We start from the raw sequence: 144,179 nt of genomic DNA, 5'->3' as shown, positions 1-144,179 counted from the left end.
GAGAGCAGTCTGCCAAATAACGCTTTCAAAGCCCTTTGACAGCAAATTGTTATATAGATTTCAAAAGGGAAGTGAGGCATAGCATTTCCAGAAAATGACATCTGTTCTTCTCAAACATCCGGCCTATGTTATATATAACTTATATAACAAAGACATACATTTCAAAACATGCTGTTTATTCCTCTGTAATCTCCTGTCTTCTTCATCCAGTTCTCATTTCACTGATAATTTCTCTTCACTTTAACGATCAGCACTGTTTTTACCAAGGTCAAGTGAAATGCCTTGAACACACTTAGGGTCCCCGTACTGAAAAGAGAAGTGAAAGTAGGTGTATTTTCCAGCTTTAGTTGTTCATACACCCACGTCCCAATGGGAGACTCTCCCTAAGTGACAGTAGGGAAGAAAACCATGACATAAAGAGAGGGAGAGAACAGAAATTGTAAAGCAGCAGAGTTGGATGCAGTGATGAGGTTTTGCATTTATTTTTCATCCTAACTGAAGCATACTTTTCCCACCAACCCCAGAAAGATTTCTGCATAAATTTGGGGTGAGCTGACACATGGAAGCAGAAGATACTCCGGATGAGAAGTGGAGACCTTTATGACACAATACTGGGGCTGGATGGGGGTGGGGCTTTGAGTTTTCTGTTAATTTGCTTATCATTTTTAAACAGGAAACCACACTTTTCCATACGTTTTTAAACTCAAATTTCTGATAGTTTCAGTCGACTCAAAGTCATTCACAAACAAGATCCTTAGGCAAATTTCTTCTGCCATGTTCAGCTCAACCACATTGTATATTCTCCTTTTTCTTAGAGCAACAATCCTTTGGGATTTTCCAAGTGCTGATCCCCATCCTAACCCTGTCACACTCCAATGCAGGCAGCTTGAATTTATGCTCTGGTGAAGCAAGAGGGACAACATTATCTGCAAATAGAAATGCAAAGAAATTCTGACGCAGTTTTCTCTCTAGAGGATATAAACAGTCCATGTTATATAAATATATTTGTTTTTTCTTTTTAAATTAGAAATGAACTCTCTTAACCCTGTCCTAACCCCCTCTCCTTTCCCCTCCCCCAACCACCCCACCCCCACAAACAATGCTTACATCCTACTAACAGAGGTTAGCAAAAGTATTCATACCTCTTGAACGTCACCTAATTAGTAAATACAGTCCACCTGTGTGTAATCTAATCTCAGTCTAAATACAGCTGTTCTGTGAAGGCCTTAGACGTTTGTTAGAGAACATCAGAGAACAAACAGCACCATGAAAACCAGGAAACACACACCAGACAGGTCAGGGATAAAGTTGTAGAGAGGCTTAAAGCAGGGTTAAAAAATATTTCAAGCTTTGAACATCGCACCGACCACTGTTCAAACCATCATTCGAAAAACGGACAGAGCATGGCACAACAACAAACTTACCGAGAAATGGCCGTCCACCTTAACTTACAAGCCTGGCAAGGAGAGCATTGATCAGAGAAGCAACAAAGGCCCCGTCCACACGGAAATGAATTCAGGAGTATATGCAAACATTTTTGTCGGATTGGTGTTTCATCTCCTCAGAAACAGCGTTTCGGGTGACTGTAAATTATACTTTTTGAAAACGGGTCCCAGAGTGCATAAATCTTTAAAAGACTACCGTTTTGTCTCTGTGTGGACGGCTATCCACATCTTTCTTAAAACTATTACGTCACACATAGCGCAGCTCTCGTAAGGCGCCTGCACATCCAACCAAAACAAACATGGCGGATTACAGATTTGTGTTCACGCAGCAGAAGCTTCTGGGCTTGTTATGGCTTTTACAGCAAAATCTGATGCTGCTTCACCATCACCGTGAAACACATACACCATATGTTCTTAAATCCAATGCAGAGAACAACCAGAAGGGCAACTAGAAGAAAGTTTGTGTCAGTTTTTGGTGATCTTCTCTCAATTGGTGCATTTTCGTGGCAGCTTTACAGCGCCACATACAGGCTTGGCATATATACTACAGCGTTTTCAGTTGTTTTCAGTGGTTCCGTGCTTACATGAATATTTCCTGAAACGATTCCGTCTTTACGGAAAACTTTTTCAAAACAGAACGGCAATAAATTGTTTTTGTCTCCGTGTGGACAGAGCCAAAGAGGCCCATGGTAAATCTGGAGGAGCTGCAGAGATCCACAGCTCAGGTGGGAGAACCCGTCCACAGGACAGCTATTATTAATCATGCACTCCACAAATCTGGCCTTTAAGGAAGAGTGGCAAGAAGAAATAACATCCACGGAAATAACATCCATTTTGCAAAGCTCCTGTCTGAACCGTTTCGGCCCGGTTAGAAAGTGACAGGACCAATCAGCGTTGAGGAAACCGGAAAACCTAACACTGCACATCACCCTGAACACACCATCCCCATCATGAAACATGGGGGGGGGGCAGCATCATGCTGTGGGGATGCTTTTCTTCAGCTGGGACAGGGAAACTAGTCAGAGTTGATGGCACGATGGATAGAGCCAAAAAACTCCTCTTGGAGGAACACCTGTTAGAAACGCCAAAAGACCTTAAGCCAGTTACACACTGCCAAGTGGTAACTACCCTGAATACCGCCTCTCTGCTGGAGTCCCCTGAAATGCCGAGCGTTTTTTAAAGCGGCTGCTGCCTAGAAAAAACGTTTCAATGGTTGGTTCCACAATTTTACAATGAAGTTGAATTGAATATAAACATATATATATATATAAACACATTTTTACACTGTACAACTAAAATCACAATGCATTTAATGTATTGTTGAATGTGTATTTATATTTAAAATAAGCTTTACAATGGTTGAACCATGATGTAGAGCTCAGGACATTCCGACACCAACATTATAAGTTCCTCCATTGTTTGCTTTGACCCGCAAAGCCTGCTATTTCCGGGTTCTCTCCCTCCTTCGATGTGATTGGCTGCTGCCAGGCGGCTGCCGCTAGAAAGTTCAACATGCTGAACTCCGAGCAGCTGGGCAAAATCTTTGTACGTTCACATGGGCGGCAACCGCTTCTGGGTCCTACCGCCACGGTTAAAACCGCTACCCCTCTGCCACCCTTCCCTCATTAAAATGACTGGAGGCAGTGACTTGCCGCGCAGCGGTGTGTAAAAGACTTAAGACTGGGGCGGTGGTTCACCTTCCAGCAGGATAACGACCCTAAACATACAGCCAGAGCTATGACGGAATGGTTTACATTGAAGTATATTCCTGTGTTAGAATGGCCCAGACAAAGTCCAGACCTAAACCCGATTGAGAATCTGTGGTGAGACTTAAAAATTGCTTTTCACAGACACTCTCCATCAAATCTGAGTGAGCTTGAGCTATTTTCAGTCTCTAGATGTGCAAAGTTGGTAGAGCCATACCCCAAAAGACTTGCAGCTGTAATTGCAGCGAAAGGTGGCTCTACAAAGTATTGACTCCAGGGGGCTGAATACTTTTGCACACCACACTTTTCAGATTTTCATTTGCAAACTTTTGGAAGCCATGTATAATTTTCCTTCAACTTCACAATTATGTACCACTTTATGATTGTGTATCACGCAAAATCCCAATAAAATATATTTCTGTTTTTGGTTGTAACATGAAATGTGGAAAAGTTCAATACTTTTGTAAGCCACTGCTTCCTGTGATGGTGATGTTGTCTTACTTACTGTCCCTATTGTGGAGACAGATTTAATGTGCAACGTACAAAACAAGTCACCTTAAATTGAGTGACTGTGAGAGTTTTTGCTACGAAAACGAGTTATCGTCTCCTCTAGTCATACCGATGTGAACTGGTCAGCTTCTAAAACATTGCAGAGTGGCCCATTCAGATTCAGATTCAGCCAATTTTATCCTTGTGGGGTAATTGCATTTGCAAGCTTTGGTCTGAACTGGGCTCAAGAGTTTCCAATATGGAGACCTCATGTGTTTGGCTTCAGAAACCACTAGATGATGTCACTGGGACCACATCCATGTTTTATATAACTTTGGTTATTGCTCATGAAAGCAGAGACCAGACTAAAAAAGGTTAGCTTATATTTCCATCTTTTTATGTCAGCCTCATGGTATTTGAAAGCTGCATTTATTGAGCAGAGTGCTGTGTAAGCTCTAGTTGTCAGCTCCTCACTGCTCGAATGCCTAAAGCTTCCACCAGTCAGCTATTTTGCCTTCTGCACATCTATTACATGCAGTACGGTAGGAGAGCTTCCTGCCATAGAGCTTGGGCTGACCTCCTAACAAAGAACAGGTTCAATCTGCCTCCCCTCCCCCTAGCCGGGAAGCTGATGAGGGTCACATGACCTTTCTAGACAGCACTGAGGAGCAATGGTAATATGTACGGGTGGGGGAAGGGCGCAGCGAGTCACACGACTCTTGTTGTGTCGTTATTAGGCCGGGGAAGCGCGTGGAAAGCTCAGTCTGTAGCAGGGGAATATCCAGTTGGATATCTATTCCTCATTGTGCTCTGGTGTCCATTGACATATTGGATTTAGCTCCCTAAGCCCTGCTGCTTTATTTACACTGTAAAGAGAATAGGAGCATGGGGGCCGGCTGTCAGAAGCAGTCTGGAGGAAAAGGCTTTACTATTTGTGTGTGCGAGCAGGAGCATGTGGTGCAAGAGGGAAAAGCAAGCCCTGTGTACTCACTGTACAACACCACCCCCACTATCTCCCTCCCCTCCCCCACTGCAATCATCCACACTGGCTGGAGATTCAGCAGGCTTTCTGTGGTACATTGTTATGTCATAGCCTACAGACCTATTTTTCAGACAACGCATAATAGAAGAGCTCAACATCTTTATTTCAAGTCTTCAGGTGCACATATTTGGTTTTAGAGAAACAAAGAAAAGACCATGTGATGCCTGACAACACAAAGCTACAACCACACAGTATGCTGTCTCCTGCAAACATAGTCCTAAAATATCAGCCTTTTTTTTTTATGATGATTTCCTTTGTTTTTAAACCATGTCACTTCAGGGAGCCACATTCCTGCCCCCGCCATAATCGAATTCCTTTTACAGAACAGAGGGGGAGGGGTGAAGGCGGGAAAGCAGACAGATGTCAGAGATTCAAGGGTCGAGGACAGAGGTCAAGGCTTGGTGACCTGGGCATCCAGCAGACTCGCCTTCCCTTTCCTCTGCCTCTAGCACAAAGGCAGTCATTGACTTTACAATGCCTTTTCCTTACAGTGACATTTAAATCTCTGAGTTATACAGATCGGATATTTCTCCTCAGAACGGAGACTGCTCAGAGGCAAAACGTTTTTACTCCATCTGTTTTTTTTTCTCTTTAACTAGTGCAATTTTGAAAATGCTGAAAATGATTTAGAGAACAAACTTATCTATGGAGCATTTTAATGGGAACATTTTACCCATTAGGAAATGCACTTTTTCACTTCTATGAGTAGAGGCCCAATCGTAACATTGCAGTATATACAAATACATCCCAATTACAGGGTGCCTTGAAGGCCTTTGTTGTGTTACATCTGCTTGTTTGCCATCCAGTTTCTAGGGCTACTGTGGCCAGAAAACACATAATTTTTTCTTTAGCCAGCAAATGCCAAATGTAGTGATTCACTGAGAAATTTGAATTACCTATTAGACCCTCTAGCCAACAGGTTACCTTTAAATGTAAGTTACTAGTTTCAGGTCAATGGAATTGATACCAATATGGGCATTTAACACAAGTTAGGCCTTGAAACGTCAAAATATTTTCAAAATAGCAAGTTAATTTTTGTCACATAAGTTATGTTAGCTTGTTGTTGATGTTCTAAGGCAACAGTGGCTGCACCTAGGTTCTTTCTCAGACCAGACCATCTCTTTCAGTCCGCCTTGAGCTGTAGACACAGGCTAAGAAGGCTCAGCCCTTTGCTAGCTAGGTTCTTCAGAGAATGCTAACCCTAAACTGGGACATAGAGCTACACTGTGGCTGGAGATGGTCATAGAAACTACTAGCATATCTTAATTTAGTCAGAACTCTTTAATATCCAGTCCAACTTCAAACCAAAAACAAAGCTGACCCACAAACTCCCCTAACTCAACTTTTGATGGCAGCATTACCAGGAAAGACACACGATGAAGATATTTACTGCTTTTAGTGCCGAGTGATGCTTGATCCAAGTTGAGCCAACACCAGACTAGCTCTTAAACACCTTTGGTGAAACCATAAATGTCATTAGCTATGCTGTTAAGCTAACATTGTAGATGAATTTTAAGCCTGAACCTTTTTTTTTTAAGTCTGGCCAGAGACCAACTCTGTCTGGACGGAAATACATGCTAAAACATTACAAATAAAGTCAGATTAAACTTGAGGTAAGGGCTAAGGTAAGGGTTAGGTTACCAAAAGTTAAAAAGTTAAAACCTGACCTGCAAAACCTATTTAAAAAATTTAAATAAAATAGTCTGCTAACATAAAGAAAGCTAAAAAAAAAAAGAATTATAGAGTCTACCGTACCAGACAGAGCTAATAAAGTTACGTTAGCAGCTTAGTTCATAAGTGTTAGTTATGAAGCTAACCATGTTATGTAAGCTTCAGTGTAGTTTGCTAAATCTCACATTGCTGAAGCTAGAGCTAACCTATCTTCATTGACTTACGAAGTAACATTAACTATGTAGCTAGCAAAGCCACTAACTTGGATATATTAGCTTTCCTAGATATGTTAGGTAACCTAGATATGTTACCTTTAGCATCGTTTGCTCAAGCTCATGCCTCTAAAGCTAGAGCTAACATAGCTTCATTGGCTTAAAAGTGACATTAACTATGTAGCTAGCAAAGCTGCTTACCTGGATATATTAGCATTCCTAGATATGTTAGGTAACCTAGATATGTTAGCTTTAGCATAGTTTGCTCAAACTCACATTGTTAAAGCTGGAGCATAACATAGCTTCATTGGCTTAAGAAGTAACATTAACTGTGTAGCTAGCAGCTAAAGAGAGCAACCGTTTTCAGTATTTCTAAAACTGTAAATACGTTTAAACGCTAATACTGTCACTTCCGTCCTGACAGTGGAGGTGTGTCTCACAGTAGTGGTCTGCAAAAGGGCGCCTGAGAGCTATGTCAGTGTGCTAGTTATCATTTTAGCCCTGTCTACATTTGTACAAGAAGCCTGAAAGTTTTCTGCTTGTTTTCTGTCTCAGCCTCATGTTCGGACACATCAGTTTTCACCAACACCAAGCTGAATTTTTCCTTCTAGACATTTAGTGTTTCTAATCCCCATTTTCTCTTTTGCCTGACAGGAAAAACATGAAGGGGAAACCCCTGCTGCGATGAACAAGTATAAACAAGCAAATCAGGACAATTTTTGAGGGTCAGTTACCCTGAAATTCCTTTAAGTCATATCTAAAACATTTCCAGAATGCATGTGTAAAATAGATGGTTTTTTTCTGAAACCTCCCCACTGCAGAAATGGATTAAACTTTCTGTAGGTTAGGGAACGGGTTAAGGTAGGGGATAGGATACCAAAAGTCAAAAGTGAAAAACCTAATTACAAAAAAATGTAATAATGCTTAGAAAACAGACTACTAAGAGGAAAAAAGCATGCCCTCCAGGAACACATTTTAGAGGTAGCATATGTAACTTACATTACTCTTTTAGCTGTTTAAGCTACACAGATAATGTAACTACATAGCTAATCAAACTAATGTTAAAGCCCCCAAAGCTTATAGTTAACCAACAAAGCAACAAAGCTAACATTAGCTATGTAAGCTAGTGACTTTATTTAGATAGCTAATGTAGCTAAAGCTCACAAAACTCATGCATATATACTAACAAAGCTGCAGAACTAACATAAGCTACGTAAGCTACGTAGCTACTTTTTTTCTATGAAGCTTACATAGCTAACTTAGTTCAAACCGAAGAAGCTCATGGATATCTATGCTAAAGACATTACAAAACTAACTTAAGCTACATAAGCTGTGTAGCTACTTTACCTATGTTGCTACATAGCTAAGGCTCACGAAGCTCATGGATATCTATACTACTGAAGCTAAGGAGCTAACATTATCTGTGTAAGCTATGTAGCTACTTTATCTATGTAGCTAACATAGCTAAAGCGCACAAAACTCACGGATATATATATATATATGCAAAGCTATGGAGATAACTGTAGCCGCATAAGCTATGTAGCTGCTTTATCTTCATAGCTCACAGAGCTTATGTTACATACGTTGCTACCTGAGCTTTACTGACTTTTGCTAAGGCTGACATTGCTAAAGCTAACTTAGCCACAATGGCTTACATTGTAATGTTAACTTTGTAGCTAGCATAGTTATGTTAGCTTTAGCCAAAGCTAACAAAGCTAACGCGAGAGACTGTTCGTGAATCTACTTCTTAAACAGTTCTGTACATATTCTACCCCAGGGATAGGCCTCTGACCTTTTTCTCTGTTTTATTTATAAAATATTGCTAAGTCTGTCATTTTGCAATGGGGTTATTTCATTTCATGAATGTAACTGCCAGATTTTGTTTATGAATAAATTTTAACCCCAAACACAAGAATATCTAAAACTGGAAATACACTGCATCAGCAAATCTGTCGTGTAAAGCCTAACCTCTCTCCTTAGTTCATTTATCACTTTCTATGGAGGCAGCAGAGCTGCTTGTAAACAGATCTACAGATACCATGCTGGGGAGCCTTACTGGAAATACAGGGTGTGGTTTGCTTTCAGCTTATAACCCGAGGGCGTTTTTAAACATTCCTACTGTATGATTTGTAGTCCGGAGGATCTCACAGGAGCAGTGATCTCCTACTAACATTGTATTGTTAGCTCATAGGGTGGGGGATGGGCATGTCTGCTGTGCACTGGATCACTGCTTTTCAGCCTCCTGCTTTGTCATAGCAACATAATGCTGTGTAATAGGTCTGCACCCTGCCAGGCACCTCATACAAAACTGACAAGCCCCATTTCATAATCAACCTCCTGACCTGCAGGTACCAGGAGTTGACATTTAAATATGACTGTCATTGTTCGTGTTGTTCCTTCTGGAAATCTGCGTTGATGAAAAAGATTCACACGTGCCTGAGAGTGATGAGCCTGTGTAGGAGAGAGAAAGAACAAACTGTGATATCACACATCCTGATAGAAGTCATTCACATGGAGATGTCAAGCACTCTGGGATCTGATATGTAAAGTAAAGTATGTGCTAATATTTCCCTACCAAATTAGGTTATAAAATAGGATAAAGCCTGTTGTGTGTATTTACCGGTGTGTACCAAATCCTTTGAATGTGTTAGTGTTTGTGGCCGTATGTGTGTGACAGAGAGAAAAACAGAGATTACATTGAGCTTCAAAATGTGTTCTACTTTCCATCATATCTGATAATTGTTTGCCTCAGACGAGAGAACAAAATCCTTCTGATAAATTCCCTATTGTTGGGTATTAATGCTGGATCATCTCCTGGAAAATATTGTGAGAAAAAGAGAGAGGGAGGGAAGAGCCAGAGAGAGAGAGGTGTGGAGGCACATGTCTGGGCTTGAAACTTGTATGTGGACACATTGCCATCTAGTGGGCAAAAGTGGTGCTGAAAGAGATGGCATTTTTGTGACATATTCTCTGCTTCTTTCTGCAGAAATGAGTACATTTTTTTCCCCTTAACCTTATTCTGCTTCTTTGCTTTGCTCTGAAAATAAACACTTGAGCAGCCTGCTTGGTCACAGCCTCTGAGGGCAACTCAGCTGTCAGTCAAGCATTACTGGCCAAACGGAGAGCAAAATGCAGCTCTGAGAGCGCGGTTTATACGTTGTATTGCACAACGCTGCATTGTTTGGAGAAGTGGTGAAAGATGGGAAATTTTGCATGCAAAGGAGGTTTTTTCCAGCCTCATATACAAGACAAATATTTTCACAGCAGCAGTGAACAGAATGAACATGACCAGAAAAGAGGCTGTGCAGAGAATTTAAAGAAAATTATATGCAATGTAGTGTAAGCTTGTCTGCAAGAGATGTAAACAGCATATGTTAAATGGATTCACCCTGTGCCTTAGGTATCAATACTCAGAGAAAAAATGCTAATAGAATAGAATAATTAAGATGCTTGCAATGCAAATCAGCTCACCCCTGAACTTTTAATAAACTGCCTTCATTCAAAGCATGCATGGAGAAACTGTCCTGTCCTAAACAGTATGTGTGTGCATGTGTGTGAGTGCTGCTTTTGTCTCTTAACTTGGCCTGTGATGAAAGGTGTCTAATCAGCCGCTGTATGCATATTAACTTGGACAGGATTGCCGTGTTTGTTGCCTTTGCCTGCTGGATGACACTGTAGCAGATAAAGATGATGTCACCGTTGTAGCATGCTCTAACCACACAGACCTCATGTTTCCTCTAGAAAGCTGACTGCTGATTTGCCTGGAGCTGTTTGAGATGTATTAGCAACAGTGAGGAAATGTGATTTACATTCAATCACAGCCTGTGTAGATGAAGAGGTGATAATGCCAGGAAAGGTGGGATTAGAGACTCTCAGTGTTTGCTGTAATCAAACGGAGATCTTTGAACTTTCTGTCAAGTCTGTTAGCGGGTATGAACCTGTTTAGTTGGGGGTTTTCTAATTCAGAAAGCAGCGCTACAATATCTTACAAATGGCTGCAAGTGGGCCAAAAGCTTCTATCTTCAAAATCACCACTTTTCAGAGAATCAAAAACACATTTTTCCTATTTTTTTTAACACTGAATGATTTCAGTGATAAACCGTGAAAAATGGGGATATGAGGTTGTGGCCCGACACCACCAAAATGCAGAAGATTCTCAACAGGTGGGTCAGGACCCAAAAGTGGGCATTGGAGCTGTTTTTGTGGGTCATGAATGCCTGCCTTGAATACCATGGAGGTAAAAGTCTACGATGTATGGAAGCCCTAAGTGGACATAAAAACATGGTCATTAAACAAGTAAATATTTGTTTGATCTTGACCTGTTAGGCTGGTTTTCCCATAAAGAGGTGTTATTTTTGTGTTGTCTCTAGTAAATGAGCAAAATTTACACGTAAAACCAGGAAATGAAGCACAGTTAAGCCATAAAAAAGTACATTTATGTCATTTTCTCAAGATCTCAAAAAGTCCATAGAAGCCCTAAGCAGGCAAATATCCATTTATTTTATTTTTACAAGAAAATTAAAGGTACAGTGTGTAATATTTACCCTAGTAGCCTTTAGTGGAACAAACTCAGGAAAAATGGAACATAATTTTGGTGAACAGACTTTAAAAGACTCCTGTTAGCTTATCCGTTCTAATTTTGGCAGCTATTTTTAATTTTAGTCTTAGTTTTAGTCTTTGAATGAAATGTATTTTAGTAATTTCTACCCTTTTTAGTTTTAGTCTTGTTTTAGTCAATGAAAACTCAAAGCATTTTAGACTAGTTTAAGTCCATAGAAAGTCCTCACATTTTAGTCTTTACTTTTAGTCCAAGCATTTATCCTCTTGCTTAAATCTGGTACCAAGTTATGGTAGAATGTTCTATACACTCTGCTAAGCCTGGGGTCCCTGCTTTCTACAGCTGAGAGGCAGAAGAAACACAGCTGCATCATTTTTGACAGATTTACCCACAGTGGAGAAATATCACGGATTCTGAATGTCTGACGAAAACTACATTACATTTTAGTCTTGTTTTAGTGATCTTGATAAAAACTAAACTTAGTTTTTGTCAGTTTTAGTCATCTCAGATCTATTTTTGTTAGTCTTAGTCTAGTTTTTTAGTCCTAGTTTTAGTTGACTTAATTAACACTGTAGCTTATAAAGCTCTGAACGGTTTAAGCCCAAAACGCATCAGAGACCTTCTAGTCCAGTATGAACCATCCAGACCACTCAGATGGTCTGGTGCAGGTCTGCTCTGTGTTCCCGGGTCAGAACCACTCATGTAGAATCAGCACTCAGTTTCTATGCTCCTTACATCTGGAACAAACTCCCAGAAAACATCAGGTCTGCTGAAAGTCTGAGGTCTTTAAAACCAAAGTTGAAGACACACCTGTTCACTGCTGCCTTTGACTAAAACACTTAATCACTTTTAAAATGTTCTATTTTAACTAGAATTCTGCAGTTTTATTTGCTGTTTTTAATCACATTTAATTTTTTATTTTAAAATATTTTTATTGTGTTTCTTTTTCCCTTTGGAAGTTCTGCTCCATGGACCACCTTGGATTTGACAGTTCTCCAAAAGAGACCAAATGAGAGATACTCAATCTAGAATCTGACTGTTGAACTGTCACTTATTCCCAGTTTAACACACGTCATCTTTAAGGTGTTTATTTACCTTAAATTCGTTTTTTTTTTTAAGTGAAGAGGTGTCTTTTTTTATAGATTTCTTTAAAAAAAATCAAAATATGTAAGTTTTATTTTGAAATGGAGTGAAAGTTTTTCACAATAACAAATAAATCAGTTTTTCCTCGTTATCCTAACCTATTTACCTTGACATGTTGAGATAAAAAGGCACCTTTTTTTGGAAAATGTGTTAATTTTTTAAGACTTCCAGTTAAAATCTGAACTATACATGTTATAATGGGAAATGAAGTCAGATTATTCCATAGCAACAAGGAAATTCAGGTTGTTTCGTGTGTTTTCCTGAAAAAGTGTGTTAGTTTCTTTAGATTTTCAGTACTTAACCAAAATTTGCTGGCAACTGAAGGAAAATAGAGAAAGATCTTGATCAAGATCTTGACTGTTGTAGTAAATGTACATGCGATAACAGAAAAATGGGATAAAATTTCTCCTTAATGAGCAAACTTAGGTTGATTTCTGAAGCTCTCCCCTTTTTTTCTTTGAGGATAACAAATCTGTTTTCTAAAAAATCATTTTTAATGATTAAGTAATTCCAGCAGCTCTCTCTCAGGAAGATCTTCATCATCAGTTCTAACCAACTTCTCTTGGAACAATTCCTTCCTCTTCCCTGTGGATGGAAATACAGCAGACTCCTAAGAGCTGGACGAAGCATGTCCCATATGCAGTTAATGCACTTAACTTCCACAACCCTTGAATATACTTTCCCTGTGGCGTTGATGATCTTAGACTGATTTTAGAATGACATTTTGGGAAGGGCTGTAATTTTTGAAAAGGTTTTACACTGTACGTCTATTTTTGAATGATCTCTTTTGGTTTATTATGATACTAGGATTTTTTAAATCAGTGTTAAATGGTTTCATGCTGCTACTACTGTGTAAACTGTGATAATTGATTGTCCTTGTACCGCTGTCTGCAAACCAAAATAGGATAATAAAGCTCTGAAGGGAGCCATATAACCATAAGTTGCATGTAATAATGGGAAACTGTGTTAAACTTAGATGTAATAAGTAAATTTAGGTTGTTTTCTAAATGTCTTAACCAACATATAATGGGACAATAACACTTGTTTCCTGTGATGGGAGTTAATTTCTAAAGATTTCTAGTTAATAACCAAATTTTGCATGTGATTTTGCTTATTTTCTATTTGTTTGTTCTTGATATTTTAGAAAAACAAAGCTGATTTCCCTTGAAAAAGTGCTAATTGGCATAAATGAAGTCATATTTTGCCATGATGATGGTTTTGTTGTGAGTCTGTGTTCGTTTCTAGAGATTTCTACCAAGTAACAAGGAAATGGAATCAAAGTTTTTTAAACTAGTAAGAGGCTGCCCACTCAAGATCCACCTTGATTTTTTGGGATAATAAAGCTGATTTTCCTGAAAATGTTGGGGGGTTTTTAGATTTCCGTAAAATAACCAAAGTATTTGTAATCACAAGAAATGAGGTAAAGTTTGAGGTAAAGTTGCTTTCTTGATGTCTCATCATATTTACCTCAATAGTTTGCAATAAGAAAGCTGCTTTTCCCTTGAAATTGTTTTAATTTCTCCAGTTTTATTGTAGATAATCAAAATATACATTCAGTTACAGGAAATGTAGTCAAGTTTGGCAGAGAAATCAACTAAAGTTGGGCTTTTCTCTTGAGATATTGACCTATTTCATGATATCTTGGTTTACCAATGCTGTTTTTACATGGGTAATGCTCTTTTTAAACAGATTTGTTGTGTCTTGTCTCTTTATTCAATCAAGTTTTGCTCCATGTTTTTATGAGTTGTTGAAAATGTTCTGATATTTGAGCTGCTGTTTGTCACTGAGGAGGTAATGACTCTGGAGGAAAGACCAGCTGAGGACCACTGACTGAGATGCTGACTTATTCTGGTTGTTTCAGAAACACATGACAAAAAAGCAGCAATTTAATTCAGAAACACTCAAAAATGCATTTTTAAATCTACATTCCTCACACTTACTGTCTAACTTATGTTAGAATGTCGCCTCCATCTGATCTTAACTCCTCTTTTGTTTGCTTCCATTCACAACAAAGCCACTTGTCTCCTCTGATCCACCTTGCCTCCCATCAAAGGTGTGATCTTTGAGTCCACCTGCACCTTTAAGGATCAAAGATACCTGAGTGTTTGATTGTCGTGCACCTTCTTTTTCCTCCAGAGCATGCGGGCTGAAAAGCGATACTGGTGTGTTGGTGTTGGAGATGCCTTTTTGTCAGGTCGTGTGATAGAAACCCACATTTTTGCAGCTCCAGGAATTCCGGTCAGTCTCTTGCAACACCATTACGTACTGCCATTTATCAAAACGCCAAGTAGAGAGAGAGCAGAGAGGCTGCAGAAGATCTCAAAGTAAACCCAATGGAAGAAAGGAAACAGGCATGCAGCGGCTGTTTTACTCTTGTTTTGTTGATGACATTTTGTTAATTTTTAGCTTAAATCTGCACCACAGAAGAGTGAATGGATGCAGTTAGAGCTCCTGGGAGAAACTTTCAGTTTGTGTGGATTTTGTCATCATGCTCTTGTAGGCCTCACAATTAATCCAAGTCCATTAAATAACAAGCTTTAAGCTTCAGTGAAATGTGTACAAATTACTTTCTTACTGAGTGCATGTGTTTAGGTATTGGTGCATGCACCAGCATGTTTATGTCATATATAATTTTTTCTTTCTGTATCTTTCTTTATTTAGCTTTGCGCTTCACTCCTTTGCTTGAAATTTAGATAACTTATGCACCAACTTCCTCTCATGCATATGGGCCTTTACATGGTTATAGAGCATTTAACATACATATGGCTTTAAAAAAATGACATGACATCATATTTTGAAGGCTCAGATGAATTCATGCTTTATATACAGCCCTGAGTGCTTCATTTTAGAAAAGCTTGGCCCCCATGTGAATAAGAAAGGAAAAATAAAACAGCACTGATTTTAAGTTTTTCATTGATAAAACCCCATTAGAATACATCTACACTGCTTTACTTGCAAAAGGAATTTGTATGCACAATTTTAAAAATGTTTCATCATTATTTCAGCAAATGAAAATATGAAAACTTCAGAGTAGACAAAGTCTTGTTACCCCAGCTGAGCTCTCTGGCGCCCCCCCTTGGGGGTCCCACACCCCAGGTTGAGAAACAATGATATAGAGCAAAGGTGTGTAACAGCAGCACAGGGGCCACATGCATCCCCCAAGTCAGTCTCAAATGAAAAATCTGCCATGAAAACATAAAAATAGAGACATTTCTCTCATAATCTTTAGTTAATGATATTAGTTCATTGGCTGTGATTATTTCTGCACAACTTTTTAATATGCAACACTTATTGTACTTGTAAGAAAGTAAATATGCAGGTAAAACATGTAATTATCATGTGCACTGCATTAAAAAACCTAAATTTGATAAGGCTGCATGTATGTTTTTAAATTTCAAATTTCTATTTGTACTTGTGGTCACAAACATAAATGTTGGCAGGCCTGGCCACAGAATTGGCTGAGTGATTATTGATGATATTGGATACGTGTGTTTGATCAGTAGCACTGGTGCTAGCATCCTGGCTAACAGTTTCCTCATCTTGGAGCTGAAAAGTGTGTGAAGTTATTGTTGGGTCTGATGTTCAAATGACTAATTTGGGCCACCTTTTAACCCCTTTGCATCACTGTTAGCAGCCATTTTCCCATAATTTTTCCACTTTGAACCCATTTTCAGTCACTTTTTTTTAACCGCTTTTCACCATTTTCCACCCATTTCCCCCCTTTCTGTCTTTCTGGGCCCATTTTTGCAGCTTTCATCCTATTTTATTTGTCTCTTTTTACCTATTTTTTGCAACTTTTACACAATTTTTGCCAGTTTATAACCACTTTTCACCATTTTTCCACCAATTTTGCCACCCTGTACCCACTTTTACCATTTTTTTCATCAATTTTTGTCACTTTTAACCCACTTTGCAAATTTTGCATTTTTTTTTCAATTATGTCATCATTTTCCCTTAAACTTATTTCACTTCCTTCCACTTTACTCTCTGGAACCCTCGCATCTGTGCAGATCATTGCTTAGCTATGAAGTCTGACATTACTTTCCAATGGTTAAGTCATTGTATCCATCCACAACGGTAACATTAGCAAAAATAAATGTAATTCTGTTTTCAGAAAAAGGCATTTAAGACTAAAAAAGGCTATGTTAACTACAGCATAAATAAATAAAATTATTTGTTTGTTTCCTTGAAATGAGTGGTTATTATTCAAGTAAAAAATAAAATATGATTATCACAGATTAATTTAACAATGGACCAGATTTTCCTGACCTTAATGGCCCCCCCGTACAGAAACCTCTCCCCTTTATTCCCCCTTATGTGCACCCTTGAATGTTGGTGTGATAAGTAATCATAAAAGTAACCAAAGTTGCCCGTCCCTGATAAAAAGGATGAAGGGAAATGCATTTTAAAAATTAAAAGCAATAGCTAAAATAACGAGGCTTAATGGGGAAGAAGATGGAAAAAGTAGTTAGAAATATAATAAAAACATTTTTCCAAAAGAAAATGCAGAAAAAACACTACAATGTTTAAAATCAATCCAAAAAATCAAGTTCCATAAAAGTGGGGTGCACCTGTTACAACAGTATAATGGGGCAGGCAACAGGGGCAGCGACCTGTGGAGTGTCATTTATCTATGCCCACATCTCCTGCTGTGATCCTTGTGGAGACTGTAGATGTCCTTGTGGGGGCTCTTAACTCGCAAAGTGAGGAGGCTGAAACATTGGGAATGCACGTCTCCTCGGCCGAAACAAAGATCCAGGTATTTGGGACGCCTTGGCCATCGAATCTCTGTCTGTGAATGTTGAGAGAGTGGAAGTTATTGAGCATTTCACCTGCCTTGGCAGCATAAACCATCGATCTGCTGACTGCAAGCCTTGGACTCGCACATGGGGCGAGTCAGTGTAGACGGTGTGGTAATCCTGGTATCTGAGCACAAGTACGAAAATCAGAGTCTGAGGCCTGGACATCGACCGATGGCCAGGGGCGCTGACTGGACTCCTTTGTGACTACTTCTCTTCGGTGCCTCTTTGGGTATTGCTGGCCACATCATGTGTCTAATGCTGATGTGCTCAGGAGTGAATGGCTGTGCTTTTATGGGCCTGAACCAGCTCACTGCTTACTGGGTGCCCAGGACCCAGTAGGCTGGCTCAGACACAAAAGTGGCAAAATCTTTACCCAGGAAATGGGATGACACTTCAAGTTCCTGATATGTTATCAATAGTCTTAGACAGCATTAACATAAGAATCATAATGCATTGAAACAATATTAAACTTTGATATTGTCGGCTTAAATTTCAAATCTTATGTTTAAAGAAACTGCAGATATTTGCATACTTCTTGGCTGAATTCCTGGAGTGTATCCCTTCAGTCCAGCAAGAATTAGGATACCCTCTAGATGTGAACATGCAAAACATAGGGATAGGGCTAAGTAGTCATTGCAAAAGTGAAAGAAACCGTCTCTTGGTGCAGAAACCAACTAGCTGTAGACCCAGAAAGAGCACCACCATAGGTTCTGATGGAAATAAAGGCTGGGTAACAGATGACTTAATATTGGCAGGTTTATAGCGATGATATTCAAATCATATATGTAGCTTTATACTGTTGATATGCAACATGTAGGGAATAAGAACTGAAAATACTTGGCCCTGACTTCATTGGTCCTCTCAGGTCTGTTTACAAAGGTAAACACATGTTGTTAGCAGTGACAGTAAATATAGGTGTGAAATAATGTGATGACGTGTGTTTGAGATGAAATCCAGTCGTAGAAGCATTCCTCTCTCCAGATATAGCTTTACGGTCTGAGTTCACTACTGGCACAGGCTTATCCCAGTCAATGAAAGCATGGCGTCGGAGGGATCCGTGTCCCACAGGCTGCAGGAGACATCAGGACCGCACACAGACAGCGTGTTTCCTTCACTGCACACTATAAAACCCACCCACCACACATGGCTGTAATAAGGCAACAAATTAAGCCATTATGCCCTTTTTTTAAGGTACACAGACATCCGTGCTTAAATATTTTAAGAGTAGCTGGGGATCTCTCGTTCTGAGTTACATTGTGTGTCTGAGACCACCAGGGGAAATGGACGCACACCCATCTTATCATTAGAGAGCTGTGGGCTGATTTGTGTGATACATGGACACACTTTTGTGAAAGCCAGAGCTCTCATTAAGACTGCTCTGCTCTTTCTTACTGAGCACAATGGCATGGGAATTGTGTCTGATTGGATGTTTTTTGGGTTTGATTTAATGACTTCAATCATAAAGACAGTGTCTGCGGTTCAGGATATCCTAATATGGGCGTATTTGAGGCTAACTATTTGGCACAGCGTTAATCTGGCTGAAGGCAAGATGGCGACTCACGCCAAATCTAATGAAGGTGTGTAAGTGTGCGTTCCCTTCCACTCTGCACACAGTTTAAGAGCAACACCTATAAAACTTCATTATGCTGCTGCTGTAATGGGGTTCAGGGAAGTACTCCATGAACTGACAAAAGCAGGAGTGTCTTGTAAACCCCCTCGGGGACCTTTCTAATTACATACTCACTTTTTAAACTCCCATAAATAGCGAGGATTTCAAGCTTTTCCTACATGTCATATTTTCTCCACACCTCAGGCTACCAAACAATGCCAGAAGTTGGGAGTCCATCCTGTGGAATTCACTCAGGATGGTTTTAATAGTTTTCCGAGTGGAATTGTTTTTCCAAGCTACTGTTAAACCAGGGGGTGAGGGCTAAATGGAGAGGGCTTCCCTGGGATGTTGGCAGGCTGTACCCAGGCCATATGTGATGGTTTGATTCAGAGAAGCTGGCTTCTCCACATCTCTGATGGATTGTGTCAGCAGTAGATGGCTGTAGGACCAGCCCTCCCTCTATTGAAATAAGGCAGGTGTGTACTGAGCGCTCCATTGTTTCTAATGTTTGAGAGTGTTGTTCCGGTGTTTTATGGAGGCAAAAGCTGGTACACTGCCAAAAACATGTCATGAATTAGTATAGGAAGGAAGGAAGAAATTAATATTAATACCAAAAAAACAGTTTTTTTTCTGCTTGGCTCTTTGAGCAGAGGTATTCTTTGTTGTTGCTCTTAATAACCCCCAGATTAACCTCATTATTAAAGGAGCTTTCCGCTGATTTTGAGCTTCTGTTTACTTGTGTGTGACGAGAACTACTCAACCTGTAAAAATCATAAACTGTATATTAAGATGAAGAGAGAAATGGACACCTGGGAGTGGGTAAAAATGTTCAGAGCTCCCCCAACTGACCAGCTGAAGAGGCCATAAACCTCGTCTCCTCCATGTTAACAGATGTTAGTACTGTAAAGTTTATTTTTACCTCCGCCAAGGAGGTTATGTGATCAGGTGGGTTTGTTCGTTTGTTAGCAACATAACTCAAAATGTTTAGGATGGATTTTGATGAAATTTTCAGGAAATGTCAGAAATGGCATAAGGAAGAACTGATTAGATTTTGGGACTGATCCAGATCACTTTTTAAAGGATTCTGTACTACTGGGAGATAGGGCTAATGGCGGAGGTCTGCGCTGTTACCACTTTACACCAGGAGATGGCGGACATGAGCAACTTCAATCCCAGCAGCATTTTTGGGTGTGTTTCTATTCAAAGTTTTGGAGTTTATAGAGTTTGAAAGATACTTCCCCGTCGAGGAGACGAGTCAGAGCGTAACAGAGAGAAAGACAGCGGGTTGTAGCAAGAATACTCACAATGCTGGGAGGAATAGAGGAATATTCCCCCTCTGCCATGACTTCCAGTCATCCAGTGAGACCATGGGTGAGACTGTCAGTGCGTCTGTTGGGACCAGCAGGCAATGCTTCCTCCATGACAGTCCACCCGTAGTGAAGCCAATGCTTTGCCTCGTGGTGTTTCCATGCCACAGGGGAGGGAGTAATGGGAGAATGCTGTGGTGGGGGGCACATGGGGACGGATCCAGGAATTTTTTAAAGGATTCTTCACCATTGGGGGATAGAGCTAATGGAGGAGGTTTGCGGAGGAGTGCTTTTCTAGTCTTTATAACGGTACTGTCGAAATTGTGGGCTATAGTCATACTGATTTATGCCCAACTATTCACTTTTCATAATATCTTTGTTATGAAATTTTGCTTTAAGTCTGGCTGCAGACTACAGCTTTCAGATGCCCCCTTGCACACCACTACTGTGAGATGTCACCTCTGCCAGGACAGAAGTATATAATAAAAATAATACATCAAACACATTTAGACAAAGAAAAATCAAAATAAAATTGGATTTAACTTCAGGTTAGAGTAAAGTAAGGGTTGGAGTAAAAGTTAGGAAACCAAAGATTAAAAGTCAAAAAACCTGACCTGAAATACCTGATTACAAAATCTTTTATAAAGCTAACTAAACAGCTTGCTTCCAGAAAAAAAGCTTGTCTTCCATGAAAATACTTGCATCTAAAGTAGCTAAGGCTACAGCTAACAAAGCTGTGTTAGCTACATAAACTACATAAGCTGCATAACCTAAGCAAGTAAACATTTTATATACATTTTATAGTTTTGCTAATCACATAAACTCATATTTTGTGCATTTAAAATGGCCACGCAGCTAAGGCAGCTACAGTGGACAAATAACTGTATTAGCTTGTGCCATGTTAGCTTAAGTCAACTTAGCTACGTTACTGCCTAGCTTACATAGCTACATAAGCATTAGCTACATTTTCTAAAGCTCATTTTGCTCAAGCTAACATAGCTAAATTGGCTTATGTAGTGATTCTAAACAAAAACTTGCACCTAAAGCTACAGCTAACAAAGCTGCGTCAGCTACATAAACTACATAGGCTACATAACTTAGCAAGTAAAAGCTCAAGACTGTACCTTTTATCATTTCACAAATCTAATAAACTCATTTTTGCATGTAAAATAGCCACATAGCTTATGTAGCCAAAGTTACAGTGACTAAAGCCATGTTACATTATCTTATGCTGTTTGCCATAATCAGTTTAGTTACGTTACTGGATAGCTTACATAGCTACACAAGCATGAGCTACATTTACTAAAGCTCATGTTGCTAAAGCTAACATAGCTACATTGGCTTATGTAGTGATGCTAACTCAAAGCTACGGTAGCGACTTTAGATTTACATTAGCTAAAAAAGCAGATCTAAAATTTTGATCGACAATTCAGTTGGCAAAAGTTTGCAGTACTCTCAAGTAGATTATTAGAGTAGAAGAAGAAGAATGAGAGGAAATATAAGAAAAACTAAGGACTTGTGTCCACAGCCACCATTTTTGAACTGGCAGGAAAAAGGCTTGTCCTCCATGAAAATACCTACAGCTAATATAGCTAAGGCTAAAGCTAATAAAGCTGTGTTCGCTACATAACCTACGTAGCCCACGTAAGTAATTGTCAAGGACTGTATACCTTTTATAGATTGGCAAATCTCATATTTTATGCATGTAAAATAGCTATGTAGCTAATGTAGCCAAAGTAACAGTGAACAAAGCTATGTTAACCATGTTAGCTAATGCTATGTTTGCTTAATTCAAGTAAGTTATGTTGCTACATAGCTTACACAGCTACACAAGCATTAGCTACATTTGCTAAAGCTAACATAGCTATATTGGCTTATCTAGTAGCGCTGGCTGAAAGCTAGGGTAGCTACGTTAGCTTTACATCAGCTAGAAAATAGAAGATCTAACACCCTGAGTGACAACTCTGTTGCCATGTTGTCAAGTAGATTATTAGAGTACGTGCACAAATGCTCTCAGCCACAGCTCTTTTTTGCTGAACTAGCAGCACTCTCAGCTGAACACATCTAAACTTTAGGATTGAACTCATCAAAGTCACCTCTTCCTTACTGGCCAGTCAAAATCGAGCGGATAGGGGACAGAGTTAAGCGGGATACACACATAAAGATAATCAGGCTGTTTTTGTCGCGATTTTCCCCCTTCCCAACCAAGGACGGCAAACGCCCGATTTTCTTGTGTCTTATAAGATTATCCTGAGGTCTGAGGTGTGTTAAGAGTGAATTTGTACCAATAATCGGCTCCAAAAACAGTCGGGGCCGACAATCCGAAATATTAGACCTGTTCAATATTTACGACCAAAACTCTTCATGTCTGTGGAGAAAGCCGACGACTCCAGAGTCATGACTCTATGAATTGTGACGTGGAACGGAATGTAGCCAATCAAGAAGCGAGCTGACTGACAACAACTCCCATCTAGCCTGCCCAGTAGACTATAAAATGTGTGTTCGCGCTGTCTCCAGGATTTTCTCCACAGTCTTTTCTTTTCTTTTTTCTTAATGATTTTTTCCGTTAAAAATTGTCCCAAGAACACCATCATTCCCTCTTCTTGTATGTCCTCTTCCATATTGTGTGTTATGTTTTCCGGTTGTTGCTATGTTTCTTCTTCTTCGTTTTTGTTAGATCACGTGTGATCACGTGAGATTTCTGTCTTGGAAGACGAGATTCTAGATGGGTGGTGGGACATAATCATGATGTGTGTGGTGTGCTGTGTTGAGATTATCGGAGCACACCACACACAGTACGATCAAAACTGTTCAATGCCTGATTTTTTATCTTCATGTGTGGGGTCTCTAACAGATAAAAAAATCTCTTAAGATTAGAAAATCTTTATGTGTGTACCCCGCTTAAGAAACAGGGATGATATTGGGAAATGACATGGTAAATGGACTTGAGCTTGTATAGCACTTAGCTAATCCCATTCATACACATTTACACGCCACTGCTCAAGCAGTGGGAGCAATTTGGGGTCAAGCGTCTTGTTAGTCCAAGGACACATTAACATGTGACTGGAGATCGAACCCACAACCACAGCTGCCCCCATGCAGGAAAGATGGGGGAAAGGAGCATTAACCTAGGCTGCCAACTTAAATGGGGCGCAACTTAAATGCTAGGCTATCTGCACCACTCATTACATTTTTTCAGTTATTCAGGGGACATTTCCTTGAACACAGTCAAAAATTATTGAGCTATTTAAAAACAAAGTTATGGAGAGCTACTACCAAAGCAGAAGTCAGATTTTGTTACCTGGCAACAATAAACAACACTTAAAAGTGCTCTTAAACTAAGGTCATGGGCGCTTCATGGGCAACAAACAGCAACTCTGATTCCACTTGCCAGTTCCCTCCTCTGCATCTCCTGGCTTTCATCAGCACCTGTTGTAGGGCTGTTTTGGCTTCAGTTTTGTACAACTGAAGGAGATTGAGATGTGCTGTCCATATTAATATACACTCATTAATGAAAACAATGGTGATATCACACAGTGGTCATCATTGTCATAATGATATTCTGAGTTTGTGTCTGCTGTGCCTTTTGTCTCTCACTGAACTTTCTGTGTGTATGAGTAGAAAGCTTTTTCTTGAAAAAAAAAAAGGTTAAGACTCATAACATAGGAGAAGGGGAATTCAAAAAGAGTAGCAAAGAAGACCTCTAGTCAAAAAGTTGTGATTTAGTAAGGCTATTTGTGGCATTTAGCAAGTAAATTGTGTTTTCTGAGAAACAAATCTCATCTTGCCTTTTATTGTCAAGCTAATTTACCACTACCTACCCCATGGTTGCAGTTTCAGGCATTAAAATTGACTGTAAAAAAATGATCAATTGTGTCACAGATGGTCTTGTTTGCTGCTGTAGACCATATAGAATCATCAGTATCAATTTCAGTCTGCTTCAAAGACACTTAAAAACTTCTCACAGGAGCTTTAATGTTTTTGATTGAAGGCTACATAGATGGTAAAAGTGAGTAATTCAACATAAGCCTACATTAACAAAACACTTTAAAGGTTTATAATGGCTACCAGAAGTCTGAAAGTCAGACTATACGGTCATTAATTAACCACAAGAGGCTACACACAAAACACACAAGCAAATTGTTTACTGTTCACGTGCTGGGTGAGTTTCTTAAAATAGGGTAAACACTCATTCTGTGTCTCATTCTCTAATTAGTTCTCATTAAATCATACGTCATGAGAACAGACTTTCTGTCTGAGACAACCTGCTCCTGTTTTGATCACAGAGCAGCACTATGCAGCAGCAGCCTACCTGCTCCAACGCTCCTCGTGTCTGTCAGTCAGCGCGCGAGCGTCCAATCGCAGCGCACGTGAGCCCCCTGACTCCTCCCCAGTGTATAATTGAAGTTTCTTTAGTTTCTCCGGCGGAGCCTGCACGCAGTATTGTCCGATCCGTGGAGGGATTAAATACACAACCGCGGGACCATGTTTTCCAGGAGCCTGAACGTGTACGTGACGCTATGTTTGTGGATTACCGCGTTAACGAGCCCGGGGAGTGTGTCCGCGAGGAAGCAGGACGACTCTTTCTTCACTGCCAGTATTTACCGAGCGAGATGCGCCTCGAGATGCCTCAGTCTGCACATCACTCGCATCTCTGCTTTTTTCAAGCACTCCCAGGTAGGAAGAGCATGTGGTCCTGCGCTCAGAAACTTCCGGAAATGAGTAGAAAATCAGAAATAAACACAACGTTTGGGTAATTTATCATGAATAAACATGTGCCAGGCGATTCTTGCCTCATAAGTCAAACCTGTTTCTCCGTAGTGGGGAGGCAGAGACAGGTCACTAATGGTGCTGAGATACTTTCTCACTTGTGTGTTCTGTCTGGGTTGATCACTGACAAAGATGTAAGACGTATCTGAAAACCAGTGTAAAAGCACCAGTTGCAGATATGCATCTTTCTGAAGCTTTCAGCTGCTTGCAAAGTTCTCCCATACAGCCTGGCTGCAATATGTAAGAAACTGAGAAATGTAGACGCCAGTTTCCATTCATTAGTTGCCATACTTAAGGAAAATGAGTGATATTTTTTTAACCCACTTCTTCTCTGCTTAAGCAGGATTTGCGCACCAGACTCCCTAAAACATGTTGCATGCTGCAGACTTAGAGCTAAGCTGACTATAAATTAGCTGTATTCCTCTTTTGATTTAGTATGTGGTGTCAGAAGTTGTTTTTCACCCTCCACTGGACACACTGTTCCCCCCTCCCAGGACTCCAGAATAAAGAAGGCTCTGGTCACTGATCCTTCTCCCCTCTGCTCCTATTCACCAGCTATCTATCCGGTGACCGCCTTTAGACTCACTTCATTTGCATTTGCAAGGGCTCCTCTTTCCCAAAGGTGCATTAATGAATCCCTAATTGTTTAGAAGCATTGTGGGGCAAGTTAAATTTGTAATTGGGTATAATTAATCAGCAGAGGGCATTTGTCACCAATTAACTTTACTTTGAAAAGACTTATTGATTTGGTGTAAGCGCACCTACTGCAGTTAATTCAAGCCATTTCATTAAGAGAGAATACACTCCTGAGGTAAGTAATGTCTGCACAATGAGTAGATAGAGAACAGCAGTGCTGTGCATCCAAAGGACACTGATTGAAAACAGTGTTTCTTAATTCACAACTTGGCAAGCAGAGTAAGTAAGGGCTTTGTTTGAGAGATTCCAGCAGTATATTGCTGCCCTGGGTTGCAAACTTTGGGAATGAAATTAGTCACAAGCTGCCTGAGAAGTCAAATAAGTGATGGAAGTCTCACCTCTAATATACTGCTAATAGTGTGTATAATTGAGTGCAGAGCCTGAGAGTCTGGAGCGGCCATCCCCTCAATGAGGGGAGGTGTTTGTCTAAAGCATTTCTGTGGTTTGTGATAAGCAAAGGTTGCTCTAGCGAGCGTGCACGTCTAAGAATAGAAAGCAATTGTTGATAGTCTGCAAGCGCTCTCTAATGCACGGTCCTTTCATGTGAAAATGGGGGGTCTGGTCAGCTGCAAAAACATATGGTCCCCCCCCTGCTTCCCCCCCCCCTCCTCTCTGCCCTCTACCCCCTGGCCCTGCCAATAAATGCCAGCATCACACCTCATAGGCATGCAGAGGATCCACGCCGGGCTACCGATTCCTTTGCACCGCAGAGGTCACCTTCCTGCTAAATGCCGGCGCCCAATTGTGCTAAATGTGATAAGCTCTAATGTGCTGTTGCCACAACAGTGGAGCATGCTCAGTCAGCAGAGCCTACAGGTGGATGTGCTTCCTCTGCCAGATCTTATTACAGCTCCGAGCTCCACTCCAGTGATCGAGACGACAGACCTCTTAATTCAACTCGGACATCCTTCAGGGGTCATTTAATACTCGATGGGAAGACTGAAAAACTTTCCGTGCCTGTTGGCTGTGACTTTTATCCTCTGTTTTCTAATATTTTACTGCATCGACTCAATATCTCGTAATCTATACGGACCATAACTTTGTTGGAGACAATTTGTCTTTAACACATTTTTGCAGCTGGAACTCAAAATCCTGAGAACATTGGAATGACAAATTTAGCGCTTGCAGATGTTTTTCTTTTGATGTGGCAAGGAAAAATCAGAGGCTTTGTTTTAATTGATGCCATTATGAAGAAGTGTGAAATGGAAACAAGCATGGAGTCCCAGTGCTAGTAGAACTGTGGGTAGTCCATTAGCTGTCACATTTATTATGACTGTGGATTTATTGTTGTAATACTATTTCCAAATACAGATTTATTGACATTTTACTCCACATTTGGGGGACTTGTCACCCGGCTATGATGGACAGAGGGCAACACCCAACCGTAAATATTAGCCTCGGACACTCTAAAATATTAAGAGCGAGCTGGGAGCCCTGTGCAATCATGTAGTCTGAAAGCATCAGCCTTGTAGTGGATTATTTATGTGGGGGACGTGTGAAGCCAAAAACAAGGTGTGTCCATGAGGTCTTGTTATTACAGTCAAAGCAATAAAAATCCAACATTTTTTAAATCCACTCATTCATTTCTAATGTGCTGTGCAGCGACGTCAAAGCATCTTAACTGAGAGATTTGTGCTGCGAGTGGAGGGAAGAAAAAACATTGGAAAGTAGTTTTTCCGTGTCCCCTTGTTTTCGCCTTTGATATTAAATAACCTGCGGTGGAATCAAACCGCAGCCAGCGCTCGTCTCATGTGAGGAGTTTTTCATTAGTGAAGACAGCGGATGAATAAGGGGTCTATGTAGCTTGGCCTCACCTCCCTGTAAATGCTTTTAAAGCATGACAGTGTTGTGTGTAAATCGCTGCCTTCCAGTGCTGCTACACCCTTCACTTGACAAATAGCCTTCATTCCAAAGCGGGGACAACTTTACACCCAGCGTTGTTTGAAATCTTTGAAACACCCTTTTATGTTAACATTGGATGTGCGCTGGGCGCATTAGCTCACTTTCAGAGCCCCTGTCAAATAATTCATAAAAAGTGAATAATGGATGAGCAGGATGACCACACAGTCGCACCCACTCCAGTCAAAATCTTAAGGCTCTTTATTTCAGCGCTGCCCTGAAGGATCAGTTATTTTAGTGTTGCCTGAGGACCTCTCGGCTCTTAAAGGACACTCAGAGACACCCGTCTGTCCTTTGAAGTCCTGTATCCTTAGCCTCGAAGGTGTCCCACAAGGTCTCCCACACTGGCTGGATTTTCCAACAAGATTTAAAAAAGCGTCCACCAGTGTAATCTGAGATCTGTTTAATCCAAATCAGAGCCTCGGAGGAAACAAAAGATTTCCACTTTCAAAAGGTGGAATGCTATCCTCGCAGATAAAAGGGTTTTTTGTGCGTGTTCCTCTCAGTTGTCTAGACAATACAACACGCCCCTGGCCACCTGCTCTGCCTTCTCAGCTGACAACAGCCATAATGTATCTGTGTGATAACCTCCCCTCTGTTTACACGACTCCACCGGTGTCACCGACAAAGCTGCGAGTTCAACGCATCCACTGTTGTCTGGTCTCCTCGACCCCGGCGGTCACACAGGAGGATATCTGGAAAGCGTTCATTCAGCCGAGTCCTTGACAGTCCTCAGCGCTGCATAATGTTCAGCCTGCAGAGGAATGTCACGGTGAGTCAGAGGGATGAAGTCCTGACCTATAATTATTCCCCCGTTGGTCCCTGACATGGTGGGGTCAGGCCTGGACAGCTGGGGCAACATCCTGCTGAGCGTCTCTGCTGCACGGATGCTGTCACACATCAAAATTAGCCCCTCTGCGGATCTGGAGCTGTCATGGATGATGGATGGGCAATAAGAGGTGTCAAAAAAGCCCGATTGATGATTTAAAACATGGTCTAGAGTTGTGACAATCAGTATAAATTATCCCCATGTGAGTGTAAATGTCAAGGTTTTATTTACAATGTGTCAACAAGAAGGGGTTTGGCTTTTTATAAGGCGCTAACCAAACAAAAAGGGATTTTAATTATGTTGTACAGTACAGGAAATGAGGGTAAAATCAAATTCTAATCAAAAATTGGCCAAACACATAGGAGGTTTTCTATTACGCCACGAAAGGTCACATCTACATTAAACCTCTCAGCCAAGTCAGCGCTCATTCCTACTTTCCTTCAGTACCAAATGAAACAGCTATTAGTCTCCTTGTGTATTTTTCATCCTTATCTGCCGTTTTTTTGTTGAGGTGATTCTCCTAAGACATGACCAAACAATCACAGATTCCTTTGAAGCCGTTGGACCATTATCCATGACACTAAAAGCAAAGCACTTACTGGTACTGGATGTCAAATTAAACCCTTTAATGATAAGTTCTCTCCCAAGGTCTCATGGGAAATTTCTTCTGGATTACATTGTGGGAAAGGGCTTTGAACTTGACATTGAACTTAAGCAGACTTTTTGCCTTCAAAACCCCTAAAGTTTGGCTTTATTCTGTGTTTCATTGTTTTCATTAAAGAAGCGCAGGGACATCCAAAAGTGAAGCTCAGATATAGGTTAACGACTAGAATGAATTCATTAATGGATCTTGTTAAAGTTTTACCTTATCATTTATCCAGATGTGTAGAGAACATGAGTAAAAAATAGGCGGTAGAACATGCAGCTTTAATAGTCTAACTGGATAAAATAAAGGTATGGTTTTTACAGTTTAGCTTTTGTGGCTCGCTTTGCTGCTCCCCATGACTTAACGTCTATTTCCCTATTTGGCTAAATGCTTATTTAAATGTTGTTTAACCGACTAGTCTGAAGAATAAGAAATCTCCAGAAAACAGTCATATTCCTCACAGGGTCATTGTGTTAGCTGGTGTAATGTTAACCTGGTATACTCTCTACAGCGTAGCTAACATTAGCAGCTAGTGCTACCAGCCTTCATTTCTCTTTGCAGACTAATATCCTGCTTTGGTATATGGCCTCTTTTCACTTCGTTGAGTAGTTACACGTGAGTTTAACCCTCGACAGCCTACATACCACTTTATTTCCATTTACTACTTTATAAAATGGTCGTACCGCAGTGTTCCTACAAGCTAGCCGCTAAGCCACTGCTGAGATTCTCATATTTACATTCGGTGAAGGATCAGACAGAAAGGCAGCGGCTATTAACTGAAGCTACAGCAACCTCTAGTGGTGGGAGGTTCATTACAGTTTAAAAGAGCATTGCAGACCAGGATTTCAAGCCCATGTTCATAAAAAAATGATTGTTAATTAGTTTAACCGACCAGTTAATCCTGCACTGGCTAATTTGAGAAACAAAGTTAACTGTTTTACCGATTACCACGCACATCCCTACTTAACATACTTCATATTGTTTCATTCAGCTCATATGATCTGCTTAGGCTCTATCTAGGCCTCCAGGGGGCTCTCAATCAAAACAATTAGAAAAGATAACAAGTAGAGACAGACTGCTTAGTTGCACCCAGCTTGGCAACTTGTTCATTTAAACTGCGCTACGTTATTTAAGATAATTATAGGATAAGATAATATTTGTTTCATGGATCAATTTCAAATAATAAAGAAGAAAAGCGGTTGAAAGTGGCCTTCTTTGTTCATGTTACAGTGTTACAATGTCATTTAGCAACGCACATCTGAAATCTGTACAGACAATGCTGCAAGTGATCCCGGAATGCTTTGCAAGTTGCCCCCAATGATAGCCGGATAGGACACTTTTAACAGCTTTTCTCCCCCATAATGTAAATTTCATCAGTAAAACAAAGACTTGGGGTTTCTGTTAAGTAAATAGTACTGATATCCACTGGACTGAATTTCAACACAGATATTGATACTTCACTTTGATACCCTGCCACCCCATTGTGACCCCTGCTCCAAATCAAAGGCAAGAAATACAGCGTTTGTGTGATTTATGTGCACTCACTTTATTTCAGCCAAGCATGAATGTCTGTAAATTGTTTTGCTGTCTGGAGTAATGTCTCTGCTCTGCTTGCATTTCCCCACCAAGGAAGTAATTACATTGACTGACACATTTACTCTGTCTCTGATGCAACACCAGTATATGAATGTTGCTTGAGCCTCTTCCACAAAGAAGTTACACTAGTTGCCTTTTCATATTCCATGTTCCTCTGGCATCTCTAAAAGTTATTTCTGCAAATTATTTATGAAACCCAGACAGCTTTTATTCTCCCGTTGACTTTTTCTCTCAAAAGTTTTGATTCAGGCACTGTTTAGGCACCATTAGGCCTCAATTTAGCACAGTTATCAGAAAAAACAATACCTAACCCTGCTAATGGAGGACAGTGCTTCAATGGAAACAGTCCTTAATGCAAAACAAGACTTAACTGACTGAAAATTAATATGAATCGCATGCCTTTCACCACTAAACTGAACTGAAGCCAGAATACTAATGTGACATGAGCTGATAATGAAAGTTCATTAAATGTTTTGTAAGTTTTTGTAACATTTTCCTTCTTTTACTTCTTTGCTCTGCTAATTTGGTTGAGAACACGGCATGAGCTGAATTTACCATCAGGACTGTCAATCATGATGTTAAATTCGCTCTTTTCTTCATCAAATGGCAAATTAAAATGAAAATACACAGGATTGAACCCTGGACAGAAGTCGTTCAAAAGGACTCTGGCTGAAGACTGTATATCTCTGATGACTACTCTTACATGGTAATCTCAGGCACCTTATATCTCAAACAGGAAGTGTATTTTCAGTTTTAGATTTTACTTTTAAATTTAACTTTATTCAGAAACAAAGTCTAGTCGTTGCATTCACAAAATAACCACATTGCAACCATTACAGACTAAGCAACATTTTATAAATAAAACAGAGGAAAAAGTCAGAGGTCTAATCCAGTATTAATTATGTATCAACCGTTTTAGAAGAAGTTACACAAACGGTGCCTCACTTTAAATGTGTTGGCTTTAGCTACAGCTAACTTAGCAATGCTTGCTACATTCATAACATTACAAAATAATCAATCTAGTTAAATTAGCTTTAGCAGCATGAGCTTTAACACACAGAGCCAACGTAGCTATATAGATAACATATCTACATAGCTGTCATAGCTGCTTTGTGAGCTTGTTGTTATGTTGTTACATTAACCATGAAGCTCTGTTATCTATGGCTAAGTTAGCTTTAGCATGGTGAGCTTCAGCAAATATGGCGTAAGCTAACTTAGCTACATAGATAACATAAATACGTAGCTTACATTGTTACTTGCTGAGCTTGGCTTAAACTACGTTAGCTATGTAGCTATGTAATCTATAGCTATGTTAGCGTCAGCAATGTAAACTTTTGCAATGCTAACTTAACTACATAGAGAACGTAGATATAAAGCTTACATAGCTGCTTTTTGAGATTAACTTTAGCCACATTAATAATGTAGCTAAGTTATTTATAGCTAAGTTACCTTTAGCAAATTAAGCTTTGGCAAAAGTAGCTTAAGCTAACTTAGCTACATAGATAAAGTGGATATGAAACTTACTTAGCTGCTTTTTGAGCTTAGCTTTAGCTACACTAGCTTTGTAGCTCAGTTGTCTACATAGCTTAAGCAGCTAATGGAGCTACATAAGCTAGGCTTACTGTGTTAGAATGTTTTTCACTGAGCTTTTTTTCCTGCAAGCAGACTGTTTACTCAGATTTATGAATAATTTTGTGATTTTTTGCAGGTCAGGCTTTTAACTTTAAACTTTAACCGTTTTATTGACCCTTACCATAACCCTGGATGAAAGATTAATATGATTTTATTTTAAAAGTTTTAGCGTGTTTAACTGTTCAGAGATATATGGTGATAACGGTCTGTGAAAGTGAGAAAGTTGTTCCATCTGTGAATATTGACAAGGCGAGGTTTAAGACATACACTGCAGCCAGTTGAGGCAGCAGTTATTCCTTACGTCTTTACATACAATCTATGAGCAAATGGGAGTTGGAGGAGACCAAAAAATGAGCTAAACAAGAGTGAATGTTTTTCTTTTCTCCATTGAGACGCTCAAAAGTTAATTCCATTTTCATCCTAATCTACAAAAAGTGGGATAGTCAACTAGAGCGTTTCCAAATAAGCCTAAATGATATAATAGGGCTAATTCCATAGCTTGTTTCCCACATCTTCAGAGGTCTGTTTTCAACACTGACCCAAATGTCTCTTTTGGTATGCACATCACTTAAAGAGATTTCACTTCTTTCATGTTTATCAACTGGTCATTTATTCTGGAGCACTAGCCTTGCACTTAGCCATCCAAGCACAATTATGTTTGCAGAGGACGACAGTATAATTCCTCACCCTATTAGAATTCAGGAAATGACCACTTGCACAAGCCATTTACTCCCACTGGCCCTTCGCTCGACAACTCTCCATATTTACACATAGAGGCTTTAGAAATACACAGTTCTATTGGGACCAAATGTTTGCCTTGTTGGATCACAGAAGGTGGCACTTCCCCAGCAATTAGAGGAAATTGGCAGTATCTGCAGTCTGCACAGGAGTGCTGACATCAGTTCCCGCCTCACTGACCTTGGGGACGTCTGTTGAAAGATCAAAGAAGTCGTCAGAAAAAGCTGATGTCGCCATGCTTGGCTGAAACTGACCAGAGGTTTGCCCCGGCTCTGGTGCCGGTGACCCCACGTTCCTGCTTGGGTTACACGCACTCAGCATGCAAAGGTGGCTCGGATTCTGTCTTTGAAATGCACCGCCTTTCCGCTGCTTAAAATGGAAAGTGTTAAAAGTGAATATTCAGTTGTCAAACTTGCTGATGTTTATGCATTTCTCAACAATATTCTGATCACTGATGTTTTCCTGTCTCCTTTTCCAGAATAATGGATCCTTGGTGTGGTGCCAGAATCACAAGCAGTGCTCCAAGGTAATGTGGTTTTACATCTTTCATGAATGAGACGCACGCCACATATACATGCCTCATTATCAGTGGATAATCTAACATAAAGTGCACAAGTCACGACAGGACTAGTTTCATCATGCCCGCAGGAATCTCCATGAATGCAGTTGACATAGACCGGCAGGAGAATCAAACACTTTTCTTTTCATCTTCTACATAACAGATCGCTTCAGCTCTCATTGATACACATTTGTAAATGGGGTACAATTAAATGCAATTAAGTAAGATTTGAAGAGCTTGAACTTCTGTCAATTTACCATTGTTTTTCTTACTCTTGTCATTTGGAATTTCTCTCAGATGCATTGCGGTACATCTCCCGCAGGGCTTGTTTGTGTTTCTCGTGCTCTGTCCCAATGAAGGTTGATACAAAGCTGGTGTTGACAGCCGCCCTGAAAAGATGGCGCTGACACAGTCTATCAGACTCTCCTGGAGCTGTTGACAAGACCCTCGGAGATGTGCCGTACGGACTGTAGACATAGAGGAGCTCAAATAAGACGGATGATGTGCAAGCAGAGCCAGTTCTGGGGAGAAATGTGAACAATGCTCTCTGAAACTGTCAAAGGCTCGCAACTCCTCAAATAGAGACTGTGAAATCAGGATTCTATGCTTTTAGCTCTTAAGTATTCAAAATAGGACACAAACAATTCATTTTCAAATCAGAAAGTGAGTTATTGTCCAGGTTAGACAAATAGATGTTGTCAGTATATGAGTTTGTTGAAGAATCAGCAAACTTGGCCATTCAAGTGATTTATTAAGAATTACCTAACACGGCCACAGGTTCGGGTGTACATATTAATCACAATCAGTGTCTTGTATCAGGTACCTACAAATGACCCCTTGTGTTTGATTTCTACATTCCTGCTTTGAATTTCAAATTGTTTCCTCAGTTATTTGCATCTGCCGGGGATACAGCGGAGCTATTGTGCTGTTTGCTTCTTACTACGTCTGCAAGTGTGTAGGTTGTTTCCAGTGCTTGCAAGGCAATTGTTGCAACCCCTAAAGCAGCTTAATCGTTGTGAGTTGCTGATTTTAGGTCTTTTTTATCAGGAATGTTTAAGGTGGTTAAGGTCAAGCCCACATGTGGGCGGGTATTTCTTAAAACATAGTTCCTCCTGTTTCATTTTCAAAGTTATTTACTGCCATATGTAGTGTTGCACGATATATCGAAATTTTGGTACTTTTTCTGTACTTTCTTGATACGGTCTGGTATTAGAATTCTCCGCCTTTCAGTACCTCTTTGCAGGTCATATGTGGCTCTGATGTGACTGATGGAGAACATTCAGGATGGAGGATTACATTTTTATATGCATCTCCACTTTGCGGCAGTGTAAGTGAGGAAAACAGGTTGGAAAGAAAGGCCTGCCAGTCATTCATCTTAGCACAACTTAAGCGCTGGCCTCCTCTGACAGTGAAGAAGTGCCTCTGCTTCAATCTGTCTGCTACCCACGACGACAGCAGATCATCCTCGGAGTTGAAACCTCCTCGTCCTCATCTGGTGAATAGAACGAGCTACGGAAGTCTTTTGTTGGACTACTTTGCCGACATAGCTGATGCTGGTGAGCCGACCGACCTCACCAAGCCTGCGTGCAAAATATGCACACAAAATCCAGACCTTGCAAAGGAGTGCAAAACACGACAAGTCAGCGCATAAGCTATTAGTGGGAAATGATTAGCTGCTAAATTGTATCACATGATCAACGTAACTTTAACACAACCCAGGGCTGGGGGCAGGGCATCCAGAGTCAGGCTTTACACATCTTGTCACTTCGCAGCCAAGGTCAAGCTTGACAGCATCTTGCTTGCCTTTTCCCCACTTGTAATATACCTGGATACTGCCAGTAGTTTTCGGGCCCTTGGGACAATGCCAAGCAAGACCAGGGGCTCTAGCCACCCTTCTATCCACCTGGACTGTAATCTAGGCAGTGCTCAATTGCAGCACCCCTTGACGCGCCCTAAAGGTGTGGACTTCTTCATTTTGTCAACAGATTATTTTCCCATGCCCATGGTAATACGCAAAGACACCCAGAGCACTATGGGGGTTGTGTTAGTCCTCCTTTCCACTCAATGCTGCACTAGGGCAGGCTCACTCGCCACATTTATGCCTTACTTCAGCCTCAATTATTTGGTCCAAACATGCCAAAAATTTAAGCTGAAATAAGGCCTGCAATGGTGAGTCGGTCTGCCTGTGGGCACCATCGGGCAGAAAGGAGGATTGACACAACCCAGGCCGTGCTTTGGATGTCCTTGCATGTTACAGGGTCATGGGAAAAAAAATCTAATGAAAAAAATAACTCCAGACTTTTAGGGCACAGTAAAGGGTGGATGTGGGGAGTAAGCATGGCCCTTTGTATAATCCAGGCTGGTAGTAGGGATGTCTTGAATCCTTGGTTGTTCTGTGGATGTTCCAAGCGACCGTTAGTCTCTGGGTTTATATCACCAGGGGTGAAAAGCCTTGACAAAGAGATGCTATCAAGCTTAACCTTGGCTGCTGAATGATACACGCATGTGTATCTGCCTTCCTGTGCCTACAAATAAAGCCTGAGACTGGGAGAGAAGCAGCTAAAGAACCTAGAGCAGAGCAGACATCAATGACAGCAGAATGACACTGATTAAGTCAGAAGCAGAATAAAGGAGGAGCTGAGGTGGAGGAGGGTTGTGGCTTGCAGAGGGAGCAGCAAGGTGTAGTGCTTGGAAACGAATCAGCTGGCCATCAGCACGTGAGGGCTTGCGTGAGATCAGCTGATCTCAATTATGTGACAGCACTTGCCAGAACTAATGCTATATGCTGAAAAAGTTGTTTAAATGACTTGTAATTCTGCTGCTGACATGTACACATCCTCAGTCATCATAAATCTCTGTGTGGTTGGTGAAGCACTGTTAGATGGATTGCATTCAGTTGCAGCTTGTCTGATTGCCCCTAAAAAATAGAGAAACATGAGCCACTTAAGCCATCATAAACCTTCTGTCTGAAGTTTAAAGTGCATTAGAGTCACCAAATAAGGCAAACCTCTTTTGTTTCCCCCCTTAATGCTCTAAAACTTGTTTCACTCCTTTCCACTGCGATGGCCAACGTTGCCTTTTGGCACCACTCATCCCTTCAGTCTCACAGCAGAGTTTTTATGTTTTGAAAAAGGCTTTTTCTGGCTGTGATTCTGAGCCCAGCATACTGTTCTCATAATCAACCAGCTGAAACCCTTCAAATGTCCAAAAACTCTTTAATGGAGTTCTTGTTCACTTGGCTGAAACAAGCATGTCACTTAGCACTTCTTTATCCTACTTGTAAGCTGTAAATAAATGAGCATGGATTTGATGTTAGCCCTTAAAAATAATGATATGTTTGTGTTACGGCTGTGTAACTGTGGTGCTGTACAACTATGCCGTTTCAGTATATTTAAGAGCTCTTTGAATTTAATTAACTTAATTGCGGCCTGGGTTTTAGTTGAGCCATTCAGGAGGCCCTTTAGGGTGACATGCTGGAGTCTAATTTGTGGGCAGAAGTCAATATTTTGGTAGCAAACATCCCCACACTTCACATCCCAGTGAATTACTCCGGAGCTCACTTGAGGCCTGTTTGCAGTGTGTCAAAACACCAAGCTATTGTGGCCACTCTTAACAACTGGCCAAATGGGCCCATGCTGTACAGTGGTTCCCAGTGAATAGCTCTACAGCCGCTGATTAGCCTCTTCACTTCATGAACAGCTCACACTCAAACACAGAGACAAAGGCGGTGGCTCCCAGGGAGTGCGTTAGGGCAGAAGGCCTGTCCACTCTGAGCCTTTAAAGAGCTTCACAGAGATCCCCGCCTGTGAGGGAGAAAATGCAAAGACGGGCCGCCTAATAATTTAGACAAAGATGCTGTGACCCTGTCCATCTGTCTGCGTTTTCGGAAATCAAAGCCTCCTGTTGCCGTTTGTAATGAGAAAGTCAACCCGGTCATTGCGTTTGCTATGACCAGAGTCAGCCTGGCTTTCAGTGTCCCCATTGTGATGGTAATTAACCTGCTTGCCCTCTCTCCAGAGCTGAGCGAGGTGGCATTTGGAGAGCCTCGGAGTCATTATAATGCCATAACAGCGGACCAGCCGACATTCAACTGGGGGACGCCAGGAGAAGAGACAACAGCAGCATATCTATGAGCTATTGTCATTCTGTCTCCCTACTGTTCCAGCTTTGAGAAGTTTGGATGTGTTCCCTGAAAGTTTTCTAAACTCCAGGGTGTTCTTCTTTTTCTGCCGCAGCAGAGAAAATAGATTTTGTGCGTGTGCATGAGGGAGCGTTGCAGAGCCAGCCAAGGAGCTTTCCACATTCAGAGCAGGGCTGATATTAGCAACGGGGTTTGCTTTTCCCCCATGGGTGTGATCCAGGCTCCAAATCAAATGCTAGGATTGACTTAAAGGCAGCTAAATGTCGGCCGTGCAACAAGGCGGTGCGCTTCATTAGTTAAACCTCTCTTAGGGAGGGAGAAGAAGAAAGGACATGAGTATCATGCCTGTGGTGAGTCATTGGATCCTGGCCATCACTTATAAATCCTGAAGAAGAAAGTGTCATATTTTTTCTTAAAAACACCAAATATCCTGGACATTATTTAATATTAGTATACTTTTCCCTCCACTGGGACTGATCTGTCTATGAATAAGATTGAGTGGTGATTACAAGGCTGTGAAATAAAACATCTTTTAGCACAGACTTGGCCTTACATTTGTCTAAAACAGCCCTTCAGAGGGAGACGCAACATTGTCTGGTCGCCAATGAGTCCTTCATGTCTTTCATAGCTGTCTTACATATCCCAGGTGGCTCTTCTTTTTTCTCCCAATCACTCTCCGAGCTGTGCATACCAGCTGAAGAATAAGAAGTGTTTACATGCGCCTTCGTCTTCACATGTTGGAAACTGTGGAGCCATTTGCCTGAATGAACAATCACTGGAATGCTACTATGTCTCATTCAAAAGTGTCTTTCAAAGCCCATCCTACCAACCCCCACATTTTCTCACGCCAAAATAAAATGCTCAAACTTTCCGTCGGTTGATCTTCTTTCAGGGTCATTTCAACCTAAAAAGTTAAATTAGCAGCCCAGCCTTGTCCTTACAGAAATGAAGGCACATACTTTGAGCAAATCACTTTCTCTTGAAGCTTTGTCAATGCAGTTTACAAGTCTTTTGTGTGGTCATCGTTTCTTAGGCGGTGGGTAGTTTATTATGAGTCTGCACTGAAAAGACGTGATAAAGTGGGTGCTGGTTGGTAGTTTATGGCCGGGGGATTGTTGGCTGCTTAGACGGACTTCAAAGAAGCCTTTTGGTCATGTTGGGGCCAGACGCTGGTCTCACCTCCCTGCGTTAGAACATTACCAGCCCCGACACCTCAAAGAGAGGCCACACTGGAAACCAATCCGTCAAGTCGGCGGCACGTCTGGATATTTAAGCAACCGTCCTCTTTTTCCTGTTAATAATTTTCTTTTATTTTCATGGTGGAACTCAGAAGTGGCGAAAGATCACATAAAGAGACATCTCTGTGTTCTCTATCTTCTGAGGCAGTCTGTGTGTGGGTGGGTGGCAGAGGAGTGTGAAGCAGGGCTGGTCAGTCCCAGCAGGAAAGGACCTGATCTGGACATGGTTGTTAAGTTTCATTGGCTAAAGGGGGGGTCGCTTCATTGGCTTGCTATCTGTAGAGCTCATTATTCACATGGTGGGTGGCAGAGAATGAAAACCCCCCACAGCAGAAAAAGCAAAGTCGTGGCCATGGAGAGGGAGCGAGAGAGAGAAAAGAGGCAGTGAGTGGATAAGGAGTTCAGACTTCCAAACCACTGAAAGTTCACATTTGTCTAAGAGTGCTCTGTTCAATATGTGAGTGATGAGCTCTCAGGAAATCCTCCATGAAGAAAAAGAAACCCTTGCTCAGTTTATTTAGATGTAGTGGGAAAAAGTCAACTTATTTAGTCTGATAAAAACTGGACTTTTGACTGAAATTGTCGTCATTTGAATTTCAGACCAAACCTGGCGTTATGCCTATCATTCCCAGTCTCCACGCCATAGTGATGGGAATACTGGCTCACTTAGAAGGAACGAGTCTGCCTCCCAAGTTGCTCTTCATCTGGCATCATTTTGTCTTCATTAAATCAGCTAGGTTTGAACAATATTTTGGCCATATGTGATGGTGAATTTTACTCAACTCTCAAACAGGACCTAACCTTGCAAAGCAGATGGATTTGCCCGTTTCCGTGTTTCTTACTGGCAGTTCCATCTTGCAAAGCTCCCATCTGAACTGTTTGGGCCCTGTTAGAAAGTGACAGGACCAATCAGTGTCGAGGGGCAGCACTTTCGGGCGCGGCAGAGTCGAGACGTATGCAAGCAGCAAGAAGAGGCCGGTGTTATTATGGCGAAAAACATCAGTGTGAATGCTGCTAAAGCATCCGTTTTATCAGAACTAGATGACTTTTCTTAGTTAAAAGAAGAATAAAGAACAGCAATGAGTTGTCTTCTTTTCAAAAACGGCAAAAGTCGTGTACTGACATGTCTACAGTCACCATGGTTTGTGTTATGCAGTTCTTGAAGGAGTTTACGCGTCGGTAGCGGCACCTCAGTTTGGGGCTACAACGTCTTGTGTTTTGTGGCTTGTAACGATGTGACAGACAGAATGAAGGCTCTGCCCTTTCCCAAACGCCATCTATGGAAGGGTTACTGGATGGATGTGTGAAACAAATCCATCTGGCATGCCAGGTTAAACAGGAGCCGCTTTCCACAAGATTTTTAAGTGTTTGTGCAGGAATTTGTGCCCAGTCTTTCTGTTGAGCATTTATGAGGTCAGGCACTGATGTTGGACAAGAAGGCTTGGCTCCCAGTCTCCATTCTAGTTCATCCCAAAGGTCCTCCATGGGGTTGAGGTCAGGGCTCTGTGCGGGCCAGACAAGTTCCTCCACACTGAACTCATCAGACCATGTCTTCATAGTCCTTGCCACAAAGTTTGAAGCATAGCATTGTCCACAATGTCTTGGTATAGTGAAGCATTAAGTTTGTCCTATACCTGAGTTATGGGGCCAAGCCAAAAACCTGAAAACAGCCCCATACCATTACCCCTCCTCTTCTAAACTTCCCAGTTGGCACAGTGCAGTCAGGCAGGTAACGCTCTTCCAGCATCCACCAAAGCCAGCCTTGCTCATCTGACTGCCAACCAGAGAAGCAGGATTGGTGACTCCACAGAACATGTTTCCACCGCTCCACAGTCCAGTGTCAGTGTGCTTTATACCACTCCATTCAACGCTTGGTGTTGGACTTATTGATATGAGACTTGAATGCAGCTCCAAGGTCAAGCTCAATGGCATCTCTTTTGTCCGGGCCTTTTCACTCATGGTGATATAGGCCCAAAGATCCTTAGTGGCTTTTGAGGCCTTGGGACATCCACAGCATGACCAGGGGCTTGTGGTGACCCAAATACCCGGGCAAGGTTGTTCTTGTATGCCAAATCCACCCCTTACTCCACCCTTATTTATTCCCATGCCTTCGGTAATATGCAAGGACATCCAGAACACTACTAGGGATTGTGTCAATTCTCAGAGGGCTTGCTCACCACAATAGGCCTTACTTCAGCCTCAAATTTTAGCCCAAACATACCTAAAAGTTCTTCACAGTACTGTAGCTGAAAGGGGGCTGATTGCCACTGACTATGGCTGAGGCAGACATGCTCCCATCAATAAATTGATTGTAAAGTATTGCATCCATGCTTGGACGAGGACAGTAGTCTGTTAAATTGCCAAACCATAAGTCAACTTCACCACACATGTAAACGTACTGACTGCTTTATACTAATGTGGGTTTTTATTGATTCCACACAGCGAGAAGGTCTTTTAATTTGTAGTTGCTTATTTCTAACCTTTCACAGATAGCATGATTTCTCATGTTCTCACTGTCAGAGAGGATTAGATTCTCTCGAAGGATTAATGTAATCAAAGCCACTGTGAAATCCTCTTTTAGCAATAATGACCAGTCACATTGAGACAATCTGCTGTCATTCCAGTGTTTATTCCCATTCTGAGGCTGAATATCACAGATTACAGTTGACCTTTCTGGTTCCTTTGCTTATGTGCTTATGAAGAGGTGCCAAAGTAGGAAATGTCTCTGCAGCTTTATTTAAACTGAAATATGGTTACTGAAGTGATCGTGACATAGACGGCAGAAAGATTAGAACGTAAGAATCTTACAGCTGATGTGCTTAGTAGATGTGTGCTTATCAATTTATTCCTGCTTCAGAGAAAGCTGCTGCGTCCTGCAGATACTGCAAATCCCACAGATTGTGTTTGACAGTTTCAGGACGTTTGAGCGCCAGGATCTGTGTCAAAGATGCACTGATTGACAGCTTTTTTTAACCTTTGACTTTCAGATATATACTCCAGCATGGTGATTTATACTTGGAGGCGGCACATGGACCTGAGATCAAGCGAGCCGCCTTTTTCTGATTCTTCTGTTTGTTCTTAGACAAATCCAAAAGTCTTACCCACCCAGCTTGCCCAGATTTGCCCTCTGTCTTTGTGAAGTCTTTGTTCTCCACTTTTGAAATCCATATAAAAGAGAAATCAATCATCAAGCCGAGCAGATAGAACAAGTTATGACGCACTTATTAGGCTGCACCTTATTATTCCTCAGCCTGTTCGGGCTGCGAGTCAAAGTCACCGATAAGACCCGCCAAGGCAGAGGAGCTGTGAGCGGAGGCCAGAGAGGCCAAGTAGGATTAGTGAATTTCAAGTGTTTCAGAGACTCAAATAAACAAGTGGAGATAGTGCTGGAATGTGACTGCAGCGTGGGATTAGGGCAGCTTTACTCCCCTTCCACGATGTGTTATTTTACATGTTGTTGGCCTACATTGAGATGCAATCTGCAGGTCTCATTTTGTTTGGGATGATTAAGGTTGAGACGGCTTGAGTGGTTACTGAAAGGATGAGCCAGAGGGGACGGCGTCCCTTTTTTTTATCCTATTTTGGATCTTCAATCCACAAAGACTGTCACGGTATTGACAGAAGGGCCTTCATTTGTGGAAAAATGCAAGCTTGTTGTTGTTGTAGATGAACTCACTAGACAGTTTAAGTAAATGGGTTTGGCACCACACAAGTGTTATTCAATTTGATCCCATGTGTCTTCTATTAGGGGTGGGACGAAATAGTGATACCGCAATTTATCATCACTCTGGCTACCATTAAAATGATTATATCACTGGAGCCTAATGGAGATTTCAATTTAATAAATGATGACACTAAACGGATCTTCCCTGCAGTATAAGTTGCCATGTCACCGCTTCATAACTGTTTATGGCGGTGCTTATGACATAAATTAAGGTTATCACAACAGATGCTAATTGGCCAGTGAGGAAAAAAAACAGCAGGGTCACTTTGGGCAGTGGTGCCAATGAGTCAAAGGATGAAGGGTGATAAGAAGCAGACCCAAGAACAGATTCCAGTGAATAATACAATTATGCAATATTTGACCTTTTAAGGGCAGAGGATACAATTGGAAACATATGAAACTCTTGCAATAGATCAAATAAAGCAGAATCTAGAGCTGGTTGATTAATTGAGCTTTAATTTCAAAGACAATTTTAGCTTCCAGGATTGTAAATACATCCTTCCTCTCCCTCTCTCTACCTAGATTGGGCACTGTTGTTTGTTCCTCGCCATGGTCTCTTTTCTTTCTATCGCTGCAAATGTTAAACTGCTGTAGTTTTGGTCTGAGAGCTCACTGACCTTCAAATCAACCAGCTGACTGGAACGTTTCAGTCCTAAACATATTGTTTCCTATTGTTTCCAACTGTATCTTATTGTATCATATTGTACCATCCCGGAGTAATGAAGTAATTGCAGTAAATGTTGTTGGGGTTAAATGTTGGGGTTAGTCCTTTCATGATAAATTTTTTTTTTTCTGGACCCAGTATCATATCAGATTTTATTGTATCAGCAGATAATGTAAGCGTAACAAATCTTGTTTGGGGTCGTTCCTTTGTAGTAATCTTATCGTTATTATGGACCCATACCTTTATGTATCGTATCATATCATGTCATACTGTATCAGTGTTTCGTATCATAACATTTCCTATTCTTTGGCATTGTTTCATACCATAACCTATCTTATCGTTCCGCACTGTATCATCATTCCGTATCATAACATATAGTATTGTATTATATTGTATCATAACCTATTGTATCGTACCATACCGTATCATCGTTCCGTATCATATTGTATCTTATCAGCCTTTCGTTTCATAACGTATCGTATTTTGTATTGTTGCATATTGTAACCTATCGTATTGTATCATATCGTATCATATTGCACCGTTTTGTATTGTATGATATCATTGTTTTGTAACATAACTTATTGTATTGTTCCATATCGTATCATATTGTCATCTTCTCATATTCTATCCTATCAGAGTGATGGAGTAAATGCAGTAAATCTTGTCTGGGGTTGTTCCTTTGTTTTTGGTTTATCTTTCTTGTGGACCCTGTATCGTACCATATCATTAGTGCTACTTCGATTCCTAGATCTTTGATCTTTTTATCATGAAAGAATCCCATCCCATCGTTTTTCTGAGTTCCAATATTACTCCCATGCTTTTTTTGAAACATAGTTATTTAAGGAGATGGAGTAAATTCAATAAATCTTGTATGGTGTTGACCCCTTGTGGTAAGCTTATTGATGCTGTATGTATTGCGTACACAAAAAGCTCTTTGATTACAGTAATTAGCTACTTTCCATCTCTGCTCAGCAGTGCCCACCACTTTTTCAGCGGAGCTGCTGGCTTTGCTGATTTTTTTTCTTTTCAAAAACGACAAAAACAGTGAACTGACATGTCTACAGTTGCCATAGTTCGTGTTATGCAGTTCTTTATGGAGTTTATTCCTCTGTGGTGGCAGGCCCGCACATCTCGGTAGAGGCTATGATGTCACATGTTTTGTTGCTTTGATCAGCCCGTAAAGATGTGACCGACAGAACGCTCATCCAATCATCCTCCAAGTTTTTTTTCAAAGGCTCTACCCTTTTCCAAATGCTGTCTATTGCAGGTTTTCCAGATTGGCATGTCAGGTTAGAATAAACTCTGTCTTAAAAAATTGTTGTCTCACAAAGTCTTGTCTTCCAAGCCATCATTTTACACTACGATAGCTCCTGATAAGCCTAACTTGGATATCTCTTAAAATAAGACTAATAAGCAAATTTCCTATTAAAAAAATGAATGGGGTTTTTACTTCTGGAACCACAGTGTTGAGCTCTATTGTAATGCGCAGATAGAATCCCATCATATTGTATTGTAAAGCATCAGCACACATCACATCACTGTATAACTTCATGTTGTGTTGTGTCTTGTCATGATGACTGAATCGTATCCTTTCCTGACACTTTTATAGAATCCAGTCATATTGCACCCAGTTTCCCACCCCTATCTTTTAATAAGACAGATTGAGTAAATACACAAGTTTATGTTTGAGGCACATCCTGTATTGCATAGTGTTTGCCAAGTATTGCATATCATACTCTTATCATATTAGATTTTATAGTATTGATAATATCACATCATATCCTGAGTTACCATGCCATTCCCGGCCCTATCTTTTATCATAGAGGTATTCATAGTCAGGAGTAAATACAGTAAATCATGTCTGGGGCAGATCTGACATGGTTTTATTAAAAAAGGAGAGAGCGTATTGCTTTCCCAGGCCAAGTCAGAGCCGGCCTCTTTATCACCAATCTAACCCCACATGATGGATACATCCTGTTGAGTCTAATTGTCATGAAATGTAAACTGAGCCCAGAGGTAGGTGATAACCACAGCTCCAGTTACAGCCACTGTAATTTTGACTCTTGCTGCTCCAGAACAACATGAGATAGCAAAGGACCTGTAAGAAAGGGAGCCCCCCCTTAGGAGGAGGAGGGGGGCAAGATGGGGGGTGTCTGGGTGAAACTTCAGAGTCATTAACTATTAAGTGAATCGCTATTGCATTCCACAGCAGACAAAGCACAGTTCTGGCTAAGCTGTGTGGGCTTTTTCGCTCATAAATAAGGCAGGCACCTCTGATTGTGGGCTAAATGTATAATTCATGCACTGCCCCTCCTGCTCCTCCTTCTTTTTCTTCTCACTTTCTGCCGAGCTCTTCCTTTTTAGCCCCCTTTGTTGTCTGCGCCCTCAACTGCATTTAAATTAATAATTAAAGTGATGCTCAAAGAATGTCTGTGACACCACCTGCTAGGTTACTCACCGGCTCGGAGCTCTGCTTTGAGAAACAAAACAGAAAGTCTTCACCCGTATACATTTCAGCTCACCCCACAGGAGCTGGAGTGCGCCGGTGTTTTAGTTGGTTGTAAACGCGGAGAAATTACAACACTGGCAACGTCGACCGTGTGTGTAAAATACTTTGAGATTTGGAAAATGTATCATAACTCATGTAAGAGTAATTTGAGGAAGTCTGTAGTTAAAATTTAAGATGATAATTTTGAGCAGACATGTTGAAAACCACACTGAAATGTTTTGCATTTTTCAGGTGCTGCAGGATTTTGCCTCCTCAGACCTGCCAGGAAAGAGGTGATAAACAGATGCAGTACTAGTAGCCATCCATTATTGATCGACCGACCAGCCAGTTTGAATTTATACGTCGACAAACCCAAAATCTCTCCCTCTCTAATAACAATTAAAGAGCTGGACTAGAATCGTGTACCTTTTGTAATATTATTAATGGACAACCATCATCATTGTTGTCAGCTGTTGCCGTCCAGTGATGTATATCCTCCTGGGATCACCACAACATTTTTGGGACATTTAAGAGATTATTGAAAGCAAACTTGTATGACCACCAAAATGTTCTAGGACTGCAGCAGAGGTTATATAGATCTGCTTCTCTTAATCTCCACTCAGATTTTTTTTTTTGCCTGCAGAAACACAAATGGACACTTCTACTTGGCAACAAACTGAAACCAGACCATGTCCAATACCACAATCTGGTCACACACCTATTAATATTTTAGTAGAGGGCAATCAGACCGCCTGTTAAAAGGCAGTTTTTCATTGTCACTGTTACTTTGCAAGAAGTCATTAAGAGCTGATCACAGTGGATTAATGCTGGGCCTTTGTAAATAATTCAACAGAGTACAGTCTAGGTCTACTCTTTTTGTAAAGTGTCTAGACATTATATTTTCTTATAAATTGATGCTATTGCAAATAAAGACTGATTTACAGACAGGTAATTGACTGATCATTACAGACAGGAAGTGACAAAAATGACTTTATTTTGAACAATCATTCCACCCAAAGTAAGCTAATTTGATTGACTACAAGAAACAAAGACTGAAAGGGGAACTTAAACTCAGAAGGGTCTTCTAAAGAGTTCAGTACATCATCCTTGCTATGTTGAATTTGGCCCCCACAGGTGGGACTTCTCTAAAGTCGCCCATACATTGTGAAATTTCCACCTGACTCTTTAACAGTCGTTAGACATCAGTCATTAGATGGATTCATCCGTCCATTTTTTTCACTGCTTATTCCATTTGGGAGTTGCAGGGGGCTGGAGCCTGTCCTAGCTGTTATTGGACGAGAGGTCAGTTGCAGGACTGACATACAGAGACAAAAAACTAGATACTCTCCCACCTACGGCCGATTAAGAGTCACCAGTTAGCCTAACGAGCGTGTCTTTGGAGGTGGGAGGAAGCCCGCTGTGGCTGGAGAGCTAACCAGAAACCTTCTTGATGTGAGGTGAGCTGCCATGGAGCCCTCAATTCAGTTCAGTTCAGTTCAGTTTAATTCAAGTCAAGTCAATCCAAGTCCATTATGTTTAATCCAGTCGGGATCTGCTGGTCGGGCTGTAGATGGGTTATTGTCAGTCGTCATTTCCCTACTGATCCTACTGAAAGGTGGTGCGCAATTTCCAGGTGAGTTGTGCGACTCAGAATTCATGTCTGAATTGGCTGAAATTTGCACAGTGTTCCCTCATGGTGCAAAAGTGTCTATTGCCTAAAGGCCTTCCGGGAAAGTGATGTAAATATGTGATGATTATTTAATAGTTTGAGTAAAAGGACAAAAATACATCCAGTGATTGAGTACTGTCTACTTAAAACTAGAAATGGGTTCCATCAACTAGATTCTTAGATTTTTACATTACTACAACTATTTTTTTTAACCACTGTTTACTGTTAAGTCTTATAGCGTAGAATAAGCAATGTAAGTAATCATATGCTAAAACCGTCTTCTTTTAACTCAGGATGGTTCTCAGCTTGTCCTTCTGAACTTGAAATGAAGTTTCCGTCCTCTCAGTCCAAACCTGGTATTGAACCAGAGCAGCAGAACTCCCAGCAGTCACTACTGCAGTACAGTCAGTTCATTTAAAGCCATCATAAATATGCAGACTCTATTGTAAGGTCGATTCTTATTTATTTTTCAATTAAAAACTAAAAGTTATGTAGTTAAAAGTTTTTCAGCTTTCAAAAGTAAGTCCATGGAGATAAAATAAGAATGAAGTGAGTACTTAGCTTTGAGGTTACTGCTATTGGGATCCCATCTGCTGGGACGAATAGACAGCCCACACCATTTAAAGACTGTGAATATTTAATTTTTGGGGGGAATTTTCAGTAAAATGTCCAAAAGCAATGATGGGTGATTCTTCCTTCCTGTTCTACACCATGCATTTTACTCTGAAGTCCTGTTATTCAGGACTGTAGTCGTCTATGAATGAATTTTTTAATGCATTTTGCTATTTCAGTCAAATTGTAACTCCCCACAAAGCTACAGGAATGAAACTGTTGAATCTGTGATTATTTGTCATCATGTATGGGGTCTCCCACATTGTCAGATAGGATTTTAAAAGACAGAGGAAACTTCCTCACCTCTAGTCTGTCATTATGTCTCACCTCCAACACTTTAACTCTTGGAGGCAAGTGAAGCTCAGCAGCACCTGTCTCCTTTATCTATTCTCTCCTCTACTTTTGAATACAGATGTTCTCTTGTGTGGCTATTAGTCTGCAGGTTTGCAGAGGCTTATGTAATTGCAGAATAGCCCCCCCCACCCCACCCTTACATCTGCTGCTGTGTAATTTTATCCCAGACTACCCCCCAAAATATCAGAGCAAAACTTTGTATGAATATTTAAGATGCACTCACATGGCACAGACTGAGTTTAAGAACATCAACATTGGCTGGGAATAAGTCCAATAGCTCCAATATAATTAAATTTTCACCCATTTTTCTTCCTGATAAGTGTGGCAGTTAGATAAGCAGCCTTCTGCTCATTGGTAAAACCTCATTTTATATTTATCAGCGTCACTGTGAGCGTGCTGCGTGTGGAGTAGCAGACTCACATCTTGTTATTAATCTTTCTGATCTACCTGACTGTCTGCTCAGCCAACACCTGTGCTGATTCACAGCGGGGCAGAAACTGAATCCATGATATCTCCTGGACTTAACGGGACAAAAGGTCGAGTGAGGTTGCGGAAATAGTGTGTCTAGACTTCATAATAAGTCAGGACGGAGATATCCTCTTCCTGATTTACTCTCTGTACTTTAACACCCCTCTCAAACTTAACAGCAGGTAGAGACATAATGGAAAGCCTCTCCAGAATATGACTTGACACTTATGGAGACGTAGAGCTCCACTAGATGGAATATGTTACAGCTTGGTTACTCGTTGTTGCTTTGAGCGTGATCCAAGACTCACCTAGAGGATTTTTGACAAGGTGTTTGTTATTTTGTGAGGAAAATATGTACATTTCAGATTGTAATCATGCTGACTTTGGTTTCTGGAATAAAGCTTGAAGTCAGGCCTGTGCTGTGAATCAGAATGGATAAGGCCGTGTTGAAACAACAAGGTAACCTTGTCTCTCACCTAACTCTTACACAACACAGTGTTTTGAGATGTGAAAATAGGTGCAATAGGTGTGCAAAGAGGGAGATGACAACAGTGGTGGACTCCTGTGTTCTGTTAGCGCTGCTCAAGCCTGGCGGACTTGATTTGACGTCTTGAAATGTAGTTTAAGGTCATTTAGAGAGGCATCCCCACCTCACCGTCTGTCCACACAAACATCAGTCTGTTAGCCATTTTGTATGTTTACACCTCATGTCCATGTTGTTTCACATTACTAGCTGATGGCCTGGTGTGTATTCTATAGCATTTAGAGTCCGTTTTTAAAGATCTGTGCACACAATAGTGAGCAAAATGTCTGGAAATACAGAACATATAAACATGGACTAAGAAAACAATGAAGGATAATGTTTGTTTTTTTTACTGTGTCTTACTTTAATCTTCTTTGTCATGGTCTGTTGTTTGTTTTATGTGTAGAACCTGCCCTGCTGCTGTCTCAACCAGGACTCTCCACCTTGTCAGATGGATTTGTGTATATCAGATTTCAGATTTGTGTATCTCTTTGTGATTAGGGGTGGGATAAGGTATCGATGTTGCAATCTATCGTTGTTCTGACTTGTGTGATTCAATTATCAAACCATTTGTGCCAAATGTGGGGATTTCCCTGCCAACTTTTGGTGAACTGCAAATAAGGTAATTGTTTAAAGAAGTTTGGTAACAGTGAAAAAGTAAAAGAGTGAATTAATGAAGCTGATGCTAGATTGCAGTGGAGAAATAATACTCCACTGCAGTGTAGAAGTAACACTCAAAGAGTTGAATTTAATACAGGAATTGGTTTTAAATAAACTCTTAATACAGTTAGAATTTAACTTGCTTCCAAACACTACAAGCTGATAAGCTCTGAGGAGGTTAAAATTACTCTCAGCAGTGCTGATAATTTACTCTCCTGTTAAATCAGATCAGCTCTACACAGCAATCATCAGTGCTAATACACCTCTCACAGTGTTAAATTTAACACTTTTCCTGAGTTTATGTCTGTATTAGGGATGCACAATATTATTGACCTGATATCGGTATCGGCAGATATCAAAATTATGCTGATGTTTTGGTCGTGAATATCAGCTGGACTAACAGACCTATGTCAGTTAAGATGATTTTCTTCATTCATCCTTATTCTTTAAATTTTAAAGTGTGTTTTAAGAAAAAAAGTTTTTCTTTTTTCATCCTCAAACCTTGAATTATGTTCAGAGGACTGAAATTTTAGTTATGTAAAACAAATTTAAATATTGTTATAGGTATTGGCTGAGTGTCTTTACAGGTTTTCCTTTCCATCTCCAACAGGGGGAGGTGGCTAGCTCAGAAAACAAATTCCATCACAGTGCAAAAGCATTAAACATCAAAAACAACAATGATTCATCAGAAACATGAACAAAGAAATCCTAGTGGTGATCACTGAATAACAGGCGACATCTAAACACATTTGAAGATGTCTAAAACACATTTAAACACTCTGCCCAAGGGCATGTTGGAAAAAACTCTGCCTACATATCCTCGGAATTGAAATGGCAGTGGGCTGGGCGTAGATTAATAAACTCTCTACAGGGTGGATCAACACTGTCAAATAACTTCAACACTGAAGACCATTTAACTCAGAATGGAGTTAAAATTAGACTTCAGTCAAGTTAAGAGACATCAGCACTCCAGCATTGTTTAACTTTTCAGAGGCATTTTATTGTTTGAGTTAATCAGATATATTTATGTATCATTTTATGGTTGTTTTGCAGTATAACCCTAATACAGCAGAACCATTGCATCATGGCAACATGTTTTTTGTGGACCATGTGTCATTAATCTTTTTTTTTTTTTGGTATTGTGTCATATGAATTATCAATGATCAAGGATATATTATCCCCAAGAGGCAATATTTCACAAAGTATAGAAATGAACGGAAGACAATGTAGAAAGAAAAAAAAGGCAGCAAATATCACAAATAAATGTCACACTGAGCTATTTTAAAGGCTGTGAAAGCAGGGAAAAAATATTTTTAAGGCTATTTATGATGCATGTTGAAAAGATATTTCTGTGCCCAGAAGAAGCTAGAACTCATAAAAAAGTATGTGGTTTAGTTTATACAGGAATGACTGGGCTTTTTGAAGAGTCCTGAGTTTAAACAAATCAGTTCAATCAGGGCACATCAGTCCTAATGTGTTAACATATCATATTGCATCATATAGTAATGTATGGTATCACATATAAATGTATTGTACAGTATAACAACACATGGTATCTTATAGCAACTTCACATAATGTATCATAAAGCAGTGTATAATATCAAACAGCTATGTATCAAATCATATTGCATCAAATCCTATAGTAATTATTGCATCATATAGCATCTGTTTTATTGCAACTGTCATTGGGAGGCAGGGTACACCCTGGACTGGTCACCAGTCAATTGCAGGGCTGACATATAGAGAGAGACAACCAGGCATGCTCACATTCACACCTACAACCAATTTCAGAGAATCAACCTAACGAGCATGTCTTTGGTGGTGGGAGGAAGCTGGAGTACCTGGGAGAACATGCAAACTCTGCACAGAAGGGCCCTGACCGGGAAGCGAACCAGGGACCTTCTTGCTGTGAGGCAGCAGCGCTAACCCCTGCGCCGCTGTGCAGCCGTATACAGCATCATATTGTATCCTATTGCCTCGCATCTTATTGTATCAATGTATTGTATAACATAGCTGTATGGTATAGCATCATATTGTATCGTATAGCATAGCATAGTATGGTATAGCATTTTGTTTTATTGTATAGCGTAGCATCGTATCATATAGCAATGTGTTGTATTTTATTGTAATGTATCATACTGGATCATCAGTTACACTTTGATTCTTCATTATGTTGCCATGGATGCACACTGTTTTATAATTAGAACATAAATTTGAAGAAAAAAAAAACCCTCTGAATGTGCTGTATAGGCTGTTGTGACATACATCTACTCGATTTATCAGTTCCTTAAGTTTCTCTTGTTTTTTGTAGCATTAATTCTTAACTTACTTTGCAAAAAGGAGAGTAAAGTAAATATCTTTTGATTTTGGGTGGTTGTTCAGATTTTCTGAGAAATTACAACACATGCCATACATTTTTTTTGTTTTTATTTTTTAACAGAGTAAAGAAAGGGTTTGACTCCCTCTCTGGAACTGGATGTGCCTTTTATAATTACCTGCGTTTTGTATCTCTTCAATGGGGTTTGAACCTACTGCAGCCAGCATCATTTTTAAGATTATGCAACTGCATAAAAATAATCTAAAATTGAACAAAATGTCAAGTGTATGTGAAGGGTGTTACTGCTGACATATCAGCCATGGTGATACTGTTATTTGTTAGCTTCGATCTGCTAAACCCTTCAGCTTTTTGATCAAATTTGTAGATCTGGATCCTACAACTGCCAACATTTCACAAAACTCAAATCCAGACTTCATAACATCTCTAGAGAGCAGTCCTCGTATTTTCTACGGTTCATTTTTGGCATATTTCATTATATGACTTTCTTGTTCTTGTGCAATTGTCTTACAACAGACACAAAACATGTGTCAGTGACATCACCTGTACTGTGTGCTTGGCTATAAGCTTGGAAAACACACATTCACTAAAAAAAGAAGTTGAAGGCTCCAGAAACATGGGCTCATAATATTGTTGGCAAATGAAAGTGCATTGGCCATGTTTGTGAAAGATATATCACATGATAAAAAGCTCAGTCTTTGTCTGCACTGCAACATAAGCCTGGTGTTTTCACATTTATCTACTTTGGGGAGAGCTTTGGAAAACATCCATTTTCTGAGTAAGATCAGGCTGGCTTAGAGCATGATGGAAGGCCAACGCTGGGAGAAAAGATGAGTTTTCAAATTTATCTGGATTAGAGCGGACATGGTCTGAGAGGGAGAGAGACTGAAAGGCAGATAAAAACTGAGGAGAAGGAGGGGAAGCTGAAGGGAGACGACAGCCAAATAAAAGTGAAATAGAGTAAGAAGTGAGTGAGTACGGGGAGTAAGTGCCCGTTTCAGTGGAAGGGAGAGCGTAGCCCGACGACTTGCTCCTGGATGGGTCGATAGATATGAGCGGAGAGCAGAAAGCTGCTGGAATAATTGAGTCCGGTCACCGGGAGTGTGAAAAGCGCCGGGGCAGCAGAAAACAGCCATAACTCAATGAGATTAGAGGTGAGATTTACAATGTGTATGATCAACAACGAAGACTCCTCCATATCTGGGTCTCACAGAGAGGCAGGAGGCAGCTGCTCTTTCCCGAGGGAATGCAAAGGCACCTTGTAAATATCTGCTGGCACCATTCGAGCTTTACACTGACGGTCAGGGCTGCGATCGATGCGCTCTGGTGCCAGATGTCATTTGTTAGATTTCTATTTTACAGAATAAGTGGGGAAACCCATATTCAACTGACGTGTGCGCACAGAAAGCACAAGTACCTGCAAGAAGTTGGTCATGATTTTCTGGTGGCTAAAATAATTTCAATAAGAGGATTAGTTTGAGCTTTTTCACTCAAGTCCCTGCTGACCATAGCAGCCAATTTCCTCTTGCCTAAGGAAGGAAGGTTCACTGCTGCTACAGTGCCATGCCAGTGCTCCACATTGTAAATCTTAGAATTTAAGGATATCTCTAAAGTTGTTCTCATTTCACCTGGTCTAGACGCTCCAAGGAGTTAAAGGGGCAGGATGAAATAAGGATTAATGTTATCTGACTCTACATCTGACTCTACAACTCTACATTCGCTTTTACATTTATATTTAAATTTTATTGCGGGTGTTTGTTGTAGATTTTTATATAGCAGGCTTCAAATAAATCCCAAACTATATGTATTTCTGAGTAATGACTTTAAAAAGTTCAGTCAAACTCAGCTCTGCATTCACACTGACACTATGGCACTTCCTTTAGCTTGTTTATGTTTCACTCACGTTTTTTGCATTTCTTTTCCTATCCAACCATCTGCCCTGCCATCGTGTAGGGGAACAGAAATTACCCCACCCACTCAGGGATGTTGCATGCAGAGGCTGCTTACATGGCTTTCCATAAGTGCCATGCTGTCTGCCTAACAGCCAAGTCACTACATTACAGCTGGCTATCTTTTCCCCCCGTTGTTGACTTAATGAAATACTTTCAGACTCCCCAGCTGGCTCCTTTTTTTTCTCACAGGCTGACCTCTCCTCCTTCAGTCTGTGGCAGTCTTGTTGCAAGAGTAAAATTCAAGTAGACAGACGGCCTTTTCAACTCAAAGAAAATCTATTCTTTGTTCTAAAAGAAAAATAGAAAGTAACAAGGTTTGCTTGTATGGAGAGTTTTACTGATGGCTGCACTCTGAGAGACCTACCGACCTACCTACCCACTTAAACCTGACGGGCCAGATAGACTGTTCATGTATCCATTGCTTGGATATACAGTGCTTAACAAATTTATTAGACCACCCTAACCCTAACCAAAGTAAGGTTTATGCCACAGCTGCCCTAAATTAACAGCATTGGTAATTAACAAAATCATTTTTATGTTTCTGCAATGGTTAATACAACAATATGTAGAAGCTCTTTAATAGAAATGATATTTTTAATGCTAAAATATGATTATTGTTGTTATCCATGAATTTTCAAATTTACTGATTTACAAAAAAACTGAAAAATAGTAAAGCACATTATTATTTCTTGATAAATATGTCAAATTATAGTTACTTGCATTCCTGAACAGAAAAATTAGTATTAGTGGTTGAATGTTATGCTTGATTAATTTCTGACTTCTCAGAGTGAGCCAGCTCAAATTTGGGTGAATTCAGTTTGAAATTCCTCATTCCTGTTCAAAATGGTAAAACGTGGAGAGCTGAAAATTAAGGGAGTCCGCATTAAAGCACTTCATGATGGTTTTTGAGACAAATGTGACAGGTGGTCTAATAAATTTGTTAAGCACTGTATTTCACATTTATCCAAGAAACCTCCCATAGAAATTTTTTGGGGATGGCAGGACTTTTAAAAGACGTGGTAGTTGTGCTATTTGAGCATGCACAGCTAAACTGGCGGCAGCCATTGCTATCGGATCACAGTACAACAAAACCCTACTGCAGCCACTTCCTTGTTCTCCTCAAATGACGGAACCGTTTTTGGTGTCACCACAAACATTGTAGATTGGAGCTTTTCAAAGTGGATTTGCCTGATAACAGACATCAGGACCCACCACCGCCTCCTTAAGAGAAATGGTGACCCATATTTTTGAAAATGTTCAACCACTCAAATTTATCTAATAAAAAATTTTGGCAGTTTTGACCCTAAATGGAACAAAACACTCAAAGAGCCAGGCCAAAATAAACATGATTTTAAAAAATATCATTACAGAAGGAAATGCATGCATTTAATTTTACCCCATTTTCCCAAGACAGCATGGAAATTTGGTAATTTCATAAGGAATTTCATCAATATCTTGGAAAAACCTGCTTGTTATCCAAAGAAAAGGAAATAAAGAAGTTGAACTCTTGAAACAAACACTGAAGCTTACTCATCATCGGAGGAAAACCTATAGAATATATATGTATGGATGTCCCCTTAGGGCTTCCGTACAGTAGACTTTTGGCCACATTTTTTCCCTGGCACACATTTCGCGACCCTCTTAAAAGAGCTTTGCGACCCACTTTTGGGTCCTGACCTACCAGTTGAGAACCAGTGTTCTAGAATATATCCTCCTACCCTTCCATCGATAAAGGGAAAAAAAGTGTCAAGAGTTAATTTTTGACAACGTTTTAGCTACAGAATGGGTTTCATTTACATTATGCTAATTAAAAGCATATTAATGTTAGCTTTGAAGTGCCTGAAAGCTAACATATGCTAGTGTTACAAGATACAAACAGTGCTTGTGGTTGAATGTTAGCATTATTTTTTTGAAGGCTGTAAATGTGCTCTCTGTGTAATCGGTTTTCCTTTTGAAATTCAGCTCAAATATATATCAGTCCGTCCGTCTGTCTGTCTGTCTGGATAGCTAGCTCGATAGCTAGTTAGCAAGCTGATGGTCAAACTGTGTCAGTTAGCAACATCAGATTGGAGTTTCATGAGAATTTAGTGACTTAACAGCATATTACTGTTTGCTGGTAAGGGCCCAAAGCTCATACTATGCTAGTGTTAGAAGATGCAGTCAAAATCTTTACTGTAATGTTCGTTAGCTAGTGGTTAAATGCTAACATCAGGTTGTCTAAAGGTTTCTGGCGGGTTTTTAAACATGCAGACTTCACCTTGATATCTAGACTCACATCCTTTAGGATTGTAAGTCAGTTATTCAACCATAAAAGTGTTCAATATTAAAAAGACATGTCAGACAAAAGCAGCTAGTGAGGTTAAACAGTGGATGGAAATCAGCATTTAAGCCTCTCTTTGTAACATTAAAGGAAAAGAGCCCCATGTGAGTGTAGTAAAAAGAAATGAGAAATGTTTCCCAGCCCATTTTTGTTGTTTGTACAGCTTTGACATAGTTAAAATTCTCGCTAAAAAAAGGTTAGTTTAGAAGTTGCTCAATGCTAATATAAGCTGTTGTGTAGTGGTCACTAGAGAGCAGTTAAAGGCTGCTTGATTTTGAATTACTGTGGTACCCCAGCAGATGTTTTTGCAGTTCCTGATCAGGGGTGGCAGTATGAAATAATCCAGAAACTCTACATTTGCATGACTGATAACTCTAACACAACATTATACTGGCATTTAAACCTGATGTCACACAGAAATGGCTGCCATGTGAATATGGGCAATGACTGCACAGATGCAAAATGTCATCTCCATTGCCATGAATTACAGCCCATGTTTTATTTTGTATACACTGTGTTTTGTTAAGCCTGGGGCGCTGTGGACTGGTAGCTGTTCATGCTTCATTAGCTAAAACTAAACACTTTTTTCATTGTATATGTTATTCCAGTCCCTCATGCGGCCCAGTAAGCATTTCAACGATGGGTGTGGATGTTGATGAACCATGCACCAATGATGGAAAAAGGCAGTTCTATACACACCAGCTACATCCCCCCTCTACTTCCCCCTCTTCACTCCCTCCATCTCCTCCCTGCCTTGTCCCAGCCATGACAAAGTAAAGATGGGCTGTGGCATTGGCTGCCATTCAGCCTGACTCTCTCATCGGCCCCACAGAATGCCTTTAGGGGTCCCCCAGAGTAACAACTGCTGCGTTTTATTACAGCGTGAAATGGGGAGTGAAAGAGCGCCATGGATGTTCCTACTTAGCCATGCAGAATGTGTCACCATTGGGTAGAAAGATAAGGGGACAAAGGGGGAAATCAGCCGCTCAACTTCTTTTGTTAAAGCCAACATAGAAAACAACCCCGTGCTCTTGTTTACATCTCAGAGTAAAACCATTTGTGTCCTTTTTGGAAGAAATTTGTCCAGAAATATGTTAACACAACATTGAATAATGACATGCATTCCTCATGCTATTCAAACAGATGGTGGCTGGGTTGCCAAGTGGAGAGAATTGCTTGGGGGGGACAATGCCGCTGGCACCCAAGCCCAGCAGATACACTATGTCCAGCTCAATTATGCTCCCCACTCCAGTTCCATGGTGTGTTTTCACAGATTATATCTCAGAGTCAAACACTAGCTTGCTACTGACAGTGCTAAATGAGCAGAAGTTTGAGGCTTTCCATTCTCTTTTGGACATTGTAAAACCAACTGTTGGACCATGGGAATGTCCTGATTGGGGATGCACGATATTATTGGCAGTGTATCGGTACCGGCCGATAATAGCCTGAACTGCAAACCTTTGTTTCCAGTCACGTAGAGATGCTCCTCGTTAAAGCTAAACATATTAGCTTCACCACAGATATATGGACATCAAGTGTTCGTCCTGTTAGCATGTTGCAGCCACTTTTGATAACATGTTTGAGGTATGGAAAATAGAGAAAAAGAACGTGCATGTCATGATAGGTGACAGTGTGCGAAACATGGCAAAAGCAATGACAGACTTCTGTGTGCCAAGTCTCCCGTGCATGGGACATAAAGGTGCTCTGTCTCCAGCATTGAGATGTGGGTGTCACTGGGTTGTTACAGTGAAATGCCCATTAAACTTGGATGCTTAGTTTGTGCTGTTTAAAGCAGAATCAGGAGAACTACTTCAGTTGAAGTTCTATTTCTTTTGTTCATCTTGAGTCTCAAAAACTTAAAATCATATTTAATCTCTGAACTTTAGTTATATTTTTTGCATTTAAGAATCTGCCTTGTTGTTGTTGTTGTTGTTATTTAAAGCACTTTGTCAGGAGTATGTCAGGGAGCCATCCTGCAAACTGGCTGAGTAATAGGGAGAATCAATCTAAATGTATAAGCTATTTCTTTTTTGCACTGTGGAGTTTAGTGTCAGCAGGTTATTTTGCTGCTGTTTATTGTACTCAAAGATGCAGATGAATTTGGCTGTACTGTTAAAAATAAATGTAGCATGTAATGCACATGTAACCCAAAGACATTACTGTACGTTTTTAATTAGTGTATCGCTGTATTTGAAAAAACAATACATCCTTCATTTCTGATAAAAATCAAATTTTTGTCAGTTTCTTAAGAAATAGACCACCAATATTTAAAAAAAATATATTTGTAGTACAGAATGGAATTGGTGTTTTTTTTACAGTGGAAAAATGTAGTTGAATATCGGTATCGGCCAAAATGAGTTTTAAATTAAAAATTAAAAGTTTGTAAAAGCTCTTTTGGTGGGTGGTGAAATCCGCAAGTCACGACTATAAATTAAGTTCAGTCAGGGCCACTTAGTCAAGAAACACACTTGATTTGTGGTAATAAATATTTTCTTTATCATTTGTTCTTTTATGCTGTTATTTATATTTGGCAGTGTGGCTGATTTGGGATCCCCCTGCTGGAACAGCACACGCTCCTGTCTTTCACATGCCTACAAGGAAAGCCTGAGGCAGCAAACCAAACAGAGCAGGCATCAGTGACAACAGAATGACACTGGTTAAGTCAGAAGCAGAATAAAGGAGTAGCTGGGGTGGAGGAGGGCTGCAAAAAGCGGCTTGCAGAGAGGGCAAAGCATACCCAGGCTAGAGCAGTTTAAAGATGGCAGCATGAGTGTGATCAGCCAATAGTGTGCTTAGAGAGAATCAGTTGGTCTCCAGCTGATGAAAGCCTCAGTTGATCTCAATTCTATGGCAGCACCTGCTTTTATGCTTGATTTGGTGTGACACTGATACCAGTACTGGTGATAATAATCCAAAATAGCTGTTTCATCTGTATTTTTTGAGTTAATAGAATGCATTTTTAGTTTGAGTAAACAGTACTCAGTGGCTTTAGGTATTTTTTAGTAATTGTAATCAAATTATTTGACAATCATCCCTTTATCTGCAGAGTTTTTCCCACACTATCTTTGAGCATCAAACACATTTGCACCATGAGTGAAGTTACTGACTAAGTTAGAGAAGTCCTACCTGTGGAGAACAACAACAATACAATGGATAGTGGAAGAGGAGTTCCTGGTGCAGTGTGCACCTTTCAGTGTAGTCACATAATTAACCTACTTTGAATGGGCTTAAGTTCCCACAGTTGAACTTAAAAAAGCTGGCCCAAAAAAGTGCAAGAAAAATTTAGTTGATATAACTTTAAATGGCTAAGTACCTGCGACTTAACCAAAGATTTTTTCAGTTACTCAAAATTTGAAACCTAATCAGTTGCCTCTAAAGTTTTGAGTTTTATTAACTCTTTGGGGAATACTCAAAAAATGTATTTCCCCACTAAAAATTTTGCTATAATCAGTTTCAACAAAAGCTCAGAGTATTTTCAACTTGGTTTGGTTTTACTGTATACATAAATAGGTGGGAAATGCTTCTGGAAGCTGCTGTTATGTAAGGGTTAATGCCTGGCAAGGTGTCCAATTATCAGAGATTAATGGACGACGTGGAGGCCTGTCAGAATCGAGTATTCACAAAGACCATGGTATAAGTTGCTGTATCTTATTCATGTTTTGTGGTGGACCATGATTAGTCTTTGTTCTACCTTTTAAGTGCCCCGGGTAATGACTACCCCTGACAGGATTGTGACTTTTTACTCTATCGGATGTATTTCTAAATCAGTAAACCACCTGTACAGTTTAATTAATTAACCACACATTTGGGTAGAAAAGCTGTTGAAGTAAACATCCTGGCTAGTGCTGCAAGTGTTTACAGAATTCTTGAAAAAAGGCCACTTTTAACAGCTTTCCCCCTCCTTATGTGAAATTCATCTGTAGTATGAAAATGGTAGTATGCCTTTAAGTATCACGCCTTATGGAGTGCAGGAGATACTTTCTCTGCCGGAGAAGGTGGGCCAAGCTCATCATTGCGTCTCTGTTTATCATCTTTCCTCATTGTTTTGATTGAGATTGTCTTAGCCACAGAATTTACATACTGTGTGTTTAATTGTGCCTGAGAAGTACAGAGAGTATTGCTAAGAAAGCTGTGAGTTTGTAAGCCAGTGCGTGGCTTATTTATAGTTGTTTATTTACCATCCCAAATATTAACGGTTTTCATTTACATTACTATGTCTTGGTAATAATAAATTGTGCTGCTTTAATACTCTATTTGAAGGAGGGGATACTGAGTACTAGGTAAGTTATTTGTGTGTGGATTTAAAATAGTTTTCTTATATTTTTGAAGCTTTAGAAACTGATAATTAAAGTATTTATCAACCAGTCGTTAAGCAATTCCAGCATTGATGACAGTACATACCTGCTTGTGATTGGGCGGAGGATGAAACCCAGACAAGGAGAAAAAAACACTGCCTGAGAGCTTCCAGCAAAACTTTTTTGGCCTTCTTCCAAGCCTGAATTTGCGTCCCAACATCAGTGCAATAGTTGAGATTGATCACCAAACTGTGTAAATAAGAATCAGGGTACTTGATTGATGAGAGCACCTTTGTAATTAAATACAGCCTCCCCATTTGCTTTGGCAAGACATCTGTCGTCAGTCCTCCTGTTCCCTCCTTAAATGTCAGGTTGTGGGTGTGGCTGGGGAGAATCGCTGACAGATTGTCAGATTTGAGCACACCTGCAGGGAGCTCTCACTGCCTCCTCTCAAACACTTATCTCTTTAAGAGTCCCATTTGTGATATAACTGCACAGCGAGAAGAAAGAACTGTCTTGTTATGTTTAAACTTTCTGTAAGAGCTCTGGAGTTGTTTGTTGGAAACTTTAACAAGAAAAAAAAAAAAAAGAGAGTCTGGGACTCTGGGGGGTGAGACAACACTAAACACAGCCAGCATTCTGATCTGTGTTGCAATATCTGTGGTGCGCAATGTGCTGTGTTAATTCATGCAGCTTGGCATGCAAGCCTGAGCATCTCGAGGTAACGATGACTCTTATTTTCACTTGTACGGCTGTGATTGTGGTGAACCGGAAAGAAAAAAGAAAAGATTGGCCTGTAAGAAAAGCTAAAGGAATGCATTCAGTCCGTGCACACGAGATCTTTCAATGAGTAAAATGAGCTTGATCCCCCTGGCTTATGTGTGTATGTTCAGTGATTTGTACAAGGGATTTGGGGGCTTTAACATGTGCGTCTACTGGCAGAATGGCCTTCAGACGCGGGTGCAGAGCACAGTTATTGCCTCAACACCTCATCGCTCCAGCAGGGAGCTCGTGCAAAGCCGAGATGCTGAGGTTGCTGCTACTGCAGGCTGCCCTCTCTGAGGACACAATCGTGAGCAGAATTAATGACATAAGGTCACCCTGTTATTAATAGCAGATGTTGATAAAACTGTACAGACACTCTGGACGATGAGGCATAACTTGGACGCTGCGATTGAGCTCGTATGTCATCTTAAACCTCTGAGGTGTTGCAGCGGTTTCACCTGATCAGCTCTGTAGAAACCACATTAGTTTCTTTTGGAGCTCTCGACTGTCATAACTCTGCGCTTTCCCTGCAAGGTGTCCAATTTTCCTTCTGGCACACTATATTTTATATCACCGCTAGAGAGATATCTATATTACGATGAAGTAATTAAAAAAATACCTCCTCACACAGCCTCCTCCGTCCTCTGGAGCCAGCTGTGTAACACTCTACACAGCGTCCACACAGGACTTCACCGTTGTTGAGTGTAATTGAGCGCTGGCAGGCGTGTGCACGGCCCTGATTGCAGCATGTTCCTCCAGAAGCAAGGTTTATGTTTCATCGTGCGCCCGTCCACCGCACTCCATAAAAAGCAAATAAACGTTTCACTGGCAATGGCATAATAATGACAGAGTGGGCTAATGAGCAAATTAAAGTCATAAATCCAATCCTCGCCCCCTGACTGAGCTGTGAGAATTCTTACATCAACTCTGACTTAAAAACACTCTTTACTGTAGGTGCCCTTTTCAGACTCTATAAATCAGTGGACATTGCTACTTTGATGTCGGCAATTTTTTATGTGAGTAACCTTTGAAGCCTCAATTTCAACACCTCTGCAGACAGATTCTTGGTTTCTTGGAGCCAGAGGTGATTTTATGTTGAGAACAGGATGAATAGACATTGCAACATCTCTGTTGAGTATGATTGGTTACCATTAAAGGGGACATATTTTACCCTTTTAAGACAAGTTTATATTGGTTTCAGAGGTCCCCAAAACATGCCTGTGAAGTTTGTTGCTGAAAAAGACACTCCTGTATAGGATTTTTGCATGTCTAAAAACCCTCAGTTTCAGCCCTTCTCAGAACGAGTTGTTTCTGTGTCTGTGGCTTTAAATGTTAATGAGCTGTCTGACTCTGCCCCTGACTCCGCCTCTCTCAGGAAAGGATCTGGCTTAATGGATGTGGCTCTCCTGATCCTCCTCTCAGCTGCCAGGCCAGATGAGGTATCCCTCCAGCAAGTTCTGGGTCTACCCCGGGGTCTCCTTCCATTTGGACGGGCCCAGAAGACCTCCACAGGGAGGCGACCAGGAGGCATCCTTATCAGATGCCCAACCCCCTCAACTGGCTCCTTTCGACACAAAGGAGCAGCGGCTCTACTTTGACATCCTTTTGGATGTCTGAGCTCCTCACCCTATCTCCAAGGCTAAGCCCGGGGAATCTCATTTCCATCGCTTGAACCTGCAATCTTGTTCTTTCGGTCATTACCCAGAGTTCATGACCATAGGTGAAGGTTGGGACAAAGATCAACCAGTAAAGAGAGTTGAGAGTCTTACCTTCCAACTCAGCTCCCTCTTCACTACGACGGCGCTGTACGCCTGCAATATAGCAGATGCTGCACCCTTCTACCCTCACAAGTGAACAAGACCCCGAGGTACTTGAACTTCTTCACTTGGGGCAAAGACAACCTCCCTGCCTAGTTTTGCTCTAACAGTGAAGACTAATTGTCTTAAAGAGGTTTTGGGCATTGGGATGCGATGGTAACCACTTACTGAAGCTTGTGCATTGGCTTGATTGGAGTCCTGATATAACAAATTCATCATACCTAGATGAAGCCGGACCATGCAAACATTAAAAAACAGCTTAAGATTGCAGCAACATTGAAGCTTTATCACGTGTTCCTGTTATTCAGACTACTAATTGTAGGAGATGTTTTGTTACCTTGACATGTTTCAACTGTCATCTGCAGTCTTCCTCAGAAGCGTCACCTGACCGCTGTAATGTGTCCTTATATGCTGTTCCTCCCAGGTGTGGTCAGCCTGATAGACCTGTCAGGTCCACCCCCCCACTGCCCAGTGGTCTCTGGAGGACAGTAGTCCCAGGTGTGAGAGAGCATGAATGCTCCCTCATCCTGGTTGACGGTGTTTTTTTCCCCACTTCCTGATTTCACTGGACTCTTTAATCCAGCGTTTGTGTTTGTTGTTTTCTGATCCAATGATCCTTGGGTTGTCCCAGTCCATAATGTGGGTGAAAAAACCCAAGACTCAAGATAAATATTCAGAATAACAAGACAAAATGGATTTGCTGGATGAGCTATTGAAGCTGCCCATGCTAAACATGTTTTTTCTCTAATACAAGACAATGAGGCCATCTTATAGAGTTTTTGTCCATAATTTTTATTTTATGGTTATGTTAATACGACAAGACACATCATGGTACTTTGAAATATATGACATTATGATATGATAAGTTTTAGTATGATACCCCAATTATGATGCGATACATACACTATATGGACAAAAGTAGCTGCTTGTGCTTAATGGCTCCCTTTTTGCTGATCTAACAGCCTCCACTCTTCAAAGAAGGCTTTCCACAAGATTTTGGAGTGTTTCTTTGGGAATTTGTGCCTATTCATTCTGTATAGCACTTATGAGGTCAGATGCTGATGTTGAACGAGAACGCAATCCCCGTTCCAGTTCATCAGGTTCAGGTTCTCAATGGGGTTAAAGTCTGAGCTCTGTGCAGGCCAGTCAAGTTCATCCACACCAAACTCATCGAACCATGTCTTTAAAGTCCTTGCTTTGTGCATTGGTGCACAATCATGTTGGAATGGAAAAGGGCTTTCCTCAAACTGTTGCCACAAAGTTGGAAGCATAGCATTTTCCAAAATGTCTTGGTATGCTGAAGCATTGAGGTTGGCCTTCACTGGTGATAAGGAGCCTAGCCCAAACCCTGAAAAATAGCCCCGTACTAATATCCCCTACCAAACTTAACAGTTGGAGCAACGCAGTCAGGCAGGAAATGTTCTCATGGCTTCCACCAAACCCAGACTCACTGATCTGACTGTCAAACAGAAGCATGATTGGTCAGTGTGCTTTACTCCTCTCCATCTGATGCTCGGCAGTGGACTTGGTGATGTGAGACTTGCATGCAGCTGCTCAATGAAAGCTCCCGCTTCACAGTTTTTGTGCTTTAATGCAAGTGGAAGTTCAGAACTCTTCAGCTAAGGAATCAGCACAATGTTGGCAACTTTTACGCACCATGCACCTTAGCAGCTGTTTACCACACTCTGTGATTTTACCTGGTTTTCAGCTTCATGGTTGAGTTGCTGTTGTTCCTAAATGCTTCCGCTTGCTGATCATATTATTTACAGCAGGAATGAAATTCCACAAACCATCTTATTGCAAAGCTGGCATGCATCATAGTATCTTGTAGGAGTCAGTCGCTCTTTAGAATGACAAATTTTGTATCACAGATGTTTGGAAAAGGAGACTGCATGGCTAAGTGATTGACTTTCTACATCTGTGGCAACGGATATGATTGAAACCCCTGGATTTAGTAATTAACAGGTGTGGCCAAAGACTTTTGTCCATATAGGATACATAATGGTACCATATGATAACATCACAATATGATACATTAAGACATCTAACAGTATGATAGGATGTGAACAATAAAATATGACATTATGATACATCTTATGATGCAGTGCAATGCTTTATAATACAAAGACATATGATAGTGCAAAAGGTTGTCAGGGAAAGCAGAAGTTTCCCTGCTTTTTAGTGGATTTCGCTTTTAAATAGAACCCTAGTTTTAACAGTTAATCTAATGCTGAATTAACAAACAGCCCTGAGACTTTAAAGTCATTATGATAAAGTTTTTTAATATAATAAATAAACAGAGATGTAGGCTCTTGAGTCTTGGAGACAACCGTTGGAGTCTCCCCCTGCTGGCCATTAGAATAGATTCTGCTTTAAGGCACTGCACCTTGCATAACACCACAGGATCATTTTGTCTTATTCTGGCCAAAAATTGACCTCAACTGCTGACAGATCTCCATATTCCTCCAGATCACATCGCCTTCTCCCCCTGACTAACGTATCGGGCTTCCCCAGATGGAGAATCTGCTCCAGCGTGTTGAAAATCTGCTGCCATGCCCTGTCTTAAAACGGTAGCGGGTGCAGGAGTCTAAATGAAACAGAGATGAATGAGTGACTCTGGCAGGTCTCTGGTTGGTGTGGTTTGGGCTGCTCCCCAGTGCTGCTCAGAAGCAGACTGGCCGAGCTTTGACTGAGCTGTTCTTCTCCTTCACACCAGCTACAGACGCCCATAAGCCCCCAGCTTCTCTCACTCCCATCTGGACACATTCCTCCTCGCTGCGGCGTCTTCTGCCTGATTCTATTGGACATGCATGGACTTTTGCATTCAATTATGCTTGCTTTTATTGAATTTGATTCTGTCAGGGGGGGTGGGGGTGGGGGGGTGTTGTTGTGCTTAAAGCGAAGGGAGTTTGACTAGATTGGTAAACTTTATTTTTAAATGTTATCATCCCATTATGTTTGGCAGAATGACTCCAAGCTGCTAAGGTTTATGCTTTTATCCAAAGCCTATGCCAAGCATTCAGCAAATTTGTTCCACGTGTTGTAAAAAAGGAAACCCAAGAACGCCAAACCAACTGTATCATTTATTTAGCGCTCTCTGTAAGAAGAGTGGAGTTTGGTGCCAACATTGAGCCTATCAGGCCCAGACATGAGCACGAGTAGACAGTACGAGAGGCTAGCAATGTTGAGGCATGAAGAAGGAATCCAAGCAAACCAAAGCATCAGGAGATTTCACAGCGCAAGGGCGTGTCTGTCTGCTCTTCAGAGACAGCCACCGCCTTTGTAGAAGATTTTCTAAGGTTTTTAAGTGATGTGGAGCAGCTCTGACAAAAAGTAGATATGACCACTTGTGAACGTGCAGGAAGAAGTGAGGCATCTGTCATGGCAGCCAACACTCGAGCTCAGAAAGCCCCATCTCCTCTGCAGCAGCAGTGGTGGTGACTCTTTGATGTGGCTCCCTCTTTGAAGAACTGACACTCTTCTCCTTTTCACAGTGCCTGGAGCCCTGCAAGGAATCCTGGGACCTGAAGGAAAACCAGTGCCAGGATTTATGCGAGGTATGTCACTATCCACAAAATTCCAAGGTTGCTTCAGTTTTGAGTGGTCATGCTTAATGGGAAAATTCAATGAGGGGAAAGTTTTAGAGGGAGTGTGAAGTAACTCTTTCTGCGCTCTAACAACACTGAATCAAAGCTGCTCACCGCTCCTCTGAGTCATAAGCTGAAATGTAAACAGGACAATCCCTGTTAGCTCACAGACCGGCCTGTTCGCAGCCAACAGGTCGCTCTTAAAAAACCTATCTGACATATATTTTCCCCCTTCTGTATCCTCCTGTTTCTGCTCCTGCTTAGCCCCTCTTTCCCAAGAAGCACTACGAGTGTCTCACCAGCTGTGAGTTCCTGAAGTCTGTGGAAGGAGTGAAACAAGGCGACTGCCCGGCTCCTGAGAAGGCCAGCGGCTTTGCGGCGGCCTGTGTGGAGAGCTGTGAGGAGGATGGGGAGTGTTCAGCGGTGAAGAAGTGCTGCTCCAATGGCTGCGGCCACACCTGCCAGCTCCCAAAGAACCTCTACAAAGGTAAAAAGTGCAGCCTACATCACACTGTATTAGAAAACAGGTTTTTGCAGCCATATTGTAGTTAAAAGTTATGAAGGTAGGCCTGTGGTTACTGGCTGTAAAAGTGCCCTTTGATAAATGGTGCAGCAAATGCGATTTCAAAGTGCAACCAAACAAACTCATCTGATTGATCATAGTAGTTTTCAATATACCTGCAGGTCAAATAAGGCAGTCAGTTTAGCCTGCAAGGGAGTTTTAGGTGTGCACCTGCTTCACAATGACAACCCTTATATGATTTACCTGTTGAATTATTTGAATGGGAAATACTTAACTGCAACGTAGAACTATGAACATACAAAACAAAATCTCTCTTTGGATGCACCTCCTTCATTTCACTAGCAGGAGTCTGCGAGACAGAGAGCAGTAGATAAAGGTCGATAGACATCTGAAAAACCTGAAGCATCCACTGGCATGACCTGTTGTATTCCTCAAGTTTACAAAAGCATGGCTTCATGTCCCTCCAGCCTGAGTGCTGGTAATTGCAGCTCTTTTTAGGTATTGACTTTTCAGCTCAGTAAGAAGAGCTGAGCCAAACACGGGCTCCCAAATGGCTCTTCATTTTGTTCCATTTTGCCTTTTTATGTCTTTAATCAACAAAATAAAGGAAAACAGTGAAACATCTCTGATTGCTCGAAAAAGGAGCCAGTTTTTAGAGTTGGCTTGTCTATAAGCAACACATCATGACTCTTTTCTACCCCTTCATCTTGAATTAAGTCATTTCAACCAGAACTGAATTAGATTTATTTGCTAAATAATATATATCAGTGTCTTTAGAGCATGTTTATGACATGAGGGGGAAAAGCTGTATGAGGCACCACCTGTCTCTTACTTCATGGCTTTTCACCCCCTTAAATTGGTACTGTCAGCAGTTTCACAGCATGTTGGGGTACCGTGCAGCATTAAGAGAGCAACAGAAAGGATGTCTTAGGTGGTTGCTTCCACTAGAGGCAGGCAGGTTAGTCACTGAAGATGTATTGTTTGGGTTTAGTGTGGACCCGTGTACTTAAGTGCAGTCACTTGGTATCTGAATGTCCAAAATAGCTAATAACAATTAATGTAAGATGTTAAGTATTAATAATTGAAAACATAATTATATAAAAATAAATAACATAACAAAACATATCTCAAGTACAACTGCAAAGATTCACTGAGAAATCGCAGCCCAGTGCTGTGATTTCCACTATTTTTACCACTATTTTAGAGCTTAATACACAGGTGAACATGATTTTTTTTAAGCATGACAGGAAACTTTGAACCTCTTATCAGAGGGAGGAGCTCACGCTCTGTATGTAGAACATGAAATCGACCATTTACAGTCTTATCAGCTGGCCCAAAGGTAGCCAGCTTTGAAATAGTCTGCAAGGATGTGTGACTTTTACCTCCTGTATTCATCCACATAAGCTGAATCAGTTACAGCACTTTGGATTTAACTGCATAGACAGGCTACCTACACTCTCTAAGATTGCCTGATAAAAAAAAGGAAACATAAACTTTGAGTCAACATTATGAACTCTTATTGGGTTAGAAATGTAATTGTAACTGTATGCTACAGCTCCACGTCATTAAATTATCAGCAACATCACTAGAATATTTATCCAAAAAATGATAAGTGCCATTGCCTTTGATATTGTTGACCACTCTCTTTTATTACAGGAGATGATGTTGTGTTTCCTCCCAACAGGTAGAAAGCAAAGTGTTAAAGTTGATGGCCTATTGTCTAGTTTTTTAAAAGTCTAAGATGGTATCCCACAAGGGTCCATAATGGGCACGTTTCTATTTATTATCTACATAAATAATTTATGTAGGAATGCTACTCATGTAAAGTTTCACTTTTATGCTGATGATACGACAATATATGCATCATCATCTTCCTAAGAAAGTGCAACCTGAGCCTCTAACTAGGGCTGGGCAATATGGCCTAAAATTTATATCGTGATCATTTTTTTGCTATATTGAGATATAGGTTATATATCGCAATGTTTGAAATGTCCTCTAAGTGGCTGTAAAATGTTTAACTCAGCCCTAAATGACACCAGTATGGTGATTAAAATAGAGTGTTCTGTTGGATTTTAAATAGAATTGTATGAATTGTATGTATTGTATGGGGTAAAAGTCAATATAAAGTCGAATTTAGCGCACTTGTTTTATTTTGAAAAGGACTTAATTCAGTCTTTTACTAATAAATCAAAAATACATCGATCATAAAATACTCTGTCTTTTATATTTTACGGAAAGTTCTGAAATGTTTTCTGTGTTATGAACAGTTTCTGACAAGTTCATGACATGAGAGCATCTTTAGACCTTATTCAAGTAGCTCCCCTGTATGATCATTGGGAAAAAATCTCATTTGGAGGCTGGAACTTTTTAACTCCTCGTTGTCTGTGTTTTGAAATTGCAGGCTGAGATAAGTCTCTGTAGTTGTGGAGAATTGGATCACCTTTGTCCGCTGCTGAGTCCTTTGTTGACTCTGGCAAGGAGTTTTCAGCAAAATGGCTTTAGCGACATGTTGTGTGACTACCGCCATAATTCGGCATGATCTTGCAGTATATTTTAATGATTACCACATTTAGTTCAACCTCCTCTTTTGATAGCTGAACCACTGCCAGATGACAGATATGGCGCTGTCTCTCGTTGTCTGATTCTGAACGCCACTAACTCACTAACTCGCCTCACTGCTCTGTTTACTTCCTTCCCTCTCCCATGCTTCTCTCTCCTCAACTGATACAAAAACGCGCATGTGCGGAGGAGAGTTTTCTGGATTGGCGGGGTAGCGAGCACTCAGCTGTAAGAGAGATGCATTCAGGGACAATGGGAGAAGACAAACTCCAGCAGAAGTACACGCTGATGTCTCAAAACTTCCACATAATTTATAACCGATTTTTGCCATAAAGTTACTGACCATCATGTGAAAGTCAAATTACTGGTCGTTTTCTTGTTGTTGGCAGAAAGCTTGGACCCCCTTGTTGTGGCTTTAAGTGTGAAATCCTTTGAAACCTTTCTGTTATCTCAGTGAAAATACTCCTGGTTAAAAAGAGGTTGAATTAAATATATTTATGCAAGGAATCTCTTTTTTTGGTTGTGTTTGACAACAGGCCTGTAGTCTCAGACTCCCTTTTTGTCTTGTTGGCATTCAGAACAAAATTGTTGTCTTAATAACAATTCACAGATGTTTTAAACTCTTAGAGGTGGTCAGGTATGTCACCTGTCTTTAGCAGTAAATATGCAGCACTATTAACACCTATAATAATGTTATTAGTTCATCCCAGCACACCTGGCCACCCTTTTAGGTGTCTTGATCCCACTTTAAAACACTGATGTCGTGTTTAGTGATGTGTCTGAACTTAATGATTCTGCTCTTCATCTGATTATTTCTCTAAAATTAACTCAGCTGAATCATGAACACTACCTCTATCTCTATTGACGTCATGTTTTAACGTGATTAACTGTTGCAGTTTGCATAATTTTCATTAATTGCGTTGAATCTATGAATCCCTCTCCGTCAAACATTTATTTTAAATCTCAGTGACGCAAATCACAGATTATCTACAACTATTTTTGGCAGATTGCGTCAAATCATTTATCTTTATTTCATCCCTGTGCATTGAACTTCCTTCACGCTGTTTCTGTTGTAAACTGGAGCACATCTCTTAAATTTGCTGGATAAGCTTTAGGCTTCCACAGACACAGATGCACCCAAGAATCTTTGCTCCAGTGAAAGGGTTTAATAGCACTGCCCTGGGCAGTCAATGATGTGAGGGTGCTGAGTCGTTATGTGAGCCAACCAAGAGACTCTCAACTCAGAGATGGGAGCTGGAACTACATTATATACACTATCAGGGTGCAATTTCTGGCAGCCCGGGGCCATAACAAAGTTTGAGGAGATGTTGAATTGAGAAGGGGGGGGTTGAGTCTAAATCAAGCTGTGAAGCACGGCAGTGATAGCTGTGTGTGCTTTGAATCAAGCTGCAGTGAGTGTAAGCATGTTTTACTGAATGTGATTTTGGGTCTGAGCTCGTTTATATTTGATTTGGAAAGATCCTCGGGGACTTCACGGTGGATGTCACGCTCAGAAGGTGAACAGGACGTAAATCGGGGGAAAGATGAAAGCAGGCGTAACCTTGAAAATTCTCAATACAGTGACCCAGTCAATGAGAAACATTCGTCGCACTCTGAGACCTTCAAATCAAGCAGACGACCCGCTGATTTAGAGCAAAGCCTGAGCTCGTGACGGGACGCCATCAGCGCTACACTTACGCCGAATTAGACTCAGCATTTAGGTGAAAGTCCACATGGGATTTCTGTCCCGGCGCTCGGTGTTAAAGGTCTAATTAGCCGCTCATGCCTGGAAGAGCGTAATTGTTTCTGTGTGTGCACAAGTGCGTACGCAGTCCTTGCCGTGATGAGCTGTGATGCTGGAAGCCATTAGCAAACACAAGCAAGAAATGGAGCGTTTCCCCCGCTGAGATCACTCTCAGATGTCTGCAGGTTAGGGTCTCCTGCCAATGTGTGTAGGTCCCTGATCGAGAAAAAACTTTCAGTATTCAGGGTCTCTGAGAAACTAGACCCCTGCTGGGCTTTTGATGTGCCACAGTGTTTTTTTCTTTCATCAGTAGAGTCTGATGCTGTTTCTGCTCTGTAATGACGACTGGAAGTTATATTGCTAAGGCACTCCTCTGATAAAACATGCTGTGCAGAATAAAAATAGATGATGTATTGGACTGTTTTTCTAGCTCATGGATTTTCTTCATTCCTAGATCAAATTTGATGCAACTTCTTTTGTGTTTAAGAAGTTCAACATTATACCTGGAAAAGGAGCTGGAGGGAGATTAAAACGGGGAGATGCACGTGTCAGAATTAAATTAACTTCAGCGAGAGTTATCTTCACGCTGTCAAAACAAGTCTGACACATAATCCGTCCGTCAGCTCGTCCCAAGTTTACGGTAATTCCTCGTGCTGCGTCCCAATATTTGTAGTGCTTTCTTAAACCTGTAATTAGAGCTGTCATTATGATGGTATGTGCGTGAGTATTGAGAATTATATTCCTGCAGTGTAATTGTTGGCACGGTGAAGACATGAATGGAAGCCACACTTTTGATCGTGCCTCAGCAGCAGTTACATCACGGAGCATGTGTGGCCATTAAAAGAAAAAAAAAAAAACACGTATGATTTTTGGACTGAACCTAACCTGAAAGTTATCTTTGGAAAGTGCGCGCCCAGAGCAGTCAGTGCCCTCCTACATATTGCGGAAGAGAGAAGTTGTGTGGCTGTGTGGTTTGGGCTTTTGCAGATGAGCTAAGACAGAGGGAGAGGAGGAATGCTGTGGTTACACTGGTGTTCGCTGTTGCGTAGGAAATGTGACACATTTGTTCACACACACACACACACACACACACAAACACACAAATGCTTGGCTGTGGAGCTGTGAAACCACAGCACAATGACCCCCAGCTGTTAGCATACAGAAAGCTGTTATCGGCGACACAAAACAAAGTACTGGCTCCATATGCGTGTGGTTCAGGGACCCTCCTTCATCTCCAACCATTTGAAATGCATCCATCAATCACTTGTACGCGCCCTGGATGAAGGCTGAATAGAAATATAAGTAGATCAAGCGCTCTGCATACAGAACACACTCTTGATTATGTTGTTTACCAACATGAGGCGCAGTAGCCTTGAGCGTGTGTGGATGCTGTGGATAAATGCAGCGCAGAGGTGGCTGTGACAGAGGTCCAACATAATGGTCTGAAGTGTGATTTATTGAGGGCTGTGGGATGTGTTCAGCCTTCTCCTGTACTTTCAAACTTGCTTTTCCAATCTCCATCTCATTATCACTGTGCCCAATGCTCAATCAACAACTCACTACATCCCTGCTGCTATAAATTCACTTGAGAGAGTCAGTCTGACTTGGCGGCGCTTTTGGTCCCGTCCTGCTCTTAATAAATCTCTGATTTATTGCACATGGCCATATTGGAGAGGCTGGATGCAAAGTGCAAATGAGCTATGCATACAGAGCCTGTAAAAAGCATTCAACCACTTGGATGTTTTACACTTTAATTGATTTTATTAATCAAGCATGGTCAATATAATTTGGCTTTTTGACAAAAATGTCAAAGTGACAACAGATTTCTACAAAGTAATGGCAATAAATAAAAATATGTCACGTAAAATAAGCCATTGCATAAATATTCACTGACCTAATTCAACAGCGGTCCAGCCAACTGGTGCTAGCAGTCTCATAATTAGTGAAACGGGGATCACCTGAGTGCAGTGATGTGTCTCAAGTGTGTGTAGTATAAAGACCTGTATCTTGAAGGTTCAGTCATTGGTTAATCAGTATTCCTGGCTACCACTACACCATTAGAAACAAAGGAACACTCCAAGTAACTCTGAGAAAAGCTTATTGAAAAGTGTAAGTCAGGGGACGGATACAAAAATGTTTCCAAGGCACTGAACATCCCCTAGTTAATCATCAAGAAATGAAAGGAATATGGCACATGTGTAAATCTGCCTAGATCAGGCTGTCCTCACAAACAGAGTGATCATGCAAGAAGGACAGTAGAGAGGGGCCACCAAGACACCTATGACTGCTCTGAAGGAGTTTCAAGCTTCAGCAGCTGAGATGGGAGAGACTTTGCCTACAACTGTTGCCTGGGTTCTTCACCTGTCAAAGCTTTATGGGAGAGTGGCAAAGAGAAAGGCACTGTTGAAGAAAACTAAACCTCAACTAGAGTTCACCAAAAGGCATGTGGGAGACTCCATCATCAAGTGGAGGAAGTTCTTTAGTCTGATGAGACCAAGAAATGCTTTTTGGCCATGAGACAAGATGCCATGTCATGACACCAAACACAACACGCCATGCCCACTGTGAAACATTGGTGCTGGCAGCATCATGCTGTGGGGATGCTTCTCTGCAGCTGTCATTTGAGACTTGTAAAGGCAGAAAGTTAAAATAAATATGGCAAATAGGAAAATCCTGGAGGACAATCTGTTTCAGTCTGCAATAGAACTACAGCTTGGGGAAGATTTATATATATATAAGCATCCAGAGAAAACTACGGAGAAATGGTTTCAAGACAACAAGGTGAATGTTCTGGTGTGGCCGAGTCAAATCCCAGTCCTTTTCATTATAGATTTAGTGGCTGGACTTGAGAAGGGTTAGTCATGACTGATCCACATGCAACCTGACAGAGCTTGAGCAGTTTTTCAAAGAAGTATGGAGTAAAAATGCAGTGTCCAGATGTGCAAGCCTGATCGAGACCTATCCACACAGACTCTGTGCTGTGATTGCAGCCAAAAGTGCATCTAGTAAATACTGCCATGAAGGGAGTGGACATTTATGCAGTCCCTTATTTTACTTTATTTAATTGATTTACTTGTAGAAATCTTTTTTCAGTCTGACATTAAATAATTTATTTTTTGTCAGAAAAGCCAAATTATATAGACCATGATCAATGACCATAAAATCAGTGAAAGGGTAAAACATCCGAGGGGGTGAATATTTTGTATTGGCACTGTATTTTATGTATGTTTGCACTGGCGTTTTTGTGAAAGAGAAAGACGTCATACTCAGAGCCTCACATATCTAGATGCAAATGGAGTGTATCATCTCTAAGAAGCACAGCTACCAAAACACATCACTCCGTCCAGAAAATTTCACAATGTGTCACGGCAGAAAGATGATTCTGTTGATCCACAGCATGAATTAAATCTATTGGAGTGAGGTCATGTCTCATTTTTAAAATCTGTATCCATCCAGATCTGAAGGGGTCATTTAGTTTCCGTAAAGGGAAAAAACAAAAATGATGTAGGATTCACATATCCTCTCCTCCTGTTTGTGCTTTCAGGAGTTCCTCTGAAGCCGAGAAAGGAGCTGGTGTTCTTGGAGCAGCAGTCAGGTCAGCTGGAGATCCGCTGGTCATCTAAGTTCAACATTTCCGTGGAGCCTGTTCTCTATGTGGTGCAGCGCCGCTGGAATTATGGCATCCACCCGAGCGAGGATGACGCTACTGAGTGGCAGACCGTGGCGCAGGTAGGGTTAGGTCTTAAAACCCTGTCAAATGTCTTAGCGTGGGTGTTCCTTTTGATCAGACATTTGAGATTTGCATCACTGGGACACTTCAGAGTCACATGTCCCAGCATGCCACATGCTACATCTGTGAAAGTGCTGCTGACAGACTGTTGCACATGGTTGCACATTCCTCGCACTCGCAGCGTCTTTGAAAGTTTGGCAAAGAGAAACACGCAGATGACTGATGTGGCAGCAAACTCACACGAGGCTATGACCCTGCATGAACTCTAACCCCCTGTGGTTTGTGTGTTGTCCCCCCCCAACCCCCATCTGTCCCTGTAGACCGCGGAGGAGCGCGTCCAACTGGCCGACATCAGAGCCAGCAGATGGTACCAGTTCAGAGTGGCTGCAGTCAACGTCCATGGGACCCGCGGCTTCACAGCGCCCAGCAAACACTTCCGCTCCTCCAGAGGTCTGTGTGTGAGGATGTGCATGTGTGGGAGTTTGTGTGGTCTTGCTTTGTGACTAAGATCCTGTTTAACACCCACTACCCTCCATTTGTTATGGTTAAGACCTTGGAACAGGTGGCGAGTTTGGGAACGAGTTTCAAAACCTGATTTGACATTTTATCCAACTGTTCAAACAAAATATGTGGGTGATTATTCCCTTTGTATGGCAGCCAAACTTTCTGTAACACTGACTAAAATGGAACTGTGTATTTTGAATCAGAAAAAGGCCACTTTTTAAACTCATTTTAGTGACTCTTGCCTAGCACTTTAAATCTCTTTGGATACCTTAAAACGGTGTTACTCAACCCTGCTCAACCAAAGAGCCAGATTGTTGAAAAATACCATTGCAAGAGCCACTACCTAAGTGGTGAAGAGTGGCAAAAATGGGTTAAAGTTGCAAAAATGGTCAAAAGCAGTAAAAATGTGGCAAAAAATATGTGAAAAGTGACTAAAATGGGCAAAAACCTGCAAAAGTCACAAAAATGGCAAAAAAAAAAGGCAATGGCGGGGGGGGGGGGGGGCAAACAGCAAAAAGCAAGGGCCAAAAATAGGATTAAAGTTGCAAAAATGGACCAAAAGTGGCAAAAGAGGTGGGCTTAAGAAGCAGAAAAATTGATTAAAAATGGATAAAAAAGAAAAAGGGGAATAAAATTGCAAATAAGGGCAATGGAAATACATGGACCAAAAAATAAAGGTTGGCAATTAAAGCCAGCCGCACACAAATGGGAAACAAATTGATTAATGTAACTTGCAATGGATAATTTCTGAGGTCAAGGTTGACCTTGAAGAGCAACTAATCACAAAAGAGCCACATGTTGATCAAGAGCCACACGTTGAGTATCATTGCCTTAAAACAATATAATTTAACAGGAAATTGAAATCATGTTGGGCTCCATGACCTTTTATTCTGCTCCTTACAAATATGTCTAAAATGAAAATATATGTCAACACATTAACGCAGTGAGCTAAGTGGATGGCTAATTCATACGGCAAGCAGAATGAGAGTAATAAGGAAGGACTTATTGCACCGAACATTTCTTTTCTGTGTTGCAACTAGATCTTCATTTATGCCTTCAAAGCCGGGGTTTCCCCCTCTTTACAGCCATATAAAATGTAATATGTCTGAATTAGTCAGGATATTGCAGGTTTCAAAATGAATGCAAGTGTTGTCTTGCTTCCAGGGAGAATGACGTAACTGAGACACACTTCAGATCTTTGCCACAGATTAGTGAAAGACTTCTGATGGCATCCTGCGCTCCCGCTGCTCTGCTGCTCTGCCCTGTTGAATGACACTAAATCACTGTGTTGTGCCGCAGATGGCATTTGTTAAAGCCACGGCCAGTTGTTGTGCGGTTCCCAGGGATTAAAGGTTTTGTGAGTACGATATTGTGTCTGGCTTGAATGTGATCCAGATCAGATATAGCGTGTTTGCTCGACATGTAGAGGGAGAGTAATGAGCCTGCCACTTTTGTCTGATGAAGCTCTGAAGTGTTTTTGAATGGAGATTGGGTTTATTCTTTTCATCCATTCAGTGCTCAAACCCAAGGCAAGATAAGACAAGGCAACTGTATTTATAAAACACCTTTCATACATACAGAAATTTAGAGTTCTTTACAGAGCTGCAAACAAGGCATTAAAATGTCAAGAACTTTAAAAGACATGGCATAACGCAAAAACAAGAAATGAAAGGATATTTAAATAAAGGTAAATTGTAGTAATACTTGAGGTGCTGTTTGTATTTGTTTTATTTTGCCATTTTAGTTTATATTACATTTAATTGATATAACTGTAAAACCAGCTTAATGTAAGCTTGAGTCTTGAGTCCAAGACAAATATCCACAAGAAGGGGCAAGAAAGTGTATCTTACACCATTGGTTCCCAACCTGGGGTCCAGGACCCCTTCAAGGTTAGGGGCCCAAGATCTTAGGGGGGTCGCAAAGCTTTGTCTGCTCTGAGGCTGCCAAATTTAGATTTTGAAAAAATTGACTAAAACCACGATAAAGCAGTTATTTATTAGTTTATACATGGGTCTTTTGATAAGAACAGCATGCATAGGCCTTTTTGAGGGTTTATCAGTGAAACAATTCAAATCTATGTTAATTTTTGGTGGCAGTGTGTCACTTTTTCTTCTTTTTTGGGTCCTGGGGGGACCAGCTGGTCTGCTAAAACGAAGCTTTCTAACGGATGACTGTCCATATTGACGTACAGATTTATAGTCTGATCACAGATGACTCTTTGTCTTCCTCATCTTTGTGCTTTTTCATTGACAAAACCATTAAGAAAGTGCCCTGAGTGAACTAGTTTTTTGTACCGTTGTGACTTCGTATCTATGGTCCATCCTATTCACTGGTGTACTGAACTACAGTTACATTCCCCAAGAACGTTATGGGATTGGAATGAATTCCAGTTATTAGTCAAGCCCTCAGGCATTGCTAAGGAAAAGGAATTGTTTTAGTAAAACTTTGTATTTTGATCGCAAAATGTATGAAATTATGATAAAGTAGTTTTATTAACTATTTTCGTGCGTTGGATGGTTAAGGCTGGTTCAGGAAAAAAGTGATGACAACAGGTTAAAATTTGGCAAAATTAGTATAAAGTGGCAAATATGTAATTTAAAAAGTGTTCTTAGTTTTCTAAACTAAGAATATTCCCCTCGTTGGGAACCACTCCTTTAGACTCTTATTTCCATTCATCAGGCTAGATGATGCTACACTAGGAGGTCAGCAGGACTGAGTGATTTGTGATATCGATCGTCTCTATGCCAGCTATATTATTTCAACTTTGGTGACAATCACTGTTTTGTAAAGTGTAGGAATCATACTAAAGGTACATATGGTAATTTTCTAATGATAATTGCAGTACAGAGGTCCATTTAGAGCTGTTAAGTTCAAACTTTCCTTTTGCTGTCTGCCACCACCTGATCTTGAATGGACATCCTGGGTCATGTGATTGCAAACAACCTGTTGGATGTACCATGCTAAACATCCACATCTCCTGTTGTATTATATAACATGGTATAGTATGGCATGGCATGCTTTGGTTCAGAATTGACCTTTTTTCAATTCCAATCTTTGGCGCCCCCCCAGAGGGGACCCAGACCCCAGGTTGGGAACCAAGGTGCTACAGCATTGAATTGTCTATGGCTTTGTATTAAATGGTGTTTTTAATTGTTTTAAATGTAACATACTCACCATATGTGACATAATGTATTGACATATTATGTAACATTGTGCATTATAGGACCATTTCGCATTATTTATCAAATCAAACCGTGTTCTATATTATTTCGTATCCTATCATATTGTATTGTATCGTTGTATCGTTTCCTATCATTGTGTATCGTAATGTATCTGATTATATATCTTATACATTGCCAGCTTTTTTTTAACCCATAACAAATGTTTGTTTTTTTCCATTACAAACGTGGGGTTGTCGACCTGGCAGACATCCGAAGCTCTCTACAGTTTCTGCCAGATCTCAAAAACTCAAAGCCAAATCCCAAAAAAGCGCAAACGTTCTTTCTGGTGTGTGTTTTGACCTATGCTGTCAATCCTCTGTCATACTCTCCCTCCCCTGAGTGCTCTGGATGGCTGTCAGCCTGAGCCAGACACCAGGTGGGAAAAAGGATTCAGCTGCAGGGATGGAAAGCGATCTCCAATCAGGCCAATCAGTGCCAGAATGGTGATAGATTGATGGGAGCTGTCATGGATTTGATGAGCTCCTGGCTGCTCTGTCATGCCATTGTTATTTACACAGACCGGCCATTTCATCTGATTGCAATTTTACACTACTGCACTTTGTAAGGGCAATTTGTAAGAACTAACTGCTTATTTATGTTAGATCAGCTGGTATGGAGAGTGGATGTGTCTGACTGTGGGTTTTGGGGGTTGGATTAAATGTGTTTCAGGTGGGAAAGGGCAGGAAAGACACCGTGATGTGAATGATTTTCTCATTATTCCCTCATGGTTTGGCATGTGGCATCAGCAGTCAGCAGTAGTCTGGGTCAAAGTGAATCAGGATGGGTTCAGATCAGGCTTTTACAGTTCCTGTGGGGAGTTTTAGCCAGTTATTAAGATGACTTGAATTAATACTGCTACCTCTGAATGACCTGCAAAGCAAACAAGACCATTAATGACAAGATTTATTATTTCTCTGTAGGTACTTTAATGTCTGTGACTGCTGCCAAGGCAACCGTGAGACTAGTCGATTAACATCGGCCTTCATGTTTCCAGGACAAAGATTCACTTTGAGTGGCTTTTTTTACTTTAAAATGAAAGCAGGAGGACTCTTTTTATGCATGTACAGGAGAAGATTAGGTAAGAAGTGGTGCTTTGTTCTCAAAGGGCTCGACTAAAACCAAAAGATGCTTTTAAGTGAGCTCGCACACTAGTAAAGTGTAGGAATGTCAAGAGTGGAGCCAAAGTGAGCAGCATGTGTTTGTTAACCCCTGACCCAAGCTCTCAGTCCTGCTGAACGCTGTCATGACCATGACATGACACCTGTCATAACAACCCACGCCAGATTGTCAATGGCAGACTAATTACTTTACACAGTGTCACACAAGCCCCTCTCCTCAGCGCAGTGATGAAACCTGTCTTTTTTTTTTTTTTTTTTTTTTTTTTTTTTTTACATTCACACCAGTTTACTTAGAGGAAATCTAAAAATGTGTCTGATAAAATAACAAAGACCCTTCTTATTCTGCTCTGGACAAGTCTGCACATGTATTTAAATCTGACCATGTTGTTTCTACGTCTTCAGATCCCTCTGCGCCTCCCACCCCGACCAGCCTGCACGTCGCCAACGTGACGCTGGGTGAAGACGGCCTGATCACAGCCCGTCTCAACTGGACCCTGCCAGAAGAGCCCGACATCCCTGTACATCACTACAAAGTGTTCTGGAGCTGGACCGTGCCCACCAAGTCCATGGTGCCGTCCAAGAAGAAAAGGAGAAAGACCACCAACGGGGTAATCTTCTCACCCTGTCTCAGTCATGTCCTCCCTTTTTCTTCTCTTTTTTTCCCACTTTCTTAAGATTCTGGTCCAGGATTTACTCAGCATCTTCTTCTCTGGCTTCACTGTAAGTCTCTACACAGCCCTGCTCTAGAGAAAAGATTAAATGAGGAGCTGGAGTTGCATTTATTTACATGCAACTGCAAGGCTATCAATCACCAGCAGATTGATCGATGTGTTCCTTATGGTTTTAATTCCTTATACTGATGAAAGAAATCTTAAACTCTGTGATAAATTGCCCTATTTATAGTGATAAATCAAGTTTTCAAAGTCTGGGTCTGAGTTGTGAAAGTTTGTTTTCTTGCACTTGATTTACTGGAGTTTTCCCTCTTCCTATGTAATTCAGCTTTTTCTAACCTATTTCTTTTATTGAACAATATAAATTTTCAACATAGCATTTGAAAACTTGAAATTCAGTTGCTTATACAACTAGACTTACAATGCATCCACTTTTAGCGAAGCCTTTTCAGCTGTGTCACGCTCTTTTAGTCTAAGTTGCCGGTACATGGTGTGCCTTACTAGAGGAAACCTCTAGAGCAGTGGTTCTCATCTGGTCCAGTCACAGGACCCATCAACATCTTCCATCCATCCATTTTCTATACCGCTTATTCCATTCTGGGTCGGGGGTTGGGGGGTGGAGCCTATCCCAGCTGTCATCGGGCAAGAGGCGGGTACACCCTGGACTGGTCACCAGTAAATCACAGGGCTGACATGTAGAGACAGACAACCAGGCAGGCTCACAATCACACCTACGGGCAATTTAGAGTCACCAATTAACCTAATGAGCATGTTTTTGGTAGTGGGAGGAAGCCAGAGTACCCAGAGAGAACCCATGCGTGCACGGGGAGAACATGCAAACTCCACACAGAAAAGCTCTGGCCCTGACCGAGAAGGGAACCAGCGAACTTCCTGCTGTGAGGCAACAGCGCTAACCACTGCACTGCCGTGCCGCCCCCCATCAAAATCTTCATAATGTGAATTCAAATTTTTTTTATTCTATTCAGTGACACATGTTGCAGTTTGGATCTTAGATGGTACAAAACATACTACTGAACAAAGAAACCAAACTTACAGAGGACATGCATGCAAACATTTTGTTCCACTCTGTTTTGCCATTATAATTAAACTTTTGGTTGTTTTTGAATTTTCTCAAGCAATTATGACATTATCAAAAGAAAAGCAGCTTTCTTATAGATATTTAAGAAAACAAACTTGTTTATAAAAAAGTCAAGATCTTAAAAAATAATCAGAATTTACTTCCTGTCCACCAAAACATAGTAAAATGAAATATATAGATACGTGTCTGCCTTGATACTTTGCCATAATTTTTGTTCAGGAACCAGCAATGACCCACTGAAAACAACCCTGCGTCCCACTTTAGGGTCCTGTCCCACTAGTTAAGAACCACTGCTGTGACGGCAACTCTCACAGACCATTCAGCTGCAACGATGTTTATCAGAACTGAAATACATGCTAAAACTAAGGAAATGAAATTGCATTACTCTTCCATTTGGGGTTGAGGTAATGGTTGGTATGCCAAAAGTTAAACGTTCAAACCTGACCTGCAAAACCTGATTGCAAAACATTTAATTAAGCCAAGTAAACAGTCTGCTTACTGGAAAATGTTTGTCGTCCATGAAAACACTCCTAACACTGCGTAAGCTACGTCAATGACTGAGCTAAAGCTAAACTCACAAAGCAGCTACAAATGTATGTTATGAGCGTAGTTAAGTTAGCTTTAGCTACATTTCCTAAAGCTCATGTTCCTAAGCTTACTTTGCTGTAGATAAAATAGTTACATAGCTATGTAGCTAATGTAGCTAAAGCCAAACTCACCCACGTAGTTAGGTTAGCTTTAGCTACATTTCCTAAAGCTCAGGTTCTTAAGTTAACTTAGCTAAAGATTATGCAGCTATGTAGCTAATTTAGCTAAAGTAATGTTTACAAAGCAGTTATGTAAGCTATGTAGATATGTTACCTACGTAGCTACATTAGCTTTAGTGGCTTTTGCTACATATGCTGTACTGGCAAATTATGGCACTCTAGTTCTAAGATTTACAGCATCTCAGACAAATGGTCTGTGAGAGTGCAGCTAGAGATGTACAGTCTGCAGCCAGCACCGGCTGTATACAGCTACCCGATGTGTGGCATGTAAACTACAACAATGGCAGCAGTGAATATGTTGATAATTCTGAGCTCAAAGCTAACATAACATTGCTGTCTCTCATCTCAAATATCTTTATTTTTCAGGAAATAGAAACAAGCTGGCACTTTGCCTCTCTTTACAAACATTACAGTAGATGTGTTTAGTATATTCAATAAAGAAATGTCATTAACCCTTTATAAATGGCAAAAACGAAAATAAAATAAAATTGTGCTCAACTAGCAAAAAGGCAACATGTTTATAAGAGATAAACTATTTACAGTAGTGCAGTCAAATCTCTAAGTGTGCCAGATACTTTTAAACATGCACACGTTTGTAGAAGACCATGATGAAACAATAACAAGTGCAACTTGTGACCTGCAAGAAAACAACAGGTTATGCAGGTAGGTTCATGCAGACATCATGTACACATAAAGTAGGAAGTGCTATGAAAGGCAGCGGTCTGGATTATATATATTGTATGCACTTTTAACTACATTTCTGCAAAAGAAGGAAGGATATTTCTAGAAGGAAACAGTACTCTGGGACACATTGAATGTGTGATATGTTAGTGTTATTCCTCCAGTTTCATATGCAAAAAGAATTATTGCTCTGTTTCATTTTGTTGCAATTCTACCCATGGTTAAAAATAGATATGCAATGGAAGCGCTGGCCCTCCTGCAGGTTTTAAAGAGCTATACGATTGATAAATTACCAAAATTGAGCTACAACATACATACAAGGTTTAAAGGACACTTTTCATTGGTTTAAGATTTGTGAAACCCACAGACAGATATAGAGGGTGACTTACATGGAGATATGAGGTTTCTGCCAGACAGTGACAATAGTAAACATGAGTAATTAATAGTAAAATCAGATCAGCTCACCAGACCAGTCAAAACAACGTCTGCTTACCCTCTGTGCATGATTGTAATGGTCCAGTGTTTCACTTTATTTCATGAGCAGATTAAGCGGTGACTTTCAGCTGACTTTGTATATGGATGTTGAGATTAGTACAGCCGTTGAAAGACTCCTCTTGAATGCCATTTTGTTAATTTTTCGTTATAGCTCAAATAATAAAAATACTCTGCAGATATGAAGGAAATAAAAAACAAGCTAATTCAAATGCGACCTTGGATGGACTAGACTAAAAGTCAGCATTTTACTGAACCAATACACCTATTGTATTTCCATTAGCTACAGGTGTACACTTCAGCTCGGAACTTTGAAATGGAACCTATCCTCTTAGCTATTTTGCAGGCATTTTTTGCCTTTGAGGAGAATATGAAAACCCTGTACAGATGTGATGTGATAGATGTTAATTTACAGAAAGCAGTGATTTCAGAATGAAGGCATAGTAACCTCCTTGGATGTCCATCTTTGTAGTTTACATCCCACACATCAGATAGTTATATCTGGCCTAAACTCTTGTGTGTGCTCTCAAGAAGTTTCCTCCACAAACACGTGTCATATGCGGTCAAGTACATCTACAAAAACGCTCACTATACAGCTGGACCCATACATGAAACAGCAAGCACATCTGAGGTCTATCTCCAGCCTCACAGCCTATTTATACAACTAAAGAGGAGCAGAATGGGGAGAAAAGCTTTAGATGCCAAAGAATCATTCTCTTAAAGTGACATAAATGTCATGTTTGAAGAAAAAATACAACTGATTCATTCTGTTCATGCTGCGGAGCAGTTTAATTTGCATACTGGCACATTGTCAACTATTTGGTCCAGGCAGAAAGAAAAGTTTTCACAGGCTTTTGTCTGGGCTAGACCTCTACTTTCGATCACAAAGGAAGGATAAACACAATTTGGTTTTGAAAGCTTAAACAAACAGACACACTAGGAGCACAGAAAGCTCACAAAACTTCCTGAAACGGCCAACCCAGAAAGTGGAGACTAATATTTTGTTAGTATTGTAAAATATTGTTTCTGCATTTACATAAAAATGAGTCATTGATGTATCCAGGCATTGTTTGGACTTTGAAAGATGGAAGGAATAATCCAAAAGAACATAGACATCTTGTAAGTCAACGCTCATATACCAAATTTGTTCAGTTGTGGTTTTAATTAAATGCTGCGTGATATATATATATATACATATTTTTAATAAACCCATTTCCTTACAGGCTTTTGGCTTTGTTTCTGTGCCTAGTATTTCATTAGAGACTACAGCAGATAGACAGATAGTCTAGACAGTCCACACCTCTGTAGAGTCTTCTTCTGAATTAGTTTATGAAATGTGGAGCAGATGTGGCACACAGGAGATAGAGGTGGGAGACACCAGACACCTATTGACACATGTACTACTGGTTTCCACTTTGGCACCTCGGGGTCTTTGAAAGCGGCCTGCTGGTAGAGGAATGTCAAAACACGCACAGTCAATAACAAGAACTCATCAAGCTCCTGCTGATGGAGGAATGCTGCAAGTCAAACACAGCGAGGAAGCCCTGGGAGGCTCTGATAACACGGCTCCCTCACCGGGGCCCTGAAGGCTATCTGCCCGCCACCATACCTTCCACAGCGCCACATGTGTTCTCAATAAGCAGGGCTTTCCCACAGGCCTGTGTTGGTCCAAGCTGAGCTGAACTGGGACCGTGACTGGGACCGTGACAAGGCTTTGAAAGGAGCCTCAAGTGACAGTGTGGTGATGTGCAAAATGCCAGCATTCACATGTTTTCTGTCGATGCAGGCGCAGAGCTGGGTGGATCTGGAGGGGCTGCAGCAGAACAGCAGTTACACTGTCGAGCTGCAGGCAGTGACGTACTGGGGACAGGTGCGTCTGAAGAGCTCCAAGGCCTCTCTGCACTTCAGCACCAACCAGAACAATGAGTCAGGTGAGCGATCAATTCAACGTTTCAGCTGTGATGGAAAGGCCTTTTTGTCATTCCAGTACTTTAATCCAGACAAAAATATCTAAGTTTTTGGTAGTAATTAGCATTACTTTTGTCAGAACAGTCATCATCCACAGCAGATAAATCCTCATGACTTCACTCATGTTGACACATGTGGCTTTTTGATGAAATCCATTGACAGCTTTTGGGCAGATTCTCTCAGCTGATGAAGTTTGGTTTTGACATTCAGAATTGAGGTTAGATCCTCTGCCCGAGCCCAAAACCAGCCTGACCCATCTTTGGGATGTGGGCTAGGCTGTGCCAGGATCCCCAACCCTCCCCTTAGGCCCAGGCTTTGTGGGAGTCAGTGACATCTGTCACTGACATCTGACCATACTCTCAGACTAACAGAGACACATAGCAGCCTTTCTGCTGTAGGTTTTACCCTAGATCTTTAAGTTTAAGTCTTCTGATAGAGTAAGAGAAAACGTGCCCAGGCTCAAGTAGGGTTGGGCAAATTTTTAGGGGCCCATACTAATCTCTAATTCAGAAAAGAATGCAATCAGGTCAGATGCCAAAGTAGTTTTGCTCATATAATGAACTTGTCTCGATATGTAGGTGCAAAATCATATAGAATTAAATAAAAATGTATGCCATCATGTGCATACGTTTTAGGCATGTAGAGTGCTAAGGATTCATCACAGGACCTGATTTGCCCTAACCCAGGGTTGGAGAAAGAGGGTAGGATGGCCAAAGTCATGTCGACACACGTGTGTGGCTTGCTAGCCAAGGTCAAGCTTGACAGAATATCTTTTGTCTGTGCCTTTTCATTCTTGGTAGTATGCCCGCAGACAGTTGCGTTGTTTGGGCCCTTGGGACGTCCACAGCATAACCAGGGGCTCGTGGCAACCCTTACCACTTGCACCTCTCACTCTGCCTTATTTTTTTCAACAACTAATTTTCTCTTGCCCCTAAAAATATGCAACAACATCCAGAGCACAACCAGGGCTGTGTCAATCCTCCTTCCTGCCAAATGGTGCCCTTAGGCAGCTTACTCACCATGACATCCCTTACTTCAGCCTACATTTTTCACCTAAACAGGCCTAAAACAGATGCACAGTACTGTATATGATACAAAAACATGAAAAGCATAATATTAACAAAATGTATGAAAGGTTTTTGAGAAGAAGTTTTTAAATTGAAAGTCAATATGGATGCCTGGTGGGTGGGAGTTCCAGAGGCGGGTTGCAGAGCGGCTGAAGGCTCTAGATCACATGGTAGACAAGTTGGGAGGTGATACAGTGAGGTGGATGAAAGAAGAACTGAGAGAGTGCCGACATGATGAATGGCCTTAATGGTGCTGAACATTCCCTAAAATCATTGCAATTAGTTGGCCAGGAGTTGACCAAGGTGTGAAGTAGAATGGCAGTGCTGTTGGGATGGATAAAGGTGATTAATGCTGTGCAAATGGAAGTGTTTAGACTAGGGGTATTAGAGTATTTGTATTCATACTGGACCGTGATGATTTGGGGTTTCATGTAAAGTCTGTGCGTTAGATTTTCTCCATAACAAATGGAAACAAAAATTAGCACACATTGTAGTATTTGAAGTAAAACCAAAACTTTCCATAACCACTATTAAAGAACTAACAGAGAAGGCACAACAAAACATAAAGACAAAAATTTACCTTGACCTCTTTCCAATGTTACACCTCAAAGTCCAGACTTGGGGCCAATCCCATTTCTACCTCTTAGCCCTTCCCCTTCGTCTGTCCCTGCCCCTTGCCCCTTGAAACAGAGTGGTCAGGGGTAGGGGTGAAATCCTTCCCTTAAGAAACAAGATGCCACTTGATTGCTGTTCATCATTACACATTGCAGATAAACAACTGCGTCATTGGAGGAAGCAATAAAGCTTCGACCATCTTCATATGAATCTCCATGTTGATCTTCTCCATTTATTTTTTACAGTTACCATCCCCAGTGGCTTAAGATGGAATACATGAGAAAACACAACTGTTTTGTTTTCTATAACCACTGTGCCAAAAATTTTTTACATTTATGCACCTCCTTGGTTGTCCGTTGTGCCGTTTCACAATTGAACACAGTGCATGGTGGGAAATTCATCATACCCCTTGGTTTCAAGTTTGGTCTTGGAAAATCTTCATTCAAAGGGCCAATTAGCCCTTGGCCCTTAGCCCTAGCCCTTGATTCAAACGAGAATTGGGACACCTCTTCACCTGACATGAACAGCTAACAGGCTAACATAAGGGCTAAGGGGTAAAAATGGGATTGACCCTTAGTATGATGACTGCTGGGTGATTGGAAAGAGAATGAGCTGACAAAGATGACACTCAGATCTTGGGAAGGGGAGAAACTGGGGAGTTATTGGTTGTTAGGAAAAATCTGTCTCAGTGTGCTGAGGCGGATTTAGTGCCCAAAGGAAGAGTTTTACCACTGCTGAGTTTAAGAAGGTGGTGTGAAAACAGGATTTGACTTCTTGTAAACAACAAGGGAGGGTGGAGGACAGGTAAAACTGGTTGTCATCTGCATAGCAATGAAAGTTTATGTTAAATGTGCAGAAGATATGACCAAGGAGAGGTAAATAGATTAACAGAAGGGGAGCCAGGTCAGAATCCTGGGGAACACTGGTAAAAACTTGATAAAGGTGGGATTTGTAGGAGTTGGGTTTTGTAGGAGAATGTGATGGTCTGATACCATGCTAGTATTTAGCATTTTATCATTTTCCTGTTGGGCCAATTGCAGCCTCACACCTTCTGGCTGCATGTTTGTTTTGAAATATGCAAAGCCAAAAAGTCATAGAATGAGCAGTAAAATTCTCAACCTGGGTCATGATTTGATAATTTTTAGAAATATGTAAAGCTAGATAGTGCTCCATGTTGGATTTGATGAAAAACTTAAAAGAACCCATTGTTCATTTAGTTCTTTTTGCATCCTTGAAGTGATATTTTGAAATTACTCTGAGTCTTCTGCCAAACAATCATCATAAGTCTAATGAGATTAAAAAGCAGGCATAGTCTTTGCACGCTGACAGCACATCTGGAAACACACACCAAGCTTCAGTGCTGCGTGCATGTTCATTTCAGGCATGTGTGTCGCTCCAGAGGGAATTGAACCTCTAACCTTGGCAGTGTTGGAGCTGTGTGTACCCATCCAGTTCCACCACATCTCTGCATAAGGAGCGTGTTGTAACTGCTGTGATCTTACAAAGAAATAATTGTGTGTTCCTGTTTCCATGCTGAAAAGTTTAGCCACAACACAGACTCTTCTTGTGTCTTAGCTACGGCAGCAAACATTTCTGCTTTCTCTCTTTTTTTAAAGTTAAACCAGCACTCAAGTCGAAGAAGGAAGAGATATCGCCTCTTGGTTCCACCCTAACCAAACGCCCTTCAGGACCTCTGGAGGTGGGAACGCCCTTCTACCAGGATGGCCAGCTTCAGGTCCGAGTCTACTGGAAGAACCGTGGAGGTATGCACTCTACAGTATTGATTTATAGCTTTGTTAAAATTGAACTATCACTCCATTATGCCCATCAATCACTATGACTCATGCATGAATTAATAAAGTGCTGTGACTGATGCAGAGTTACTCAAACAATCAGAGATTCCTTTTTTATAAAGTGCTATCATATGGTATGAATGAAGAATGAGTGTGTTATTGTTAGTAATGTGAGTGAAATCGGTGAGGGCAGAGCCACCGTGTAGAAAAAGAACAATAAACACATAAAGCGATGAGATTTATCGACAGCTGTGTTTAATATCTTGTGTCGAAGCCGCCCATTTTGTTTTACAAGACCTGATGTCATAAGGAACAAGAACTGGTCTTTGGTTGCAGCGCTGTGAGGGGTTAAAGCCTACAAGAATGCCTGTCCCAGCGGCGTCCATTCCCCTGAAGCGCTCTCCTCTTAATACCAGAGTGGAAATATGGAAACCTTGAAAGCTATGCTCTCAGGGTAACCTGTCAAGTCCCATTCACTGGTCTATGTTATGTTGCTAATATATGTCATCGCCTCAGCCAAACTCCACATCTTGGAGTCAAGAATGCAAATGCTGGCTCGAGGAGAAGCCTGGTGAGACACCAAATGCTGAATCAGAGTGAGACGGAGAAGATAGAGTTGGCCCGGAGCATTTGGCCCGAGCGCAGAGAGCTGAGTGATGCTGACGAGGATCAAGCACGGCTGGGGAATGGCAGGGTTGCAGAGCAGAGTTAATCCAGGTCCAGGTCTTGTTTGTGGTGCTGTGTGAGTGTAACTGCCCGTCATTAGTCTGTAGGATGACCCTGACTTTGCCTGTAAACATTCGTACATACAGATGGCCAGGAGAGTCCCCTGACGTCTGGTTTGTGTGACACACCAAAGGGACAGGTTAACTGAACCGTGATTTAACTCCCTCTTATTGTCTCTGTGATCCAAAGCAGCCGGGCCTCTGCGTTCTCTCGCTGTACTGTACACCAACCCAGATAATATATCACCGTCTGCCCAATGCCCAACATAAGACAGCAGTCGTCCAATGGTGGCAGCGCTTCTGAGGCTCCCTTCCAGCTCTGATTTATCAAACACTGCTGATGCTCTGTTCTCTACCTGATTTCCTTGTCCCATTTCATGTTTTACATGCCGCTCCCCCTCTCTGACAGACCCGCCACAGCATATCTTGTTTATTTTTTTCCCTGCTCCCCTGCAATTCCTCTCTTCTGCTTCCAAAGAGCTCAGGGGCTCCGAGTTGCCAGATCTGTGTCTAAGCCTTCAAAGGACCCCTTTTATCTCCTCACTACAACCCAGGCCCCTGCCGAGGGGCCAACATAGCATAACTCAATTATTTATCGGAGAAGTATTCCACATATTCGAGCGACACAGATGAATGAATAATAAATCTAGCAACGTAACACGAGGGTGATGTGTAGATAAACACTGCTGATGAGCTAATAAGGAGCTACTGTACAGAAATGAGGGAAATGTTGCTGAGCGGGCGAGTGTGTCCCAGCGTGACCAGGGCTGCTGCCTGCTTGATGAGAATGCAAATCCTTAAAGTTGGAGCAGAAAAGTTTTGGGTCGGGAGCAGAGCCTTCAGCGCACAAACGAAAAAGGTTTAGGAAGTAGGGAAAGTTAATAAACTAATGCAAAGATAAAGGAGGAAGTGCTTTCAAGTTTCTTTTTATACTCGGAGATGTAAGTTATCCTGATCATCAGTAATGGAGATAGTGATATCAGATCTCAGATAGAGAGAGTTGTAATTTGTGAGATACTCATCAGTTAATCATTTCAGCCTGTCAGATTGTCTTTGCATATCTGATTAAAGTTCACTGGGTGCAGTGGCGTAACGTAACTTAATACATTAATTTAAGTACAGTAAGCGCATGTTTCCATATTTCTAAGGATTCTTTTTGAAGCCAGGAGCAGCAGCATTATAGACTGTGTCCACATATGTGGACCCTTTTTATATTTTGCACGATGCATTTCGGGCATTTCAATGCTTAATGACTGAACTTTAGTATGTGCATCTCTTTTCACTGATGTCCTAATAAAATAACTTGCTTGCCTCTAATTCACACAACAGCCCATACTTTATATCTGTAGCTCTCTCTCCTGCATGCTGTGTGCAGTTTTACCCCTGGCAGTAAGAATGAATCAGCCACAAGCTAAGAAGCTAGCAGTGCCTTTTAACAGCCTTTGTCCTTCATTTTGTCCAAAAGGACACTGTGGTGTGCTTTTCAGTAAATTATTTTTGTGGAGTACTGATTAGACTGAGGGCTGCACGGCAGTGCAGGGGTTAGCGCTGTTGCCTCAGTGCAAGAAGGTTCCTGGTTCTCTTCCTGGTCGGGGCCTTCTGTGTGCATGTTCTCCCCGTGCATGTAGGGGTTGTCTCTGGGTACTCCTGGCACCACCAAAGACATGCTCATTAGGTTAATTGGTGACTCTAATTCGGCTGTAGGTGTGAGTGTGAGCGTGCCTGGTCTTCTGTTTTAGTTTGTCAGCCCTGTGATTGACTGGCGACAAGTCCAGGATGTACCCTGCCTCTCACCCAAGTGGCAACCTACGGTCCTGAAAAATGAAGCCAATGCGGAAGTGCAAAAAATTGCAATACCACGAGTGTCCTCTTGAGGCTGGCTGCAGGAATACTGGAAGTCCCACCTGGACACCTGTTAAACAGCCGGTTTTTAACACTAGAAATAAACTGGTTTACAGCCTGGTTCAAAACAACATACAAACGTGTCTCATTAGCAAGTGTCTAACTCTGCTCTCACTGTACAGAGTACTTGGATTATATTTAGGAAAAACCTCACTTCATGCTGATTGGCGCATCTCATTTGATTGACAGATAGCTCGACAGGCAGAGGCTACGTTTCTGTCAACCAGAATGCTTGCTAGCTAGCTGACAGGAAGTCATGCTTAGTGGGCGGGCCGTTAGGTTGATCCAAAGTTCGGTTGAGACTGCGATTTCAATATGGAAGCCTCCGTGGATTGGCTTCAAGAGCCGTTTGAGTCTGCATATTGTAAGCTTGCACCCTATGACAGCTGGGACAGGCTTCAATTCCCCCATGACCCTGAACAGGATAGAAAATGGATGGATGATTAGGCTGAAATGACAACTCAATTCAGGATGAAAAATTAAGAGGGGGTCTTTATGTGTTGTTTACAACTTGGTTCTCTTCTCAAACGGAAGCCAGCTTCCGTTTGAGAGCCTGTTTTTATATTTGTTTAAAGATATATTTTTCGGCTTTTTATTCCTTTAAATTGAGAAAAGGTAGATAAGGTTGATAGAGCTGCATACATGGGTTGCAAGCTAACCGCTCAGCCATCTGTGCTCAACCATTTTTTGTTTTTGAAGATGTATAAAAGGCAAAATGGTTCCAAATGAGGAACCATTTGAGGGACAAAAGACCAGTTCTTATTACTGAGCTGAGCCAAATTATTTGGATTCCTAAACAAAGCAGCAGTTTCCATCCCTTCGCTGACATACCTAAAGCCATGCTTTTAGTTTATTAGTAGAATACAGCAGATGATGGTGTTGTTAACACATGCTACTACTCCTTCTGTCTACACAACTATTCCAATCTGGATGCAGGCATTTGTAGCTGATTTGAACTGAGCTTTCACATACCAAATCCTCAGTACACATTGAGGCACAGCCACACAGAGCACTAAGGATTACCACTTGATATCTGAATGTCCAAAATGGGTACAAGTCCCTGTCAATGAATTGTCTAAATGGGGTTTGGGCAGTTCATTTACATGAGAAAGCACCGAAAATACTTAAAGTTTTGAAACAAGCTCCAAACTTTTGAAAAAGCCTATGGTCTCGTAAATATGGAGTTCCCAGTGAAAATGAAGACTTTTCACACATGCACAAAATGATTCCAGTCACTTTCCTTGTGTGAGTAGATGAACAACAAAAACATTGGAAAATTTACATAGCCCTGTAGTTCCATTTGTGCTGCTTACTCATGAAATTAAGGGTCACTCATAAGAGTTACTCCACCTCACTGTCCATCCGTACGAATGTTGACATGTTAGCCAGTTTCGTATGTATACCCCTAAATCCTCTGGAAGGAAGCATGTAAACTCTGGCTCTCTGCATTAATGTATACATCCATTTCATTAACATCCATTATTAGTGCTTTCATTAACTCTTTAATCATGATTAAGGGCTTTAATGTCCCTTTCTGCACACTTTGGTTAAGCCACTTCATTATTTCCCTGTAGCTACATTCACCACCGCTCCTTAAGGTCTCATTTCACTTCAAAAACCCAGTATTAACTGTTAAATATGCAATTCTCTGCCTTTTGTATTGACTGTTTCCCCATGTAAAAATATGACATCTCATGCTTTGAAAGTGAAGAATCAGAGGTGTGGTGCCTTGTATTTACTAGACTCTAATGACTGTGAGCCGGATAGTTTTGTTTCCATGTTAGCAGAAGTCAGACCCTTAACATTTCATAAATGGACATGGATAATATTCATGCATCACACTCTCCACTTTGTAAAACAAGCTAACAAGTTTGGCGAGTGAGGAAAGTTGAGGAAATTAAGAATATCTTCTGGTAGGACACTCCTGGTGCCTCGTCATCCTCTGTGCTACCTCTCTCATTGTTACTTGTCCATCTCAATACGAGCGACATAGAGGAAAATAAGAAAAGGGTGACAGGGGAAAAACTTATCTCTGTTACCAAAATGATTTGCAGTTGGGACATGTTGCAACATGTGCTCAAGAGGCTGTTTTGCAAGGACATGAATATGGTGTGCCTTGAGACTTTGGCTTAATTTTTGGTGCCTTGGGCAAAAAAGTTTGAAAACCACTGGTATAAAACATGATTTATACTGTAAAACAGTTAAACCAAGACATTCTCAATTCTGACGTTGGGGTTAGGCTGTGGCTGTTAAACATCTTGAGTCATTAATAAATCAAGTAAACTTTTGGAGAAAACATTGTTCTCTGATAATAAACTAATGGGGCGGCTGTGGATGAGTGGTATGTTTTGTCATCTCTCAACCAGAAGGTCCTGCAGTCACAAGACAAGAGCCAGACTCTTAACTCCATGTGGCATGTTCATGTTAATGAATGCCATTGGATGAGATTAGTTTCACTGATGGACACTTTACATAGCAGCCTCCACCATCAGTGTGTGAATGGGTGTGAATGTTTAAGTGTAACCTTCAGTGCGAAAAGAACTTTGAGTTGTCAAATGTACATAAGGGAGCCATACAAGATCAAGTACATTGACCATAAAACACCTGTCACTGATGCAGTTACGCAGTAATTTAACACTGCTGCTTAATATCCTTGTATTTTGTTTGAGGGTTTTGAGTGTCACTGATAAAAATTGTGAATAAATGTTAAAAATTCCAACATCCTTTCACTCCTTAATAGACTTTGACGAGGTTGCCTCTCCCCACTGTTTCAGACCCTGCTGTGAGTCGTTACCACGTCCAGTGGATGCCCGAGTACTGCAGCCACAATGAGACGCGAGGACCAGAGAAATCAGTCACACAGGTTTGTCTCCTTCACTTGTTTTTCTCACTGAGAGTCGGATCACAGGGTGCAGAGAGAGAGAGATAGCTTGATCAGCAGCTCTGAGCGATGCGAAGCATGTGCCTAACCTTTTGTCTGCAGCTCAGAAAGGACAGCTCCGCTGAAGAAAAACAGCCTGACTGAGCGGGCTGGAGCCCTGTAGCGTTTGATTTGCTCTGAAATCACTGGCTGTTGTTTTGAATATTATGAGTCAGTGGTGTGGTCAGCCGTGTGGTGTGTTGGCCAATAAAAGGCATTTACTTAAACAATGTTTCCCGGAATCTGGGATCAGTCACCTCCGACGGCCCCGGCGCTGCTTCTGCATGGGGCTTTCTTTTCAGGGTGCAGTCGAGGTTTGAGGAGGGGGGTGTAGGAGTGAGAGGATGGGGGGTTTTCTCAGGCTGATGCAGCATGGCAGAGGCCTGGCAATCAACACATTCTTTGGGGACGAGCGCTCCGGTTGCTAGGAAATATACATCCTTTTTCTATAGATCACTGGGACGGATTCCAGGCCTGCACTTTCATGTGAGCACAGCGCCTCATTCACTTTTAATCAAAGCTGTTTCATATCAGCGAGAATATACACACACCCTCTCTCAAGGGACCGCCTATTAATGGAGAAGCTCTTTATAACAAATGCAAAATGTACATCAGCTAGTCAGCTGGATTTTTTTTTGTTTCTGGAGAGGAGATGAGAAAGCCATTTTATGTTAAGATCAATAGATGATTAAAGTTTGAAATGTGTAAAGTGTGGCACAGAATTAATTAACATAGATCTGCAGCTATTCTCTTTTCAGATTACAATCTAGTTACTGCATCTTAATGGAGTCCTTCTTGTCTTTATGCTGCACATGGAAGCTGTGTAAGGATCAATTCTATCATAAGTTTAATAGGAGACTGGTCTTCAAAGTATCCTATAATATGGGCCATGCTCCTGAGTCCACAGTGGGAATGTGATCCGCCCTCGGTGCTGTGTATTTAATTATCTCTGACGCTCCATGGGACCTGACCTGGGTGACATGTCAAAGTCATCATGTCTGAATAATGCGTTTCTTGGCTCAGGAGAACTACATCAACCTCCCTGGCCTGCTGTTCTCCTGCAAGTACAAAGTCACCGTGCACATGCTGAAGTCGAAGAGACGCTCCAAGGACGAGAGCACCACCTTCCTCACCCCATCCTGCGCCACCATCCGGAGCAAGACTCACAAACACATCCCCTGCCCGGGGGAGGGAGGTGAGTATTGAGCTGTCTGAGCAGTATTAGTGCAGACACAGTAATCAGACACTGCAGCATATTATTATCATCATGATGGGAAAAATCAATGCTCCCTAAGGGAGTTCGTTTTATCATTCCAGGAAATAGAATAGTTTGCTTTCTTGCAAAAAAAAGATAAAATTCTCATTCCTGTACATCAAGAAAGAGAAAAAGCTGGTTGGCTTCACTTACATGCTGCAAAAATGCAAACCTGAGCATTTGTGTTTGTTTAATTTCTTTAAAAAATATTCTGTCCTCCATGAAAGTTCCTGTTTGGTGGATGGAATAAACAGTTCTTTATGAAAATGTTTCCTCTTAGTTTTGCCTCACACACAAAGCCTCTGTAAAGATGTAAAAACAACAGAAAACATCGTCTACACAGAGTTAGAATAGCATTTTCACTGTAACCAAGCTGTGTAACATCATCTCAAATGATGCTCTCTACAGCTAGCACACCATCTTTATGAGGTCAGGCACTAATATTGGATGAGAAGGCCTGGCACATTATCTCTGTTCCATTTCATCCCAAAGTTGCTCAATGGGGTTGAGGTCAGGGCTCTGTGCTGGCCAGTTAGGTTCTTCCACACCAAACTCATTCAGCCATATTTATAGCCCTTTGTGCACCGAGCCGTCCCAGAACTTTGGCTAAAAAAGTTGGAAGCATAGCATCTTCTGAAATGTCTTGGTATGCTGAAGCAATAAGAAGAACTTCTCTGGAGATAAGGGGCCTAGTCCAAACCTTAGCCCAAATGTTCCACTGCTCCACAGTCCAGTGTCGGTGTGCTTTACGCCACTCCATCTGGCGTTTGTTGTTGGACTTGGTGATGTGAGGCTTGCATACAGCTGCCTGCCCATAGCTCCCACTACACAGTTTCTGTGTAGTGGGAGCCACACAGTTTCTGTGCTTACATCAATGCCAGTGCAGGTTCAGACCTCCTCAGCTATGGAATCAGCAGTGCGTTGGCGACTTTAACGCACCATGCACCTTAGCAGTCGTTGACCCTCCTTCCACTTTGTGGCTGAGTTGCTTTTGTTCCCAAACTCTTCCACTTCCTACTAATATCGCTTACAGTTGACTGTGGAATTTCCAGAAGTCATGCAGTTTCATGAACCGTCTTATTGCAAAGATGGCATCAGTCATAGCACCACACTTGAAGTCACTGAGCTCTTCAGAACAACCCATTTTGTATCACCTATGATTGCAAATGAAGACTGCATGGCTAGGTGATTGATTTTGCAAACGGATCTGATTGAACTCCTGAATTCAATCAAAACAGATTTGGCCAAATACTTTTGTCCATATTGTACATGTGCTCTTAGAAGTGTCCTCGATACAGCAATGGGTGCTTACTTAAGTGTGGTAATCCAGGGACATTTTTTTTTTGTTAACTTGCTAAAGGTGTTTTTACTGTAGGAAGTCACACTTTCATGTAATCAGTTCCACCCCCTTTACACCTCTTCAACCGTAAGAACTTTTTGGTGACATTTGTAATGTTTATTCTTCTAACTTTGCAGCATTTCCAGTCAGGTTTCTTATGCCCAAATTGAAAATGTGCACAAAATTATTGTACAAGGACACTGCGGTCACACAAATTGAAAGATCACGGTGATCTTGACCTTGTCTTGTCCAAAACCATTTCACCCTGAGATTCAAGTGCCAAAATTTGACAAAAATTCCTTCTTTTTTGTGTGTTTTGTTTTTTGTTTTGTTTTGTTTTTAGAAATATTGTGTTAACAAGATTTGAGGTCATAGTAACTAAAAGATGTACCTAAAAGATGTTTCCAGTTTGTCTTAGAGTCATTGTGGACATTTGTGCAGAGTTTGAATAAAATCCTTCAGTGTTCTTTAGAAATCCTGTTGACAAGCAAGGTGGCAAAATCTAGGTTACTTGTTGGGTGACTTTAAATGAAACTTACTATCTAAGTGTGTTATCTTAATTACCTTCAAGTAAAGTCTGATTACCCCACTGGCAGATTTTTTCCATGTAGTTTAAGCAATTCATTCATTACTTTTTGCCGTTTATAGACAGTGCATTCAGAGAATATTTGGCCCCCTTCAATTTTTCCAATTTTGTTGTGTTGCAGCTTGATACTAAAATTGTTTAAATGCATTTTTTCTCATTAATCTACACTCAGGACACCATAATGGCAAAGTGAAAACAGAATATTAGACATTATTGAAAATGTATTGATAAGAAGAAACTGAAATATCACATTGACGTAAATATTAAGACCCCCTACTCAGTATTTATTTAAAGCATCTTTGGCAGCAATTACACCCTCAAGTCCTCTTGGATATGATGCAAACAAGCTTTGCAAACCTGGATTGGGGGATTTTCTGCCATTCTTTTCAAATCCTCTCAAGCTCATACAGGTTGGATGAGGACAATCAGTGGACAGTCATTTTCAGGTATGTCTAGAGTCCTGTTTGCTCAGGGCCATTGCCATGTTGGAAGGTGAACCTTCAGCCCAGTCTGAGGTACTGAGCATAGCCGATCAGGTTTCCACTAAGGATACCTTTGCTCCATTCAGCTTTCCCTCAACCTTGGCCTGTCTCCTACTCACTGCTGTTGAAAAACACCCCCCACGGCATGATGCTGCCAAGACCATGCTTTACTATTGGGATGGTACTGGACTAGTGATGACAGTGCCTGGTGTTAGATTGTTTGAACTGTTTTGCCCCAGGCTTGGTTTCATCAGACCAAAGAATCTTGTTCATCAAATCTGAGAGTCCTTTTGGTGCTTTTTGCACTGGGAGGCTTCTGTCTCACCTCTTTATCATAAAGCCCAGATCAGTTGAGGGCTGCAGGGATGGTGGTCCTTCTGGTACTTTGTCCCAACTCCACACAGGAGCTCTGGAGCTCGATCAGAGTGACCATTGGGTTCTTGGTAACCTCTCTCTTGCATTCACACTACAGGGCTTAATGCACACTTCTGATCTTTTCTCAGATCTAATTAATTTGTTTGGCTGTTAACACTGCAGTCGACTTCCAAAAGATCCGTACCAGATACGTATCTGGTTTAGAACCATATATGAAAGTGGCCTGAATCTGATTGGAAAAGGTCAGATTCAATGTGACTCACACCCTTCTCCCCTAGTTCCTTGGTTTGCCCGGGTGACCAGCTCTTGGAAGAGATCTGCTTGTTCCAAACTTCTTCTGTTTGAGAATTATGGAGGCCACTGTGCTCTTCGGAATCTTTTTAGCCTTTCCCACATCTGTGCCTTGCAACAATGCTGTCTATGAGCTCTGCAGGCAGTTCCTTTGACCTCATGGCTAGGTTTTACACAAACACAACTGGTAAGATTTGAGTTATTGCAGTGCAAAGTTACACAGTCTAACTACGTGCACACACATGATTTGATTTCTTCTTCTATGGAAAAACCTTTAAACTGCTCTTGTTAACTCACAACATTTGTGATTTTATGAAGAATAGAATGCACTGAAGTCTCTTTCAGTCCCTTTAACCCTAAAATGAACAAGAGGACATTATTGTGCCACACTGAAGACACTTCGTTTCTCCTAACAGCTCCGGCGCTTCCAAAGGTTTTGGCTAAACCCGAGAACCTGACAGCCTCTTTCGCCATCAATGAGGGAAACATCACCGGCAACTTCCTGTGGCGTGTGTCCCGAGTTGCTCCCCATCAGCGGATCACAGGCTTCCAGGTCACCTGGGCTGAGATCAACACCGAAAGCCGACAAAACAGCCTCCCCAACAGCATCATCTCGCAGTCTCAGATCCTGCCTCCAGTAAGTTTGTTTTGATCAGAGCAGGATTGATGTATCATTATCTCAACGCCTGTGTAAACCAGAGAGAAAAGGCTGTTTTGAAATGCTGCAGACTAATGTTTCCACCCACCGCAGGGACTATTATCTGTTATACACAGTGAATAAATTGTCCCTGCTGTAGGAGAGTATGTTCCATCTTCACATTTCATTTCACAGCACCTGTCAGAGGTGAGACTGATGTTTGGATAAGATTGTTGTGGCCTCTTTGCATGAGTCCTGTGATAAGCAGTGTTGTGCAGACAGACACAGAGAGATTTGAGGAAGTGTTGTGTCCTGCTGGAAGTTCTCCTCCTCTACCTTTTCATCTGCCTTTTACATCTTCCTCTTTCATCCTCGCTAAGAGCTCTGAAAAAAAGACGCTCTTTGACATAATCTGCTCCATCAACAACACGTTCCGCCTATCTGCACCTCCCAGCCTCTGGAGCTCGTCTATAAATAAAACCACCCACTGCACACTTTATCAAGCTGGCAGTGAAAAAGAGAGACAGTGAGCCTTATGAAAACAAAGTCTTTGTTTTTGTCTGCGGCTTGTGCAAAGGCAGCCACGCAGCTGACACTCCCCTGGTTTACAGTCTGTTTGAATTCAAGTCACGTCACATTCAAATGCACATTGTGCTGTGTTTCAACTGATTGCATGTCTCCTTGTTCATTTGGCAGGATCATAACTTGCTTGTAGTGTCCAATCTGAGGCCGTCCACCTACTACAGACTTGAAGTGCAGGTCATAACAACTGGAGGAGAAGGTCCCGCCACTGTCAAGACCTTCCAGACCCCAAGCATATTTCCCATTGTTCAGCACCGTAAGTGTCACTCTCAGCTGGTAGTGTTTCAAGAAGAGGAGTTGAAGCTTCTGTGAGGAATTTGCATCTTATTAGGGCAAAAGTACCGACCTCAGAGTGAGGACCTGATTGAAACCCTTAGGTTTATTATCATTATTGTTTTATACCTTTAAGTTTTCTCCATCTGAACATACACCAAAACATATACACCACAACATATTCCAACATATCTACTGTGTTAAGACACAAATTTGGGGTTTCACTTTACAGGGTCTTTAAGAAGCACAGAAATATAGATGTAACAGCTCTGCTGCCTCCCTGTCTGAGTGCTCGCTTGCATAATTGATCCAATCTGTCTCCCAATGATTTGCATCTTCATTGGCTCAAACAACTGCTTAAAGGTGTCAGTTTTTAAGTCAGAGCTGATTTTAAAAAGCAGGCTGGGACTCTTATCACCATCAAAAAAGTATCTAAATATATTATAACCCTGTACACTCACTGCTAGTTGACTCTTCGTTTAACCCTGCCCTACTTGGGTTCTGTTGGAGTAAGGCAAAATCTCATATCTCTGGGTCCTTCCCTCTGGAATTTTTCTTTTTTATGAACTTGGCATTAGATGAATAAAGACAAAGATGATTTAGGTTGTAGGAGGATAACTCCACCTCTCCTAAACTGATTAAAATTGTTTGAAATATTGCGGTATTCTGGTGTTATTAATGTTGGCTAATGTTAGCTGTCCGTCTTTGAGATTCTCTGGTTGGAGAAAGTTGTGTTTCCAGCTTGTTTTAGCTGGCATCAGGTTAAAAAATATTCTTCCACCACAGCATTTGTCTCAGTCAGACTTTTATGGAAAAAAGACCTACTTAACAGTGTTTCAGTCAGCAAAAGCTGAGGATTTTCAGAACATTAATGAAGTCAGACTAGAGGTTAAACACTATGTTGTTTCACCCATATTAAGTACTCTATGGAGATAAAAGTTATCCCACATATTTTCCCAAATGATTGATCAGGAAGCATTCCATGTTGCTAATATGGAGTGTGTTTAAAATCTCACAATCATTCCCTACTCCTCCTACTGCACTAGTATAAAAGTGCTCACTCAAAATTCAGACACCCCTACAAGATGGCATATTCAGCATAGAGTGTACTATTTAATAAATAGTGTGTGATTTAAGATACAACCATAGAGAACAAGATCTCTGCCCTTTTCATAGTGTGTATCATTCTGCTTAAGCCAGATGTTCTTAGTGGAATAAGGTGGCTTTCACACTAGGGGCCCCGGATCTGAGTGCACTTGAGCCCGAAGTTTGGTTCGTTTTGGTAGTGTGAATGCAAACGGACTATGCCCGGGCATCAGGGGAGGCGGTCTCAGGCATGATTCAAATGGACTCCAGCATGGTCCGAATGAGATGTGACTGCAACCGTGCCTGGATACACGACAGAGCGTCATATCAGCTTTATGACGGCAATGTAAAACCTAAACATCTTTCCACGGTGCAGCAGTTTGTTCACATTTTTCATAAATAAAAGGTGGAAATCATCAGAATCCAGCCAATAAATGATCTAATGTGATTCACCTTATGGATGAACACATGTTGGAGTCAGCAAGATGACATGCTAAGGCAATAAAAGTCTCCTGTCACCTCAAAAACCTTAACCACGCAGCACGAGCCCATTTAATCCTCTGAGCTGCACGCAGATGTGCAGATACGAAGTTACTGGCATCTTAAAAAGCGATTTTAACTCATCCATAGCTGCAGGATGGACTTATTTGCCAGGTTAAAACAAAAACAATCTTCGCTCAGGTCATGACCTGAGTGGTTGCCATGGTAGCTGCTTCTTCTTCTCTCTCCTCCTTGGCGGGTTTGTGAACCAGCTACGTGCATACCGCCACCTGCTGTTTCAGACATGCACAAGTGGGCCCAGGCACGGATCGATGTTGCTAATGTGAAAGCAAGCCAGTGGGGGGAAGTGGGAGGGGGCCAACTCTCAGTTAATTTCACGATTAATTTAAACAGGCAAATAAAAGTCCATTAATCGAGGTGGCGTGGCATTTGGATTCCATTTAAGATGTTGAAGTAATTGAAATGATGGAGGAAGAACATGATCTTTTGAGCTTTTTTTACCATTTATTGTAAAATTTTGGTGTTTAAATTGTCTACAAAGTAATATCCCAGTCAGTATTATATAATTATCTCCAGTCTATGATTAAATCATTGTAGTGCTGATACTCAGTGCATTACTCCCCTCATGTGTGATCATCATGGCTAATTTTTGTATTAAATGTTGTTTTAGGACCCAGACTCCGGCAGCACCACTCTCACCACCAGAAACCCACGGTAGAGAGACACTGAGCTGCAAGAGGAGGCGAAGCCCCCCACCCCTATAGGGAAGAAGAACCAGTGGCTCTCTGCTCCTGTCTGTCAGGGAAGGAATGTGTGGAACCAAACAGAAACACAGCGCACCAGACCATGAACTTGACCCCCTCTGCTCGTCAAATATGGGTCCATCCTCTTCAGGCTCCACAAACACATCAGCTATTCCTCCTGAACCCCTCTATGGACGGATACATGCCACCTGACGGGTTGGTCTGTACAGTGAAATTTCTACTGTGAGGTCTCATATTTCTGCGTCGGTTAGTCGTACACAACACATCCAAAAACTCACCGGGAAGTCATGAAAAGAAAGGAAAACCAAGGAAGTAGCTGCGACACAGCCGCTGCTGTGTGCAGCAGCCAGATATTAGAATTCAAATTTGACGGTCTAAAGAAAAACAACCATGAAGAAGGTTACACCGGACGTGTAAACAATTGTGTATTCATTAAAAAAGTAGAAATTCCTCTATTTATTTTGTGTTACCCATTAAAAAGGCGCTTAGGCTTACAGTCAGTACTGATGGATAATGTAACTTAAGTCATTGTTGTCTAACCCAGAATATTTCTCATAGTATGTTGCATGTAGTACATTTGATTTTTAAACTGTAAATGAATTACTTGCTTCAAATTGAAAGCTTGTAATGGTTTTGCATGACAAGCATTAGCATTCTGTCGGCATGAAATACTGTCTGTGTTACCTCTTTTCAGTATGTTAGCAATATTTCATTAACAGATTAACAAAGAACTATATTGGGAGTCATATGTAATGTTTATTAATGAAATTATAACTCGTGTGGAAACGATGAATTGTACATGTTATTGGCTGTAGAAATATTTGTCGTGGAACAGTCAGTGAATGTCTATATTTATTTATGTGTGTATTACAAAGTTTGGTTTGGATGTGTGTGAATGTGTATGTTTTTTTGTGTGTTTTAGTCTCAAGTTTTTTGAAACCGGCAAAAAATTCTTGTAAAGACATTTTGTAAAAATGGAATTGTAAATACAGTCTTATGTTACATGTTATTTTTCCATGGTAGAAACTGTACAAAATGCTAAGTAATAAAATAATCCTTAACCAGTTCCTTTTGCTGTTTGTTGAATTGAAGCTGCACTGAGCAGTAAATAGACATGCTTCTCCTCCCAGCGCTCCCAGACTTGGCCATTGCCGTTGCTTATTTTGGCTGTAAAACCCAGCGTGGCAGACCGTGTACAGCGTATTCACTGATCGGCCCAGGAGCCCGAGACATGCAAGTCCAAATAAACAGGTCATCCGGCTCAACAGCCCGAGTGAATTTACCATCTCTGGGGTCGGGCTCCCCTCGACATAATGCTCTGCTTCTCCGAGAGCTCGTGTGTTTGAAAAGCATTAAATCCCTCCTCTGCTCAGAAGCCTCTCACCCTCGTAAAATGAAAAGTGGAAATGTTTACAAGAAAATAAAGCAAAGAGTGACACTGAGAGTTAAGCCTATGCATGGAGGGAATGATTTTTGACTTATTTGTGCATGTCGAATCAAAGCCTATTTCAGCACACAGACAATAATCCTGAGAGGAGTGCTTGCAGGATACACAAAAATAGCACAAATATTTGATACTTCTGAAGTCAGAGAGGGTTCTTAACACCAGACAGATACTGTGAACACTGTGCTTTTTATTGATTTTAGACCAAATTAACTGACTAAAATCCAATTTATCCTTTTGGAAATGAAGCTATAGCCAGCAAAACAGCAAACAGTCCTATCTCAGAAAGGCTGAGCCTCCGAGGAACAATTTTTGTCAGACTTTGACATCAAGAATCCATACAGAATAGGTCCACACATGTTTTACCAAAACACCTGTGTATATCTCACAGCAGACAAAGCCTTCTGAGATCTTAAGTTCCTCCCTAAAAGGGCCTGGACCCCAGTTTGGGAACCAATAGTCTAAATCAGTGGTTCCCAAAGTGGGGGTTGCCAGACACTGAAGAGGGGACACAGGTTGCTCTCCATGAACACAGACAAATTTGTTATGATTTAAAGGGGAAAATTTTATAAATGATTGTAAAAAAAAGTACTGTTAGGGTGAGTCCAATTTAAAGTTAAACCAGTTATTCTGTGGGATTATGCTTAGATGCAAGTAAAATGTTGAAAAACTACATAAAATGTAGATTTTGTGCAGTACTGTATGTTTTAACCACCTCCAGGGAAGGTGGAGCTCCTCGGTTTCTGATGCTGCTATTTTGGGGGTCACAAGCTGGAAAGTTTGGGCTCCAGGGCAAATCTTTTTTCCTCCTACTTGTATCCAAGTAAAGACACAACATTCTGGCTGCAGACTGTAGCTGTGAGACCTCACCTCTGTCAGGATGGAAAAATGCTAAACTTTCAAAATAAAATCAGACTAAACTTCAGGTTAGAGTTCTGGTAGGAGTTAAGATAAGGGTAAGGATACCAAAAGTTAAAAGTCGGAAACCTGACCTGCAAATCATGATAACAAAATGTTTAATTAAGCTGAGTAAACAGTCTGCTTACAGGAAAACACCTTGTCCTCCATGAAAACATTATAACACAGTTAACATAGCTAAGGCTAAAGCTAACAAAGCTTTGTCAGCTACTTTAGATATGTAGCCAACTTAGCTAATGCTAAAGCTAATGAAGCTACGTTAGCTTATGCTACATATGCCAAAGCTAATATACACTATATGGACAAAAGTATTTAGCAACCTGACCATTACACCAGCAGGGATTGTAGTGACACTGAATTCAAATTCAATGCCTGGCCAAAAAAAAAAAAAAACAGGTCTAGGTTCTGCAACATTATGTGCCCAAAGAATGAGGTCAGCTGACTACCTTAATATACTGAATGACCAGGTTATTCCATCAATGGATTTTTACTTCCCGAATGGCACGGGCATATTCCAAGATGACAATGCCAGGATTCATCGGGCTCAAATTGTCAAAGAGTGGTTCAGGGAGCGTGAGACATCATTTTCACACATGGATTGGCCACCACAGAGTCCAGACCTTAACCCCATTGAGAATCTTTGGGATGTGCTGGAGAAGGCTTTGCGCAGTGGTCTGACTCTCCCATCATCAATACAAGATCTTGGTGAAAAATTCATGCAACACTGGATGGAAATAAATCTTGTGACATTGCAGAAGCTTATCGAAACAATGCCACAGCAAATACGTGCTGTAATCAAAGCTAAAGGCGGTCCAACGAAATATTAGAGTGTGTGACCTTTTTTTGGTGGCGACCTTTTTTTTGGCCAGGCAGTGTATATCGCCTGTGTCAGGCCAAAACCTCGTATCTCCAAAATAACCATCTTTCAGGGAAGGAAATAAATGTCATATTTTTTGATTAACTGGACAATGAATGATCGTACTCAGCATGTTTTTGACACTTTATTGCTTTAAAATTGGTTAAGACCTACTGACAGATGTAAAGGGTAACCATAGCACTGATGTATGAAAAAAAAAAAAAGAAAAATGGTGATATGAGGTTTTGGCCCATTGGCAGTGATATGTACTTTGATATGGACTTGGCCCCCGTTTTGCAGCTCTTTCACCCTTCTTGGAAGGCTTTCCACAAGATTTTGGAGTGTTTCTGTGGGAATTTGTGCCCATTCATTCTGTAGAGCAGTGGTTCCCAATCTGGGGTCCGGGACCCCCTAGGGGGGGCACCAAAGGGGGAGCATGAGGCTTTGTCTGCTCAGAGGTGGTCAAAATTAGATTTGCAAATATTAAGTAAAATTATGATAAAGCACTAAATAAACAGTTTATACAATGGTCTTTTGGTAAGAAGAACCTGTGAAGAGCCTTTTACTTAGAGGCATGACACTATAAGTTTTTTGTAAAAGGTCTTGGAGGGGCTTAGCTTGACTTCAAAACAAGTAGGGGGGCTCCAAGGAAAAATGGTTGGGAGCCAATGCTGGAGAACATTAATGAGGTTAGGCACTGATGCTGAAGAAGAATTCCTGGCTCACAATCCCCTTTTTAAATTCATCCCAAAGGTGCTCAGTGGGGTCGAGGTCAGTGCTCTGCATGGGCCAGTCAAGTTCTTCTACATCAAACTCATCAAACCATGTCTGTATAGTCCTTGCTTTGTGCACTGGGGCACAGGCATGTTGGAATAGAAAAGGGTCTTCCCCAAACTGTTGTCACAAAGTTGGAAGCATAGCATTGTCAGAAATATCTTGGCATGCTGAAACATTAAGATTGTCCTTCCAACCCAAACCCTGAAAAACAGCCCCATAGTATCAGCCCTTCTCCATTAAACTTCACAGTTAGCACAAAGCACTCAGACAGATGATGTTCTCCTGGCATCTACCTATCTGACTGCCAAACAGATGCTTGGCGTTGGACTTGATGATGTGAGGTGTGTATGCAGCTGCTCGGCCATGGAAACAAAAACATGGAGCATTGGTGATGTAAGCACCCTGTGCCTTAACAGTCGTTGAGTCATTGTGACTCTACATGGTTGTCCACCTTGTGACTGAGTTGCTGTTGTTCCTAAACGCTTCCGCTTTCCATTGCCTCTCGCCCAGTGACAGCTGGGATAGGCTCCAGTCCCCCGTGACCCTGAATGGGATAAGCAGTGTAGAAAATGGATGAATACATTATCCTTTGTCAGCAGTTATACTTTCAAAACACTATTATATTCCCCTGTGCTACCAAAGAAGGCAGAGCCTCCTGTTTGCTGTTCATAGTTAATCTGTGTCGATTCAAATCTTCAAACATGTCAAAAAAGGAAAAATAAAGATGATCTATTTGGTTCTGTGTTTGCATATTTGTCCACGTGTGTTTGCTTTCATAAGTGCATGATTGTGAGGAGATATCGAAGTCCAGATGTTTGGATCTGAAGTCTTTTCTCAGCACCGTTTTCTGCATCGAGCCACAAATAATTCCCTGCCGTTGTTTTCACACACTCAGCCTCTTCACTCAGTCAATGCTTCGCCACTCACTTCTCAGGGACGTTGTTTATGTACAGTTCTATTATGTCACAGGAGATTAGTTCCTCTCGGTCTGTGCACGCTAATCCCTCTCTCTTTTCCAGGAGCCTGGCCAGTGTTTAGCCAAGGCTCCTTTTCTGTGCGAGCCAGCCAAGCCCCTCTCCCTTTTCAGGCTGTCACAGTTCCTCTCTACACACAGCGAATACCATGGCCCTCAAGTGTGAAAAACCTCCGCACAAAAGAGCCTCTAGCCTCTTTTCAGGCATGTTGCAAGACGTCCAAGTCTCGCGGGACATAAAAGAAAAGGAGAAAAAATGCAACAACTAAATAATAGGCTAGTTGTCGGTATGAAAAGCTTCGTCTCTGATGGTACAAGGCCAGTGAGGGCTTATTCACTTTGCATGACATTACATCCCTATTGTGCGATTCAGGCTGGGGATATGGCTTTCAAATTTAAACACATATTTCTGCAAACAGTTTTATTCATTTGGCTCTCCTAATAATCCCGGTCAGTTAAATATTTACCCGTCTTCTGCCCCCTTTTTTATTAGAATTGAGAATGACACAGTGAGTCCATTCAGAGTGCTGCAACAAAGATAGGCTGTTTCTCCCACACATTTCCTCTGACCCCGTCGCACCCGTTCTGCAGATTAACATTGCAATGAGCCATGCATCACTATTTATCAAATTTAAGCCACTTTTATGGGTCATCATACAATGGCTGACAGAGTCAGTGTAACATTACCACTAGTGGAATCTGAGTTTGGACGATGGCTACAACCCTAGCATGAAAGTTTCATTTTTCAGATGGCACTGATCAGGACCTGCAAACTCTCCTCTCATGTGAGTTTCAGGTCAGTGAGAACGTCAAGGCACTCGCTCCAGATTACAACCACATGGACCACATCCATTCCTCCTTCTCTGTGATGAGTTGGAATATATTGTCTGTGAGATTGATGAAAAATAACCAGAGTGTTTCCTCCCCTCCTCCATTAGGAAAGGCAATGTTGCTTTAATGCTGTGGTATGGTGAGAGAAATCTGACCTGGCCCTGGGCAGTGGCATGTTTCTGGTTAGGCTCCGGCGATCAGGGGACGGGGCCGGGGACACATGAAAGGATCTGGCTGTCAGGCTGCAAAGATGTTCAGTCTAAGTCTAATGAAGACCAGAACACAAGGACAGACCTGAGAACATGCATGCTCTAATAGACAACAGTGCTGAAAAAGAGGAAAGCCTGATAAGCACACGTGTCTGCTTGGATTAAAAAACACAACTACCAGGATGTTAAAGTTAAAGATGGATGCCTGATATATTTGTTTTCTCTGTCTTTCATTTTATATCAGTGCCGTGTGACTCCACAGGGAATTTGGTTTTCTTGTCTCCATGCCTGGAAAAGTTTTCTACCATGTATATTTTGGATGAAATTAAATCTGTGCCATCTTGAAACGGCACAGCTGAGCTGCAATAATAACACCACAACAAAATTCTTTCATATATTAAAGGTTACCAGCATATAAGATACACCTGTGCAATCAAATATAGTCCAATAGCAGTGACCTTAAGTGACTCCCAATCTCATAATGTTCTCGTAATTATTTTTGACAGCGTGTAGGAGAGCTGTTGATTCAGCTCTATGGTAATTTTGTGGCAGTTGGACAGGAGATTTATGAGGCTGTTACAGAGATGTGTTGCCAGGGGGAAAATATTAAATCAGGCTTTAATCTAATCAATACTCTGTATTTATTGGGAGTCTTGAAAGAGAAATTATTGGTACCACAGTGGAAGATATGCTGTTAAACCACTAAAAGCCCTGCATTTCCAGGTTTTACTTTGCAAAATACCACTACAAATGTTTGCTTTAGGTGTGTGAGAAGAACTTTATTTTGTGTTGTTACTATGGCAAAGAAAGGGGGCAAATGGAAATGACCTACTTCACTGTAAGAAAGCAAAAAAAATGTGAGAAAATTCTTGTAACTGTGATTCAGACAGTCATGTGTATATGCTTTAGGCATGTAGGGCACTACGGATTCGTGACGGGCCGATGTGCCACAACCTGTGGTTGGAGAGGGCTGGGAGGGGCAGCCAAGGTCAAGCTCGACAGCCAAGGTCAAGCTCGACAGCATCTCTTTCCCCCCTGGTAATACACCTGGAAACTACGAGTGGTTTTCAGGCCCTTTGGACATCTACAGCATGACCAGGAGCTTGTAGCAACCCTACCCACCCAGACGGTACCCTAAAGGTGCTTACTAAAGGTGTGATATATATATATTTTTTTCAACAAGTTATTTTCCCATGCCACTGGTAATATGCAACAACATCTAGCATGACAGGGGTTTTGTCAATCCTCCTTCCTGCCTGATGGTGCTCTCAGGTGGCTTACTTGCCATATCTACGCCTTCAGGCTTGATTTTTGGCCCAAACACACCTTAAAGTTCAGCACAGTTCTATATAAATGGAAACATTGATCTAGTTTATATAGACCAATAGAATAGAGAAATATGCTATATACATTTTAAAAAGTGTTTAAAATATATATGTATATGTATTTTTTTTTATCACATTCCATCATGATGCATTGATAACTTTGCAGCTTTTCTCTTGCTGTGCATTTAAAAGGAGGGTGTTGTTAGCTGGAAGTTGAGCATAAATGAGGAAAAATATTTCCATATTTCGATGTTGCCATTTCTGATGTCTGAATTTCAAAGAAATGATGACTGTATTTAGTGATTAAAATTAGCTCATACCTATGAGCTGACAAAGCACCTTTCTTTTGTGAGAGCGGATAGCTAGTACAATGGACCGCCTGTTCTGCTCATATTCACCCCTGTTGGATTTTGAAAATTTCACTTTTTTACATTTAAAAGTGTTTTTAACATATTTTTGCCATGAGATGGTCTATAGGTGTTTTAAATTTGTAGTTTTTTTTTGTGCTTTTGCAGATTTGAGTGCTAGTATTTCCTGGGTCATAGCTTCTCTGACAGCAGTCAATAGCTGGGTTTCCATTACAGTTTTTTGAAAAATAAAAGCAATATTTCCTAAATTTTGACTAAGTACAATTGCGCTTTGAATGTGTTTCCATTGAAGGGAGTTTTGGGCATGAGCCCCGCATTTCTCGTAAAATCTCATCTTGTGTGACTCCCCTGCAAAGACTCTGGACGTTCAAACCTGTTGCGTGTTGGTATGGTTATGATTACATCTACAGTGGTCGCCTTGATAATTTTGAGCAAATGACGAAGGCAACAGATGATAGTTCAGAGGCAAAGTCCGTATGTATGGCAAAAGCCACGTATAAGGTTTAAGTATGATATTAAGAATAATGTTGTCTCCTCTTCTGTCCACACATACCGCGCCATGTTATCTCGGAGTGAAGTGGCCATGTGACACCATACGTTACGTCCTGTGACTTGTATATGCAGAAAAGGTGTTTCCTTTGCACTTTTGCAATATATTTCTACATCAAAACGTCTGAAAAACCTGCATATATGAACGTTAAAACTTTTTAGAATATTCAAGAGGTTTTTCGAAATTCGGGTGTTTCCATTATCAGTTTTTTAGTGTGCTATTTAGATTTTGCACATTTCTAAGGATTATGGAAACGCAGCTAATGTTGTAGTATCCTTCAAAAACGTCCGGTCAAGGATCATTCCTTGGCTCTGGAAACAGCGTATGGAAGACTCCATTGTTTGTCCTTCCCAGTGAGTCCTCAGAAATCTTTCCTGCTTTACAGTTTTATGGACTTTGTCAGTTTTTGTCATGGACTTTGTGTTGGACTCATTAATAATCAGTTTGGTTTCTCTTGGCTTCTGCTTGACATTCTGAAGAAGAATCTTGTTTTCCCTTGACTTTTGAATTTTCGTTTCAATAAACCATCAAGTTTTTGTTCTCCACTTGGGTCTTCTTTTGTTTTGCAAATTCGCCAGCGTGACGATGGTGGATTTTTAAACTAACAGTATTCTAAATCAAATTCTTCTGTAATACAGTTCACTTAAATGCAGTAGAGAGCACGTTAGCACGTCAGGTTAGCACGTCTTAAATCATGCACTGCCTCTGTCTTCTTCTACTTTTTAACAGCAAGTTAAAGATACACATAAGGGGATTATAAGAGAAATTTGACATCTATTTTCACTCACTATTAAATTCATGTAACTTGAATTTTATGTTAACATTGTTCACCCAAATAAAATAAATATATTTTGCCTTTAATGCCATTTTTTTTAATTGAAATTTGATGCTGTTGCTAATAACGTTAGCTAGCTAGCTTGCTAACAGTATGATATCTGCTTCGTCACAATACAGCTTTAATTGAAGAGGTAAAGTGTCCATTGTTCCACTCTCAATTTTATGTATTTATTTAACCTTTATTTTACCAGGCTAGCCCCATTGAGATCAAAGATCTCTTTTTCAAGGGGGACCTGGCCAAAAATGGCAGCAATGCAGTTTCAAAATCAAACACACTCAAGCTCATACAGTATATAATAAAAAACAATTCTTGGTTTTGAATGTGCCAATTGTAGCTCCAATGAATCTTAGGTACCTCATAGTGTGAACACACTAACCTCCAATTTCCACATACAGCGAACGCGCTGCGAAACGCCGGCGAATCGTACTGCGGAGCACATCGCTACCTCTCTAGATTATCAGAGCATTTCCACAGCTGGTGCTCCAGACCGGCAGCGGCACGTGCCCGGACCAACACTTTACTCTGTTCAAGATACGCTGCAGGTTGATTTTCAGCGCCAGCCGCTGCCAAACAGCATCCATACCAGTCAATCAGAAAGCTCCAGGAGAGGAAGTCACAAGCATAGAATATCCGGTTCTTTCAAAATACAGCACACTGTATGGACTCCCGATCGTAAATCACCACTATATCAACATTACGTCTCATCCTGCAGCGAAAGCCAAATTTAGCCAAAGAATTTTACATAAAACCACAGATCCTTTAAGCAAACATTAACCTTTTGAATTCCTAATGTACTCATCCAGTGGCAGAAGCAATAATATCATGGACTCATACTGGAAAGGATGATAAATTAAGCCCCAAAGGCAAAATAGTCCACTGTTGACATACTATTCCTCTGTGAACATGCAGTCCTCCCGTGATCTCTTCCTGCTGATCAGTGCTGCATGCCACGGCACAGCGCTCTAGACTCTCTTCCAGTGGGCGAGGTCGTTGCCTTCGGTCAGACAAAACCTGCGGCGCTTTGGTGTCGGTGCAGTCGTCCTATGTGGAAATTGCAGGTATGTGATTCTGGACACACTGTAAAGGCAACTGACTTCCTGTGTGATTGCTTGATTTGGAAGGAAAATAGGGAGCTTAGGTAGATCCAAGATAATGACATTAACTGAACCATGAAAAAAGCAACTTGGTATGGATTGAGAAACAAAATAAAGTAACGGGCTGTGTTTTTAAAAAAAGGAGACATGAAGGAGCAGTGGTTTGCTTTGTTTTTCATTACTGTGGCTGCAGGAAGACATTGCAGAGGCTTAACCAAAGTGTGGAGGGGGAGGTACTGTAATGCATGCAATTAATCAGGATTTTAAAAATTAATGCACTAATTATAGACCTTAATTAAACTCAATTAGTGCATTAATGCTGACAGCCCTAGTCTCAAATCTCAGACAGTGTAAAAAAGTAGCCGCAAAGTTTAATAAACCTCTGAAATGAATCAAAGAGGTTTTTTTTGCATGGTATTTCATCACTGTGTAATGTCTGATAAAACAAACAGCATATTTTAGACCTCATGAACATTTAACCCTCTATCAGTTAACCCGCCATATGAAACATTTCACATGCATTTCCTCTCTTTCTAAAAAGAAACACACTCCATTCAAAGGAGCGGGCTTTCTTTGGAGGCTGGGTCAAAGGTAACCAAGAGGTCCAGCGTGTTTGTGTTTACAAAGAAAACGCCACCAGAGGAATCATTATCCAGATCCCTCTCTCCAAACCAAACATCCTCTCCACAGGCGTACAAAGTGGAGAGATCAGACAGGAAAGTACCATCCAGCTGGGTAATAGCTGTGTATAATCCCCTCTGATTAGTGTTAATCCCCTTAATGCTCCTTCCTGAGAATAAACACATGTTGACCTGAGTGACCTGCTTCTAATTAATGAAGTTAGAAACTTTGGTATGATATCTTAAGACTTCCCATGGTAGAGCCAATGTTACATGAAGTAAAACGGTCCCTTAATTGGTGATTACTCAAAATAAAACAGCTGACCCTTTAGGAATAGGGATCTCTGGCTAGGAGCCCTTTCACAATAAAATACACCCCCAGGCGTGACTAGTGATGTGGGGCAACTTTCCTTCTTGTGTTCCTTCTCTTATGTGAAGTCAGTGTGCGGGGTCGGTAGCCGGGCCTCAGAGGCGAGGCAGAGTTCACAGGTCAGCGTGTACCCAGGAGGGGTTGGACGGCAGCGTGAGGGCAGGACCCAGGCCCAGGGACAAGAGGAAGGGGTCAGGGGTTGAGTTCAGATGGAATCCACACAGAGGATGTCGAAATGGATATTGTCAGGGGAGCTTCCTCTGCTTTTTCCTTTAAGACTTTGCAAGGAAAAGGCACCAAAACCATGAGCTCTAAATCAGAGGTGTTAATAAGATGAAGCATCTGCAGCCCAGCAGAGGCATTTACAGCACGGGATGAAATGACAGGTGTAATGTAATATTTAAACACCCCCCTTCAACACTTCTGCTGCCTTTGAACGTCATGATTAACTCGCTAGAAAGAAAAAAAAAGAGGTATGAAGCATGTGCTTTGAGGGCTGTAGGGCTGAAATAAGGTGTGTAATGATGAGTGAGCCTGCACAAAGGCACCACTGGGCAGGAAGGAGGATTGACACAAACCAGGCCTGTCTGTCCTTGCATATTACCAAGGGCATGGGAAAATAATCAGTTGAAAAAAAACCAAAGTCTATACCTTTAGGGCAGAGTGAGGAGTAGATGTGGCGAGTAAGCAGAGCCCAGAGTACTATCTGGGCAGGTAGTTGGGTTGCCATGAGCCCCTGGTTGTGCTGTGGATGTCCCAAGGATCTGAAAACTACTGGCCTTCTCCAGCTGTATCACAAGAGTGAAAAGTCCCAGACAAAGGAAGCCATCGAACCTGACCTTGGCTATCAAGCAGCATATATGTGTGTGTTGACATGTGTCTAGCCTGACTCTGCAGACCACTACTGTGAGACACCATCTCTGTCAGGATGGAAATACACGCCAAAGCTTTCAAAATAAAATCTCATTAAACTTTTGGTTAGGCTAGGGTAAGGGTTAGGATACTAAAAGTTAAAAGTCAAAAACCTGACCTGCAAAACCTGATTAAAGAACATCTAATAAAGCCGCATTAACAGTCTGCTTACAGGAAATACATTGTCCTCCATGAAAACACTATGGCTAAAGCTAACGAAGCTGTGTCAGCTACATAGATAAAATAATTACAGCAACTAATGTAGCTACATATCTAACATAGTTTAATCTAAAGCTTACAAAGCTATGCTAGCTGATGTAGCTATTTGGCAAATGTAGTTTAAATTTAAGCTAACAAAGCTATGTTGGCTAGGTTGATAATGTAACTATGCTAGCTAATTTAGCTATATAGCTAACACAGTTCAATCTAAAGCTAAAAAAGCTATGTTGTCTAGATAAGCTATGTTGGTTCCATAGCTAAATCTAAAGGTAATGAAGCAACATTAGCTAAGTGGGTAACAAAACTTCATAACTAGCTAAAGCTAATAGAGAGTAAGCTATGTTACATTATGCTGGGTTTGAATAAGCAAGACTTATTTCAGATGTAATTTGAATTTGAATGGTGGCTCGCTTTAGCTTTGTTAGCTTTAGCTAAAGCTAATGTAGCTACACTGGCTTACGTGGTAGCCAATTTTAACTACACAGCTAACAAAGCTATGTTATCTAGGTAAGCTATGTTGGCTAAATCTAAAGATAATGAAGCTACATTAGCTAAGTGGATAAAGTAACTATAAAACTTATGTAGCTAAAGCTAATAAAAAATAAGCTATGTTACATAATGCCAAGTATAAGCTAGGCCTGTTTTAGAAGCAGTTATTTGAACATTGGCTCTCTATAGCTTTGTTAGATTTAGTTCAAGCTAACGTAACTACACTGGCTTAGGTAGTAGCTAAAGCTAACTACACAGCTAACAAAGCTATGGTATCTAGGTAAGCTTTGTTGGCTCCTTAGCTGAATTGAAAGATAATGAAGCTACTTTAGCTAGGTGGGTAGCTAATAGCTAAAGCTAATAGACATTACATAACGCTAGTTTTGCATAAGCTAGGCCTGTTTTAGATGTAGTTATTTGAATGGTGGCTCGCTTTAGCTCAAGTTAAGCACAAGCTAACAAACCTTAAGTGAGCCACTGTTGGTCTAACTACCTCTAAAACGGGTCTGTAAATAATTTAATTTCAGACTAGACATACAACCTTATCTCTGTTTTTATAATGAAATAAAAACACAAAGCACCACATTAGCCACAAGGGGTGCCAAAATCATCCTAAACTGAAAGTTCCTTACGCTGTCTTTAAGTACACTTGTGACCTATATTTATTATTTCTTAGAGGGAAACCTTGCTCCTAATCTTAAGTGTTTACTTTGGCAAAAATTATATTTTCGTAATTAATTCCCCCCAAAAATAAATGGACCGGTTTATTTATATAGAGAAAGATGCATTGGATGTTATCATATCCATCAATAAGAGGAACAGGATATTTTCTCATTAGTCAGTTTGTCCTGAGGAAATCTAAATGAAGCAGAAGCAGAAGGGGAGCACAACATAGTTTATACTTAAAGATAACAATTTATTTTGCAATCAGAGACTATAACAGGAAAAAAAGAAAGAGCCTGCTTATGACTCGATGAAAAACCAGTACCAGGCTAGCATGATTATTTGTTTTTATTTTGTATGAAGACACTGATTAAAATCCATTAAAAACAAAGCCGGCACATGGCTCAGCAAACCACAGTGTTTACATAATGAATATGCAGTATTTGGTACAGGCTTTCAGTGTGTGGGGGTATTTGTGCGCTTCAAGGCTAAGAGCTCATTTCCACCGTGGATGATCACAGGCACCATTGATTGTAATACTGACGAGCAGGCTGGCTGTGCCCGTGGCGTACGAAGAATCTGGACATGTTTAAGGCACTAACTTTCATGTGTTTTCTTTTTTTACGCTGGTATAAAGTTGAATGCTGATGTTGCAGCAGCTGGCTCTTATTACAAAAGTTGATGTCAAACAGAGGGCCTGGCTGGTGAACGTAAACCGCTCTTAGTCTCTGGACGTCTGTGTCTCTATCACTGTATGCCAGCTACTACACAGCTGTTCAACCTGCTGGACAATGTCTGAAAAAAGGCAAGGAAACACAAGTAACAGCACTAGGTAAGACAGAAATGACACAATTATGCATTAATACTATTATAAACATGACTAACAGCTCTGCAACAGACAGAAATTCCACAATCATGCATTAATGTAAGTACTTATATTAAACAAATGTTGAGCATTCCAAACACTTTCAAATTTTGGGTTTCCATCCTTTTTTAATTCCAGCATCTGCATCTTAGAAAAATGTGAACAATTTTCTTCAAAGACAAAAATCTCAATTGATTTGTTCATGATCCAGGCTAAATCATGCAAGAATGGGTAATTTTGCAATTTGGCATCCAGTTTTGGATCACTCTGCTCTTTTCTGACAAAGTTCCCACTGAAGGAGTTTACATGCTGAAAGACTTTTTCCTTGTGCAGAGCTGCAGAGATGTTTCCGCTATTTCTTATCTAAAACATACCGACAACGCAAGGTGAATGGGTGTGAATGCAAGTATAATGTCATGATGTGTTCAAATGTCACACAAAGGTATGGAAATCTGTTGAAAATGGTCTGTTTTTGCTCAGACACCTACATAATTACATTGGATCACATTACAGCCAGTTGTGCACATTTAACAGTTTGACTTTCCTTGCCAGCACTGTTCACAGGGTTGCCAGGTCTGGGTGGCAAATCTTTTTTTTTATGTATATATATGTATTTTTGGGCCTTTATTTGATAGATGAGGACAGTGGATAGAGTCAGAAACAGGGACGAGAGCAGGGGAGAGACATTCGGTAAAGGGCTTCAGGCCAGATTCAAACCTGGGTCGTCTGTGTATATGGGGCGCACCTTTAACCACTAGGCCACCTACACCCCTGGGTGACAAGTCTAGCCCAATGGTCATTAAAAAGTAGCCCAAAACCAACGCTGAAATTCAACATAAGCTGGTAAAACTTTTGTCATACCACATACAGTATACTGCCTGTGTGCATGCAGGTGTGCTGCTTCTGTGTGTGGCGTGTATGTCTACGTGCCAGTGTGACACAGCGGATCTTTGGTTGTGTGCCATGTTCTATGTTTTCCTGCTTCTCTGCTGGTTGATTTATTCGTATTTGAGAGTAAAAAAAAAAAGTCATTTATTCTGTTTTGGATATTAAATACACAAAAAAATCTACCTGCAGCAGAACGTAGCCTAATTTTGCAGGAAAACGGTGCACACGTGCTGTATATATATATATATACCGATATGTTTATGCTGGCGTTTGTTGTTTACCTAATTGGCTAAACATCACAGGTCATCAAAATCACAGGAGTTCTGACTTTAAAGGGGACCTATTATGCAAAAATCACTTTTTCAGGCATTCCTGGCATAAATATGTGCCCCTGGCCTGTCCACAATCCCCTCAAGTACCAGATAAATCCATTCCCTCCTCCCCTTTTTTCTCCACCTTTGAGGAAATGTGTCCTGAAACAAGCCTCATGATGTCATGTGGGGAGTTAGCACCGCCCCCAGGTTCAGTTGGCCCTCCCCACTTGGAAGCAAGTTCTGCCCTCCTCTCCTGATCCTCCTCTCAGCTACCAGAGAGCTACATCCATTCTCTGAGAGGGGCGGAGTCAGGGGTTAAGTCAAACAGCTCATTAACATTTAAAGCCACAAACACAGAAACAGCTCGTTCTGAGCAGGGCTGAAACATAAGGTTTTCTTTAAACATGCAAAAATCCAATACTGGAGTGCTTTTTTGGAAACAAACTTCACAGGCATGTTTTGGGGACCTCTAAGAACAATATAAACTTGAATTAAAAGGGTAAAATATGTGACCTTTAAAAGCATCTCTGCACACAGACAGTAGTGTTGCTGATTAAAATGGACAATTATTACTAAGGAATTTATTGTATAAATTCCTTCAACACACAGCACTGTCTTCATGATGTTAATTTAAGCAATAAAGTAGCTATCTTGAATACCCCAGGATACAGAATTACTGCCCATTCATAGGTTAGATGAGAAGTATCGATAAGGGTATTTTTATCAATAAAAATGAACAATCTCCATCCCTAGTTCACATTAATCAAAGCTCACCTTCAATCATTGATCTACACTGTGCTGCAAATTATTATGCAACACAATTCTAATCAAACTAACATTTGATTTTTTTGTTTTTCAATCAAAGTTTTCAATTGTGCAGCCTCTCCTGTCAGTTCACATGACTTCAATCTCGGACAGGTGTGGTCATTAGTTTGCCAGGTGAGCGTAGTTAAAGGGAAACTATTTAAGGAGGTTGTTCCACATCATTAAGCAAGTCACAGGTTTCATGCAATATGGGGTAAAGCGGGAATCAGTGCACTATCTTGCAAAAGGTGTGAAAACACTGGATATTTCACAAAAAAATCAAAAGAGATGATCGTACTGTGAAGATGTGTGTAGGCCTGTAGTCAACCAAAGAAAAACTTGGTTGACCAAAATTGCACCCAGGCAACAACCAGTCGATTGATCTTTCAGGTGAAAAAAAAAAATCACCTCGTTGGGGACCAGTTTAATCCATACAGGTTCTTTACTGCACCTGGTTGGTAGTCTAAATTATACTAAAATTAACATAGCAAGCCTTTTTAAGCATTGATATATTTTTAGGCTCATTAGCTCATACTAAAAAACACTTGCCAACCAGAGTGATCTTGATCAGACAAAAGCTTTTTGACCAAACAATCGACCAATCAAATGGAAGTTGTCAGCCCTAGATTTGTGTTTGATTCAGAGCACAGACAGATTCCTCCAGATAAAGGTGTATTAAGGAAAGTTCCTATGAGGTAAATTCATCATATTAAGAGAGCAACTGTGAGAAATCCACTGATGAGAGGCAAACAGGTTTTTGAAGCTGCTGGTGCCTCTGGAGTCTCAAGAACCCCAGGATCCTCTGGAGGCTTGTTGATGTGTGTGAAGCTGTATTCCAGCCACCCTTAACCACAGAGAAACAACTGCAGTGGGCTCAGAAATATATGAAGACTAATTTCAAACAGTTTATTCACTTATGAATGCCGTGCTAAACTAGATGGTCCAGACAGATGGAGTTTTGGATGGTTGGTCTCTACGGGCCAATCAGAGCGACAAAACACGTGACATAGCCACCAGCGAGCTGTGCCCCTATACCGAAGGAGTAAACTCCATTAAAGCTGCATAACGTGAATCATGGCAACTGTAGACATGTCAATACGTGACTTTTGTCATTTTTTTTTTAAAGGAAACAACTCAGTGCTGTTCTTTGTTCTTCTTTTAATGAAGACGTGTTGTCAAGTTCTGATAAAACTGACGCTTTAGCAGCATCCACGCTAATCTCTCCCGCCATAATTGAACCAGCCTCGTCTCGCTGCTTGCTTACATCACGACTCTGCCGCGCACAAAGTACTGCCCCTCAATGCTGATTGGACCTGTCACTTTCTAACTGAGCACAAACAGTTCAGATGGGAGCTTTGCAAGATGGATTAGCCAGTGAGAAACACAGAAACGGGCATATCCACCTGCTTAGCAAGGTTTGTGGAGTGATAATTGGGGCTGGAATCATAGGAAGTGAGTTGTTAGGCCTCTTTAAGGTGCCTAAAGGTGTCAAAATGACCTCAGCAAAATGTGAGTTCCTAACCGCCCATGTTCAGTGGTATAAAAAGAAGAACCATGCCTTCTGGAGTAAAATCATTTCATGCAAAACAACGCACCATCCCATGCTGCAAAAATTCCCTCTGAGGCCTGGGCTGCTATGGGCATAAAGGGAGAAAATACCATGGTGCGGCCACCATCATCCCCTGAAAATGTGGACTGATGTTGGGCTGCTAGCCTCTGTTTTAATGCCTATCAGTGTGATGTGAAGTTTCTTGATGAGATAAAAGTGCATTAGTGGTAGAAGTTAACAGATTTGATGAAATACTTTATCAGAAGTCTTCACCTCAATGTTATTACTGATCTAAAACCATAGAACCAAGAAAGCCATTAGCAGCCATTAAAAAGACTCTCTTATCACCAAAGAAGTGCATGAAGGCAACCTCTAATACATTCAAGACATGGATTTATGACCTCAGTGATGGCTGACTGTTTCCTGTGCCTCAGTGCGCTTGGAGGCACAGCCTGCTCTAGTTTGACTCAGAGGGTGAGCACGATGTGAAGCAGAGCATCATGGTCTATATCCATGTCACCCCATTGAAGCATATGACAGAATTAGTGATTCTCTTTTGGAAAATAGTGGGGATTAACAGATACAGAGTTCATATAAAGCTGTGATAAAACTACACTGGGTGCAGCAGTCCTTCAGAATAAAAGAGCCACATCTTGACCATAAATCGTCCTGTCTGCGAGTGTGCTTTCTGAGCGTGTTTGCTACATAAACAGTTCCGTTTGTGTTGAGGTGTTGAGTGGAGCTTAGATTTAGGTGAGCCGAGGGATTGGTGTGATTCAGTGTCAGGACAGGCCACTGTGCCGGTGCAGCCTGTAACACATTTATGACACTCGAGAGGAGGAAAAAAAACCAGATGGTATACATGTTAGAGAGGTTAGGAGAGTACGGCTGAACTAGAGATGATCTCTCTTTTTTCACGCTTTGATGGTGAGTGGCCGCTAACCACATCCCACCTTTGGGATGGATGACATTATCAGCTACTTATCTGATACTTTCTGAGACAATCTGCTCTTCATCACTGATGACAGATTATTTTCAAGTGTACAGTCTTTTATATGGACAGCAGAAGCTCATTGTAGTTGCTTCAATTTTGATGACGCTACACATGAGACTCTTATGAAACATTACCTGTCATTGGCTGAAGTGAAGCCCCTCATGATCCTTGAGAAACCTCACAGTTCCAGTAAAATCCACATGCAAAACAACCATATTTCTCCTTTCAGCTCAGAAACAATTTACTACTTGGTGATTTGTACTGTTTCCACCAGGCCTCTCTTATTTTTCTCACATCTGTGTCTGTGTGATGTTTCAAAACACTCATCTCTGTGCTCATCTCTTTTCACATTCCTTTACAGCAAAGCGCCAAAGACAATGAGATATTGTGCAGATCTGATTTAAAACAGCTTTCATATCGTGCGGCTCTCAGACTTGTGTCAGTCTCGTTTTAAAATAGACCGTTTGAAACATCACAGTAATTTGATTAAAATGGATTGACAGCCCGATGAGTTATTGTCAGCGCGCCAGTGGGAAGAGAGTGTTTTTGATTTCTCCTGAGGAGAATCCTTCACCTCCCCAGCAGCTCTTTTAATATAAGGGCAGTGCCTTTCATCTGCTGCTCCAAGCGAGGCTCCTAATGCGTTACAGATTCTTTGCAGCTCCACCAACATTTTACCATCTTCTTTTTAGTGGCTTTCTCCATTGTGTGTCAATTAATCTTCTGTAAAAGTAAACTTTTTACACTTTATTACAAACACAGTCAACTCACTGTTTGATCGTGGATGGCATACGCCCAGATATGAAGAGAAATAATGAAAGCTAGGCAGCAGAATTTTAGAATTATCTTCTTTATTAGTTTCTATCCAATCACATTCTATTATACTGTGATGTGAGTGATGAAAAGCTTGTAAACGTGAATGCATTTTATAACCTCATTAGTTCTTTTCCATTCTAGCAGAGACGATAACCAGTGTGCAGAGTTTAGTTTGTTCATTCATCAGCAAAGGCAGGCTAATAAAGGTTTAAGAAAGAAGCAGACTGCTGCATTTACATTAACTGAAATGTGTTCACACTCTTACAGTAAGAGAGAGTATTAAAAAGAGTGGCCATGCCATTTAGAATAATGGACTGTGGACTGTGGTGTGATTTCACTCATTGGTGTTAGAATCTAAACCTTGTCTGTCTTAGGTTTTGAGTTTATTCATTTTATAGTCATTTTTATTCACAGGTAGCCACGCCCTGAAGCTAACCTTTCTACATTGTCTATTTCTAGGAAAAATATGTGCTCCTGGCTTGTCCACAATCCCCCCAAAAATCAGAAAAATCCATTCCCCCCTCCCCTGTCTTTCACTAACCTGACATGCCAGATGGATCCATCTAAGAAAGCTTCAATATGAAACGTTTGGAAAAAGGCAGAGGCCTTGAAAAAAGCTCAGAGTGTGACTGGATGAACGTTCTGTCTGTCACATCTTTATGGGCCAATCAGAGCCACAAAACACATGACGTAGCCACTATCAAGCTGTGTGTGCGCAGGAATAACACGAAACATGGCGACTATAGGCATGTAAGCACTAGACTTTTGAAAACAACTAAAGAAAACAACTCACTGCTGATCTTTGTTGGTCTTTCAATGAAATACTGTTTTCAAGTTCTGATAAAACTGGCGCTTTAGCAGCATCCATGCTAAGCTCTTCCGCCATACTTGCACCGGCCTCTTGTTGCTGCTTGTTTACGTCACTTTTTAACCCGGCCAAAACGGTTCAGATGGGAGCTTTGCAAGATGGATTCGCCAGTGAAAAACAAGGAAACAGGCGTATCTATCTGCTTTGCAAGGTAACTCTTTCACCACCTTTCAGAAAATGTATGCCAAAACAAGCCATTGACAGATTTTCCCCTCATGATGTCATGTGGAGAGTTAGCACCGCCCCCAGGTTCAGTTGGCCCTCCCCACTTGAGAGAAAGTCCCGCCCTCCTCTCCTGATCCTCCTCCTCCTCTCAGCTGGCTCAAGGGAAGCCAATCATTAAGCCCCACCCATTTCCAGAGAGGGTCAGTCACACAGCTCATTAACATATAAAGCCATGGACACAGAAACAGCTCATTCTGAGCGGGGCTAAAACAGAGGAGTTTCTAGGCATGCAAAAATCCAATACTGGAGTGTTTTTTCAGTGTTAAACTTCACAGGCATGTTTTTTTTTTTGGAACTTCTGAGACCAATATAAACTTGTCTTAAAATAGTGAAATATGTGACCTTTAATTCTTCAGCATGCCAAAATATTTTGGACAATGCTATGCTTCCAACTTTGTGGCAATGGTTTAGAGAAGGCCTCTTTCTATTCCAACATGACTGTGCCCCAGTGCACAAAGCAAGGACTATACAGACATGGTTTGATATGTTTAGTTTGGAAGAACTTGACTGGCCTGCACAGAGCTCTGACCTCAACCCCACTGAGCACTTTTGGGATGAACTGAAATGGTAATTATGAGTCAGGGCTTCCCGTCCATCATTAGTGCCTGACCTCATAAATGCACTACACAATTAATGAGCACAAATTCTTGCAAAATCCCGCAAAATCTTGTGGAAAGCCTTCCAAAAGGAGCAGAAGCTCTTATAGCTTAACCTTGAAAAGCAGATGGATTCGCCCATTTCCATGTTTCTCACTGGTGGATCCATCTTGCAAAGCTACCATCTCAAGAGACTGGACCCTGTACGAGAGTGACAGGACCAATCTGGAGTAAGAGGCAGTATTTCTTGCCGTAAGCAAGCAGCGACAAGAGGCAGGTGCAATTATGGTGGAAGAGATTAGTGTGGATGCTGCTATAGGATATGGAGTCTATCCCAGCTGTCATTGGGTGAGAGGCAGGGTACGCCCTGTAGTCAATCAGTGAATCACACAGACAACCAGGCAAGCTCATGTTCACACCTACGGCCGATTTAGAGTCACTAATTAACCCAATGAGCATGTTTTTGGTGGTGGGAGGAAGCCGGTGAACCGGGAAAGAACCCATGTATGCACTGGGAGAACATGCAAACTCTGCACAGAAAGACCCTGACCGGGAAGAGAACCAGGTACCTTCCTGCTGTGAGGCAACAGCGCTAACCCCTGCGCCGCCTTGCTCCCCTATTTGAAACACCTGAACCAAATACTTAACAGTTGTGGCCACATTTTGTCCATATGGCTTACTTGGTTACAGTATTAAAGCGTCTAATGCCCCTTTGTTTTAGCTTACATGAGATCAGAACTCATTCACTCATCTGTCTTTCTGTTTGACAGGAAATTGCCTCATTTCCCTAACTTTAATGCTATTGCACATTATTTAATATATTTCAGTACACACACAGCTCAGTCAGCGGTGAACTTCTTCATGTTTTTCATACATTCATTAGACTACTTTAACCACATGCTTTAAGGCACTGTGATCACTGATGAACTCAGAGATAAGACCATGTCAGGAAGCCACAGCATGTAAAGATAGCCCTAAAACAAACTGTATGAACCAACCACTGCAGCGGTTGTTTCAGAATGCCTCTAGTAGTCCTCTAGCCTCACAGCATGATCTGCCTTTGATAGACGACCGACGCTGACTGCCAAGAAAAGCACTCGGGCTGATGTGTCTGGCTCTTGTTAGCAGAGGATAGGTTTGTGTCAAGCACAGCTTCTCTGCAGGCTAAACTGTGTTGTTGTTGTGGTTGAAAAGGATCATGGGACTGTTATGTGTGCGTGTGCAGTCGCTCGCTGACAGAGATGTCGGGGCTGCAAAATGACACACCTTCAATCTACTGATCCTCTGCCAGTCTGAGTCATTTTTTTGCCGCAGAGCGCGGGTAGGACTTCTTTGAACAGGTGTCCGGAGCTGTTGTTTTTCCCGCTCTCATCACTCTTTTTACTGTTTGTGTATCTGATCCCATCTCTGCACCCCTCCCACTCTCTCACACACACCCACACACTCGCTTTCTATTGCTTTCTCCAGCTCTTTTCATACAAAAGAAAAAGTGTAAGCCTCTGGCATTTATCAAGGATGAAATGTGTTCAGAGAGAGAGAGGGTGCCTTTGAATCAGAGCTTTTTCAACATGCTTTATGAGAAAATATTAAATTGAGTTAAACTTTCATACCAGGTTCATTTTTTCATAAAAAAGAGGGATTATATTTCTTTACTGTGATTTTTCTGCTGTATTTTGATCCTCTTTCAATTGACTAAAACTTCTTATGAATTTCTTCCAAGTGCAATGTCACTGAATACATATCCAGTGACTCTCCTATCTTGAAGGTCTTCCAGCTATTGAGGGCCTGTTTCTAATTGACTCCTCGTCCCCGTGTTCTGTGAATTCGCAAGCATGGCTACAGGCAGAATTTCCTCTCATCAGAAGCTGCTGTTGGTTGAACATCTCAGATCTGAGGCCAGTAATTGAATAGATAGGGTTTTGATTGATGTTTAGAGGAAGTCCCTTTCCTATTTAAATATTCATGGCTCTGTAGCCCGCAGGGGTGAGACGGGGAATCCAAAGTAAACCTGTGCACAACAATAGCAGCTCAGAGTTCCTCCTGTCTGCTTCTCATTACAGTAAATACTCTCACAGAGCCAGCATCCCTCCTGCATTCCTGCTCCACTGGGCTCCACCTTGCAGGGCATTTGTAGGAAAGCTTAAATGCATGATATGAAAAGACAAATTTCCCATCATCCTCCTGTTTTGGTTCATAAATATCACCAAATCATGAGTGACAGAATGTCAAGATATCAGAAATCCTAACTAGCAGCACATTTCTTCGATTAAGCAGGCTGCTACGCTTTATTTTCCAGCATGGCCTGAATTGAAAGTGACTGTACTTTGCTTTAAATCTGCAACTCATATTTCAGGTGTTGCCTTTGGCATCCTGTTCTCTCTCCAAATACACTCCTGGTCCTTAAATCCCACCAAATCCCACTTGAAATGTGTCAATCACTGCTGGCTTGACCCTGCTGCATCATAGCCTAAAGTAGTGTGGAGCCCAAAAGCATGAAATGTGTAAGAAAGCAGCATTATCTATGATTTATGCTTTGGCTTTTCACTCACGGAACAAGGGGAGAAACTTTCACTCAGTGTTTTCAAGCTACAATTTAAGTTTGCATGAGCATGTTAAGAAATTTAGAGTTCCCATGAAAACAAGACAGGTATAAAGGAGGCATTTGCCCCATATCTGCTGAATCTGGACTCCCAAAGTCCTTACTTCCTGAACTCAAAATGGTTGCTAGTTTATTTTTCATTGGAACAAGTATTTGACCTTGTTGATTGACCTTCTCCATCCTTTCCTGATGAGGTCGTTGGCCAGTACTTGTCTCTGTGAGCAAGGCGTAACATCTGCCAATGTGTCTAAAGCAACCTCAGGTGTTGAAAAATGAAGCTGATGATGAAACTGCAGTTCCTAGAGTGTCCACTAGAGGCTTGATGCAAAAGCTAGGAAATCCTCATTAAGTCCCATATTAAAAGGATGCCGATTTTAACAGCAAAAATAATTATTCATAGCCTGTTTCAATGGCTTTTGTTACAATTTCTAAACTTGTGCAGTGCTGAAATTTTCAGACATCACTTTTTTTAAGACTCCTTGTAGGATCTGTGGTTAAACAATCCATATGCATCCTCCACAGCTGATCATGCCCTTGTGCACTCAAGCACATCTACTGCCCTTAGAACCCCAAGCCATTTTTTTTAAATTTATTTTTGGTACGCCTGTGTTTTTTATGCTAAAATGACTGTAGAACCTCCTAGAACCACCTACAAAAGGAGTGTTAAACTCAAGGCCCGTTGACCAAATCCGGCCCGTGGAACAGTGAAATCCGGCCCGCAAGATGATCTCAGATTTCTGTTATAACTGGCCCATCAATGTGAGGTCTGCAGAGTTCAAGTATAAAAATGTGAACTTATCCTTGATGATTTAAAATATCCTTGTTAAGCCATAAAATCTGATAAAGTAAGGAGCAAAAATATTTAGTGAAGAAGTCAGGAATGTGGGAAAAGAAATTAATTTGTGTTTAAATTTCACATTTTCAATTTTGCATCTCACAATTAGGACTCAAACTTAGGATTTCGACTTTTTATTTAATACTTTGAGCATTTCAACTCATAATTTTGACTTCTCATAAGATATTTGATCTTTAAGATTCATAATTTTAATTTTTAATTCAGATTTTGACCTTTTTAACTAGGGCTGTATGATAACTATTAACAGGCCGATAACAGGAAATTATTAAATCATTCTGATAAGTCCGATATCATAACGACGAGCCCCGATAACATGTATATTTTTGTCAGCATGGCAGTGCTGGCTTTTGTTTTCTTTCTCATGAGACTACACATTCTGAAACAGCAGGTGGCGCCACAGTACACAACCCGCTATTAAGCAACAGAGAAGAAGAGGAAACAGCCCCTGAATAACACAACATGGTGCGATAGGAACAGAAGTTTAGCCACAGACCACAGTGGACTTTAGTTTCTTAACCTCTCTCTGATATGACATATGTCAGCGCATATTTTTAATCTTTATGTGAAACATCAGCTCGCTTTAATTTTGGCTTAAGGAGCAAACAAACAAACAAAAAAAAAAAACAAAAAAAACAAAAAAACAAACAAAAAAAAAACAGACCCCCAAATATCTCCATTTGTTAAGCATAACAGCCTGTTATCATTTGATTTTAAAGGGGAAAACCGTCTGTCAGTTGTTTGTGTCTGCTGTACTTGGTGCACAAATGTTTAACTAAAAAAAGTTAACTATAATAACAGTTATAAAGTCAGAATAGTTCTTTGGTTTTTGAAAAACACGAGTGATATTAGTTAAAATTAGTTATAAATATCTTTGCTCACTACATATTAACCCCGTCTTACCCCCAGATGTGCATAAACAATCAAATAAACTTCTTCTGTTAGATCGACGATTGAAAAAAATATATCAGGTATTGTCGGTTATTGGCCATCAAGAGTAGGAAATTATCGGTTATCGGTATGGGTACAAAAAATATATAGCGTGCATCACTATTTTTGACCAATTATTTTATATTTTATGTTTCAACTCCAAACTTTGACTTCAAAATCTCATAGTTTGACCTTCTAGACGCTCAATTTAAAATTTTGAATCATAGTTTGACTTTTAATTTCATGATTAGAAATTTTATTTTAATTATGACTTTTTAAACTCATGATTTTGATTTTTTCTAATATATTTGCCTTTAAAAAACATCATTTTCAATTTCAATTTCATGTTTTGACCTTTCTGAACTAATAAATGTTCTTTTCTCAGATTGCGAGCCTTTAAACTTAACTTTTTAACTTTTTAAATGTCAAAATCATTTATCATCAGTACTTTTTTTTTCATATTTTATTACTGATGAAACAAGGTTGACATTATCTGGTTAAAAAGGTGACCCTGTTAGGACCTCAGGTTAGACCTGAATCCAGAATCCGACCCCTGCAGTGATTGAGTTTGACACCCCTGCCCTACAATCAAGTTATATCTATTTTTTCAGGCTGAAAGGAGGATCAGGAGAGGAGGGCGGAACTATGAGGACCAACTGAACCTGGGGGCGGGGCTAACTCCCCACGTGACATCATGAGGGGAAAATCTGAGAACAGCTTGTTTCAGCACACATTTTCTGAAAGGTGGAGAAAGAGGAGGGCCAGCCAGAGGCACATATTTTTGTTAGAAAAGCCTGAAAAGTGTATTTTGCATATGTGACTTTGAAATGTATCAATGTAGGGTGAAAAAAAATATACCACTAATGAATCCCTAATGACCTTTCTCCTTTCTCTCTCCTCTTTTCTGCATCTATCGTACCGGTAACTGACACAAATCAGAAACGTTTGAATGTTTGTCTCATTTGGATGATGTCTTTGACTATTTCTAGGTTTATAGAATATTAGGTCAAATCAACATTTCCAGTACAGTGTCTGCCATCATTGGACTTCACAGCTCCACTTCAGGACCCAGTTGTCTCACATTACCCTCATTCATTTCATAGGTCTGCTGGAGAAACGAGTCAGTGAGTTGAAAATCTGAGAAATGAGTTTAGAGTGTAATTTAAAAGAAAAAAAAATGGCAACAGTGATTCAGTAATTGTATCAGACAAGCCAAGACAACTAAGCCAACTTATTCCTGTACTGATGTTTTGTGCCGCTGCTAAACAACACTCTTTAATAATATCAGGAATTTTGAAGACATAAATCACTAGAGGAGAAGAGAGCTGCTATCAGATGCTGAACGGAATCTTTCTTTTCCTGATTGGACTAATAGAGATGTCATTACTGTCATTAAAGCTATGAAATCCTGGACATCTTTAGTATCTTAATTGCTTGTTTGGCTGCTGTCTCTGTTTGGCTGTGAGCGTACAGCAGTGTAAAAAAACATCCAGCACAGTCTTTCACTAAAAGAAGTGGAAAAAAGAAGCGCCTATTGGAAATAAACTTAGCCACTTAAAGGCCAACAAATACAACTTTGGGCCTTAGTGAGAGCACACAGTCGTGTCTGAGAAAACAAAGGGCGTTGAGTTGTGTGCAGAAGTGTCTTCAGCACTGAATATCTCCTTTCTTTCCACAAACACATTTTGGATGGAGGATTTAATTAAGCGAGTGTGAAGGTTTGTTTGAGGAGTACTGGGAAGCAGCGCAGTAATAAAAGCTTTGCCACAGAGAGACCAACAGCATGCTGCTGAACTCACAGCTCACATTTCTGTCATCTGATTTCTCTCTTTTTTTGCTGCTGTGTTGTTTCTCTACAAGCTCTAATTTATGAGGTTTGCAGGTATGAAGCCAGTACATTCCTCCCTGATGTTGGTGCTGAGGGAAATGCTCGGCCGTGGGAAATAAAAGATCCAGAAATTGTGTTTTTATCACTTGCTGTGCTGCGGGGATTTGTTATTTTCACTTGGATGAAGAACACCTTTTGATAATTATTCAGATATACTCTGAAAATATGTTATGTAATATGTTATATTCTGTTTGGAGTATTCATTTATAGGACAAGTAAGCCCAGTGAAATATGTCAGTCGATTCCCAGCAGAGCCTTTGAAGTGAGAGACAAAGTGGAATGAAGCATAATATCCCCAGGGTCCTATTTGGTATTTGGGAAAATAAACATTTGCCAAGCCCAATCTTGTGTGACTGATTCTGTGCGTATAGGTCTGGGAGGAGAGCCAGTAGTATTTCTACAACCTAATTAAAATGGTAGGTGGATGAGTTGCTCTATAAGGGTAGTGATGATTTCATTATTCAGTCTTGTTGACTGCAGAGTCTGCTAGGGCGGCAGATACGGCCTAAAATTTATATCAGAGATACAGCATTTAAGTCCAAATTCAAGTGTGACAACACCCCTTACCTCCCAAACAAGCCTGTGAGGGCATACTCAACTCACTTTTCTCATGGAGTTCTCTGAAGTTTTGAGTTTCATTTCCAGCGGCGGCTGGTCAATAGGGGGCGCTAGGGCGCTGCCCCCACCCCCATGACTCGCCACAAAGAGAGGACAGATCATTTCAAGAGCTAGCCCGTGGGTGCTACATGACTGCGCCTCCGAAGGGATTGCCACTAACTACTAACAAGACAGCAACAGTTGGCAGCAGAGAGATATGCCTCGTAATTTGAGACACACAGAGGAAGTCATCTGCCTACGGTTCATCTCTGGCTTTCTGCCAGAAATCGCGCCTGCGTTCGTTGTTTAGCTCAGCGAGAGATGCTAGGAAGACAGTTAGCAAAATGCAATAAAAAAACTCAGTTGAGTGTGTTAGAATAAGGCGTTTTGAGAGGAGGACATTGGAGGAGAATTAAAGAGCTTGGACCTGACCGGCCAGATATCAGGATGACGCAACAAAGCTGTGACTGATAATAAGATGTGAGTAAATCAATCAATAAAAAATAAATTTGTGGGTTTAAGCATTTTTGCTGCATTCAGGTCTGGTATATATATTCTTTTACTCAACCAGTCACTGTTGAAGCAGTTATTACTTGCACCTTATGCCTTCTGTAAGTTTTTCTATTTAGAATAAACATTCAATCAGGTCTTTAACATAACTTTGACATGTATTGAGTTGTTAATGTGTGATAAGTTGAAAACTTAAGTTGACTGTGATAAGAGTTCGCTACTTGTGCTACTGATGACCCTTATTATAGTCGTCTTATTCTAATATTTGTTAAAACAATTGCAGATGTAAAAACTGGCATATTAATATAACTTAATTCTCAGTGTAGTAACATCTTTTGATGTACCTTACATACATTACATATCAAATTGGGATTTTGTTGTAGCCCCCCACCCGAAGAAAAATGCACCAACCGCCACTGTTCATTTCGCTCCTGCTGAGGCTGTGAAGCTGGGCTCCTCCACTGTGACTTTTGGCTGATCCTCTGATCAGCTGTGTGGGTCTGCGAGCTTCCACAGGCATAGTATGAGCAATTTTGCCTTGTGATGATGATGATGTGCCGTTCACTGTGGATATGAGAGTATGAACTGAAGTACGCCGAAGAAGAACTTATACAGATGGAGAGCCAACAGACTGAAAGAGAGCAGAGAAACTTCATTTAAAAGCTTTGAGCAGGATAGATCCTGAGCATGGGTTTGATAGGAAATGTTTGAGAAAAGGCAGATGCTTTGAAAAAACTCAGAGGGTGATTGGGTGAATGTTCTGTCTGTCACATCTCTAAGAGCAACAAAACATGTGATGTAGCTGCTATTGAGCTGCGCAGCTACTGAGGAATAACACAAAACATGGCGACTACAGACATGTCAGCACATGACTTACCTCGTTTCTGAAAAGAAAACAATTCAGTGATGTTCTTTGTTCTTCTTTTAACGAAGAAATGTTGTCAAGTTCTGATAAAACTTACGCTTTCGCAGCATCCACGCTAATCTCTTCCTCCATAACTGCACCAGCTCTTGCTGCTGCTTGTTAACGTCACGACTCTGCTGCGGCTCAGAGTACTGCCCCTCGTCACTGATTGGTCCTGTCACTTTCTAACCGGGCCCAAACGGTTCAGATGGATTCGCCAGTGAAAAACAAGGAAACGGGCGTATCCATTTGCTTTGCAAGGTTATGGGTTTGCATTTTGCACACCTACACCACCAGTAAGTTAAATTTGGCTCATATTGTCTTCATTTTTGCTTGGTGTGGTGTTTTTATGCCCGTGGAAGCCTGCAGAACCACACAGCTGTTCAGAGGATATCAGCGCACGGTGGAAGGAGACAAAAATGTGAAAGCGTAAATTAGTGCCTGACACAGAGGGTTTTGTTTGGGAGAAATTTCGTGCATTGTACGTTTTCAACACAGTGCACAGGCGAGCCAACATATTTTCTTGCCCCATTTTTAAGTAAAACTGGTTAAACTCCACAGATAAAATGTTTCTATCTACAGCCACTATACTGCAGATCTCTCTGAGCTCGTAATAACCACAGGAGCAACTTCCACAGAAATCACTGGAGGAGAAATGCCACTTTAGCCAAGCACTAACCTTGCAAAGCAGATGGATACGCCCCATTTCCATTTTTCTCACTGGCGAATCCATCTTGCAAAGCTCCCATCGGAACAGTTTGGGCCCGGTTAGAAAGTGACAGGACCAATCAGCCACGAGGGGCAGTACCTGGGGGTACGTGAAGTTTAAAACAAGAGTCAATAGCAACAGCAAAATAAGCTGTTTGGCACTGGCAGAGAAGATTTGGCAAAATTTTCATGGGCGCAACCCACATACTCAGCTCTGCTGCTCATCCCACAAATGCATGATCCTTACAAATGTGGCACCATTTAAAAGGGAAATAAACAGGCTTTCAAATGATATATGATTTATTGCCAAGAAGCATTGTTGCAACAAAGAAATAATCTACCAAACACAAATTTCCTTACTTTTTGTGCTGAGTTTAGATAGTTGGAAAACCAGGATGCTGCTTGGTTTGATATCCCAATATGATGGTGGACATTTATGAGCAAACTGTGGTCTACAATGTCAGATACACTTAAAAAAGCAGACGTTTGCTCTTGCTGAAAAAACATCAGTTTCATACTTTTTGTCTCAAATATTATGAAATTAGAAATTAAAAAAGAACTATGTCTATATTCAATAAAAGGTTATTTTCTCCGTTGTTATTTTAAAATTGGGCCCATTTTTGAGAAATAATGAGCATGCAGTACACTGAAAGCATATTTGGAGCTTTCTATTGTATCATATAACCTTCAACTGCAGAAGGAGTTTGCTCAGTCGTCACGCAATATCGTCTGTTTAAATTTTTATTTTCGCTCCATTAGACTTGAACTGAATCAGAGGTGTTTCAGAGGTTTGGAGAAATAATCAGAAATATTGCGTCATAAAAAGCTATTTTCTTTCTTCAGTTTTGGTAGGAGGCTCTGGTATGATTAAATTTTATCACTAAATGCTGATCTAAAGGGGAGAAGATGAAGTTCGACAAGGTTATGTTTGAAAAACTAACTCATCAAAGCTTATCTGGGCCTGTTTTAATGACAAACCGGCTGCTTGGCATTTATTCAGAGGTCCTTTCCAAGAAAGAAAAAGTAGAAATCTTTCTTATGACAGAGCACATATTTTTTTAATCCTCCTCCAAAGCCCACACTTCAACCACTCATTATATCCCACTAAACGTCCTGATTTATTACATCTTCAAATTTCACAATCTGAGGACAAATTGGTCTCCTCGAAAATGCATGAACATGGCTGAGAAGCCTCATATTAAATCAAAATGCATTCCTGATGTTGCAGCATGAGAGAGCTCGAGGATGGCTGTGTCACTGCAGATTAAAGGAGATGATGTATTTTATGACCTGCAATACTGATACTAATTTTGGGACACTGGATACGGAGAATTTCATTACAGAGAGATGCAAACAGAAAGTCAAAGCTCTGTTTGTCTCAGCCTGAAGGTGGCAGAGACACATGGCCCACAGGGTGGCTGCCTTGGCGAAGCATCTCCCCTAACAAGATGAACAAAGGCACTGAGAAGCGGAACCCGCCGTCATGCCAAAACACTCATAAAGAGGCATGAACTGGCAAGCCCTGAATCTCCACATCTTGAGAAATAATTACTCCCTTCTGGATGTGCTTATGAGGGCAGAGGGGCCTGTGCTGTGACGCTTAAACGATACACAGAGGAAGAAGCGTACAGTGCAGCTGATCAGAGCTTTGGACTCTCAGATTAATGCATGCCTGGAGTGACAGCGTGTTTTCGTCATATTCAAGCACAGTTTTCTGTTGGGAATGTATCATGGAGATGGAGGCATTTATAAACAAACAGATAAATGCAGAATTATCTCAGTATCTCACTGAGAAGATGACATATCTCCTCTGACAGTGAAAAAAAATCATGCATTGTTTCAATTTAAAATCGCTTTAAAATCGTAGGTGTTCTCCACATGTGTTTCGGATCAAATCATAAAAGTCAGACAAACGTTACCTTCTGAGAGAAACGCATTTGTTCAAGCATAAGCTTATATAAGGTTTGCAGTAAAAAAGGATTATTTGTCCCTTGGCATTGAGTTATTGTAGAGTTGAGTAGAGCTCCTGTGGGACTACAACACCATCCAATGAAAAGCTCTGTCTGATACGAATGAATGGAGCCAAGGTCGGGGCCAAGGAGTCTGGACACCACGCAGCATGCAATCGCCTCTCAAAGCAGTGCTGAACACATGTTTTTGTGAGAGACCTGTGCCGGGTCACAGACTTCAGAATGGGGCGGACTTGGAGATGATTTTTCAGGAAGGGGAGGGCATATTTTCAGCCAAGCCTAAACTGAAGGAAGAAGACAAAAAAGAAGACATACTTATCAAATCCTAAGGAGATATCCAGTTTTTTTTATGTCTGTTCTTGAGTACACTGCACACATTGGTGGAGCTATGTCAGTGTAAGAAGGCTACACACAAAAAAGCATCCCAAGCAGTTGTGGGTCTGGAGCCAAGGAGGTGACATGAACGTGTTTATTTCTTTAATATGCGCATGTGATTTAGTATCTTGCTCAAGCATTTTATTCGTATCTTGTGTGCGCAATTTCTCTGTATCTCGCATGCGTGTTTTACGTATATACGTAAAGACTATTTCATGCACATGAGATACGAATAAAATGCACGCGCGAGATACTAAATCACGCATGTGTATTAAAAAAAAAAAAACAAGTTCATGTCACCTCCCGGGCTCCATACTAATGCCTTGCTCGAGGACGTCTTTGCAAAACTCAGGAAATTAACTGGCACCTCTCTAGCATCCAAGCCCACTTTCCCTACTTTGTGTTTAACTGAATTTGAACCAACAACCCTGCAGATCTCAACCAAAGCCCCTACAGACTAACAGTTACAGTTTACATTACAAAAGAACAACCCAAATTCCAAAAAAGTTGGTACACTGTCTAAAATGTTGATAAAAATGTAATGCAATGATTTGCAAGTCTCATAAACCCAATAGATCATAAATAACATATCAGATCTTCAAAGAAATTTAACCGTTTCATGAAAAATATGACTTCTGTTTGAATTTTAATAGCAGCAACACATCTCAAAAAAGTAGAGACAGGGCCATGTTTACCACTTTCTAGCATCTCTTCTTTTAACTACACTCTGTAAATGCATGGGAAGTGATAAGAACAGTTCCTGGAGTTTTGGGGGAGGAATGCTGTCCCATTCTTGTCTGAGGTAGGATTCTAGCTGCTCAACATTCTTGGGTCTTTTTGCACAGATATGATGAGCATTAATGTTTTATATGTGAAAGGTCTGGACTACAGGCAGGCAAGTTCAGCACCTGGACTCTTCTGCTGTGAAGTCATGCTGTTGACGTCTTGATGGCAGTGTATGTTGGTCTAAACCTTTATATACTTTTCAGCGTTATTAGTGCTCTTCCGGATGTGTAAGCTGCCACCGCCATAGGCGCTAATGATACCCTATACCATCAGAGATGCAGGCTTCAGAGCTGTAGACTGATTACAAGCTGGATCCTTCTCCTCTTTAGTCCACAGGATATGCAGTCAGTGGTTTCCAAAAAGAATTTAAAATTTTGTTTCAGCTGACCACAGAACAGTTTTCCATTTCTCTTAAGTCCATTTTAAATGAGCTCTGGCTCAAAAAAAAAAAAAAAAAAAAAAAAAGAAAGAAAGAAAACCCTCACAGATGGCTTCTTCTTTGTGTGATACAGCTTTTACCTGAATTTGTGGATGGCACGGTGAACTGAGTTGACAGACAGTGATTTCTGGAGCCCATGCAGGGATTTCCAGAACAGAATCATGCCTGTTTTTAATGCAAGATCACGGGTATCCAATATTAACCTTTGGCTTTGTTCCTTGTGAACAGAGTATCCAAGGCTGATCAAGTGGCAACTGGACTAGTTCCAAGTTCTTGAAGATGTTTGCCTTTTGGAGAAGAGGCGAAACGTCTTTAAGAACTTGGAACCAGTCCAGTTGTCACTTGATCAGCCTTGGATGACTGAGAACCTACACAGACAACTTGTGCACAGAGATTTCTCCAGATTCTCTGAATCTTTTGGTGATGTTATGCACAGACAGTAGATGGCGGAATACTCAAAGACTTTTTTGGTTTTTACAATTTTAAGTTGAGGAACATTTCTTTAAAATTGTTCCACAATTTTTAAGACACTGTTTTGTTTTTCTTTTTTTGCACATCGGTGAACATGTGCCCTTCTAGTCCTGAGAGACTCTGCCTCTCTAAAATGCTCCTTTAATACACAGTCATGTTACTGACATTTTGCTAGTTAACCTAATTAGTTGCAAAATGCTCCTCCAGCTGTTTGAATTAGTACCACTTACTTTTCAAGCCTTCTGCAGCTGTGATGTGTTGCTGCAATCAAATTCAAAATGAGCTAATATTTCTCATGAAATAGTGAAATGTCTCAATTTCAACATCTGATTTATTTTTTTTTTTTGAAAGGTTCAGCCTTTTCCAAACACCACAACAGAATCTGACGTGTCAAGTTAAGCCAGTAAAGTTTCCACCAATAAGAAAACCAGTTGTGACTAGTCCAACCAGCAAGTCTGCTTGAAATCTGGCTGAACTGGAACGGAACAAACAACATCTGTTCTGACAAATAAAACTAATCTCTCTCTCAGACTCCTCTGTTTCCATGCGGGCAGATTTGTTCAGATGAGTTAAACTGTGGTAAGACTGAAATAAAATAAAGTTTCTGGCAAAAATACACTAAACAATAATGAACTAACTAGCAATAAATAAACAGTTTAAATATTTTTGATGTTTTAATTAACTCTGGTTATTTTTTTCTCCCTAGTAAGTTATTTTGAACCATTTTGCTTCCCCTTCAGATGTTTGATGCTTTAAAGCAGACACGTGTGTCTCTACTTTTAATCAGTAGATTGATAAATTATTCTGTTTTCCCAGTTTTCTCTTCTGCGCTGTTTCTTTCTTTGTTTTTTGAAACAGCCATATACAGTAGCTAATATTAATGCCTGTATTAATTCTGTCATACAATGTAGCCTTTTAAAAATGCAAACCCATTTTCTTTAAACAGAAGTACTTTTTTACTAAACCATTTGGAAAGTACCGGTAATGCCAGACTTCGTAGCTTAGCCATGATATGCATAAATGTTAAGATGTAGCATCTTAGGGGGAGAAATAATTAAATAATTGCAAAATAAAGGCCAAAATTGGCAAGAAGTGGCAAAAATGGCCAAAAATATAAAGTGAAAAGTGGTTAATGAGTGGCATAAATGGGTCAAAAAGGGCAAAATGGGCAGTTGAAAATGGTGAAAAGCAGTTAAAAAGTGGCAAAAATTGGATGAAAGAAACAAAAGAGTTTAATGTGGAAATAAAGGCAAAACTGGATAGACAACTCTGGGTTAAGAAAAGAAAGAGTGGCAAAAATAGGCAGTTAAAAATGGGGGAAAGTGGTTAAAAGTGGCAAGAAATGGATGAAAGTGACATAAATGGGTTCAATGTGGAAAAAAAAGTTACAAAATATGTGTAAACAGTGATGAAAGGGGGTTAAAAGTGGCACGAATAAATCATTTTGCACATCAGGAACCAATAATAGCTTCACACTCTTTTCAGCTCCAAAGTAACTGTTAGCCAGGATGCTCAAGCCAATTGTAGTTACCTCCGCCAAGGAGGTTATGTGATCAGCAGGGTTTGTTTGTTTGTTAGTTAGTTTGTTAGCAACATAACTCAAAAAGTTATGGACGGATTTCAATGAAATTTTTAGGAAATGTCAGAAATGGCATAAGGAAGAACTGATTAGATTTTGGGAGTAATCTGAATCACCATCTGGATCCAGGAATTTTTTAGAGGATTCTTTACTATTGGGAAATTGGGCTAGTGGCAGGTGTCTGCTGTCAAAACATAATTAAATAGTTGCAATAAAAAGGAAAAATGGGCAAAATTGGTTAAAAGTAGCAAAAATGGGTAGAAATAAAAGGTGGAAAGTGATTAACAAGTGGCAAAAATGGGATAAATGGAAAATTTGGGGTTAAGAAAGGAAAAAGTGGCAAAAATAGGCAGTTAAAAATGGGGGAAAGTGGTTAGAAAGTGGCAATAAATGGATGAAAGTGACATAAATGGGTTCAATGTGGAAACAAGTGTTGCAAACTAGGCAGAAACAGTGATGAAAGGGGGTTAAAAAGTGTCACAAATGAGTAATTTTGCACATCAGGGCCCAATAGCTCCACTCTTTTTAGCGCCAAAATGAAGTTAGCCAGGATGCCAGCACCAATGCTAGTCATTATGGTAGACATATAAGTCAAGAAAAACGTAATTTAATATCTCTTAAATATAGGCAAAATGTGCAAAATGGGTTAAAAGTGGCAAAAATGGCAGAAATAAGAGGTGAAATTGCTTAAGAAGTGGCAAAAATGAGTCATAAGGGGCAAAAATAAATTAAAAAAAATCCAAAATGGATAAACAGCAACTTTGGGTTAAGAAAGGAAAACGTGGCAAAAATGGGCAGTTAAAAATGGTGAAAAGCAGATAAAAAGTGGCAAAAATGGAAGCAAAAGTGGCAAAATGGGAAGAAACAGTGATGGAAAGGGTTTAAAAAACATCAGAGCCCAGTTATAGTGTAACACACTTTTCAGCTTTAAAATGAAGTAACCATTAGCCAGGATGTTAGCACTAGCGCTGCAGATCAACAACAAACATGCACTGATATCAATAAATCATAACCTGGGAGGGCCCATTCACTGGGTTTTTCAGGGGCCCAGTCAGTTCTGTGAGCAGGCCTGAATATAGTGATGAAAAAATAGCATTTTATTGAGCTAATATAAAAATTATTTGGAGGCAGTTTTTTATTGTAACCTTAGAAAGAGTCTGGGAAACACTTGAGTGGGTACGAGGTGTGTCATCTGAGCAGCACACTGTTTACGAGTTACCACAGGATTAAGAGAGGCTGGATTTATGCCCCAGCAGAGGTTCAAATAACTCCAAGTCAAATCCAGGGATATGTATATTTTGTCCATCCATTTTAAAACAGCCCTTTCAAGCTGATGGATTCACGGAGAGCGTATGACAAGGAGAGGATTTGCTATTCTCTTTCATGATTGCTGTGGCATTGTCTCTGTCTAAGCTCTGTGAGCCTCTGAGGACGGCTGGGGGGGGAAACCAGCCATGTGTTTGTTTGTCAGGAGCCCATTTATAATAGATCCATTTTTCAAAACAAAAGCAAGCCATCAAAGTGTTTATCTTAATCATTACATCCTAGTCAGCGCAGGCTTTATGGATTACGTTATAGCAGGAGGAAATGAGCTTGAAAACATGAAAGAACTAAAAGAAAGTCAGGATTTAGTGAAAGTTGATCTCACAGACTTTGACTTAGAGGATTCATGTACTAACAATTTTGCTTGTTTTGTCAGAAAATTGGACATGCTAAACTTCTTTTCAAGGCCAGAGTGCATGATGCGATGGTTACTTTATGATTTATTATTCTCCCAGTCTGATTTGCATTTGGAGGAGAATTCCTCGGAGGATCCGTCAGAAGAGTTGCATCAACCTTGTTCTCTGGAAAGATGCGGAGGGCTTTATGCGTCTCTGTGAGCTTGTTAAAAAGCAAAAAGGAGAATGTCAAGGAAAGGAACACGTGGATATAGGATTCCCAGTGGAACAGCCGAGGCTTTAAGGCAGAAATCTGCACCAATTTTCCCCTCTGAATGGCTTTGGCTATCAATATGTTTTATTAAATATGAAAAGTTCACTTACAATCGGAGCCAGTGACCTAAAATCACATGAAATTTTCCTGGAGAGCGACTCGGAAGTGAAATAAAGGAGTGTTTGTTATTGCTGGTTCTGAGTCAGTGCTATTGTTCATAGTGTCATTAACATTTGCTACCTCTGACTCGGTACCTGACGTTTATCAGGATTATGATTTATTTCCTACAAATGACCTATGAATAATACACTCAGTGGCTGATCTTCCAGTTCATCCAAGTGGAGCAGGAGCACCGTCCAGATCCTGGAGGCCGCAGCTTGTACTGTAATAGAATCCAGATTATGACCCATTTTTGTTTAGATTCACCTTCGTTTGCATGTCATGTCTACTGCAGTTTCTGCTCTGACACTTACAAGAGCAGTGATAAATGTGAGAAGCTGCTGTTGGCTTTCTCGCTCATATGAAGGGTGCTGGTAGGTCATAATGTCAGTCGCCCCCACAGAGCGTCCTGACAGGTCTTTGTTGTAAACCTGATGACATGACATCCGGACCTGGAGCTCCAGCCGCCTTGTAGAACCGCAGGACTACTTCCTCTAATTAGTTTTTTCATTTATCAGTCAGAGCCTTCGCCACATGGTGTTTCTGTACCCCGATCCTGAAACTAAGAGCACTCCTTTGATATGGAAACGAAACAATTCGTCACCTTCCCCTCTTCCCATCACAGACGGCAGCTCAGCTCGGACAAATGACGTTGATAGTAATGCTTTGCCATGTGAAGGTGCTCCCTTGAGTTAGTTTTGATTTGACTTTAATCAGAATCTAAAGGTGTGATCACAAACAGGCCAGGAATGGACAGAGTGTTTTACGAAAATATCTCTGGAACTGATTTGTGACAGCGTCTGGGCCTTGCTGCGAGGTGTGGAAGGGAAACTAGACGAGTGTTGCAGCGGCCACAGCTGAGAGTAGATCTATCTCGCTGCCAACTGTCCTCTCCATATCCCTCATCGGGCTTGGAGGAGAGCCTTAACCTTGAGGGCAAGTCAGTGCTGAACATATGCGAGTAATTTGTATAGAATAAATAACAGGATAATCCTATGACAGTCAGTGCAGCTGCTCCAGGCTTTGTTGTTGGCTCAGAAGAGACAGTTCTTTGGAGGCAATAGTGCCAGGATTTTAGCTAACACTTTAAAGACCTCCAGCGGCTCTTTGAAAGCTCAAACCTAGTTTAAGCTGCATGTTCACAAAGACGGCAAACATTAAAACTCTTTCCACCATCCAAACTAGTTTTTTATTCGATTTTGCTGTCAACCACCTGAAAAAGCTAAATTCCATTGGTCCATTTACCCAAGGTTTTCCACCTTATGTGTCCATAAGATGTTCTGAGCACTCATTCCTTCTGTGCAAGCAGCAGGACTCTGATTTAAAGCCCCCTTAACTAAATAAACCTGATTTAGTTTATCACATCTGAAACTATAGCTCATCAGTGGTTGTAGAAATAAGGACTTACCATAAAATGACACCAGATTCGGTCTGTCTCCACTCCAACGAGGCAACAGTGCAGATAGGTTTCACTAAAAGTCAACGAGAGTGCTTCCACCGGCTCCACTGCACATCTCTGCTCCGTCACAGCTCCAACTCTCCGGAGCCTTCTGCAGCAGATATGCAGGACTATGTTTTGCCGCATGCCAGACCACTGTGCATCAATTCAGCGAGGAGCAGACTGAATAGTGCAGGAAGTTTTGCCATAACCAAATGAAGAAATTTGGTTAAATTTCAGATTAAATACTCTGTGATGATGCCAGACAAATGCCAGATTGTATTTCACTTTAACACACTGACAAAACCTCATAGGGGTTTAGCCAAGGAGTCAACCGGTCAGAGGAAGTGCGAAAAAGAACTTACACATGGTAGAAGCACAAAAATCAACATGAAAGGACAAAAAAAGAGACAAATCCGAGCAAATCCACCCTTCTTCCAATAGCTTCATGTGTGTTTGTTATGTTTTTATATAGAATTCATCACAAGATCAGGCATTTACAATGCTTAATGTGTAGCTCTTTTCATTGAATTATCTAAGGTGTTTGGCACAGTACACCACAGTTGACTGATAAATGTGCTTCATCCCATTCGCGTGTAAAACCAACCAGCATCTAACCTTGCAAAGCAGATAGATATGCCTGTTTCCTTACTTTTCACTGGCGAATCCATCTTCTAAAGCTCCCAGCTGAACCGTTTGGGCCCGGTTAGAAAGTGACAGGACCAATCAGCGATGAGGGGCAGTACTTTCAGGCATGGCAGAGTTGTGATGAAAACAAGCAGCAGCAAGTGACTGGAGCAATAATGGCGGAAGAGATTAGCGTGAATGCTGCTAAAGCGCCAGTTTTATCAGAACTTGACCACATTTCTTCGTTAAAAGAAGAACAAAGAACAGCAGTGAGCTGTTTTCTCTCAAAAACAACAAAAGTCAAGTACTTACATGTCTGTAGTCGCCATGTTTCGCGCACGCGCAGCTAGATAGTGGCTATGTTACGTGTTTTGTTGCTCTTATTGGCCCGTAGAGATGTGACAGACAGAACGTTCATCCAATCACACTCCAAGTTTTTTTCAAATCCTCTTCCTTTTCTCAAATGTTTCCTACTGAAGCTTTCCCAGATGGATGTGTGAAACACATCAGGTTATGAAACAAGGAGAGCTCACTGAAAATGAAAGAGTCCGCATTAGAGCACTTCATGATGCTGGATGGTCTTTGAGACAAATATGACAGGTGGTCTAATAAATTTGTTAAGCACTGTACACTTGTTCTTGCCAAAATTAATGTATAAACTGTCTATTATTATGAGTGTATTGTTGCCACTCTTGAAAACAACAATAAAGAGGATTTATTTATTTTAAGAAAAATCTGTAAATTCTCCAGTTTAAAAAGTCTGTAATTTGCAAGAAAAAAGTAGACATATTTTACCTTAAAAGTTGTA

The 144,179-nt window shown here is 40.9% G+C and overlaps 1 protein-coding gene across 1 annotated transcript; it reads left to right on the top strand.

The window, feature by feature from the left end:
* Positions 1–24,420: 24,420 nt before the first annotated feature.
* On the top strand, positions 24,421–104,290 carry LOC121522300 (anosmin-1). Its single transcript, XM_041806505.1, has 14 exons — positions 24,421–24,661; positions 33,269–33,316; positions 66,869–66,931; positions 67,226–67,448; positions 75,332–75,516; positions 75,838–75,967; positions 80,763–80,968; positions 85,857–86,001; positions 89,337–89,483; positions 94,915–95,003; positions 96,084–96,255; positions 99,805–100,025; positions 100,722–100,863; positions 103,138–104,290. Exons 1-14 carry the CDS (start codon positions 24,470–24,472, stop codon positions 103,194–103,196), a joined length of 2,022 nt encoding a protein of 673 aa, XP_041662439.1. The 5' UTR covers positions 24,421–24,469; the 3' UTR covers positions 103,197–104,290.
* Positions 104,291–144,179: the final 39,889 nt, after the last annotated feature.

The sequence above is a fragment of the Cheilinus undulatus genome, linkage group 15 (genome assembly GCF_018320785.1).
Source record: "Cheilinus undulatus linkage group 15, ASM1832078v1, whole genome shotgun sequence".
In the NCBI taxonomy this organism is placed as follows: Eukaryota; Metazoa; Chordata; class Actinopteri; order Labriformes; family Labridae; genus Cheilinus; species Cheilinus undulatus.
This window is presented reverse-complemented; position numbering and strand designations above follow the sequence as displayed.

Excerpts from the sequence above, each read along its gene's own strand:
- LOC121522300 (XM_041806505.1), top strand. The coding sequence starts at position 24,470 with ATGTTTTCCAGGAGCCTGAACGTGTACGTGACGCTATGTTTGTGGATT. Across the intron at positions 75,517-75,837 it reads AGTGGCAGACCGTGGCGCAG|ACCGCGGAGGAGCGCGTCCA; the intron begins GTAGGGTTAGGT and ends CTGTCCCTGTAG. Across the intron at positions 100,864-103,137 it reads ATTTCCCATTGTTCAGCACC|GACCCAGACTCCGGCAGCAC; the intron begins GTAAGTGTCACT and ends ATGTTGTTTTAG.